At 45.3% G+C, this 144,179-nt stretch overlaps 1 protein-coding gene across 1 annotated transcript; it reads right to left on the bottom strand.

Moving 5' to 3' along the window:
• Positions 1-33,978: 33,978 nt before the first annotated feature.
• Positions 33,979-34,467, bottom strand: LOC123409146 (auxin-responsive protein SAUR32-like). Its single transcript, XM_045102124.1, has one exon. The coding sequence runs from the start codon at positions 34,465-34,467 to the stop codon at positions 33,979-33,981; it is 489 nt and encodes a 162-aa protein (XP_044958059.1).
• Positions 34,468-144,179: the final 109,712 nt, after the last annotated feature.

The following is a 144,179-nucleotide window of genomic DNA, read 5'->3' on the forward strand; positions in this document are numbered from 1 at the left end:
GCCAGATCGGCCACTTCACCAGCGTTCCGTAGCTGCAAACCGCGTTCAAATTGGTGCTGTGCAGCGCCGATTAGGTCGTCTCCGGCGAGCCCTCTGCCGCGGACTTGGTCGCCGGCGACCACCCTCCGGTGGGCGTCGACGTGGCCGACCATTAGGGCATAATTGCCCTCCCCTCAGTCGCTACCAGAGGGCCCCATGCCTGGTCAAACCCCAATTAGGGGCTGGTCAGCGCGGGATTTGTCGCAGAGAGGCTGCCCAGTGGGGCCCCCCTGTCAGGTTTGACCTGAACAGGTCGGCTGACCTGCTGACGTTAGTCTGATGCAATAAATAGAATTTCCAGTATAGATAAAATTCCAGTAAATTGCTAAAACTTGTAAAAATCATAGAAATTAATTTGTAACTCCAATGAAAATAATTTATATATGAAAAAGTATCAGAAAAATTCAAGGATTCTGATTATGCTATTTTCAACCATGTTTGAAAAAGTTACAGACCCCTAAAATGTGGAATAAGGAATAATTCAATTCTTATAATTACTTTTAAATGGAATTTGGAAAAATATTCAAATTTCATTACGAATGCAATGATCACACACTGTCCTAGTTACAAATCAGTACCATAACATGACATCTCATGCAAGCTAACATCAAGTTGATCTGAGCATCAGGTCGAATCAATTAAATCGGTAACCGTGAATACCCCGTTTGAATTGATATTCGAAGGTGATACAAATCAACTCTAAACCTAATACATATTGATTATAATAACTTATCACCTTGCATTCTCATGCCATGCTCATGCATCATTTTGATTGCATATGATTGTTATTGAATGTTGCCATTCATTTCGATAGGCTCCGCACCCCCGGATTCCACCGAATATCCGTCTCACGGATATCGTTCCTCCTCTGAGCAACAAGGCAAGCAACCCTTTTGATCATCCCAATAATTCCCATGTTCTTGCTCCTGCGCTTCAACTGCTTTTGCCACGATAGTTGAACCCACTTCCTTTGCATGACCTAACCTTGTCACAGTAAATAGCCGAACCTTGCAACCTAGCATACCTGGTAGTTGCCTGAGCTATGTTGTGCCTTATCCTGCTATGCATGCTATGCTTAGAGTTGTGTATGGTCTGTCATCTGGGAGATGAACAGAATTGTGAGAATGTGTTCGGTAAGTAAAGGTTGTGTGTTGAACCTGATTTCGTAAAGGTACGGGTGAAAGGCTGTGTAGGAGTACATGGCGGGTTGTTTCATTGGAACCGTCCTTAGGAACTGAGTTCCGTGTATGTAATCCAAGACTAGATACTACCACATGCTGGGCCCTGAAATATGACCCCGCTCGGCCTATTAATCGCGTAGTACTCGGTCCAGGAGTTGCAAGTAGTTTCTGGTGTTTATAGTATTGCTGGAGGCCGTGCATGGTGCTGACCTGAGAGGTGGGCCGTGATGCGGTAGGCAGTGGCACGGTGTACCAAGTGGCACCCGGATGGTGGGCTTGGGAACCCTCCGCACATCGTTTGAGGCCGTGGCGGAAACCTCGGCCGGACTTCCGTACGGGTTACTCTCAGATAGGCGATAAACCTGGACTAGGTACTAGTGTGGTTAACGGTCGTGGCCGAGTCCCTCCCTGGGCTTCCGCTTGAAGGTTGCCGAGGTGCATGACGTGCACATGGCGATAAGTGGCGAGAGCGTGTGTGATGAAGTACACCCCTGCAGGGTTATGATCTATTCGAATAGCCGCGTCCGCAGATATGGACTACTTGGAGACATATGTTGTTCATAGATAACTTCAATGGCTACTCATAAAATTGCCAAGATAAGCATGAGTGTCGTGGACGGCATTTCCGTACGGAGACGGAATGATTCCATGATAGTGTATTGTTGTGGTGTTAGTGGACTCGTGTGCGAGAAATCAAGTTGTCAAAATTATTTAAAAATGCAAGTTGTCTAGCCATGAGTCAAATGCTGGCTTTCCGCATGAAACCCCACAATACCTTTTGATACCTTGCATGAGTAGTTAGTCATCCTAAAGTCTTGCTGAGTACCTTCGTACTCATGTTTTCTTAATAAATGTTGCAGAGGTTGCTAATGACCCTAATGGAGGGTTCTTCGTAGACATCGACGACGACGAGTAGCTGGTGTCCCAGCTACGATCTGGCCCTACGTCAGCTCTGTAGTATAGTCAGGCCATGTGCCTTCTAGTTGCCCTGTCTGTACCCAGACAGTTTATAACTCTTCCGCTGGCTTGTAATTGTATGTCTGCTATTATGGGTCGTGAGACCCTTAATGTGTAATATTATGTGTGTGGCTCTTCCGAGCCTCTTAAATAAAGGTTGTATGTTTATGGTTATGTTGTGCTGCCATCGATGTATCTATACATATCGGTATGCCATGCGTACGTGTGTCATACTTGATATGTATGGGGTTCGATTACTTAGTCGTGAACTTTAGTAGCACTCCTTACAAGGAAATGCCCCTTTGTGATCCAACGCGCCTTGGTAGTTCGCTACTACTCCAGACACAATGGTTGAGCGGCATGTGTCCTTCTTAGCTGTTGTGTCTGTCCCCTTTGGGGAAATGTCACGCGATGTAATGGAGTCCTTGTAGCTTGCTACGACTCGTCTACATTCGCTGATGACCGACACCTGCTTTGTTGGGTCATGTATGCCTGTCCTTGTGCGGTACTGCCACTTTGGTTTATGACTAGACATGTCGTTCCGGGTTCTTTGACATTGGATTGCTAGCGACACCTTCGCATACGTGAGTCAAAAGACGCAAACGGTCCCGGCTAAGGTAAGACTGCAGCCGTGGAGTTAACCGTGCGTGAGACCACAAAGGGATGCGATGTGTTACAGGCTAGATTCCTATGGCTTAGGATCGGGGTCCCGACAGCGTTGGTATCAGAGCCTGACTGACTGTAGGATTACTAAGCCAAACTGGTCGAAGTTGAGTCTAGAATTTCTTTAGTTATATATAAGGGAATTGTTTGTGGAAGGGAACGTAAGACTCTTGTTCTCTTCTCAAGATATTCTATTCTGGTCATCCTCGTCTTTTCTGTGGGAATTAAGGACTAGGTTACTCATCTTCTCCTAGGCTCGTGTTTCTGATCGGTAGATTATAGGACTACGGGTCGAGAGATATTGGGTTTGTTTTATTCCTAGGAAGCAGGAACTAAGTTTGATGATCAGAGAGTTGAACTTGATAGTTGAGTGGTTACGCTATTCCATTTTTGGGTTGTCTCAAAATTTGTTTTTGAGCAATTACAGCCGTTATGCTGCCCAATTTTTCATTCGGAGCTCTAATGCTTTTGCATTACTCTCTAATTACAGATGCCTGGCCGTCCTTCTCATCAGGTGGTACGTCTGACCAGGTGCATTGATGTGCCGGGTCATACGGCCATGCTGGTCAGGGTGATGTCGGTGTGTGGTTACCGCTGGTACCCCGAGTACACAGTGGAGGAACAGTACTGAGACTTCAACCAGAGCCAGTACATCTGCACTATTAGGGTATTTCCAGACTACCCTGGAGCGGAGAAGCCAATCCATTGGTCCTATGGGTTCGGGGTCACTGTTGACATGGCAGTACAGGATGCTGCCTACTCAATGCTGACCATTATGAGAGCGAGACATGCACTGCTGTAGAATTCAGAGTTCTGCTATGTTCCGGCCTCTCAGCCTCGTGAAGAGGGATACCTAAGTGGAGTCTATTTTGATTCTTCTATGGAGGATCCACTACTGCAGTCCACTGTTGAGATGCTAGAGAACAGAGACAGGGATGCTCGTGCTCTCCGCATGGAGCTTTATGCTACCCGTGCCCGTCTGTGGACAACTTTGACGCAGCTGGCACCGGTAGTCCAGACAGGGTATGGAGAGATGGAGATGCTGAACCCTGTTAGGACCCATCTTCCGGCCCACGTTGACTGGCCAGCTATAGGAGGAGTCACACCTCTTCGGGGACCCCTCTTACCACCAGTCAGGGGACCAAGGCCACATCCGTGTCCTTATGGATCCCAGGGATCTCAGGCTAGAGTGTTTCCTGATCCGCAGGTTGAGCTTCCAGGTCATGGAGGTAATCTCTGTGAGATGTTCTACGCGGATGCCTGAGCTGTGAGCGGAAGGATAGCATGGTAGTAGCCGTACGTTTACAGTCCTGCGTGACTTGTGAAGTATGCCTGTAATGTGAAATGAATTCCGGAGGCCTAGATAAATAATGTATAGGAAGCTTGTAAGCCTCTGATGAGTAGTTTCATAATTTCAGTAGTTTGCTCTTCGGTTAAGGTTGTACTGAACTATGTAAGGGTGTGTATGAACCATGGTGTATATATAGCAGTTGCTTGTTACCATGATGTTCGGATATTCATTTCCGCATTCCGTGTGTTCAGTACATTCTTAATCCATAGCTAGTATTGATATGATATTGGTCTAAGCTATGAGTTTGTTTGTTAGGATGGTGTTCACCAGGTTGAACCGTGCCCCTGCTCATGAGCAAGGTGAGGGTAGTCAAGCGTCGCAGGAAGACCTGCCTCACCCACCTTCTCTGGTAGAAGTGATGCTTGAGGAAGAAAGAAATAAAAGGGAGACCAACCGACTGCTAGAGCGTCTTGAGCAGAATACGGCTCGACAGCCTAGGAATGCTGCAGTGTCCCTCAATGACTTTGTGAAGCTGAATCCTCCAAAGTTTCATCATTCCGTCGATCCCCTCGATGCTGATGACTGGCTGTGCAGCATCTCACGCAAGATTCGCTCTGCGAATGTGTGTGAGGCCGACAAGGTGACCTTTGCGGCGTATTTCCTGGAAGGACCCGCCAATCTGTGGTGGCAGAATTTTGAAGCTATGCGTCCCGCTGAACCAGTGGCCACATGGGCAGACTTCAGTGCAGCTTTTCGTCTGCACCATATTCCAGAGGGCCTGATGGACAGAAAGAGAGAGGAGTTCTGTGCCTTCACTCTGGGCAAGTTGTCTGTGGATGCCTATAGCCGCGAGCTCGGTAACCTCGCCCGCTATGCAACAGAGGAGGTGTCTACTGACGCCAATAAGCAAGCAAAGTTTCGTAAGGGTCTGAGCCCTGAGCTCCGTCGTGATTTGCGCCTCCATGAGTGTGCAAGTTTTCAAGCCCTAGTCAACAAAGCGATCAGTGCCGAGACTGGTCATACTGACTTCGAAGCCACAAGGAAGCACTCCTGTGACTTTGGCTCGTCTTCTGGTTCCGCGTTTCCAAAACGCAGGCTGTGGGTTCCAAACAGTTCTCTGCCGCCAAGATACACTCCGAGGCCATCCTACGTGGCGCCTCAGACGAATCAGGCCAACCCTCCAGCAAAAGCTTATGGTGGTTCAGCTAGCAATGCTGCACCACGTGCCAACCAGGTGATATGCTACAAGTGTGGAGAACCAGGGCACTATTCCCGTGAGTGTCCTCAGAATGTGGGTGCCAAGCAACCCGGAAAGTCCGTCGGGCAAGCCAAGTCGGGCAGAGCTTTTTATGTGAAGCCAACTCCTGCACGTGGCCGTGTGAACTATGTGTCAGCAGAAGAAGCTGCAGAGGATCCCGACGTCATGCTGGGTATGCTTCTTGTTAATCATCACCCAGCGTCCGTTCTCTTTGACACTGGGTCTTCTCATTCCTTCATTTCAGAAAGTTATGCACAGTTGCATAACATGTCATTTTGTGATATGCCAATCCCATTGGTTGTCCAAACCCCTGGTAGTAAATGGCAAACCTCTAGGATAACCTATGACAATGAAATTCTAGTAGATAGGCTAGTTTTTCTAGCCTCATTGATAGCCTTGAAATCTTCGGATATTAATATCATCTTGGGCATGGACTGGATGTCAGCTCACTATGCCAAGATTGATACTCATTCTAGAAATGTCCAACTTACCCATCCCTCGGGTGAGATAGTAAATGTCTCTACTCGAGTTGCCAAATGCCAACTCTATTCTCTAAATGCCAACCCTCTTCCGGAACTTCAAGACATTCCGGTAGTCCGTGACTTCCCGGATGTTTTTCCAGAGGAACTGCCACGAATCCCACCTGACAGAGATATAGAGTTTGTAATAGATCTTGTTCCGGGAACTGTCCCAATAGCCAGAAGACCTTATAAGATGGCACCCCTGGAGCTAGCCGAACTTAAGAAGCAATTAGATGAGGCCTTGAACAAGGGTTTCATTCGTCTTAGCTCTTCTCCTTGGGCTTGCCCCGTCCTCTTCGTCAAGAAGAAAGACGGAACGGATCGGATGGTTGTAGATTATCGACCAGTTAATCTGGTCACCATTAAGAACAAGTATCCGCTCCCCAGGATCAACGTCTTCTACGATCAGCTCGCTGGATCCTCAATCTTCACCAAAATGGATTTGAGGTTGGGATACCATCAAATCAAGATCAAGAACGGGAACATTCCAAAAACGGCTTTTGTTACTCGTTATGGCCAATATGAGTACACCGTTATGTCCTTCGGTTTAACCAATGCCCCAGCCACCTTCTCTCGGTTGATGAATTCAATCTTCATGGAGTATTTGGATAAATTCGTCATAGTATACCTCGATGATATTCTCATCTACTCGAAGAATGAACAAGAACATGCCGAGCATCTAAGGCTGGTATTGATGAAACTTCGAGAGCATCGCCTTTATGCCAAATTTTCAAAATGTGAATTCTGGTTACCAGAAGTGACCTATCTAGGCCACGTAATCTCTGGTAAGGGTATTGCTGTCAATCCCGAGAGAGTTCAAGCTGTCCTTGATTGGACTTAACCTGAATCGGTTAAGCAAGTTAGGAGTTTTCTTGGTCTAGCGAGCTATTGTCGCCGCTTCGTCGAGAATTTCTCGAAGGTTGCAAAGCCTCTAACTGAACTCCTCAAGAAAGATAAAAGGTTCGAGTGGACACCACAGTGTGAGCATAGTTTTCAGGAACTGAAAAGACGCGTGACTTCCACACCTGTGTTGCTACCACCAGATTTCTCTAAGGACTTTGTTATCTACTGCGACGCCTCGCGACAAGGATTAGGTTGCATTCTCATGCAAGATCGTCATGTGATTGCATACGCATCTCGACAATTGCGTCCACATGAGGATAATTATCACACACATGACCTTGAGCTTGCAGTTGTGGTCCGTGCACTAAAAACCTGGCGACATTACCTTCTGGGTAATCGTTGCGAAATATTCACTGATCACCAAAGTCTGAAGTATATCTTCACCCAGCCGGATTTGAATCTCAGGCAAAGATGGTGGGTTGAGTTGATCTCGAATTACGACTTAGGGATAACTTACACCCCGGGGAAGGCCAATGTTATGGCCGATGCGCTAAGTCGTAAATCTTATTGTAACAATTTGATGCTACAACAAGGTCAACCACATCTCCATGAGGACTTTCGGAAGTTGAATCTTCATATTGTTTCTCAAGGAGTCCTTTCTACCCTGGTGGCGAAGCCTACTCTTAAGGATCAAATTATAGCTGGCCAAAAGCGTGACAAGGGTATATCACGGATCAAGGAGAATATTTTTAGCGGAAACGCTAAAGAATTTTCCATGAACGATCAAGGTGTCTTGTTCTTCCAGAATCGTTTAGTGGTTCCTAAGAACCCACACCTAAGGCAGTTAATCCTTAAGGAGGCTCATGATTCTCCTCTCACCATTCATCCCGGTAGTACTAAGATGTATCAGGACCTACGCGAGAGGTTCTGGTGGACTAGGATGAAGAGAGAAATTGCTGAGTTCGTTGCTAACTGCGACGTTTGTCGTCGAGTTAAGGCAGAACATCAAAGGCCTGCTGGCACCCTTCAGCCTCTAGCTATTCCTCAATGGAAATGGGATAAAGTTAGCATGGATTTCATTACCGGATTTCCCAAGACCAAGAAAGGGAATAATGCTATCTTTGTGGTCATTGACCGTCTTTCCAAAGTGGCTCATTTTCTTCCCGTTCGTGAGAATATAACAGCTAGCCAGCTAGCAGAATTATATATCTCTCGAATAGTGTCTCTTCATGGTGTTCCTCTGGAGATTAACTCGGACCGTGGGAGTATCTTTACTTCTGGCTTCTGGGAAAGTTTTCAGAATGCCATGGGGACTCACCTATCTTTTAGCACTGCTTTCCATCCCCAGTCAAGTGGTCAAGTAGAAAGAGTGAATCAAATCCTAGAAGATATGCTCCGAGCTTGTGTTATATCGTTCGGTATGAATTGGGAGAAGTGTCTTCCATTCGCCGAATTCGCTTATAACAATAGTTACCAATCAAGTTTGGGCAAAGCCCCTTTTGAAGTTCTCTATGGACGAAGATGTCAAACACCTCTTAATTGGTCAGAAACCGGAGAGAGGAAACTCTTTGGCCCGGATATGATCCAGGATGCAGAAGAGTAGGTTCGCATTATTCGTGAAAAGTTGAAAACAGCCCAGTCTCGTCAAAAGAGCCAATATGATCGTCATCATAAGGCTGTGACCTTTGAAGTTGACGAGAAGGCTTACCTTCAGGTTACACCTTTAAAGGGTACCCATCGTTTCGGTATCAAGGGCAAGTTGGCTCCTCGTTACATTGGTCCTTTTCGCATTCTTGCCAAACGAGGAGAAGTTGCCTACCAGTTGGAACTTCCTCTGCATCTTTCCAAGGTTCATGATGTTTTCCACGTCTCGCAACTCAGGCCTTGCTTTTCGGATCCTATCCGTGAAGTGGACCACGAAATGCTTGATCTCCAAGATAACCTTTCATACCGAGAATACCCCATGCGTATTCTTGATCAAGTTGAGCGTACCACTCGACGTCGAAACCTCAAGTTTCTTAAAGTTCAATGGTCAAATCATTCTGAAAAGGAGGCAACTTGGGAAAGAGAGGATCGTCTCCGACTTGAGTATCATGCGTTGTTCCCGACGACTTCTAAATCTCGGGACGATATTCTTTTGAGTGGGGGTGAGTTGTCACATCCCTGACACTTTAAGCAAGTTAGTCTTGTGCTCATGTCTTCTTTGCATTTGCATCTAAGAATTTTTCAACAAGAACAAGAAAGTGGCAAAGGAAAAACTCAAAACCCTAGCCACTACTTTAAATAAAGAAAATGTCAAACTAGTTGAAATCAATGAACCCAAAATGGCCTCAAGAAATGTTCAAACTTTCTGATAAATCATGAAAGTAAATGAGCATTGGAGAAAACTATTTTCTTGGCACTTTAAGCATTTTCAATTAATGCAAAAAGCCACTGGTTTCAAATTTTACATTTGAAATCAGAAACTATAAATTTTCAAAAATGTTGAAAACTTTGGAAATGGTTGGGAATATTATAACAATATTTCAGGAGGTCTAAAATAGTTTTTACTTTTAGATTTGGAGCTGAAATAAATAGCAGAACAATAGTTAGCAAAAAAGAAAAACAAAAAACAGAAAAAAAATGGGAAACTCTTACGTGTCGCCTAGCCTGGCCCGGCCCATCTCCGTGGCTCGTCCCCTCCCTCGCGCCAGTAGGAGCAGGAGGTGGCCGCCGCCTCCTCCGGCACGGCCACGCACCTGTGCGCCTGCCTGGCCGCCGCCTCGCGCTGGCAAGGCCGGGGATAAGCTCCCCGAGGCCTCCTCTATCCATTCCCAGCGCTAACTCTCTCCCTCCTCTCGGATCTTGCCCTCCTTCCTGCTGCCGCCATTGGAGCCGAGCTCGAGCTCGAGCCGCAGCACCTCTAGCCATGGCAACCCTCCTCCGAGTAGTCTGTTAGCTCCGCCTCGTCGCCCTGGTCATCTCTGCAGAAGCCGAAGCTTCCCCGAGCTCTGCATCGCCCCCAACGCCATCGTCTTCCACCTCCGGCCGCCGGACCTCTCCCGTCGATTCGCTCCCTCCGGCGCATCCCCGAGCCCCTCAACAGCACCATCGGAACCGCCGTGAGCTCGTCGTCGTTTCCCCACTCACCCCACGCTCTCCCGTGCATCGTAGCCTCGTTCCCCACCAAGGCCGAGAGCTTCTTACCGCCGGTCATGTCGTCGTCGTCGCTGTGGTGTCTGATCCACGCGCTCGAGCTAGGATTCGAGCTCCTGGAGCCTCCAGGAGTGCGATGAGCCCTCCAGCTGCCCTCCCCGTGCCCTAGAGCCATCGCTCGTAGAAGGCCGAGCTTCGGCCGCCGCTCCGGCTCGTCGCCGGCGCCTCTCCCGGCGACCATAGCCTCCCATGATGCCCCTGCCAGATCGGCCACTTCACCAGCGTTCCGTAGCTGCAAACCGTGTTCAAATTGGTGTTGTGCAGCGCCGATTAGGTCGTCTCCGGTGAGCCCTCCGCCGCGGACTTGGTCGCCGGCGACCACCCTCCGGTGGGCGTCGACGTGGCCGACCATTAGGGTGTAATTGCCCTCCCCTCAGTCGCTGCCAGAGGGCCCCACGCCTGGTCAAACCCAAATTAGGGGCTGGTCAGCGCGGGATTAGTCCCAGAGAGGCTAACCAGTGGGGCCCCCAGTCAGGTTTGACCTGAACAGGTCGGCTGACCTGCTGACGTCATCCTGACGCAATAAATAGAATTTCCAGTATAGAAATAATTCCAGTAAATTGCTAAAACATGTAAAAATCATAGAAATTAATCTGTAACTCCAATGAAAATAATTTATATATGAAAAAGTATCAGAAAAATTCAAGGATTCGGATTATGCTATTTTCAACCATGTTTCAAAAAGTTACAGAACCCTAAAATGTGGAATAAGGAATAATTCAATTCTTATAATTACTTTTAAATGGAATTTGGAAAAATATTCAAATTTCATTATGAATGCAATGATCACACACTGTCCTAGTTACAAATCAGTACCATAACATGACATCTCATGCAAGCTAACATCAAGTTGATCTGAGCATCAGGTCGAATCAATTAAATCGTTAACCGTGAATACCCCGTTTGAATTGATATTCGAATGTGATTCAAATCAACTCCAAACCTAATACATATTGATTATAATAACTTATCACCTTGCATTCTCATGCCATGCTCATGCATCATTTTGATTGCATATGATTGTTATTGAATGTTGCCATTCATTTCGGTAGGCTCCGCACCCCCGGATTCCACCGAATATCCGTCTGACGGATATCGTTCCTCCTCTGAGCAACAAGGAAAGCAACCCTTTTGATCATCCCGATAATTCCCATGTTCTTGCTCCGGCACTTATTTATTGCATTAGGATCAAATGCTTCAACTGCTTTTGCCACGATAGTTGAACCCACTTCCTTTGCATGACCTAACCTTGTCACAGTAAATAGCCGAACCTTGCAACCTAGCATACCTGGTAGTTGCCTGAGCTATGTTGTGCCTTATCCTGCTATGCATGCTATGCTTAGAGTTGTGTATGGTCTGTCATCTGGGAGATGAACAAAATTGTGAGAATGTGTTCGGTAAGTAAAGGTTGTGTGTTGAACCTGATTTGGTAAAGGTACCGGTGAAAGGTTGTGTAGGAGTACATGGCGGGTTGTTTCATTGGAACCGTCCTTAGGAACTGAGTTCCGTGTATGTAATCCAAGACTAGATACTACCACATGCTGGGCCCTGAAATATGACCCCGCTCGGCCTATTAATCGCATAGTACTCGGTCCAGGAGTTGCAAGTAGTTTCTGGTGTTTATAGTAATGCTGGAGGCCGTGCATGGTGCTGACCTGAGAGGTGGGCCGTGATGCGGTAGGCAGTGGCACGGTGTACCAAGTGGCACCCGGATGGTGGGCTTGGGAACCCTGCGCACATCGTTTGAGGCCGTGGCGGAAACCTCGGCCGGACTTCCGTACGGGTTACTCTCAGATAGGCGATAAACCTGGACTAGGTACTAGTGTGGTTAACGGTCGTGGCCGACTCCCTCGCTGGGCTTCCGCTTGAAGGTTGCCGAGGTGCATGACGTGCACATGGCGATAAGTGGCGAGAGCGTGTGTGACGAAGTACACCCCTGCAGGGTTATGATCTATTCGAATATCCGCGTCCGCGGATATGGACTACTTGGAGACATATGTTGTTCATAGATAACTTCAATGGCTACTCATAAAATTGCCAAGATAAGCGTGAGTGTCGTGGACGGCATTTCCGTACGGAGACGGAATGATTCCACGATATTGTATTGTTGTGGTGTTAGTGGACTCGTGTGCGAGAAATCAAGTTGTCAAAATTATTTAGAAATGCAAGTTGTCTAGCCACGAGTCAAATGTTGGCTTTCCGCATGAAACCCCACAATACCTTTTGATACGTTGCATGAGTAGTTAGTCATCCTAAAGTCTTGCTGAGTACCTTCGTACTCATGTTTGCTTAATAAATGTTGCAGAGGTTGCTAATGACCCTAATGGAGGGTTCTTCGTAGACATCGACGACGACGAGTAGCTGGTGTCCCAGCTACGATCTGGCCCTACGTCGGCTCTGTAGTATAGTCAGGCCATGTGCCTTCTAGTTGCCCTATCTGTACCCAGACAGTTTATAACTCTTCCGCTGGCTTGTAATTGTATGACTGCTATTATGGGTCATGAGACCCTTAATGTGTAATATTATGTGTGTGGCTCTTCCGAGCCTCTTAAATAAAGGTTGTATGTTTATGGTTATGTTGTGATGCCATCGATGTATCTATACATATCGGTATGCCATGCGTACGTGTGTCGTACTTGATACGTATGGGGTTCGATTACTTAGTCGTGAACTTTAGTAGCACTCCTTACAAGGAAATGCCCCTTTGTGATCCAACGAGCCTTGGTAGTTCGCTACTGCTCCAGACACAATGGTTGACCAGCATGTGTCCTTCTTAGCTGCTGTGTCTGTCCCCTTTGGGGAAATGTCACGCGATGTAATGGAGTCCTTGTAGCTTGCTATGACTCGTCTACATTCGCTGATGACCGACACCTCCTTTGTTGGGTCATGTATGCCTGTCCTTGTACGGTACTGCCACTTTGGTTTATGACTAGACATGTCGATCCGGGTTCTTTGACATTGGATTGCTAGCGACACCTTCGCATACGTGAGTCAAAAGACGCAAACGGTCCCGGCTAAGGTAATTCTGCAGCCGTGGAGTTAACCGTGCGTGAGACCACAAAGGGATGCGATGTGTTACAGGCTGGATTCCTATGGCTTAGGATCGGGGTCCCGACACTCTTTTGTGTTCTACTCGAGATATCATCTACGCATGAACCTAGCTAGCTCATGATGCTACTATTGGGGAACGTTGCATGAGAAACAAAAAATTTCCTACACACACGCAATACCTATCCATGGTGATGATCATCTATGAGAGGGGAGAGTGAATATACATACCCTTGTAGATCGCTAAGTGATACGTCTCCAACGTATCTATAATTTTTGATGGTTCCATGTTATTATCTTGTCAAACTTTGGATGTGTTGTATGCCTTTTATATCTTTTTTGGGACTAAATTATTAACTCAGTGACAAGTGCTAGTTCTTGTTTTTTCCGTGTTGTTGACCCTTTTCAGAGGAGAATATTAAACGGAGTCCAAATGGAATAAAACCTCCAAAAAGATTTTTTCCGGAACAGAAGATACGCAGGGAGCTTGAGAACCAAGGCAGAGGGCACCAGGGGAGGCCACAAGCCCCCTACGCATGGCCAGGGGGCCCATGCCTAGCAGGCTTGTGGTCCCCCTGTGGCTCCTCTGCCCTATTTATTCCGCCTATAAATCCCCGAAAAATCCAAAACCACGAGAGAGATCCACGAAAATACTTTTCCGCCGCCGGAAGCTTCTGTCTCCCGAAGATCCCATCTGGGGAAAGTTCTGCTGGCCTGCCGAAGGGGGATTCGGATATGGAGGACTTCTTCATCAAGACCATTCCTCTCCGATGATGTGCGAGTAGTTCACCATAGTCCTTCGGGTCCATAGCTAGTAGCTAGATGGCTTCTTCTCTCTCTTGGATCTTCAATACAAAGTTCTCCATGATCTTCATGGAGATCTATCCGATGTAATCTTCTTTTGCAGTGTGTTTGTCGAGATCTGATGAATTGTGGATTTACGATCAGATTATCTATGAATCTTATTTGAGTTTCTTCTGATCTCTTATATGCATGATTTCATATCCTTGTAATTCTCTTCGAGTTGTGGGATTTGTTTTCCCAACTTGATTTATGGTTCTTGCAATGGGAGAAGTGCTTGGTTTTGGGTTCATACCGTGCGGTGACCTCACCTAGTGACAGAAGGGGTAGCGAGGCACGCATCGTGTTGTTGCCATCAAGGGTAAAAAGATGGGGTTTATATCTATTGCATCAATTTATCCATCTACATCATGTCATATTGCTTAAGGCGTTACTTTGTTTGTCATGAACTCAATACACTAGATGCATGCTGGATAGCGGTCGATGTGTGGAGTAATAGTAGTAGATGCAGAAAGTATCGGTCCACTTGTCTCGGACATGATGCCTATATGTATGATCATTGCCTTAGATATTGTCATGACTTTGCGCAGTTCTATCAATTGCTCGACAGTAATTCGTTCACCCACCGTAATATTTGCTATTTTGAGAGAAGCCTCTAGTGAACACAACGGCCCCCTGGTCTACTTCACATCATATTTTTAGCCCTACTGTCACGCCCAAGATGCGACCCTAACCTGAATTTGGCATGAGGGCCTCGTCAAGGATAGAAGGTCATCTCGTCGTGTGGCAAGAATGGATATCGTTACAAGTACATGTACTGAAAAGAAGAGATATATAAACAGAGTTGGCTTACACTCGCCACAAGATAGATCAGAGTCACAGCATTACAATACATAATCATCATGAAGAAGAGCAGGGTCCCACTACGGACGAAAACAAACGAGAAAAGAAGAACGACGTCAATCCTTGCTATCCCGGGCTACCGGCCTGGAACCCATCCTAGGTCGATGAAGAAGAAGAAGAAGAGGCAACTCCAAATGAACAATCAATGCGCTCGCGTCAAGTAACCTTTACCTGTACCTGCAACTGGTGTTGTAGTAATCTGTGAGCCACACGGGACTCAGCAAACTCATTTCCAAAGGTATCAAGACTAGCAAAGCTTAATTGGTGCGGTAAGGTTAAGTGGTGAGGTTGCAGCAGCGGCTAAGCATATATTTGGTGGCTAAACTTACGAGTGCAGAGGGGGAAGATCTACGCATAGCGGACGTGACTTCTGATGATCAAATGAATGATCCTGAACACCTACCTATATCAGACATAACCCCACCGTGTCCTCGATCGGAGAAGGAACTCACGAAAGAGACATTCACGGTTACGCACATAGTTGGCATATTTTAATTAAGTTAACTTCAAGTAATATAGAACTAGTGTTAAACAAAGTTTCCACGTTGCCACATAACCACGGGCACGGCTTTCTGAAAGATTTAACCCTGCAGGGGTGCTCCGACTAGTCCATCACAAATTACCACAAGCCGCATAGAAATCCTCGATCACGACACTCGCGATCTTGTCGGATTCCTTGGTGGAAAACCTCAACTCTGAGATTACCCAAAGCATCATCGGAATCCCGATGCACAAGATATCTCATCAAAGGTAAAACTAATCTAGCAAGGCCACCCGACTTATCGTCAATCCCGATAGGAGCTGCGTATATCATTCTCACGATACGACGGATGAGCGACGCGTACGGTGGCCTGATAGAAATAAGTCAAGTTGCCCTGGGTTGGCCCCGGACAATGCTCTATTTTGGACCAGCACTATCAGCACTGGTCCTGCCTGTATTATGTATAATTACTCCTCGGGTAGCGCTAACTCCCTATGCATTTCAAATTAACAGAATTATTATGTTGGGAAAATGTAGTACCAATGTTGGGCCTTGACATACCAGCTTTAATCTAAAACGAATTATCAAGGGGGTCCCCATAACAACCCCGGTCATGTTAGGAGCGCTCAAATATGGAACATAACACCGGTAGCCGAAACTAAGGGGGCAAAGGTAGAACAAAACACCAGGCTAGAAAGGCCGAGCCTTCCACCTTTTACCAAGTATATAGGTGCATTGAATTAAATATCATTTAATATGGTGATATAACAAGGAACCCATGTTTTCACATGGAAGCAACTGCACCTGCAACTAGCAACGCTAACACAGGGTTAAGCAAGCAGTAACATAGCCAATCAGTGGTTTGCTTGGTTGAACAGGTTGAAGGTTTCATGGTATTGTTGAGAGGCTGATATTTAACATGTGGTAGGCAACGAGACATAACGATAGAAACGGTAAAACTAGCATGGCAATGATACTAATTGTATCTGGGGAAATGGTCATCTTGCCTGAGATCCCGCTTGGAAGAAGAATGACTCCGCGAAGCAGACGAACCGATGTAGTCGAACGGGTCCTCACAATACGACACGCTTGCAGAACTCTATCGAGACGAAGAAAACCGAAAACAAGAATCAACACACGACATTCACCACACGATGCACAACACATATGATGCATGAGCAGCTGAACACATGCAAGTCACGGCATGTCAATTCACAACACTCAAACACTACATATTAAGTGAAGTTCAATATGCAACGAGTTGCATATTGACGAAACTCCACATACGAGTTATTTAGTTCTATCCCGATTAGGTACTCAGCAATATTAAATGTGATTAAACATGGCAAGAGGTGAAGCGAAATTTAATCTACCTATCTAGGCATTTTAAATAAGGTCGGAAATGACATATAGCATCTCCGAAACGACCTCACATGTTAATTTACAATTCTGTCCAGATCTGAAGTAACACATTTAATTAGTTATTAAACAGAAAAACAAATAGGTTCACCTGATTCTTCGCGTTGTTACAAGAAATTTACACATAGAGATCATCTCCAACGGAGCTACGGTTCAAAAGATACAAACACCGCAAGATATGATGGCATGAAAGTAATATTTGTGCAACAACGGTGAAGAGCACTTCAAAACATGCAACCAGCAAGAGAAAATGAAACTACACAAGATTCTAAGCAAGTTTCATGTAGGACACGATCAAATCGGAGCTACGGTTCAACATCTACGAGCAAAACAAGAAATCACTACCATCTGTCAAAATCAGCCACATAGCATTTACTACACCCCACAACTACGAGCTACTCAACTCCAATATAATCAACCAAGGCATGACACGAAAGAGGACAAGAAGAACTACAACAAACAACTAACAACAACTAGCATGGCAGCAAAGAACACTAGGAAAAGAAGACACAAAATGGCAACTCACACACTATTTCAGACTAACACTTCATGGAAGTGCAGTTTTTGGTCTGAAGGCAAATTGACAGCAGCAAAATCATAATCTACAGGACTCCAAATGGCATGAAAATTCACAGCATGCTAGATAAACACAAGGTCTAAACTAACTCTATTGGACCAACCTCATAAGATCTACAGATCAAAAGATAGAAGCAAAACAAGACAACAACAAAATATAACAGATTTCAGACGTAGAAATATTTCAGCACCTCCAAATTAGCACTATTTCGAGCAACTTGCGAGCAATGAAACCACACCTATACTTGCATTACTATTGCAAACAAGATTACCAGGGGCTAGACTAAACATCAAAGAACAACTCCCTAGTTGACAACTTCGTCAAACAAAGCACGGAATAAATCCTACGAAAAAGACAAGAGGGCAACATCGCAAAATATCGCACGAACTAACTTACTCAAAAGCTAAAACTGAATGCACAGAAAAATCCCTTGGATTTTTCCAAAAACATATAAAACATGTGGTGTTGCAACACAAAAATATTGCCACGCGTAAATGCGAGATAATTACCTATACACGGAAAATAAACTAGCGGCAAATCCCTACACGCAAAAATATTTCAGCACCTCCAGATCAGCACTATTTCTAGGAAGTTGCGAGCAAGCAAACCACACCTAAACATGCATTTCTATTGCAACCAAAATTACTAGGGGCTAGACTAAACATCAAAGAACAATTCCCTAGTTGACAACTCCGTCGAACGAAGCACGGAATAAATCCTACGAAAAAGACAAGAGGGCAACATGGAAAAATATCGCGCGAACTAACTTACTCAAAAGCTAAAATTAAATGCACACAAAAATACCATGGATTTTTCTATCCCGAAAACATATAAAAAATGTGGATTTGCAACAAAAAAATATTGCCACAAGTAAATGCGAGATAATTACCTATACACGGAAAATAAACTAGCGGCAAATCCCTACACGCAAAAATACCAACGTCTACTCTAAAATACATGGCAAGAGGGTTCCTAAAACATGGACATTTCTACTACGGCATTCGAGCAATCCGGTCTTGCGTGAAATATAAATACGAGCGTCTATCCTATTGGAATAGCACGCGTTTCTAGGCATACGGCATGCTAACCGATGTCAAACAAATATGCAAGTTGTAAAATCGGATTCTAAGCGAAATTCTACACCAAAACCATATACAACTTATCGCGATCCGACTTACGGTTATTAAACTACGGTTGATCTAAAATACGTCTATAATCTGGAATATATCATATTCGAAAATCACCTAAATAAGAAATACAACCGGGTCGGAATGGTAATGGGCTGAACAGACAACAACATAAGATATCCATTCAATGCACATGGCAATGAATATGGGCTGCTCACCTTGGCCCTCTTAGGGCGGCCTGGAGAAGGAGACAGGAGATGGGCCTCGGATCGGCTGGTTGTTGGGCCTGGCTGCTGGCGCTGGCCCTACCTGGGCCGAGGCGGGGCGCGCGGGAGGAGGCCCAGCTGGAGCGAGGGGGAGCTAGCCGTCGTGCTCCTCGGGCACGGGCTGCCCGCAGCCATTGAGGCAGCGGCCGGAGGCGAGGGCGGCCGGCCAAGGCGCGAATGGAGTCGGGAGGGGGCGGATCCGGGTGGATCCGGGACCTTCGGTTCCATTCCGTCCGGTGGCAGCACGATCCAGAGGCCGGTGGAAGAGATCGCCGGCGGTTTGACATGGCGGCGGGGAACCTCCGGCTCGAGGCATGACGGGACCCTGGCGGGATCGGCGGCAGCACCCCGACGGAGGAGGCAAGGCGGTGGGTGGCGCTCGGGCAGGAAGGAGGCGGCGTGCGCGGGAGACGGTGGCTGGCTCGGGGGCGCCTCCCCACGAGCTGGCGGCGGCCACGGGCCGGGAGGGCTCGCGATGGGCATGGAGGGCCGCGGCGGCGGGGTTGAGTCCACGGGCCACGTGGCAGGCCCTGGTTGGCTGCGGGCGGCGGTTGCGGTGGCGCTTGGTCGATCTGGAGGCGACAAGTGGCGGCGGGTTGGTGGGAGGAGAGAGAGTGCGGGGGGATTAGGTTAGGCACAGATTTCGAGGTGGAAGAAGAGGGTTGTCTAAAAATGGCATGGGAGGTCCTATTTGTAGGCAAGGGGGGCTAAGTTTAGCGAAATTTCATTCCAGATCCAACCGCGCAGTCGGAATCGGATAATTCCGAATGCGGGAATGGGTGAGTGGCCGTGTAGTGTAGATATCCGGAGACGAGAGGGGAAACGGGCGACGCGGCAACGATTATTGAAACACCGACAAACGTCCGACGGTAGACCGAATACGATGCCGCTACGGTCGACCGTTCGGGTACCAGACGGACTCCGATCGCGACGGAATTCGACAGGCGGCCTAGCTAGAACTAATTTTGACCACATGGCAAGTTTCACCCCGAACAGAGAAAGTTTTCAACACACTTTTAAAACAGGGATTTGACGATGCCGCGGGCGCGTGCGTGTGCGGTCGGGCTCAGAACGGACAACGACGCGAACCGAGAACTAACAACGGATGCAAGTTTTGAAAACTGGCGGCAACGGAGATGCCGATGCAATGCTGATGATGCGCATGATGTGATGATGATGCGACAATAGAAAATAGACACACGACGAAAATGGAATAAAGTGGGAATATTGTGGAAGTCGGTCTCGGGCTGTCACAACTCTCCTACACTACAAGAGGATCTCGCCCCGAGATCCAAGAATGAAAGGGGGAGAGGATGAGAAAGAACAAGAGGTAAAAACTAATCGCTTCTTTGACAAACGAGTGAAACCAACGATCCTTGAAGGTTGCAAAGAGATGAGGAATGATAGGAGAAAGAAGGAAGAATTCACGGAACATTTCGGCAGCACTTCGGTAGGAAAATGGGACAAAAAATTCGATAAGATGGTATAATTAGACAATATTCACAACAAACAATCAAATAGAACAAGGGAACGCCATGATCTTGATAGAACAACATGATAGACCCAAAAGAGCAACATCACAATGCCTCCGGAACAATAGAATAGGAACTAGCTCATACGGAAAAATAGAATGAAGAGAGAATGACAACTACAATCTGAAATGAACTTGGCAAGCATCCTTGCAAGAAGAATTGGACGGAGTTGTTGGAAAATCAACAACGAAAAGAACAAGATAGTAGTGGGCTTATGGAAACCTTTTCAAACTAATGAAGTGACAACCAGCCACTAACAAAAACAAGGATTGATTGGGAGAAACAAGATATGAACAATTTCTTACACCAAGAGGATACGTTGAGAACTTGGATTAATGACAAGCACCATGATAGCAACAATCCATAGGAGGAGCTTTAGGTGAAATCGAAACCAAGATAGCTCAATGAAGAACTCTTGGGTTGAAAATATCTCATGATCATAGAATTGGTTGGTTTAATTATCTCATACTTGAAAGAAAATCTCTTCGAGACTCCTACACTAACAAGAATGCTATAATACCACCTCAAAGGCTAAAGGAAGAACAAATGCACTTTGAAATGCAAGAGAAAGGATACTTGATGTTGTCCAACAAGAATCTTGAAGAACACTTGAGAATGAATTGATATCATGAACCGCTCCGGAAGAAGAATTTAAATCTCTTAGAAGAAGGGAGAACAAGAATAAGAATTATGTTATGCTCATCCTTCATCAAATTAAATTGATGACAAGCAACGGATTTAGCATACAACTTATTATTCTTGAAAGAAACTTGAAGAGAGAGATAGGTCAGCACCACTTGAAGAAAAATTGAAGGAAGCACCGGTAAGAATTGACAACTGAATGGGAACACCAAGAATTAATGGAGATACATGAGAATGAAGAGATCATGATCCACCTAACAGAAAACTTGAACAAGACATCGGAATAAATGAGAGACGAACGAAGAGACAACAATTGAGAAGAATTCAGGATGAAGCTGAAAGCTGAGAACGAAGAATCTTCTAAAATGATGGCCTTCGGAGGAACGAGAAATAAAAACAACTCAGAAATGCATCGGATCGCAATAAAGGGATACTCATGATTGGGAATAATTCAAGACGATGCCAGAAGGATGAAACGATGAATCATGAAGAGAATGGACCAAGATTGAGAAAAACACTCCTTCGGTCTTGAAGCTGAAAATGACGAGGAGAACACCACCAAGAATAACTGAGACACTCCGGAATAAAGAAGAATGCAAGATTGAGCCAAATATGAGAATTAGTTCAAATCGATCTTGAAGAAGGAATATGACTGATGAAATTCATACTTACGTCATAGTTGAAAAGAATTAGAGAGCACCGGAAAAAGAATACAAGTGCCTTATAAGATCCTGGGAAAGAACGTGTGGGTTATGGTCCCACTCAAAGAAATCACCATTGAAAAGATTGCTAGAACAAGAGATATTGCAACGGTATGAAGAGAACTAGATGAGGATAGCATCTCGAAATAAGTAAAAGAATTGAAAACGTGAAACTTCCGAGATATCTTCAACACTCCAGATAGAAAAAAAGAGAGGAATAAATAGCAAGATAGGCTCAAAAGAATTTCCAACACAGGAAAGAATTTAAAGGATGACAAGGATATGATGAACACGGATACTGCATTGAATTCACCGGAAAAGATAACAAGACTGAATAAAGATGAACAAGAAGCTCCTGAGAATCTTCACAATGAAACACCGGATAGGACACGAAAGAAAAGATAGAGGAAGCACAAGAAAGAAAACTCTTGGATAAAAAACTAATTACTTAAGAAAAGGGTGGGAGGGCGGGGTAAAACAAAGAGAATTTGGGACAAATGAGATGAACTCTGGAATAAAATGAGAGAATGGACTTGCAAAATTAGAAAGGATTGCATTCACTTGAGGAGAAGCACACCGGTTGGAAAAGAATCAACAAGACGACTCCGGTTGACAAGAACTGATAAGACAACTGATTGAGCAAAAGAATTAGCATTCACATAAAAACTATGAGAACACCACTTGGAAAGATCTGAAATCACCACTTGACATCGAAGCAACTTGAATTACTATATTCCAACAAAAACAAAAGGTGCGGCTTGCAATTAGCCAGAACAAAGTCATGAGAAAGATTTCGTTCAATATTTTCGTGGACAGGCTCGCACGGGCTCGATCCTTACAGTAGCCATCAAGTGCAAGGCAGTGCACCGACATACGAAGCGTCCCCGAGTCGTAGCAAGCTACAAGGACTCTTTAAGACACAACGAGAACCGATGTAAGTCTACCGTCAACAAACGAATCCACTAGATATCGAACCCCAACCTAACATCATGCATTTGTTGGAAGATTATCCTATAAGTAACTACTTCAATTCCCACCTAAGAATTCCTGAAATCTCTTGTCATGCAATCTGGTACACGGATACAAGGAGTAATATCACACAACTCCTATACTAGCCCGTCACCTGTATCACATCCATCAACACATAACCAGAACCTCGGACTTTCATCTACAACAGACCCTTGTGATCACAACGATACAAAGTATGGCAGTACTCCCGAACAACCTGCACCAGTACTGGGGACATCGGGGTTATCTCGCCACTACTAGTATTGAAGCAATTAGGAACATCCTTCGTTCTGAGATACTAAGAAATTTGAATGATAACGATGTGCTCGAGAATCCCCTGGAGCTCAACTCCCCGGAAGAAATCAAGTCAGACAGGAGGCACCAAGAAAGAACTCTGTCACATCGGTATCATATAGATGCCAAAAATATCCGCATGATCCTAAAAAAATTTGAGTGAGAAGAGGAGTAGAATTAAAATATTACGTCAATATTCCTCACCAGAGCATAGAAGAGGAGAAAAAAGAATCATAATCTCTGCTATATAACTAGACTCAAAGCAGTTTTTCACTAGACTCGACTCGACCATGTTCGATCAATCAAGGGGGATCCTAGGTCAGTACTGCTCTGATACCAACTTGTCACGCCCAAGATGTGACCCTATCCTCAATTTGGCACGAGGGTCTCGTCAGGGATAGAAGCGCATCTCGTCGTGTCGCAAGAATGGATATCGTTACAAGTACATTTACTGAAAATAAGAGATATATAAACAGAGTTGGCTTACACTCGCCACAATCTACATCAGAGTCACAGCAGTACAATACATAATCATCATGAAGAATAGCAGGGTCCGACTACGGACGAAAACAAACGAGAAAAGAAGAACGACGTCCATCCCTGCAATCCCAGGCTGCCGGCCTGGAACCCATCCTAGATCGATGATGAAGAAGAAGAAGAAGCAACTCCAAATGAACAATCAACGTGCTCACGTCAAGTAACCTTTACATGTACCTGCAACTGGTGTTGTAGTAATCTGTGAGCCACAGGGGACTCAGCAAACTCATTTCCAAAGGTATCAAGACTAGCAAACCTTAATGGGTGAGGTAAGGTTAAGTGGTGAGGTTGCAGCAGCGGCTAAGTATATATTTGGTGGCTAAACTTACGAGTACAAGAAATAAGAGGGGGAATATCTACGCATAGCGGACATGACTTCTGATGATCAAATGAATGATCCTGAACACCTACCTACATCAGACATAACCCTACCGTGTCCTCGATCGGAGAAGGAACTCACGAAAGAGACAATCATGGTTACACACACAGTTGGCATATTTTAATTAAGTTAACTTCAAGTAATCTAGAATCAGTGTTAAACAAAGTTTCCACATTGCCACATAACCACGGGCATGACTTTCCGGAAGATAAAACCCTGCAGGGGTGCTCCAACTAGTCCATCACAAATTACCACAAGCCGCATAGAAATCCTCGATCACGACACTCGCGATCTCGTCGGATTCCTTGGTGGAACACCTCAACTCTGAGATTACCCAAAGCATCACCGGAATCCCGATGTACAAGATATCTCGTCAAAGGTAAAACTAATCCAGCAAGGCCACCCGACGTGTCGACCATCCCGATAGAAGCCGTGTATCTCGTTCTCAGGACACGACGGATGAGCGACGCGTACGGTGGCCTGATAGAAATCACCCAAGTTGCCCTGGGTTGGCCCCGGACAGTGCTCTGTTTTGGACCAGCACCATCAACACTGGTCCTCCATGTATTATGTAGAATTACTCTTCGGGTAGCGCTAACTCCCTATGCATTTCAAATTAATAGAATTATTATGTTGGGAAAATGCAGTACCAATGTTGGGCCTTGCCAGACCGACTTTAATATAAAACGAATTATCGAGGGGGTCCCCATAACAACCCCGATCGTGTTAGGAGCGGTCAAATATGGAACATAACACCGGTAGCCGAAACTAAGGGGGCAAAGGTGGAACAAAACACCAGGCTAGAAAGGCCGAGCCTTCTACCTTTTACCAAGTATATAGGTGCATTAAATTAAATATCATTTAATATGGTGATATAACAAGGAACCCATGTTTTCACATGGAAGCAACTGCACCTGCAACTAGCAACAGTATCACAGGGTTAAGCAAGCGGTAACATAGCCAATCAGTGGTTTGCTAGGTTGAACAGGTTGAAGGTTTCATGGCATTGTTGAGAGGCTGATATTTGACATGTGGTAGGCAACGAGACATAACGATAGAAACGGTAAAACTAGCATGGCAATGATAGTAATGGTATCTGGGAAATGGTCATCTTGCCTGAGATCCCGCTTGGAAGAAGAATGACTCCGTGAAGCAGACGAACCGATGTAGTCAAACGGGTCCTCACAATCTGACACGCTTGCGGAACTCTATCAAGACGAAGCAAACCGGAAACAAGAATCCAAACACGACATTCACCACACGATGCACAACACATATGATGCATGAGCAGCTGAACACATGCAAGTCACGGCATGTCAATTCACAACACTCAAACACTACACATTAAGTGAAGTTCAATATGCGACGAGTTGCATATTGACGAAACACCACATACGAGTTATTTAGTTCTATCTCGATTAGGTACTCGTCAATATTAAATGTGATTAAACATGGCAAGAGGTGAAGCGCAATTTAATCTACCTATCTAGGCATTTTAAATGAGGTCAGAAATGACAGATAGCATCTCCGAAACGACCTCACATGTTAATTTACATTTCTGTCCAGATCTGAACTAACACATTTAATTAGTTGTTAAACAGCAAAACAAATAGTTTCACGTGATTCTACGCGTCGTTACAAGCAATTTACACATAGAGATCATCTCCAACGGAGCTACGGTTCAAAAGATACAAACACCGTAAGATATGATGGCATGAAAGCAATATGTGTGCAATGACAGTCACGAGCACTTCAAAACATGCAACCAGCAAGAGAAAATGAAACTACACGAGATTCTAAGAAAGTTTCATGTAGGACACGATCAAATCGGAGCTACGGTTCAACATCTACGAGCGAAACAAGAAATCACTACCATCTGCCAAAATCAGCCACATAGCATTTACTACACCCCACAATTATGAGCTACTCAACTCCAATATAATCACCCAAGGCATGACACGAAAGAGGGCAAGAAGTACTACAACAAACAACTAACAACAACTAGCATGGCAGCAAGGAACACTAGGAAAAGAAGACACAAAATGGCATCTCACGTACTATTTCAGACTTAGTGAAAATTAACACTTCATGGAAGTGCAGTTTTCGGTCTGAAGGCATATTGACAGCAGGAAAATCATAAGCTACAGGACTCCAAATGGCATGAAAATTCACAGCATGCTAGAGAAACACAAGGTCTACAACTAACTCCATTGGACCAACCTCAAAAGAGCTACAGATCAAAAGATAGAAGCAAGACAAGACATCAACAAAATATAACAGATTTCAGACTTAGAAATATTTCAGCACCTCCAGATCAGCACTATTTCTAGGAAGTTGCGAGCAAGCAAACCACACCTAAACATGCATTTCTATTGCAACCAAAATTAGTAGGGGCTAGACTAAACATCAAAGAACAACTCCATAGTTGACAACTCCGTCAAACGAAGCACGGATCAAATCCTACGAAAAAGACAAGAGGGCAACATGGCAAAATATCGCGCGAACTAACTTACTCAAAAGCTAAAATTAAATGCACACAAAAATACCATGGCTTTTTCTATCCCGAAAATATACAAAAAATGTGGGGTTGCAACAAAAAAATATTGCCACAAGTAAATGCGAGATAATTACCTATACACGGAAAATAAACTAGCGGAAAATCCCTACACGCAAAAATACCAACGTCTACTCTAAAATACATGGCAAGAGGGTTCCTAAAACATGGACATTTCTACTACGGCATTCGAGCAATCCGGTCTTGCGCGAAAAATAAATATGGGCGTCTATCCTATTAGAACAGCACGTGTTTCTAGGCATACGACACACTAACCGATGTTAAACAAATATGCAAGTTCTAAAATCAGATTCTACGCGAAATTCTACACCAAAACCATATACAACTTATCGCGATCCGACTAACGGTTATTAAACTACGGGCGATCTAAAATACGTCTATAATCTGGAATATATCTAATTCGAAAATCACCTAAATAAGAAATACTACCGGGCCGGAATGGTAATGGGCTGAACAAACAACAACAAAAGATATCTATTCAACGCATATCGCAATGAATATGGGCAGCTCACCTTGGGCCTGTTGGGGCGGCCTGCAGAAGGAGGCAGGAGCTGGGCCTCGGCTCGGCTGGTTGCTGGGCGTGGCTTCTGGCGCTAGCCCGGCCTGGGCCGAGGCGGGGCACGCGGGAGGAGGCCCAGCTGGGGTGAGGGGGAGCTGGCCGTCGTGCTCCTCGGGCACGGGCTGCCCGCAGCCATGGAGGCGGCGGCCGGAGGCGAGGGCGGCCGGCCAAGGCGCGGATGCAGTCGGGAGGGGGCGGATCCGGGTGGATCCGGGACCTCCGGTTCCATTCCAGCCGATGGCAGCATGATCCATAGGCCGGTGGAAGAGATCGCCGGCGGTTTGACATGGCGACGGGGAACCTCCGGCTCGAGGCACGACGGGACCCTAGCGGGATCGGCGGCAGCACGGCGACGGAGGAGGCAAGGCGGCGGGTGGCGCTCGGGTCGGAAGGAGGCGACGCGCGGGGGAGACGGGGGCTCGCTCGGGGGCGCCTCCCCACGAGCTGGCGGCGGCCGTGGGCCGGGAGGGCTCGCGATGGGCCTGGAGGGCTGCGGCGGCGGGGTGCAGTTCAGGGGCCACGTGGCAGCCCCTGGTTGGCTGCGAGCGGCGGTTGCGGCGGCGCTGGGTCGATCTGGTGGCGACAAGTGGCGGCGGGTTGGTGGGAGGAGAGAGAGTGCGGGGGGATTAGGTTAGGCACAGATTTCGAGGTGGAAGAAGAGGGTTGTCTAGGCATGGGAGGTCCTATTCATAGGCAAGGGGGCCTAGCTTTAGCGAAATTTCGTTCCGGATCCAATCGCGCAGTTGGAATCGGATAATTCTGAATGCGGGAACGGGTGAGTGGCCGTGTAGTGTAGATATCCGGAGACGAGAGTTGAAACGGGCGACGCGGCAATGATTTTTAAAACACCGACAAACGTCCGACGGTAGACCGAATACGATGCCACTACGGTCGACCGTTCGGGTACCAGACGGACTCCGATCGCGACGATATTCAACAGGCGGCCTAGCTAGAACTAATTAAGACCGCATGCCAAGTTTCACCCTAAACAGAGAAAGTTTTCAACACACTTTTAAAACAGGGTTTTGACGATGCCTCGGGCGCGTGCGTGTGCGGTCGGGCTCAGAACGGACAACGGCGCGAACCGGCAACTAACAACGGATGCATGTTTTAAAAAACTGGCGGCAACGGAGATGTTGATGCAATGCTGATGATGCACATGATGCGATGATGATGCGACAAAAGAAAATAGACACACGACGAAAACGGAATAAAGTGGGAATCTTCTGGAATGTCGGTCTCGGGCTGTCACACCTACACTTTTACTTTGTTGTACTTTCCGCCTTTAGATCTCACCTTGCAATCAATCGTGAAGGGATTGACAACCCTTTTGTAGCGTTGGGTGCAAGTTTGCTATTTTTGCGCAGGTACATTGGTGCCTCATCTTGATACACCTACTGGATTGATACCTTGGTTCTCAAACTAAGGGAAATACTTACTGCTACTGTGCTGCATCAACCTTTACTCTTCAAGGGAAAAGACCAACACAAGCTCAAGAGGTAGCACTAAGGAGAAGCATATATAACACGGTTGATGTAGTGGAACATCTTCATGATCCAAATCACAGCCCGTCCCGCGATCCCATCACGATCCATCCCCATCTAGGGCCGAACAAATGGCACCTCCGCAGTCAGCACACGTACAGCCCGATGACGATCACCACCTTCTTGATCCAGCAAGAGGGGCAGAGAGATAGATGATTTCTCCAACTTGGCGGCGTGGTGGTGGTGGTGGTGAATTAATCCAGCAGGGCTTCGCCTAAGCACCGCCGAACTAGACTAGAGGCGAAACAGATCTAGAGGGAGAGAGAGGCAGCCGTGGCTCATTTCTGTGTCTCAAAACCCTCAAAATGTCTACTATATATAGGAGGAGGGGAGAGGAGGCAGCCTTTCCCCCTAATCCAAGGCGAAGGGGTCGGCCGAACCCTACAAGGAAGAGTCCACCTTCCCACAAGGGAGGTGGACTACTTTGGGAGGACTCCTCCTTCCTTTCCTTTTAAAGGACTTCTGCCTTTTATCTCCACTCCTAGCCGCATGGGATTTCGAGAGAGGATTCGTCCAGCCCAACAGGAGCTGGTCCACCTCCTCTCACAGACCATAAGGCTATTGGGTCGTCACACCCCACCCGGTGGTCCCCGGGCACCCTCACGGCACTCCCCGTACACTACCGATGAGCCCGAAACTTTTCTGGTGACGAAAATAGGACTTCCTATATATCAATCTTTACCTCCGGACCATTTTGGAGCTCCTCCTGACGTCCAGAATCTCAGCCGGGATTCTAAACAACCTTTGGTCACCAGCACCTATAACTCAACTATACCAAAACGTCACCGAACCTTAAGTGTGCAGACCCTGTGGGTTCGAGAACTATGCAGACACGACCGGAGACACTCTACAGTCAATAACAAATAGCGGGACCTGGATGCCCATATTGGCTCCTACATATTCTACGAAGATCTCTATCGGTTGAACCTCTATGTCAAGGATTTAGTTAATCCCGTATGTTGTTCCCTTTGTCCTTCGGTATGTTACTTGCCCGAGATTCGATTGTCGGTATCCGCATACCTAGTTCAATCTCGTTTACCGGCAAGTCTCTTTACTCGTTCCGTAATACAAGATCACGTGACTAACTCCTTAGTCACATTGCTTGCAAGGCTTGTTGTGATGTTGTATTACCGAGTGGGCCCCGAGATACCTCTCCATCACATGTAGTGACAAATCCTAGTCTTGATCAATGCCAACACAACAGACACCTTTCGAGATACATGTAGAGCACCTTTATAGTAACCCAGTTATGTTGCGACATTTGATACACATAAGGTATTCCTCCGGTGTCCGGGAGTTGCATGATCTCATGGTCATAGGAATAGATACATTTACATGCAGGAAACAGTAGCAATAAACTAACACGATCATATGCTACGTTCATAGTTTGGGTCTTGTCCATCACATCATTCTCCTAGTGATGTGATGTTGTTATCAAGTGACCACACTTATCTATGGCCAGGAAACCTTGACCATCTTTGATCAACGAGCTAGTCAACTAGAGCCTCATTAGGGACATTGTGTTGTCTATGTATCCACACATGTATTTGACTTTCCAATCAATACAATTCCAACATGGATGGTAATTAATTATCATGAACAAGGAAATATAATAATAACCAATTTATTATTTCCTCTAGGGCATATTTCCAACATTAATGCCATCTGGACTTAAACCAAACCAACAGTTCCTTGGTTCATCTGCAAAGTCCGGCCACTCTCTCTCGATTTTCCTCCACTGCGACCCATTTGCGGGTACTCTCGACTTCCTGTCTTTCTTACGCTCGTCTTTGTGCCATCGCATCAACTTGCCATGCTCTTTATTTTGGAACAAACGTTTCAACCATGGTATTATAGGAGCATACCACATCACCTTGGTAGGAATCCTCTTCCTCGGGCGTTGGACCTCAACATCGTCATCAGGGTCATCGTGGCTGATCTTATAGCGCTCGACACCGCATACCGGGCATGCATTCAAATTCTCGTACTCCTCACCGTGGTACAGGATGTAGTCATTAGGGCATGCATGTATCTTCTGCACCTCTAATCCTAGCGGGCAGATAGTCTTCTTTACTTCGTATGTACTGTTGGGAAATTCGTTGTCCTTTGGAAACATCTTCTTCAACAATTTCAGCAACTTTTCAAATCCCTTGTCAGATACTCCATTCTCTGCCTTCCATTGCAGCAATTCCAATGTGGTACCCAACTTCTTCTTGTCATCTTCGCAATTTGGGTACACCAATTTCTTGTGATCCTCTAACATGCGCTGCAACTTTAGCTTCTCCTTTCCACTTGGGCAGTTTCTCTTTGCATCAGCAATGGCCTGACCAAGATCATCAGCGAGATCATCTGGTGCTTCTACTTCAGTTTCTTCCCCCATTCTAGTACCATCCTATTCAGGGAACGAAGGATAGCCATCATCATCCTCTTCTTCTTCGTTCTCTTCCATTAGAACCCCTCTTTCTCCGTGCTTGGACCAACAGTTATAGGCGGACATGAAACCGGACATAAAAAGGTGGACGTGAATAACTCTTGACTTAGAGTAAGTTTTATCATTCTTACAGACAACACATGGACAACACATAAAACCATCATGCTCGTTTACCTCAGCCGTACGCAGAAAACTCTACAAGCCATTAATGAACTCGGGAGAGCGTCGATCGTCATACATCCATTGTCGATTCATTTTCATTACACAAGACCGAAAAGACCAAATTAATACAAGTTCACACATAATTTTCATACACACTTATTCTCATAAAACAACATAGAAGAGTTTCTAGCTAAATCATTTAAATGCAACAACAAATGCGATCAAGATAGCAACTAAGTTTAACAATTGATCCAACAACTTAGTGATACCAAGCCTCTTTATTAAGGGCATATTTTCTAATCCTTTTAATCTTCAAGTGCATTGCATCCATCTTGATCTTGTGACCATCGACGACATCGGCAACATACAACTCCAATTTCAACTTCTCTCCTTCAATTCTTTTCAATTTTTCTTTCAAATACTCATTTTATTTTTCAACTAAATTCAACTTGTCGACAAGAGGATCGGTTGCAATTTTCGCTTCACACACCTCCTAGATAAAAATATCGATGTCAACTTGATGGGCATAATTGTCATATAAATGGGAAATGCAACAAATAGTTATAAAAGGGAATATACCACATCCCAATCATAAACCGGACGAGGGCCAACGGGGACGGATATCAAGACCATGACACTATGTATAACAAAATCAAACAGGTAAGAAAACTATGTAAATCATACAAAAATCAGATTTTTTTGAATAAAAAGGATAATAGCAAGAGGATCACCAACGTGGTGCCCGCGACGAGATGGTGCGGGCGATCGACGGTGGTTAGGACAGAGAGGAAGGCACTAAGCAAACCATGCCTACACACATGCAAACTAAGAAGTTAATTTGAGCTCAGATTGCATATAAATCAAATAAACTCCCACATAATTACTCCCAAACTAAAACCCACAAATCACTATATATTATGGAGCATTTAGCAATGAGAGATGAAAGGACAAAGTTGCTAACGTTCGTGAACACTTGGATTGGATGGGGTGCCTCAAATCTTGGCAAATATGTGGAAAAATGGAGGATGAACTCGAGCAAGGCAAGAAAACAGAGGAGAGAAAGGGGAAAATAGAGATCTTGAGCTCGGTCTGGACGAAGCAGTATATGTAGGGATACTTATAGTCCCGGTTGTTGATACAAACCAGGACTAAAGACCTATATCTAGTCCTGGTTTGTATTACCAACCGGGACTAATGGCCCTCGCAGGGGCCCGAGCCTGACAAAACCCTGCCACCATCTCTTTAGTCCCGGTTGGTAACACCAACCAAGACTAGAGGTTACTAATAAAATGGGACTAAAAGCATTCCTCACGAACCGGGACTAGTGGTCACATTAGTCCCGGTTCAAGAGCAAACCGGGACTAATAATCCAAACGTAAAGCATGTTTTCTACTAGTGGAAAATAGGTAAACATAAGCTCCATGAGCTCCACTGGTATGAACCTAGCTTGTAAGTGCATCAAGTTCACATCCAGGAGCTCCAACCTTCAGATTTTATTAAAGCGTCTGCAAAATAATCACGAAACAAATTTCATCAGTTATATAAAAAGAATAACAAAGTGAGACAACAATAGAAATGAAATAACATTTATCCCAATGTATATGAACCATGCAGAACAAATCATCAACACCAAAATAACTATGAACTGGACGAAGATTATCAGATTCTTCATGCCACCAAACAAAGTCTGACATACACCCTTTCTTACTCCATCACCGCGCTTCGCGTTGCACCGTAGCTGGAAGCAATGATAATCAAACGAATCGTACATTTCAGAACGACTCGCTTTGAGCAAGAACTGGGAGTGATGATCCTCTGCCTGCTGCCTAGTTGGAAACCCTTTATAGTCGGTATTGTTGTAACCGTTCACATGTTCACGACATTTCACCCACGAATCGTACACTCCAGGAGACCTCCCTCTACACACCGCATACCACCTCATCTACCAATAGAAGAATATGATTTGAACAAGCATAACAGGAGAAGCAAAACATAGCCAACATAAGCATTAATGATTTGTATTCAAGATATACTCCGAGGCTACACATCAACAAGTACATTTACTACACTTCTCCTAAAGTTGGGTGTGGGTAGCATAGATTCATCTAGCATATTCATCTAACATGCATCTAACATTTCATCCAACATGTAGCATTCATAAAATCAAACATATATCTAACATTCATCCAAGCTCACCAAAAAAATTAAGGCGCCCTTCGGAGGGGGTGGGGGTGCCGGCGGGGAGGTGAGGGGGGAGGGGAGGGCGGCGGGTGGGGAGAGGGGAGGGAAGGTCGCCGGTCAGTGGAAAACGGAACCAAAAGTGAGAAAAGCTCGACGGGGAAGGAACTACTCTCGGATAAGGTAAAACCCTAAATCTCGAGTTCAAATTTTCCGAGGGTGCCCTCGGTAAAGATAAAATCCTACATCCACGGTTCACCTTGTTTTGAGTGTTGCTCTCGGTAAAGAGTCAACCCTGGATCACCTTGTGCCGAGTGCACTACCGATCGCAGCTCTCGGTAAAGACATAATCATATTATTCATTTCAAATATTTAGCAAATAATGTAAAACTTTTACTGATAAATGTGATCATTGGGACCACAAGTCATGTAGAAAAATGTTTCTGTGATGTGCTTTTATCGAGCGCGACGTCGCCGCTCCCGGTATAATTAAACCAAGTGACGGCGCCGTCGGTTCCCAACGGCCATGCCACATGGCTTCTCTTTGCCGAGAGTGGCTCTCGACGACGTCTCCGTTTGCCGGTCCGTGTTCACCGTGAGCTAGTGTCGGCAAAGATACTTAGTTGCCGTGAACCCATGTTTGCCCAGGATGGCTCTCGGTATTTATTTGTTTATCGAGAGTCCGTGGTTTGGCTCTCGGCGAAGAGCTGACACCCCGTGTATTCGAAAATTCCAGCAGTGCATCAACAGCTTACACGTAAAGAAAAAGAGGAAGAAAAAGAAGATTACAACACTGGAACGTTGAAGGTTTCTTACCACGGTCGACTTAGACCGTCGTTGGCGAAGAGCAAGCGCGTGCATGGTGATCACCATAGGCCGGCGACGAGGAACGTCCCCGGACTCAACATGTGGTACCCGTGGTACTGTTGATGGTGGTGGTGGCCCCAGCCGGCGAAGCGAGAGCATCTGGGCGACGCGACGCCGCCCGCCTGCTCAATCTCCCACATAACCTCCATGAAATCATCCACGGCGCAGGGCAGCTCGAGCGGGCCGACACAATCGGCGAAACCGTACTCCGTCTCGGCTTCGTCCAGCAGCGCCCGGAATAGGGGGTGGTTTGCGCACCTGGCGCGCACCGCGAACCGCTCCTTCTCTGGCCCCACCATCACGGCGAAGTACCCCGCGGGCACGGCCCACCCCGCCCTGCCATCGGCCGCACGTGGGGACGCCGAGGCACTGGCGCTGCTGCCAGCGCCCCGACTGCCGGAGGCTGCCGGCTGCCTCCGGTGGCCCAACGACCGGCACTTCTGGAGCGTCTTGGCCAGGATGTTCTTCTTCTGACCCCCTTCCTTCATGACTGATCGATGTGGAAAACTATCAACTGACGTCGGGAATAGATCGAAACAGTGTACTACTACGGGTAGTAGCTATGGAGCTAGCCACGGTCGTAGCGACGTAGCCTTGGTGCAGGCGGGACATGTCCTTGGTGGCTTTTGGCGCGAGGAGGGCGAGCGTGCTCCCGGTGTAGTTCATGGTTCTTTGTGGACGGCAAGAGGCGACGAAGGAGGCATCGGCTGAGGCGAGCCAAAGATCCGGGTTAGTTTTTCCCAAGAGTAAACCAAAGTTATGAAAGCGATGAAGAGTATGAGGTGCTGGTTTGGAGAATGGGACGACGGACCTGGGAAGGTCCGAATTTAAAGGAGAAAGGGAGCGCCTCAGCTGCTTTCTCGCGCTGGTAGAAAGAAGAAGAGGTTCAGATTAAGAGCAAGGCGAGGGCTGCTTTGAAGGTTTCTTCTTATTCTTGCCCCCTTAAACGCGGTGACCGATGAGAAGTAGCGAGGCCAAAAATATACTGCCTCCTCTTCAAAATATTTGTCGTGGTTACTAAAATTAACAAGAATTTTGAAACAGCGGAAGCGCTAGCATAGTATTCGCTCCGTTTCTAAATATAAATCTTTTTAAATATTTATTAATACATACTAGTAAGTAGCACATGCTTTGCATGTTTAGAATCAGTCTCATCTCAAATTTAAATTCCCAAACATTAGTGTTGATTATCACAATGTTGCAAAATTATAGAATTATAGAATAAATTCAATAAGTCGGCCATTTACACTGACTTAATTATACAGGTTGTTTGTAGAAGCACCATAAAAGTTGGTTGGTCTAATATCCTTGGCTTACTATGTATGGTGTAAGAAGAATTATTCTCAGACTATAAATATATTTAAAAATATCAAATTTAAACTAAAAAATGATTCATAAATGGGGTTTCATAAACTGAATCTCATCATATCAATTCATAAACGGGTGTACAGAACAATCTAGCTAAGTACTACGTATGTGAATTGGGATAATATAAGAAAATATAGATTACTACCCGAATCGATTTACTGTAAAAAATATCTTGTCATATACAGCTAAAGTTTTTATTTTCTTATTTTGACATATTTACAATATTTTCCTAAAAAAGAGTATGTCTCCGTGTTCCATGGTTGAGATTTGAGACCCCTCGCTTCCATTTATCCATCCAAAGCTCCCTTTAATCACGCAATGAATTTTTCCAACCACCATTGACTATTTCTCACGTCAACCTATGGATCCTTATCTTGCACTACAACTCGCTTCCATTTCTGCATTAAGAACCATCTCAAAACATAACCTTCCCATCAACACATCGCTGGCCCTCACAGACTATGATGCGTATGCCATGAGAGGTAAGGTTGCCCTGACAGCTACACACACAAACATAGTGGGCAACAGCAGTAAGCAGCTAAACTTTTTCTGCATTGGTAAACTGTCGATAGTTCTGGAAGGCACCAGTATTGTTGCTGCTACTGTAGCGGGTACTGTTGATGCGAATCCCAACATTTTCAACCATTGGATGGACTATATCAACGGTTGGGGTTGATTCCTGGTCTTGAAGTTTAAAAGTTTCAAACTAGTACACTATATAGATAGTATAGAAAAAGTAAAATGAATAAATATATATTCTAAAATATGTGTATACATCTATTCTTTTAATGAAACCTTCAAAAATATTTATATTCAGGAACGAATGAAATAGTATCAACTAAAATACATACAAGTTAACTTTATTATCAGTCGACTGACACAAAAGGTTTCAGTCGATTTGTTTTGACACTGCAGGCCTAACCGCTGACGGAGATGAGGAAGACAATGCCCGTGTCAGGAAGCTGGCCCATTCCGGCATGATTCGCCGTGCACACGTATGACGCGCATGCACGTACGCATGACACATTCATGGTCCTCTCCCTGGATCCAAACTTTCATAATATTACTAGTACAAATGTTCACGCATTGCATCGGACCAAGTATTAAATATAACTTGTTTTATTGTCATTATATAAAAAAAATCCATTTTTGCAAACATAAAAAATAAGGTTACACTGAGTATTTTCTTTTTGAATCATGAAATTTGGAAGTGCCCTAACAATGTTTCATGACCTATTTCAGCTCCGCACTTTCATTCCAAACAATGAAAAAGAAGTTGTATATGTAATAATTCGTTTGGGCTAGCCAATCATTGGTGCTATGATAAGATCAATGTTGTACCGCCTTAGGATCACGCAGAAGTTGTTTCAGATTTACAGAACAGACACAATCTAACATATACAAAGGAAAAATATACAAGCTTGAGCATGCAAAAGCAGAGGGGGGGGGGGTAAAATTGCTTCACAACGAGAAATAAAATACTCTATCAATGCCACTATCCCTGGAGCTGGCATAACCTACGCACAACAAATATACTGGACATTTTTTAGGTCACACCTTTTATTAAGGTGGAAGGATATTACAAAAGGAAAGTTCACATCATTTTTTATACAATTATGGTATTTTTCCCACTCCCATTAGAGGCTAGATTATTTATTTTATCACTTCATTGATAATTGCACTTGATATGGTTATGTTTATACTATTTGAAATACAAGTTGGAATCTTTTATCGGGCTTGTCACATTACGTACTGAAGTGGAAAATCAGTTGATTAAAAGATACCAAAGTTTTAACAACTAATTGGTGGGGGAAAGTACACTTCAGGAATATGTCAATTGAACATGAAAATAGCATGAAACTATTCACCATTGTAATAGACGGCACACTCCGCAATTAAATGGAGGAATTGAATACGTTTACTACCATTTGTTTTCTGGAGGAAGCATCACATATATACTGCTGGTTGTCAATATCACATAGTCACTTGGAGGGAATTCTTAATTACTACAAAGCATACACGAGGAATTTTTCATGGTTATTCTAGTTGATCAAAGGGTGTTTTCTTTTTTATCTGGAAAAGTAAAACAGGTGAAAAAGTAGGAACACGATAGTTATTATGATTAAAGGATGGAATTATTGACATGCATTGTATAATATAATATTGACCCCAAGGGAAACTACAAGTGTAATTTCTGACACTAACATGCTTAGGATAAGTGGGAGGAATTAACTTGGAATTTCATCTCTCGATAATTGTTATGTATTTTATTTTTGGGGGAAGTCACTCTAAATTTTAGAGGAATCTGTAAACTCTCTTAAGAAGGTTTTCTCATCAATGAAAATTATGGGCGGAAGAACTGCGGGAAGGAATAAACTCAATGAGGAATTATATAGATTGGGAACTTATTATCACACCAAGAAACCGCAAGCCCATTGATTGTAAGTGGTTTTATTCATTTGTGAGGAAATTTGGCTCATTTGAATATTATAATGTCACTCTTGCTATTCAGTTCTTCACACAAAAGGAATTATACTTTGCGGAAACTCTCACTTCTGGAATTTGGGAAGGAGGAACTAAAGACATGGTTTGCTAATTGGATATATTATAATGTATGGTCTTATGCCAAGCTTCACATCAATGGAATGGAAGGGTCATATAGTTTTCTAAATGAAGAAAGGCAGTCATCTACAAATGTAAGTGTAAAATATTTTGCTTTATTATTGTATACGTTAACATTGTTTTGTTGTTTGCAATGATAAAACCACGTTGATGGAAGTGAAAACTTGGTCATGTTTTAACTTTCATATGAATGGAATGTTTGAAGCTTCCTATGTTTTGGGAGTGGAACTACATAGGGCATCTTTTCTATGGAAAATTGCAAACTTGTTAAAGTATCTGGAACCAAACTCAGTGAGGAATTATGTTTGAACTCGTGAGTAAAAAGGGATAATACATGCTGTTGAAATTTACTATATCTTTGTTATACAATCGTACCTTAGCTTTAGGGATTTATGCTACGTTAAAGTAGTGGAAGGAAGGACAAGAATCTAAGGGAATGTCACACATCATATTAGATTGTGGAAAGTACATCATAACATGTCACTTGTTAAGCACATTGAGGAAGTTATTATTGTCTCTACGAGATAAGAGATAAGTCCAGGATCGCATATTCAATTTTATTTTTTAGTACTAATATAGTGCACGTTCACTCACTAAAGTCGGGAATTTCATTCAAACATGGTTACTTATGGAACTTTATTTACTGATTGGATTTGATATTTATGTGGTTCTGTAAATTTATTCAACATGATTATCATATATTTTGACTCAATGTGGAATTATTCATATTATTGATATATGTGTCTGAAAATAAATGATGCGGAATTTTTACTTGAGGAAAAAAAATACTCAAAGTGCCTCCAAAGGTGGAATTGCACTCGAGGAAGTAATACTCGAGGCGCCGAAGACACCTATGCTGGAATAATTAGGAGAAAACTAAGGTCTCTAGTGATCTCATGGGTCACAACAAGGAAACATATTGAGGGAATATATCACAATATATATTTATGGAGTTTTCAACATAGGGCTAATATGATTGATGGTCCCTTGACGAAACTTCTTAGTAAGGAGGTATTTGGCAAGCATGTTTGGGCTACGGATTTATGAATATTTGATTGATCATTTTGGACAAGTGGGAGATGTTGGAATTATGTGTCATGCAACTATATTCAAATAATAGGAATTACTAATATTTGGAATACCTCTTTATGGAATTATACATGGAATTACTTTACATGATTATCATGGAATGATTACTTGTTGGAATACTTAAGTTATATACTTAAGGAGGCTGGTCCATTATCGGTGGAATACAATATATTTTATATATGGAAAGACTACTCGGATACGCTGATAATTGAAAGAAGCTAGATCATGTAATTAGATTACGACCCTAATGTTGATTTACGTAATTAGAGGAACTTATACTCCGCTATGACGTGTTGCTCACAAGCGCGTGCTTCGGGGACTCGACGAATATTATCCGCTAACAAATAAATTACATTGTGGTTGGTAGTTTGATCTGAACTCTATCCAGAAACTAGTTTAAAGACTAGGAATCTTTTTGATTATGTGGAATAGAAAGCATAAGAAGGAAATAAAAGAATCTACCGATGAATATATGGTAAATAGTTATGAGTTATCATTTGTATAAAAAATTGCAGGCTAATTTACTAGACTTTAATTTTAGATAACATGGGGTGGAAAGGAACCATGCAAGCCAATTTAATGGACTTTTTAGTGTGCTTTAATTGCTTAGTTAAGAAACATATAAGAGGTAATATAATATGCAAGTCACTAAATTTGTAACCTAAATTAACCTGTTTGCTTATTGTGTTTTTCTCCTTGCACACCTCCTTTACATATGGAAGGATGGAGATGAGCTGGTCATTTGAGTAGTGGTGCATGTCGTTTTTGTTTGTTCAGTAGTGTTGTGTGCACTTTGTATTGAATTTTGGCTACATACGCTATTATAATCTTCCATACTGTCCGATTTCGGACTCCGCAAAACCTTAAAGATTCGAACTCAGGGCGTGTACGAAGATCTCTCACGGCCTAACCTTGCCTAGCACGCTACTCGATGGTAACAGCGAAGAACTCACTCGATGGTGAGGGAAACACAGAACACAACAGTTTACCCAGGTTCGGGCCGTTGCGAAGTGTAAAACCCTAGTCCTGCTTTGGTGGAGTGCCTCTCGTGGAGGTTGGTGGATGAACTAGTATAGTGTTCTTCCGCCTCGTGAGGCTAGGTGACCTTAGTGGTGTGAAGGTGGGTGAATGAGAATGAGTCCGTCCCTCTACGAAGTATCCTATCCTCTCTATTTATAGTGGAGGCCCTAGTCCTCTTCCCTTTTCGTTCCGACGGGAAGGGATCCTACAACGGCCGATTTTGAAGGGGAATAGGGGAACATGCTCCCCTGCCCAAAGGTGGTCTTCGCTTGCAAAGTGGCTGCCCGCGATGCACCAGAATGGAAACCTTTAGAAGATACCTTGGGAAACGGCGTTCGTCCTTGCCCCCTTTGCACTAAAGGGGAAACTGCTCCGTCCTGCTGTCTGTTTCCCGCCTGTCCTTCCTTTGTGTCAGCCTTGAGTCCTGAGGTCGGGCCTCGCCTCGGAATGTACGCCGCTCCGGAGGGGTCCTCGGGAGGCCCCCTGCGGGTCTTGACGCAGTTCCTCCTGGTGAGGCTTGGCCCCTGACGAGGGCCTTGCCTTGAGTGATGTCGGGTCCCTCGGTTTGCTCGAAGAAGTGGGCCAGCCTTGGGCCGTAGGCAGGTAGGTCTAGGTACCCCCATTCCCAGAATGCCGACAGCAGCCCCCGGGCCCACGGCGCGCTCGGGTTGCCTTCCGGGCGAAGCCTTGAGGGTGGCCTGAAGCGTCACGGGCCCTATTTGCCTACGGGCTAGTCGGCACACGTGTACAATAGCCATCTGGTGACGCTCTCGCTCCTCGACGCGTCCGGGGTGCGCCAGGCCACAATGGCATGATCTCCAAGAACCGCGTAGTCCATCATTGCTCTCATTGCGTGGCACAGGTGTGGCCTGACCACCGCCAACGGCCCTCACGGACGTGACCGCTCTGTGGACAGGCGAAGCGACGTGGGCGGGTGCGCTCCCGTCGACCCATCTCGTGTCCCTCATGGGTCGCGCGACGCTCGCGCTCCCACGACGGTTGGTGGCCGTGGCTCGCCTATAAATCTGCCTCACCCCTGGCCAGGGGGAGGCACTGCAACCTTGAACTCCCTCTCTGCTTCCTCGGCTTCGTCGCGGAAAAACCACTTCTCCCCTTTGTCCTTTGTCTTCATGGCCTCTCCCGAAGACGATCTTAGTCAGGGGAAGCGCGCGGCAGCCCCTGCGCCTTCGGCCACCCCCGGGGGCAGCAGCGGGGGGCCCTCAGGGTAGCCGCGCATCCACTGCCGATGGGCCCTGGGCGATGAGTAAGTCCCTCGTGTGCATCTTCTTTCCTTGTCGCCTCATATGATGCTTGTCGATTGATATCTCCTTTGCTCGAGGGCACCCTGGGCTAAGAAGCTCAGGCTAGGCGAGCTTCGGGAGGAGGTGGAGGGGCTACTGGCTCAGCTTCCGAGTGCTGAGGCCGTCCTCCAGGCCACCCGCGAGGGCGAAGCGGAGGCCAAGGCCGAGCTGACGTCGCTGCAGGAGCAAGTCCAGGAGGCGACCGACGCTGTCTTGGCAGCCAAGGACGAGTCATTGTTCGCCTGGATAATGGCGTCCCAGCGTGCCAAGCAGTTCGCGGGCATCGTCGATCGGGCAGCTGACGTGATGCGACGATTCGCAGACGGGGCCCCGGCGCTGCCAAACGTGAGGAGCGACGGGAGCTACCTCGCCTTCTTCGAGAAGGTGGTGGAGGCGCTGGAGGCCGGCGTCTCTCGGGTGGAGGAGGAGAACTACGTCCAACGTGCGCGAATTTTTGGACCTCGCCTTGACGCTTGTCTTCTCCAACCTGCCCCGCCTTGTCCCGGAGCTCGATCTCCAGCGCGTCGTCGAGCCGGTGCTCGGTGAGCCCCGGCGCCTTCTCCGGGACGAAGTGCACCCGCACGTGGACGCCCTGGTGGAGCGGTACGTCCAGGCGCCTGTCTCCAGCGAGGAGGAGGCCTCCAGCGTCGAGCCCACGGGCACCAAGGGAGGCGTCGGCGGCCTCTCCCTCTAGGCGTCCCCAAGCTTCCGTTTCCTTCCCCTGTAATGCCGGACCAAGAACTCTGCCCTGTTGGGCATTAAACTTTTGTTCGTTACCTTTGTTTCTCTCCATTTTTACTTTCGCTCATGGGTCAATTGCTTGCTTGCTCGTAGTCGTTGCGGCTAGACTTCCTTGCATAGGGTTCGTCGCTGCCCCAGCCATCACTCGGGGGTAACGACGGCCACGGCCCACAGGAGGTCCCGTCCTCGTGAGGTACCATCTGTGTCGCCGCATGCTTCGTCGATTGCCTCCTTCCTCACCGCAGCTGAATAGGCTATGTATCCCTTCATTATTAGGCATGTTTTTAATTCATTGTTAGTTTTACGTGAAACCAGATGGTCTCGGGCTGGGCCTATGGGGTACTTAGCTCATGGGTTGTGCCGGTCTCTTGTGTATTCCCTCCTGAGTAGCTCATGTTTCGTAGGTGGGACGGGGTGAAGACCCTTTCGGCACTTTATGTCTGCATTTCCCGGTCCCGTACATTTCCCTGCCTCAGTAAGGCGCAACCCATTACCAAGGTTGTTCCTCACGGGCCAAAGCCCCAGCACCCCAGGTGCTGACGTGGTCGACACCTGGGTGGCCGAGTGGCCTTGTGACTAGTAAGGCCCCTGGGGCGTGTTGCTGAGGAGCCCCCCTTGACATTCAAACCGCTCTACGTCGACAGGCCCCGGTCCCGCACATTTCCCCACTGCCATTAGGTTTGCACTTCACAGGGCGGGGCCCCACCACTCCTGATGCCGACCGGAGCTCCGGGACGGCACCAACAGTGGCGAGTGGCATTATGACCAGAAAGGCTCCTGAGGTGGTGCCGAGGAGCCCCCCTTTTGGTGCTCGAGCGATTTCGCAGTCCGTTCCTTTGGTCATCGCCCCAGGGGGCCCTGAGGCCTCTCGAGACTCATTGTGGTGGTATCAAGTTTCGGTCCGGACCCCCGAGCGGGGCTTGACTACTGAAAAAAGTTTACCCCTGGGGCGGCAAGTCCTTGCTTTCATGCTCCTTGACTCCTAAGTGCGGTACAGAGCATTCATCTCCAAGAAATGTCTCCAAAAAGGAGGCTTTAAAGCTGGCGAAACGAGAAAGCGCAAGACAAAGTCCCCCCCCCCTTTTGTTTTTCGAACGTCGGGTACTCGGAATTAAAAACTAACTTTTGAAATCGACGAGTTTAAGCCGAGCAATAGATAGTTCAAGACCCAGGAAGAAGCAAGCAAAATGTCGCGTCCGGCACATAAGCTGGCACAATCATTGATGGACTGAGTTGGTTCCTTTGCGAGCTGGGGGCATAGTCATTGGTGGACTGTATTGGGTGCCCCCATCCCCAGCATTGAGCGTAGTGCTTCCACTAGGCGTGGGGTGGACCCCTTCCGCGTCCTCGGGGGGCCCTGGGCGTATACAACCACGGCTTGTTATTACGTGAGAGTGTCACGGTGGGGGTGTATATGAGAGGTCGCGAGGATGCTTTGGCCTCGCGAGTGTCCCTACCCCCGAGGCATTAGGCGCCTGATTCTGGAAGTCATTGGTGGACTGTGTTGATTATAATCGTGTTCTCCCCAGCGCGGAGCATAAAGCTACCACTAGGCGTGGGGTGGACCTCTTCCGCGTCCTCGAGGGGGGCCCTGGGCGTATACAGCCTCGACTCGTTATTATGTGAGAGTGTCACGGGATGAAGTAGGTTCCGAAAGGATTTAAGGACGATGCAGAGTTGACGTGGGTTGATGTAGGTCCCGCGCGCTCGTTCTCCATAGACCGGTTGAGGGCTTTTCTATTGCTCTCGTCGGCAGGTCCCAGTCCCGCACCTTTCCCTGCCACCGTGAGGCGCCTCACAGGGCAAGGCCCTGGCACCGGAGTGCCAAGTGGCTTTGTGACCGTTAAGGCTCCTGAGGCGCGATGCTCAGGAGCCCCCTTTGACGTTCGAGCGGCTCTGCGTCGCAAAGATCCAGTCCCGCACATTTCTGAACCACTGTTGCGTGTGATCAAATGAACGGATGTTGCTACGGGGTCAAGCCCTGCCACCCCTGATAACGACCGAATGTCCATGGACGATATCAAGGGTGGCAGGTGGCCTTATGATCGGTATGGCCCCTGTGGTGCCATGCCCAGGAACCCCATTTTGACTCTCAAGCGGCCCCCATATTGTTTTGCTGATTGTGGCCCTGGGAAGTCGCGAGGCCTCCCCAGGTTCCGTGACGGTGCCTAGTGCACCGGTCGAAGCCCCGAGCAGGGGGGGGTAGATCGCCCAAAGATGCAACCAGGGCAAGATGTCAGGTCGCCAAATGGATGCTGCAGAACTTATGGAAGTTTGCGCAAATGATATGACGGGCAGAGGCATGCCCCGAATATTCAAAGTTCTTGCGGTCATCAGACGCTTACTAAGGCAGCAAACCCAAAAAATTACGTCGAATAGCTTCTTTGTGCAGCGCCAGTAGCAGCAACAGTAGTAGCTGCAGAGCAAGACAAGTAACAGCAGTAGCACCAGTAGTAGCAGCACCAGCACAGGAAGACAAGTAACAGCAGTAGGACAAACTCGTAGGCAATGGGTCGGTGATTTGTTTGGATGATATTCATCATGCAACAACTATAACACGGAGAGATATGTGGCTAGCTCCCGTTCGTCAATGTGATGTAGGCATGCATTCCGTGTGTCGTCATACCTGCTTAGGGAAAAGAACTTGCATGACATCTATTGTCCATCCCTCGCATGGCAGCGGGGTCCAAAAGGAAACTACGGGATATTAAGGTTCTCCTTTTAATAAAGAACCGGACCAACGCATTAGCACTTGGTGAACACATGAACTCCTCGAACTATGGTCTTCATCGGGAGTTGTTCCAGTTATTGTCACTCCGGGGTTGCCCGATCATAACACATAGTAGGTAACTACGACTTGCAAGATCGGATCTAAAACACACATATATTGGTGACAACATAATAATTTCAGATTTGAAATCATGGCACTCGGGCCATAGTGACAAGCATTAAGCATGGCAAAGTAGTAGCAACATCAATCTCACAACATAGTGGATACTAGGGATCAATCCCCATCAAAACTAACTCGATTACATGATAGATCTCATCCTACTCATCACTGTCGAGCGAGCCTATGAATAGATTACTCATGAACGACGAAGAGCTTCATGGAATTGGAGAGGGAAGAAGGTTGATGATGACGATGGCGATGATTTCCCCTCTCCGAAGCCCAAGACGGACTCCAGATCTGCCCTCCAGATGAAGAACAGGTGGTGGCGGCGCCTCCATATCGTAAACGCGGCGAAAACTTCTCTATTTTTATTTTTTCTGGGACGAAAGGGATCTTATAGACCTGAGATTGGGAGCGGCAGAGCCGTGTGGGCCCCACAAGCCTGCCCATCGCCACCAGGGGGTGGTGGCCGAGCCAGGACTTGTGGCCCACTCGCCCACCCCCTCAGGTGGAACTTGGCACAGATATATTTCTTATTTTCCAAAACTGCTCCCCGTAAATTTCCAGGACGTTTGGAGAACTTTGATTTCTAAACAAAAATAACACCAAGGCAATTCTGCTGAAAATAGCGTCAGTCTCGGTTAGTTCCATTCAAATCATGCAAAATAGAGTCCAAAACAAGGGCAAAAGAGTTTGGAAAAGTAGATACGATGGAGACGTATCAACTCCCCCAAGCTTAAAACCTTGCTTGTCCTCAAGCAACTCAGTTGACAAACTGAGAGAGAAAGAAAAACTTTGACAAACTCTGTTTGATCTTGTTGTTGCAACTATGTCTAACTCATAACCAGAATTTCAGCAAGATCAAAAGTTAACCATATAAGCAAATGACACAAAGGTCTCACGGTAAACTAATATCAATGGCATAATCAGCTAACGAGCAAATAATAATGAGTTTCAAATACCAACACTTCAATCAAAACAAGCATGAAGCAATATGAATAGGTGGTATCTCGCTAGCTCTTTCTGAGACCGCAAAACATAAATGCAGAGCACTTTCAAAGATCAAGGGCTGACTAAACATTGTAATTCATAGAACCGAAGATCCAGTCATAGTCATACTCAATATCAATCAAAAGAAAAGCATAAAAATGACAGAGGTGCTCTCTAATTGGTGCTTATATAAGAGGAGGATGAGTCAACAAGAAAATAAATAGACAGGCCCTTCGCAGAGGGAAGCATTGATTTGCAGAGGTGCCAGAGCTCAAGCTTTGAAAATAGACATAATAATTTTGGGTGGCATGCTTTCATTGTCAACGCAATGACCAAGAGTTCTCAATATCTTCCATGATACTCATGCTATAGGCGGTTCCCAAACAGAAAAGTAAAGTTTTAACTCCCCCACCACCAATCAATCACATTCCACGGCTAGCCGAATCCTCGGGTACCGTCCATACTAACATCAATCCAGGGGGAGTCTTGTTTTACAGTTATGTTTTCCATTTAAGCGTGGAACTGGGCATTCCAATTACCGGCCCCTTTCTCGTGAATGACTGTGAATAAACACATGTCGAGGATAAAACTCCTAGCATGGAAGATACGAATAGCCCTCTGTCACCACATGAACGGTTCGGGCATGCAAAACAGATTATTTCTTGAAGGTTTAGAGAATGGCACATGCAAATTTACATGGAACGGCAGCTAGATACCGCAAATAGGTAGGTATGGTGGACTCTCATGGAAAAACTTTTGGGTAATGGAAGTAGATGCACAAGCAGTATTCCGCTTAGTACAAGTGAAGGCTAGCAAAAGACTGGGAAGCGACCAACTAGAGAGCGACAACAGTCATCAAGATGCAATGAGTTTGACTAACATTAAATGCAAGCATGAACAAGATATAAATCACCATGAACACGAACATCATAGAGGCTATGTTGATTTTGTTTCAACTACATGCATGAACATGCGCCAAGTCAAGCCACTTGAAACATTCAAAGGAGAATACCATCCTATCATACTACATCATAGTCATCTCAAAATCTATGTTGGTATTCAAGACAAACCATTATAAACTCTTAGCTAGTTAAGCATGGCATCAAAAACTATGATCTCTAAGTTGTCATTGCAAACAAGGTTCTCTCACAACAAAGCTAAATCTGTGTCGACTAGCTGGTCATATTTACAAAAACAAAATAGATAGAGTTCATACCAGCTTTTCAGTCTCAGTCACTTCATCATATATCATCATTGTTTCCTTTCATTTGCACGATCGAACGATGAAAACGATAATAAGCGCATTGGACGAAGCTGAATCTGCAGGCAAACACAAAGGAGAAGACAAAATAATATGGCTCTTTGAAAGCTAAACAGGTAAGCATGCAAGAACCAATAAACATTGTAACCAATATCTTCTACCCTGAGACAAAGAAAAAGAAAACTATTTACACGGGAAAGCTCCCAACAAGCAAAAGAAGAACACGAAAACAATCTTTTTGGATTTTCTCAGAAGGACACAAAACAAGAAAACAAGAAAACGAAAATAAACTAGCATGGATAATACAGTGGCAAAGTGTAAACACCGGCTGTCACACCCTGTTTTTCACCACAAGTATTTTATGTTGCAAAAATCAGAGCTTGTTAAAACTTTTTCAAATAATGTTTGCAATGTGAACCCTTGTTTGAGTGTATGCTTGTTTGGTTGATGACTCAAACCTATGAAAACTTATTATTTTGCTCTCTTCAAAAACCCTTTTTCCTTTATATCAAGATCACCTTCATCATGTTGGGATACACTACTAGCTCATGAAGCCAAGTGGCACTTCCAACCAAAGTTGGTGGTCTGATCCAAATATTATTTTCATTAATTAAAAACATTAATTGGTGATTTAAAATATTATTTTCCTATTTTATATCTATGTCTGTTTCTAAGGCCAGTAATGATATTCCCACAAGGAAAATTGCTTTCCTGCCTTAGAAAATTCTGAGTAAATTCATGGAAGCTCAGAAGGACATATATTTTCCAAATATAAGATTTTAAACCCTATTTTATATTAATATTATTTGAGTAAAACCCTGAAAACCATTTCTATCTGTTTTAGCTTTTTGAGATGTTTCCAAAGGAAACTATCTCAGTAAAATCCCATAAAACTACAGGAGCCCTTCCAAGCCATATTAGGTGCTCACCTAAAATCTCACCTTGATCCAAGGTGGGGAAGTGCACCTAATGAGCCCAAAACCCTCTCTGTCTAGAGAAGAGTTGGAACAACTCTACATTGCAAAGTTTCTCCAATGGAGCTGAAACTTTGCAGAAGTGTTTGACACCCCAAATGAGGACTCCACACCAAAGATGGGATTTGTGAGACTCTGTTTGGCCACACTTCCTTTGTAAGGGACAGTACTGGTCATTATGAGACATTTTCAAGTTAACAAAGCCAAACTTGTTCAATGGAGCTCAGATTTGGTGGAACCCTATGTTTTTACCCCAAGACCAAACCTGTTAAGTTTCATTTCCAGTGGTGGAGTGGAAGCACCCCAAGTCACTGTCGAACACCTACTGACAGGAAGGTAAAAACCCTCCTAGCCACTGTTTTACCCAATGTCAAGGCCCCAAACCTGGTGGGTTAGACCACCAGAACACCCTGAGCACCCAGTCAATCAGCCCCTCCCCAACTCCAAGCACAAGTGACAAGAACTCCAATTTAAGCCGCAGGGCAGTACTGGCAACACTACTGTTCCTTGCTCCCTTGACCAGCTCGAGCTCCCACTAAGCCACAATGGCTAGGCACACTCCCAGCAACACTCAGGACATGGAGGACACGTCCCAAGTGCCCCAGAGTGAGCCAGCATGCCGTGGCATGCCAAAACTGTGCTCTAGGCGCGCTGCAGAGAGCCACCAGCAAGGGGACGACGCTCCGGCCGGTCCCAACCTCCCTAGTTATGTCCAAACGCTCCCCCGACAACCATTCAGTGCAAAGCTACCCCAGGGACCCTCTCCCCCTCGAGCAAGAGCTCAGGCGACGCGTGCCCGTGCGTGCCCGACGCGGCCGAGCATGCACGGTCGCTGCGGCTCGACCCCACTCGCTTTCCCTCTGCGGCCGTTGCACCAGGAGATCCTAAACCACGTCCCGAACCCGTGGTTTCGCGGCCAGCACCTCACTGTGCTCGCACGCGCGCCACGGTGAGTCACCGGCGCGCCCGAGTCGGGTCACCGTCGTTGGCCTATAAATAGGTCCCCCTGGCACCCCAGCACCCTCCAAGCAGCTTCAGCACAACCAGTAGACACTCCCTAGCCACCCAATCGAGCTCGCAGAGCCCCGGTGCTCGAGATCGACCGAGGCCCCTGCGCCTCGGAGCTCCGGTCGATCTCCGGCTACACGTCGGCTCCTGCGCTGCCCGACCTCCCGTTACACTCCCCTGGACACCAGGAACATTTCCCCTAACTTCCCCGAGCGAATCCGTGCCCCTATCCCCTAGTTCAACACCAACCCGAAACCCTTCCGCCACGGGCACCTCGTCGCCGGCGACCCAGACCACCTCCGGTGACGTCCCGACCACGAGCAGGTAGGCGGAGGCACGAGGGACCCGTTCCCGTTCCTAGATTGTCCTGAGGACAACGGCAGCCTCGCCGGCGTCCATCTCCACCTCTCTGGCTGGGGGTAGGAGAAGGACCCGACAGGTGGAGCCCACCTATCGGTGTCCTGGGGAAGCCAGCGCGCGCAGCCGCTGACGCTGACCCCAGGGGCCCGCAGGTCAGGTTTGAACCTGGCCCGCACGCCCCTGGTGGCCAGGCCTCCTGTCTGGGCCGGCTGGATCTATTCCCCTGGCCTTTTCCTTTTATTTTAATCCAGTAAATTAAATGATTTTTATAAAAAGATTTAGCCTGTAGAAAAATATAATTCTTCCACCAGTAATTTTCTAAAAATGAGTAGTCTTTGATTCTGGAATAGTTGACATTTATCAAAACCAGAAACTATTTTGATATAATAAAATGATATTAAAAAGCACTTGTTTGCTTCTGTTTGCTTTTAAATAAATATGCTTAGCTAATAAAACTATAGGAAACATTTTCCAAAATAATAAACTAAATTTATTCAAGCCTTGCAACATTTTTAAAAGCACTTTGAGATCTATTTTAGTGAGAGCTAGTATTTATTTATTCCTTTCTCGATGGTAGAGTTACCGAGTGATGGAGGATCCGGAGCGGAAGACCTCGAAGACCCCGGATACCTAGCTGACCAAGGCAAGCAGCCCTTTTGCCATGACTTAAGTATATAAAATGATGCATGCTAGTATAGCAAGTATTTTTCCATTGCATGTGATCACGATGCCGGTTCATCATTGATGGGATGGTACCGAAGGCTTCTTCGAAGCACTTGCATTGATAGTAATGATATTCACATGGCTCCTCGGAGCACAAACATGATGAGCTGACCCTACCATCTACAAGGATCATGCTACTGTCATGTTGACTAGTAAAGTAAGATCATTGCATCGAGCTTGACCCTACCCCGTGAGGGTCATGTTATACCATGTTGACAAGTAATGATAGAGCATATTATCACAAGCATAATGATGAGTTAAATAAAAGAGTTTATGAAAACCCCCTCGGGTGCCACTAATGCCCGAGGGTGATGATGAGTTGGTGATCACTTTTGGTGAAGTGATGCACCGGTGTTTTGGTGTGAGTATGGTTTCGGAAATGGGATTAGATTTATGATGTGTCGACCGTCCCAACCATACCAGTACGACCACGATACCCCTTTATGGGACGGGGCTTTGTTGATTACTCTGGTCGGTACTAGCAAAGAGCCACATTACTAGTGGCGGGAGTGATCGGTGTCACTCTCGTGATGGGGTCGTGCCAGGTAGGACGACTATGCCATTATTATGAGTTCCAGGCACACCGTTGGTCCCTGCATGGTTGATAAGGTCCAGAGTCGGTGCTCGTAAGACGTACAACATGTGGGTTGGGTACCAATCGAGTGGACCTCTTTGTCTAGTATCGTCAGGGGAAAGATGATGATCGGGTACTTACCTCGGGTATATGTTATATACCGCGACTCGTGGATGACACGGAAGTTTCCCGTTTCTCGTGGGTCCAGCGTACTACCTCTGCAAAGTGTAAACTATTCGAATAGCCATGTCAACGGTCAAGGACAGTTGGGTGGTGCTGCTTAAACTACGTCCAGTGTTTCCGCATAAACCAAAAGTGTGTGTGTGTGGTGTTAAAAAGGTGTTGTTATAATGATGATAATCACTATAATATGATCAAGTTCGGTGACTTGACATATAGGGTAAACCCGGATGGTTTAGCCCTCATTAGTACATTGAGATTATGACAAGTCCGATGACTTGGCATATAGGGTGAACCCGGTGTGTTCAACCCTTGTCAGATATGTTGATATCTGTAATCTGTTCTTAAGAGTAACCCTTTAACTTGTTGCATATACCTGATCATGCCACCACATTGCATTCCACTAAAGATACATGTTACTGTTATTCTTTACCATATATATATTCATATCATGGGCTGTTTGCGAGTAGATTCAAAGTACTCATTGGCTTGCCACTGGTTATATTATTGACCAGACATGGAAGGACCGGAGTTTGGCGATGAGTACGCCGTCGGAGACAAACCTGCGATCTAGGACGCTTCCAAGTCAGAATGCCTGTCGGTGTAGGCTTGATGGCATGGGCACCGCTTAGCCCTTACGAGTTTCCGCTACTCGATGTATCCATTTAATTTGGCTTTAGGCCTTGTTCTTGAGCCCGACCTTCTGGTCGTTCGATGTAATAATTTCGGTACTTGGAAGTAAGACTCTATTATTCAGTATCTGTGTTTAGTGAACATTGATCCTTGGGGTCACTGGGCACGGCGAACTCGACTTGCTAGTCGGGGTCCCCACAGAACTGGTATCAGAGCCATCCTGACTATAGGAAGCCTTAGATAGCATGGACGTTAACCGAGAACGTTAGAACGCCAGCCTTGCACAAGACTTTTGCACATACAAATTTCTGACTTCTCTCCTATGCCTTGTAGATGGTTGCCGTACCTGAGACGCTTCTAGAGACCGGCTTTCCACTACTCCTGGTGGATTGTCTCGAGAAGTTCCACGTACTACGCACGCCCATCTTCCTCTACCACAAGCACTGGGTCAACGCCGACACCAAGGAATGTCACGTGGACGTGATAGTGAAGGCTAATGACTCCCCGTCTAGTTGGTTCTTCGAAGGACCACAGATGGGAGAACTGATGTTGGCAGTAGAGGTATCTGCACTAGAGGCGCTCGTGCAACTCCGCAGCATCCTCCCTGAGATGGCTAATGAGCCTGTCACTCGTCACCTACCTTTCATTAAGGAAGGAGTGGATGGGAGTTGGACACTCACCCCAGCCACGGAGGATGGAATGCCATTAAGGTTTCAGACCTACTTCAGTCTCTCGTCGGACACCCTGACACACTTCCTGGTTAAGGAATCAGTCAAGCTTCGCCAAGAGCTGCACCTAGTCAAGGGCCTGCTCCACACTGAGAAGATGCAGAACCGCAAAGTAAGGAAGGCAGGCGCACCTGAAGGGAGGACAACTGTTGCCACTAGGGGTGGTGTGTTACCCATCCAGGCAGTCCCTCTTCGGAGTCGCCGCCTGACAGCGAAAGAGTACACTAAGATCTTCACCGCCTCGCCCAAGAGACGCCGTGTTGTGCGGATTCTTTCTTCCACTCCTATAAAGGAAGAAGATGTTGATGAAGATGAGGATCCTGTTGAGTCCGCCTTTGAGACCGAGCAGTCCGCCGCGTAGGTTTTAGCATAGGCAATTAGGAGTACCCCGAGCATAGGGTATCCGTGTATCCGTTTCTAATTTGCGTATGTATGCTTGATGTAAGTCACCTATTGCCATAGGCAGCCTGTAAGTGACTACATCACCTAGTTGTTATGAATGCAATTTCCAGTTTATCAAAAACTTTGGTTTTGAAAACTTGGCACATGCACGTATTGGACCCCCTCTTACTAGGAACGAATCCTTGTATTCCCGAGCAAGGTGGCATTTTGACCTGTCTGTTTCTATGACAGGATGGTGAACGCAACCCGCAACAGCACCTTCGGCTCCTCAGGGACGCCGCAGGGAACCGAAGGAGAAGCTCACGCTGGAGGTCACCACGAGCAGCCTAGAGACCTTCTGCTACCACCTCCTCCTGAGAACTTGACGATGGCTCAGTTCCTTCAAGCTCTTCGGGAGGAGCGTCAAGCCAGCAATGCCACTATCCAGCAGCTGACTCAAGTCCTGGTGGACAACCCGCCACGGAATGGGAATGGCGGTGGTCACTCTACTCTTTCTGAGTTCATGCGGACTACGCCTCCCATATTCACGGAGTCAACTGAACCCCTGGATGCCGATGACTGGATTCGCACCATTGAAGACATCCTTGCGCTGGTCAAGTGCACCGATGATCATGAGAAGGTCCTTTATGCTTCTCACTGTCTCGGAGGCACCGCCAGGGCATGGTGGGATGGATTCCAAATCATGCGGATAGGGCAAGTCATCACTTGGGAGATGTTCAAGGAAGGATTTCGCGTGGCTCACATTCCACCTAGACTGATGACCATTAAGAAGCGGGAATTCCGAGCCTTGAGGCAGGGCAGTGGAACTGTTAAGGAGTACCTGCAGAAGTTTAACATCTTGTCGAGGTACGCGCCTGAAGATGTTAACACTGAGGCTGCTAAGGTGGAACGCTTCATGGAAGGGTTACAGCAGTCCGTGCAATACCAGCTGGTGGTTTGCGACTGCCAGACTTTCAGCGAGCTGGTTAACAAGGCGCTTATGCTGGAAGACAAGTGTCGTGCGATGGACGACACCCGCAAGCACAAACTGATAGGCAGTGGAGGACCCGGCAATGCAAGACCAAGACAATGGCAGTCAGCACCTGCAAGACCCAACTTTCAGCAGCAGCAGTACAAGTATCCGGTGTTCCGCCAGAATTATCAGCCTCAGCAACAAGCCAAGCCAGTAGTCAACCCGCCGAACAACAGTGGAGTCAAGACCAACCCTCCGGGGCAAGTCACCTGCTTTGGCTGTGGTCAGACTGGGCACTATTGCAGGCAGTGCCCCAACAAGAAGCCCGACGCACCGCGTCCCAATGCACCCAACCCCGGTCAAGGTGCACCAGGAAGGAACCAGGACCGCCGCAACCAACAGTTCAATAGCAGGGGCCGGATCAATCACATCACTGCAGAAGAAGCACAAGAAGACCCGGACTGCATTCTAGGTACGTTCCTCGTCAACTCAACTCCAGCAACAGTGTTGTTTGATTGTGGTGCCTCGCATTCTTTTGTTACTCAAGGGTTTGTGGAAAAGTGCGGTTTAAAACCCACTTTACTCCGTGGGCAGATGGCAATTCAAACCCCGGGAGCAGTATTGAGGACCAACCTAGGGTGTAGAAGGGTCGAGATAGTTATCAATGGGACGAGTTTCTTGGCAACCTCATTGTGCTTAAATCGCAAGGTGTAGAAGTAATCCTTGGCATGGATTGGTTGGCCAAGCACCAGAGTCTTTTGAACTGTGCCAACAGGGCCATTACCATGATAAGAAACCAAGGGGTCAAGGTCAAGTTTGTCTCTGAGCCAGTATCGGCTCACGCACCTCGAGTCCACAGTCTATCCGAGATAGAGCTTGATCAAGTGCCTATAGTCTGTGAATACCCGGACGTCTTTCCTGACGAGCTACCCGGAATGCCTCCTGACCAAGACATCGAGTTCATCATTGAGCTCATGCCCGGATCAAGGCCTATATATGAAAAGCCTTACAGGATGGGTTCCGAAGAGCTGGCAGAGCTGAAGAAACAGCTGGATGAGAAACTGAGGAAAGGGTTCATCCGTCCGAGTGTGTCACCTTGGGGATCACCTGTTCTATTTGTTTCAAAGAAGGATGGTACCATTCGACTCTGCGTCGACTACCGTTCTCTTAATGAAGGCACAATTAAGAACAAGTACCCGCTCCCCAAGATCGAAGACCTGTTTGACCAGTTAAACGGGACCAGGGTATTTTCCAAGATCGATCTTCGATCGGGATACTACCAGTTGAAGATCCGACCCGAAGACATACCCAAGACTGCATTCGTGGCCCGGTACGGTCTATATGAATGCACTGTCATGCCCTTCGGTTTGACTAATGCCCCAGCCTACTTCATGTACCTCATGAACAAGGTCTTCATGGAATATTTGGACAAGTTTGTCGTTGTGTTCATCGATGACATATTAATCTTCTCCAAGTCCGAAGAGGAGCATGAGCAACACCTGAGGCTAGTTCTGGGAAAGCTTCGAGAGCACCAACTTTATGCCAAATTCAGCAAGTGTCAGTTCTGGCTGAACGAAGTTGGATTTCTGGGTCGTACCCTGACGGCACGTGGTTTGGCCGTAGATCAGTCCAAGATTACTACAGTGACCAACTTGGAATCACCAAAGGACGTGAAGGATGTTAGGAGTTTCCTCGGGCTCGCGGGATACTACCGCAAGTTTGTCGAAGGATTTTCCAGCATCGCCCGACCTATGACTCAGCTCTTGAGGAAAGGCCGGAAGTTCGAGTGAACACCGGCGTGTGAAGCAAGCTTCCAGGAGTTGAAGAAGAGGCTAACTACCGCCCCGGTGTTGGCTACCCCAGACATCAACAAGGAATTCGTGATATATTGTGATGCCTCCAGAACCGGGCTCGGTGGAGTCCTGATGCAAGATGGCAGGGTCGTGGCGTACTTGTCACGGCAACTGCGACCGCATGAGCAGAACTATGCCACCCATGATCTCCAGCTAGCAGTTGTAGTGCATGCTCTGAAGACGTGGCGACATTACCTTCTGGGAAAGCGATGTGAGATATATACAGACCACAAAATTCTGAAATATATCTTCACTGAAAGGGAGCTGAATATGAGACAGCGGAGATGGCTTGAGTTAATCAAGGATTACGACCTCAGCATTCAGTACCATCCCGGCAAGGCGAACGTGGTAGCCGATGCCTTGAGCCGGAAGGCAGACTCCTTGAACGTCACGCTCAAGGAAAGGTTACCCGTCTTGTATAAAGATATGGAGGGCTTCGGACTTGAGATAGTCGAACCAGGGTACCTGTCCAACCTCGAAGTCAAGCCTACTCTGGCAGACGACATCAAGGAAGCCCAGAAGGGGCACAAGAGTATCGAAGGCCTCAAGAGGAAGGTGCAAGAAGGCAAAGCCCCAGGATTCTCGATTGATGAGCAGGGAGTAATGTGGTACGGGAAGCGCTTATGCGTACCTAACAAGGCCGAACTTAAGGACTTGATCCTGCAAGAGGCTCATGACACACCGTACTCTATCCATCCAGGTGGTACCAAGATGTACCAAGACATCCGAGAATGATTCTGGTGGCATGGCATGAAGAGGGAAATCGACTCCTATGTCGCTAAATGCGATGTATGTCAGCAAGTCAAGGCTGAACACCAGCGACCTGCTGGATTGTTGCAACCTCTTCAAGTGCCGGAATGGAAGTGGGATAAAGTCGGTATGGACTTCATCACCGGGTTGCCCCGGTCGAATAAGGGCGATAACTCCATTTGGGTCATAGTCGATCATTTGACCAAGGTGGCCCATTTCATCCCCGTCAACACCACCTATGATGGCAGCCAGCTGGCCAGTCTGTACATTCATCGAGTGGTGAGTCTCCATGGAGTTCCCAAAGAGATCGTGTCCGACCGCGACACGCAATTCACCTCAAGATTCTGGAAGAAGTTTCAAGAAGCTCTCGGAACCAAACTCTCCTTCAGTACGGCTTTCCACCCACAAACGGGCGGACAGACCGAGAGGGCAATCCAGATACTTGAGGACATGCTCCGCGCTTGTGTTTTGGCCCATGGTGCCAAGTGGGAAGACTGCCTGCCGTTTGCTGAGTTTTCTTACAACAACAGCTACCAGTCCAGTCTTCAAATGGCCCCATTCGAAGCGTTATATGGGCGGAAGTGCCGCACCCCGCTCAATTGGTCCGAGACCGGTGAAGGACTAGTTTTCAAACCAGAAGCACTGTAGGAAGCAGGGGACAAGGTTCAGCTTGTCCGAGAGAACTTGGAGGCAGCTAAGTCAAGGCAGTAGAGTTACGCAGACCCTCGCCGCAGAAACGTGGAGTTTGTTCCCGGAGACCAGGTGTACTTGCGAGTCACGCCTCTCAAGGGGACCAAGCGTTTCCACGTCAAGGGGAAGCTAGCTCCAAGGTTCGTTGGACCTTTCAAGATCACGGCAAGGCGCGGGGAAGTAGCATATCAGTTGGAGCTACATCCTGAGCTTTCGGGTGTGCACAACGTGTTCCACGTGTCACAGCTCCGGAAGTGTTTGCAAGTGCCGAACCGTTCCGATCTTTACAAGGACATTGATCATCAAGCTATTGACCTTCAACCAGATCTTACCTACCGAACGTTGGATGAAGATATTGGATGAAGCCGAACATTGCACCAGAAGCCGCACCATCAAGTTTTTCAAGGTTCAGTGGAGCAACCACACCGAAGCAGAAGCCACATGGGAACGTGAAGACTTAGCTTAGGAATCTCGGGGACGATATTCTTGTAAGAGGGATAAGTTTGTCACACCCTGTTTTTCACCACAAGTATTTTATGTTGCAAAAATCAGAGCTTGTTAAAACTTTTTCAAATAATGTTGTGAGTGCAATGTGAACCCTTGTTTGAGTGTATGCTTGTTTGTTTGATGACTCAAACCTATGAAAACTTATTATTTTGCTCTCTTCAAAAACCCTTTTTCCTTTATATCAAGATCACCTTCATCATGTTGGGATACACTAATAGCTCATGAAGCCAAGTGGCACTTCCAACCAAAGTTGGTGGTCTGATCCAAATATTATTTTCATTCATTAAAAACATTAATTGGTGATTTAAAATATTATTTTCCTATTTTATATCTATGTCTGTTTCTAAGGCCACTAATGATATTCCCACAAGGAAAATTGCTTTCCTGCCTTAGGAAATTCTGAGTAAATTCATGGAAGCTCAAAAGGACATATATTTTCCATATATAAGATTTTAAACCCTATTTTATATTAATATTATTTGAGTAAAACCCTGAAAACCATTTCTGTCTGTTTTAGCTTTTTGAGATGTTTCTAAAGGAAATTATCTCAGTAAAATCCCATAAAATTACAGGAGCCCTCCCAAGCCATATTAGGTGCTCACCTAAAATCTCACCTTGATCCAAGGTGGGGAAGTGCACCTAATAAGCCCAAAACCCTCTCTGTCCAGAGAAGAGTTGGAACAACTCTACATTGCAAAGTTTCTCCAATGGAGCTGAAACTTTGCAGAAGTGTTCGACACCCCAAATGAGGACTCCACACCAAAGATGGGATTTGTGAGACTCTGTTTGGCCACACTTCCTTTGTAAGGGACAGTTCTGGTCATTTTGAGACATTTTCAAGTTTACAAAGCCAAACTTGTTCAATGGAGCTCAGATTTGGTGGAACCCTATGTTTTTACCCCAAGACCAAACTTGTTAAGTTTCATTTCCAGTGGTGGAGTGGAAGCACCCCAAGTCACTTTCGAACACCTACTGGCAGGAAGGTAAACACCCTCCTAGCCACTATTTTACCCAATGTCAAGGCCCCAAACTTGGTGGGTTAGAGCACCAGAACACCCTGAGCACCCAATCAATCAGCCCCTCCCCAACTCCAAGCACAAGTGACAAGAACTCCAATTTAAGCCGCAGGGCAGTACTGGCAACACTAGTGATCCTTGCTCCCTTGACCAGCTCGAGCTCCCACTAAGCCACAACGGCTAGGCACACTCCCAGCAACACTGAGGACATGGAGGACACGTCCCAAGTGCCCCAGAGCGAGCCAGCATGCCGTGGCATGCCAAAACTGCGCTCTGGGCGCGCTGCAGAGAGCTACCAGCAAGGGGACGACGCTCCGGCCGGTCCCAACGTCCCTAGTTATGTCCAAACGCTCCCTCGACAACCATTCAGTGCAAAGCTACCCCACGGACCCTCTCCCCGTCGCGCAAGAGCTCAGGCGACGCATGCCCATGCGCGCCCGACGTGGCCGAGCATGCACGGTCGCTGCGGCTCGACCCCACTCGCTTTCCCTCTACGGCCGTTGCACTAGGAGGTCCTAAACCACGTCCCGAACCCATCTTTTCGCGGCCAGCGCCTCACCGTGCTCGCACGCACGCCACGGTGAGTCACCGGCGCGCCCGAGTCGGGTCACCGTCGTTGGCCTATAAATAGGTCCCCCGGCACCCCAGCACCCTCCAAGCAGCTTCAGCACAACCAGTAAACAATCCCTAGCCACCCAATCGAGCTCGTAGAGCCCTAGTGCTCAAGATCGACCGAGGCCCCTCCGCCTTGGAGCTCCGGTCGCTCTTCGGCTACACGTCGGCTCCTGCGCTGCCCGACCTCTCATTACACTCCCCTGGACACCAGGAACATTTCCCCTAACTTCCCTGAACGAATCCGTGCCACTAGCCCCTAGTTCAACACCAACCCGAAACCCTTCCGCCACGGGCACCTCGTCGCCGGCGACCCAGACCACCTCCGGTGACGTCCCGACCACGAGCAGGTAGGCGGAGGCACGAGCGACCCGTTCCCGTTCCTAGATTGGCCTGAGGACAACGGCAGCCTTGCCGGCATCCATCTCCACCTCTTTGGCTGGAGGTAGGAGAAGGACCCGACAGGTGGAGCCCACCTGTCGGTGTCCTGGGGCAGCCAGTGCGCGCAGCCGCTGATGCTGACCCCAGGGGCCCGAAGGTCAGGTTTGAACCTGGCCCGCGCGCGTCTGGTTGCCAGGCCTGCTAGCTGGGCCGGCTGGATCTGTTCCCCTGGCCTTTTCCTTTTATTTTAATCCAGTAACTTAAATGATTTTTATAGAAAGATTTAGCCAGTAGAAAAATATAATTCTTCCACCAGTAATTTTCTAAAAATGAGTAGTATTTGATTCTGTAATAGTTGACGTTTATCAAAAACAGAAACTATTTTGATATAATAAAATGATATTAAAAAGCACTTGTTTGCTTCTATTTTCTTTTAAATAAATATGCTTAGCTAATAAAACTATAAGAAAAAATTTCCAAAATAATAAACTGAATTCATTCAAGCCTTGCAACATTTTTAAAAGCACTTTGAGATCTGTTTTAGTGAGAGCTAGTATTTATTTATTCCTTTCTCGACGGTAGAGTTACCGAGTGACGGAGGATCCGGAGCGGAAGACCTCGAAGACCCCGGATACCTAGCTGATCAAGGCAAGCAGCCCTTTTGCCATGACTTAAGTATATAAAATGATGCATGCTAGTATAGCAAGTATTTTTCCGTTGCCTGTGATCACGATGCCGGTTCATCATTGATGTGATGGTACCGAAGGCTTCTTCGAAGCACTTGCGTTGATAGTAATGATATTCACATGGCTCCTCGGAGCACAAACATGATGAGCTGACCCTACCATCTACGAGGATCATGCTACTGTCATGTTGACTAGTAAAGTAAGATCATTGCATCGAGCTTGACCCTACCCCGTGAGGGTCATGTTATACCATGTTGACAAGTACTGATAGAGAATATTATCACAAGCATAATGATGAGTTAAATAAAAGAGCTTATGAAAACCCCCTCGGGTGCCACTAATGCACGAGGGTGATGATGAGTTGGTGATCACTTTTGGTGAAGTGATGCACCGGTGTTTTGGTGTGAGTATGGTTTCGGAAATGGCATTAGATTTATGATGTGTCGACCATCCCAACCTTACCAGTACGACCACGATACCCCTTTATGGGATGGGGCTTTGTTGATTACTCTGGTCGGTACTAGCAAAGAGCCACATTACTAGTGGCGGGAGTGATCGGTGTCACTCTCGTGATGGGGTCGTGCCAGGTAGGACGACTATGCCATTATTATGAGTTCCAGGCACACCGTTGGTCCCTGCATGGTTGATAAGGTCCAGAGTCGGTGCTCGTAAGACGTACAACATGTGGGCTGGGTACCAATCGAGTGGACCTCTTTGTCTAGTATCGTCAGGGAAAAGATGATGATCGGGTACTTACCTCGGGTATATGTTATATACCGCGAGTCGTGGATGACACGGAAATTTCCCGTTTCTCGTGGGTCCAGCGTACTACCTCTGCAGAGTGTAAACTATTCGAATAGCCGTGTCCACGGTCAAGGACAGTTGGGTGGTGCTGCTTAAACTACGTCGAGTGTTTCCGCATAAACCAAAAGTGTGTGTGTGGTGTTAAAAAGGTGTTGTTATAATCATGATAATCACTATAATATGATCAAGTTCGGTGACTTGACATATAGGGTAAACCCGGATGGTTTAGCCCTCATTAGTACATTGAGATTATGACAAGTCCGATGACTTGGCATATAGGGTGAACCCGGTGTGTTCAACCCTTGTCAGATATGTTGATATCTGTAACCTGTTCTTAAGAGTAACCCTTTAACTTGTTGCATATACCTGATCATGCCACCACATTGCATTCCACTAAAGATACATGCTACTGTTATTCTTTACCATATATATATTCATAACATGGGCTGTTTGCGAGTACATTCAAAGTACTCATTGGCTTGCCACTGGTTATATTATTGACCAGACATGGAAGGACCGGGGTTTGGCGATGAGTACGCCGTCAGAGACGAACCTGCGATCTAGGACGCTTCCAAGTCAGAATGGCTGTCGGTGTAGGCTTGATGTCATGGGCTTTGCTTAGCCCTTACGAGTTTCCGCTACTCGATGTATCCGTTTAATTTGGCTTTACGCCTTGCTCTTGAACCCGACCTTCTGGTCGTCCGATGTAATAATTTCGGTACTTGGATGTAAGACTGTATTATTCAGTATCTGTGTTCAGTGAACATTGATCCTTGGGGTCACTAGGCACGGCGAACTCGACTTGCTAGTCGGGGTCCCCACACCGGCTAACAAAGTGAAAGCATAAGCATGAATGTAAAGTCGGTGAGAACACGTACTCCCCCAAGCTTAGGCTTTTGGCCTAGCTTGGTCTACTCCCAAGGTGGGAAATAACCAGCTCCAGGATACTCCGGAGCAGACTGTGGATGCCACTGCTGTGTGAGCTCCTCTGGCTCCCACTGATAAACTGGCGTCTGGTACTCGACTGGCGGCTCGGGCACGGGCGCCTGTGGTTGGGCCAAGCCCCAATATGCGTAGATGTCCGCGGGCATAATAGTGTACCTGCCTGCATGAAGATCAAACAAAGAAGGAGTAGGCAAAATAATAGTCTATCGAGTACCCTGACTAAACACCAGGTTATAAATCATCCGTCTACTAGCATCTCTATCCAGAAAATGATGGCGAACCATGCTGTCGTAATCCAGATATCTCTCAGGGAGAAGCATCTCTCCTTCCTCTCCCAGTCTAAATGGTATCTCAAAGTGTCTGGCAAGACGGGTAGCATAGATACCTCCATAGACAACACCTTTAGAATGGTTCAGGTTCTACCTATGAGCTACTATAGCGCCCAGGCTATAAGTCTTATCGTTATAAAGGCCTTCGCGCAAAACCGCAAGTTCTGGAGAACTAAGTGATCCAGCCTCCCCACGGCCAATCAAACATTTTCCCACAAATAGTGAGAAGTACCGAAGCACAGGAAAATGTATGCTAGCAATTCTAGCGTGAGACACTCCCCTCTCCTCTCCAACAGCAATAGAACCAATGAAATCCTCCAAGTCCCGTGGACGAGGGTCACGGATATCCCCAACATAAGGTAATTTGCATACATTGCAAAAGTCCTGCAGCGTCATGCACTGGGGGACATCGTAAATCATGAACTCAACCATGGGAGGATTCTTCCTCGGATAAAAGTTGAAGCTTTGAACGAAAATATTGGTGAGGAGGAGGTATTGTGGGCACTTATCTTCAACGAACGCAGTAAGACCTGCGTTCTCCACCAAGTAATACAAGTCTTCATAAAGTTCGGCGGCGCGCAAAAATTCATCACTTGGCCACTCGCACGCTCGAACTTCGGTGACTCGAGGGACTACGTACTTGGGGTGATTCTTCTCATCCTCCTTGGGGTTACGGCTTGAAAAGCCTCTCAAGAACCTCCTCATCTTTTGCCTTTTCTAGCTCTGAAAAATTCTGAAATTTTTAGAGACTTCGAAAGAAAAGTGAATAAGGATTAACCCAACTTGTAGAAACTACTCCTACTAGTGCCTAGAGACCGTATCACGCGCTAAAACTACTTGGAACCAGCTAAAATCAACTTTTCAAGCTCAAGAACAGGGTCACCAAGGTAGCAAGAATTCGCGATGGATAAAGCACTAGAGCAAAAACTAATTGGACCAATGGAGGAGTCACTTACCAAGGAGTAATTTCCCCAAATCGGTTCAGAGAATGGTGCTTTGAGCAAGGAGATCGAAAATCACAGCCAAATGAGCAAGAACACGGGTTTGAGCTGTGAAACAATTTTTTCTGGAGGTGGAAGAAGAGGCTGGGAGCTGGAATGAGTGGAGGGGGTGCCTGTGGGCCCAACAAGCTTGCACCCCGCCACCAGGGGGTAGGTGGTGGTGGTAGGGCTTGTGGCCGACTGGTCTGGCCCCCAGGCCAGCTGTCAGGCCCAGAAATTTTCAAAAATTCCAGAAAAGATCATACTAAATTTTCAGGACCATCGGAGAACTTTTATTTTCGAGGTATTTTTCTCCGGGAGCTAAAACAGAAAACAGGAAAAACTAAACTAATTCTATCATTTTTCTTCTATACAAAAGAAAAGGAAAGCTCAAAACAGAGGTATGTGACTCTCTGATTGATCTGTTTCATGGTCATCGAAAGAAATCGGTCAATGGGGTTGATCAAGTCCTCATGACAAAACCTTCTTGAATCTCAAGAGAGAACGGAGAATTTTCTAATAGCCACTAAGTCACCTCAATGGGGATATGTATTTCCCCAACAAGCAAATCATACTTCATCTTGACACGAGAAATAGGGCATTCAAAGATCCCAATGAGAATCGGTGAAGTCTTTTTGATAGCATTGATGCAATGTACTTGATATCGTTTCTTCGGAAAATGCATGGTGCGCTCATTACAGTTGACATGGAAAGTGACATTGCCTTTGTTGCAATCTATAATAGCCCCTGCAGAGTTTAAAAAGGGTCTTCCGAGGATGACAGCCATGGCATCATCCTCAGGAATATCCAAGATAAAAAAGTCTGTTAAGATAGTGGTGTTAGCAACCACAACTGGCACATCCTCGCAAATGCCGATAGGGAAAGCAGTTGATTTGTCGACCATTTGCAAAGAAATTTCAGTGGGTGTCAACTTATCCAACTCAAGTCTACGATAAAGAGAGAGCGGCATAACACTAACACCGGCTCCAAGGTCACATAAGGCAGTTATTATGTAGTTTGCTTTAATGGAGCAAGGTATAGTGGGCACTCCGGGATCACCAAGTTTTTTAGGAGTTCCACCTTTAAAAGTGTAGTTGGCAAGCATGGTGGAGATCTCAAGATCTGGTATCTTCCGTTTATTAGTCACGATATCTTTCATGTACTTGGCATACGGAGACATCTTGAGCATATCAGTTAACCGCATCTGCAGAAAGACGGGTCTTATCATCTAAACGAAGCGCTCAAAATCCTCATCATCCTTTTTCTTGGATGGCTTAGGAGGGAAGGGCATAGGTCTCTGAACCCTTGGCTCTCTTTCTTTACTATGCTTCCTAGCAGTGAAGTCATTCTTGTCGTATCTCTTAGGTTGTGGATTATCAGGATTAACTGTAGGTTCAATCTCCACATCCTCATCGTGGCTAGGTTGAGCATTATTATGAACATCGCTGTCCACATTGTCACCAGGTTCATGTTCATCACCTGATTGTGTTTCTGCATCAGACACAGAAATATCATTAGGTTCTTCAGGTGTGACAGTATTTGGTGAACTGGCGTGCAGGTTTCTATCATCCTTCTTCTTCTCCTTAGGATGACTGGGTGTATCAGCATTGATTCTTTGAGAATCTTGATCAATTCTCTTAGGATGACCTTCAGGATACAAAGGTTCCTGAGTCATTTTGCCTCCTCTAGTAATGACTCTGACAGAGTTGTCATTTAATTCATTGAGCAAGTCATTCTGAGCTTTAAGTACTTGTTCTACCTGAGTAGTAATCATAGAGGCATGTTTACTCAGAAGCTTCAGATCATTGACATTTCTGTCTACACAAGCACTTAAATGGCTAAGCATACGAGTACTTTGTTTGAAATGTTTGCTAACATAATCATTCAAACTCTGTTGTTTGGCAACAAAGTTGTCAAATTCATCAAAGCATAGGCTAGCAGGTTTATCAAAAGGAATATCACTCTCATCAAACCTAGGCAGAGAATTCACTTCCACTACCTGTATCGAGTTATCGAGACCATGGATCTCTTTGATAGGTGGTAGATTTTTGACATCTTCCGATCTAATGCATTTCTCTTGCATAGATTTCTTGGCTTCTTGCATATCTTCGGTACTGAGGAATAGAATACCTATTTTCTTCGTAGTTGGCTTAGGAGGTGGTTCGGGAATAGTCCAAGCATTATCGTTGATCAAGAGGTTGTTCAGTAGGGTCTCATCTTGTTCTATAGTTCGTTCCCTAAAAACACAATCAGCACAACTATCTAGGTGGTCTCTAGAGGCATTGGTAAGTCCGTTATAGAGGATATCAAGTATCTCGTTCTACTTAAGAGGGTGATCAGGCAAAGCATTCTGTAGTTGGACGAGCCTCCCCCAAGCTTGTGGAAGACTCTCTTCTTGGAGTTGAGCAAAGTAGTATATTTCCTACAAGACAGCTTGCTTCTTATGGGCAGGGAAATATTTCTCACAGAATTAATAGACCATCTCCTCGGGACTACGCACACATCCAGGAGCAAGAGAGGTGAACCAGACTTTAGCGTCATCCTTTAGAGAGAAAGGAAACAGCTTAAGGATATAGTAGTGGTGGATCTTCTCCTCATTAGTGAAACGGTTGGCTATTTCGGATAGTTTGGCAAGATGGGCTATGACCGTCTCAGACTCATAACCGTGAAAAGGATCAGATTTGACTAGAGAGATTATCTCAGGGTCGACAGAGAATTCATAATCCTTATCGGTGACAAAGATAGGCAAAGTGGCAAACTTCGGGTCATTTTTCATCCTAGCTTCCCGAGGTTTTTCCTTCCACTTGAGAAGTAATTTCTTAGCGTGATAGGCATCCTTACATGCAAGAAAATCCTCAGCTATCTCTCCCTCCATAACGTAACCCTCAGGTATATAAGGCAATTCATATCTAGGAGAGCTAGATCTAGCAGGAGCAAAAGCAGGTTCTATCTCAATAGTATCAGCAGTTTCAAAAGCATAACGAGCATTGGCAGTAACTCTAGCAATATGAGCATCAAGGAACACTCCTAGTGGAACATCAGGCAAATAAGGAGCATCTCTAGCAGTATCAAGCATAGCATCATCAGGCAAAATAGCATCTCTAGCAGTATCAAGCATAGTATCATCAGGCATTGTATCAAGCATAGTATCATCAGGCATAGTATCAAGCATAGCATCTCTAGCAGTAGCATCGTAAGCATCATCAAGCACAGGCGACATATCAAGATTTCTAGCAGGAGGAACTGTCGCAAACTTACTCATAACTGAAGGTGAATCAAGTGCAGAGCTAGATGCCAATTCCTTACCTCCCCTTGTAGTTGAGGGCAAGACTTTGGTTTTCGGATCCTTCAGATTCTTCATAGTGATCTGCAGATATAAATCCCTAGTGATTCAGAGAATATAGCAATACCACCCCGACAACGGCGCTAGAAAAATGTTGACTGCAATCTCTGGCGATGGCTAGACGAATGCTGATGACAACAAACCCTCCCCTGCAACGGCACCAGAAGAATGCTGCTAGCACTCCCCGGCAACGAAACTAGAAGAATGTTGTTGATGGCCCACCAGCGCATGGGTTCGCAGCAGTTTTCGAGGGTAGAGTATTTGACCCAAATTTGTTGGTAAGCCAGACAGGAGGTGAGAGAATACTCTCGAGTATTAGCAGCTGAATTTGTCAGAATCAACCACACCTGAAAGATTAGTATCTGCAAGCAAAGTAGTAACAGCAAAGAAGCGAGTAACGGTAGTGGCAAGGAACAACAGTAGTGACAATAGTAGCAAGTAGCAACAGTAGCAAGCGACAGTAGTAACAGTAGTAGCAGCAAAGCAAGACAAGTAGCAGCAGCAACAACACTAGTAGCAGGAGAGCAAGACAAGTAACAGCAGTAGGAACAGTAGTAGCAGTAGCAGCAGAGCAAGACAAGTAACAGCAGTAGGACAAACTCGTAGGCAATGGGTCGGTGATTTGTTTGGATGATATTCATCATGCAACAGCTATAACACGGAGAGATATGTGGCTAGCTCCCGTTCGTCAATGTGATGTATGCATGCACTAGGGAAAAGAACTTGCATGACATCTATTGTCCATCCCTCCCGTTGCAGCGGGGTCCAAAAGGAAACTACGGGATATTAAGGTTCTCCTTTTAATAAAGAACCGGACCAACGCATTAGCACTTGGTGTACACATGAACTCCTCAAACTATGGTCATCACCGGGAGTGGTTCCGGTTATTGTCACTCTGGGGTTGCCGGATCATAACACATAGTAGGTAACTACAACTTGCAAGATCGGATCTAAAACACACATATATTGGTGACAACATAATAATTTCAGATCTGAAATCATGGCACTCGGGCCCTAGTGACAAGCATTAAGCATGGCACAGTAGTAGCAACATCAATCTCACAACATAGTGGATACTAGGGATCAATCCCCATCAAAACTAACTCGATTACATGATAGATCTCATCCTACTCATCACTGCCCAACGAGCCTACGAATAGATTACTCACGAACGACGAAGAGCTTCATGGAATTGGAGAGGGAAGAAGGTTGATGATGACGATGGCGATGATTTCCCCTCTCCGGAGCCTAAGACGGACTCCAGATCTTCCCTCCAGATGAAGAACAGGTGGTGGCGGCGCCTCCGTATCGTAAACGCGGCGAAAACTTCACTTTTTATTTTTTTCTGGGACGAAAGGGATCTTATAGACCTGAGATTGGGGGCGGAAGAGCCGTGTGGGCCCCACATGCCTGCCCACCTCCACCAGGGGGGTGGTGGCGGAGCCAGGGCTTGTGTCCCACTGGCCCACCCCCTGAGGTGGAACTTGGCGCAGATATTTTTCTTATTTTCCAAAACTGCTCCCCGTAAATTTTCAGGACATTTGGAGAACTGTGATTTGTGCACAAAAATAACACCAAGGCAATTCTGCTGAAAACATCGTCAGTCCAGGTTAGTTCCATTCAAATCATGCAAAATAGAGTCCGAAACAAGGGCAAAAGAGTTTGGAAAAGTAGATACGATGGAGACGTATCATGTCCTGTCGCTGCATCTGACTCGTCCTCCTCAGGCCTGGCGTTTGGCCCTTCGTAGTTCCTCCACGGGAGTGGCGGCGGGCGCCACGCCTCGCGTCTCGAGGGCGCCTCCCTGCTCGCGCCTCTTAGGCCCGGCTCAAGGAGGGGCCCCAAAGCATTCCTCACTCCTGAGGGAGATAGGTGCCCGGATTGGACGCTTGAGGCTCTTCCTCGTCGAGAGGGTGAGGTGATGCCGCATACTCCAGAACGTATGGCTCCATATAGGCGTTCGATCGTCCTCCGAATCCGTTCAGCAGTGCGACGGTGGCGACCCCTCTCGGCGATGGAGGGGGATCCCCCCGGCCGTGTTGCTCGAAGATCTTCCTGCGATAAGCCTCTGCAATGTCGCTTGTTCCTGTTGTTGTCGTTGGTTGGTCCCGGCACCGCCCGATGCTGACTCCCTCCTTGGTGCCCCGACGCGTCTCCATTGTCGTGGTTCGCCCGCGCCGACGCCACCGCCTTTTGCTGGCTGCATCGGAGGGAGCGCTCATGTCTATCCGCCCCAGACTGTCGGGGTCTGACCTGGTCTTGGAGATGTGCACCGGTGTGTGCATCGATTGTCCCACTGTTCTCTTCGCGCCCCTGGTGGTTGTCAGTGTGCTGCACCTCGGGGCCAGCCATCGGTATCTGGAGGAGGAGGAAGGCAGCATGAGGCACGTCTCTCTCGGCCCCACCCAGCACAAGAGGGGCCCCATGGCTTGCAGGCCCGGGGGCCAGCACAACGCGTGAGCTGATACGACTCCAACGTATCTATAATTTTTTATGGTTTCATGCTATTATCTTGTCAAACTTTGGATGTTTTGTATACCTTTTATATATTTTAGGACTAACTTATTAACTCACTGCCAAGTGCCAGTTCCTATTTTTTCCATGTTTTTGACCCCTTTCTGAGGAGGATTTTGAACGGAGTCCAAACGGAATGAAACTGTCAAACAGATTTTTCCGGAACAGAAAAAGATCGGGAAGCGGGAGAATCAGGGCAGGGGGCCACGAGGGACCCCACAAGCCCTCATGGCGCGGCCAGGGGAGCCCGCGCCCCCCTGGCTTGTGGGCTCCCTGAGGCTCCTTTGCCCTAGGTTTTGCGCCTATATATTCCCTAAAATTCAATAAAAAAATCAGGAGATCATCGAAAGCACTTTTCCGCCACCGCAAGCTTCTGTCTCCGCAAGATCCCATCTGGGGCACGTTCTGGTGCCCTGCCGGAGGGGGGATTCGGATACGGAGGGCTTCTTCATCAACACCATGACCTCTCCGATGATGCGTGAGTAGTTCACCATAGACCTACGGGTCGATAGCTAGTAGCTAGATGGCTTCTTCTCTCTCTTGGATCTTCAATACAAAGTTCTCCATGATCTTCATGGAGATCTATCCGATGTAATCTTCTTTTGCGGTGTGTTTGTCGAGATACGATGAATTGTGGATTTATGATCAGATTATCTATGAATATTATTTGAGTTTCTTCTGATCTCTCTTATGCATGATTTCATATCCTTGTAATTCTCTTCGAGTTGTGGGTTTTGTTTGGCCAACTAGATCTATGATTCTTGCAATGGGAGAAGTGCTTGGTTTTGGGTTCATACCGTGCGGTGACCTCACCCAGTGACAGAAGGGGTAGCGAGGCACGCATCGTGTTGTTGCCATCAAGGGTAAAAAGATGGGGTTTTCATCATTGGTTTGAGATTATCCCTCTACATCATGTCATCTTGCTTAAGGCGTTACTCTGTTCGTCATGAACTCAATACACTAGATGCATGCTAGATAGCGGTCGATGTGTGGAGTAATAGTAGTAGATGTAGAAAGTATCGGTCTACTTGTCTCGGACGTGATGCCTATATGTATGATCATTGCCTTAGATATCGTCATGACTTTCCACGGTTCTATCAATTGCTCGACAGTAATTTGTTCACCCACCGTAATACTTGCTATTTTGAGAGAAGCCTCTAGTGAACACTATGGCCCCCGGGTCTACTCCACACCATATTTTCAGCCTTACTCTTTTACTTCGTTGCACTTTCCGCCTTCAGATCTCACTTTGCAAACAATCTTGAAGGGATTGACAACCCCTTTATATCGTTGGGTGCAAGCTCTTTTGTGTTTGTGCAGGTACTCTAGACTTGACCAGATTCTCCTACTAGATTGATACCTTGGTTCTCAAACTGAGGGAAATACTTATTGCTCCTGTGCTGCATCACCCTTTCCTCTTCAAGGGAAAAACCAACGCAAGCAAGTCTCTGTCAACGTGTCAAATTCTGGCGCTCTTGTTTGAGAAGTAGCACGAGCCCCGGCGCCCGACGCCTGCGGCCTGGAAGAAGAGCCGGGTTGGATGGTCTTCTGGGCGATAGCGATCAGCTTCATGATGTGGTCCGCCCAGGCGTCGAAGCCCCCGTGCGTTGGTCGTTGGCGGAGCATCTCTCTCGCCATCTGCAACGCGTCATGCACGTTGAGGTCTCCCAAGTTGATGTGGCGCGTCGCGGGCGCCGAGGGCGTCGTGCGCCTGGGAGGCGCGGGTGGTTGCGACGGTGGAGACGATGTTGACGATCTGGTACGAGCCGCCTGGTACCACAACGCCGGTATGCGTGCTTTCGGCCACTGTGATGTGGCGGTTGGAGGCCATCTCAACGAGGCTCGAAGAAGCTGGTTAGGCGTCGGCCATCGGAGCAGCGGGCCTAGGGAAGACGAAGCTCGGAGAAGACCTTAACACGCCCCCTACCTGGCGCGCCAAATGTTGGATTTCAGGCTCCACAAAACCCTAAAGATTCGAACTCAGGGGCATGTACCAAGATCTCTTACGGCCTAACCTTGCCTAGCACGCTCCTCGATGGTAACGCCGAAGAACTCACTCGATGGTGAGGGGAACACAGAACACAACCGTTTACCCAGGTTCAAGCCGCTGCGAAGCGTAAAACCCTACTCCTGCTTTGGTGGATTGCCTCTCGTGGAGGTTGGTGGATGAACTAGTACAGTGTTCTTTGGCCTCCTGAGGCTAGGTGAACTTAGTGGTGTGAAGGTGGGTGAATGAGAATGAGTCCGTCGCTCTACGAAGTATCATATCCTCTCTATTTATAGTGGAGGCCCTGGTCCTCTTCCCTTATCGTTTCTGCAGGAAGGGATCCTACAACGGCCGATTTTGTAGGGGAACAGGGGAGCATGCTCCGCTGCCCAAAGGTCGTCTTCGCCTGCAATGTGGCTGCCCACGCTGCAGGGATGAGTACGTGGGTGACGTCCGTCCTGCCGGCGAGCGGCCACGGTCTTGTTGCACTAGAATGGAAACCTTTAGAAGATGCCTTGGGAACCTGCGTTCGTCCTTCCCCCTTTGCACCAAAGGGGAAACTGCTCCGTCCTGCTATCTGCTGCACGTCTATCCTTCCTCTGCGTCATCCTTGACTCTTGATGCCGGGCCTCGCCTCGGAATGTTCGCCGCTCTGGAGGGGTCCTGAGGAGGCCCCCTGTGGGTCTTGATGCCGTTCCTCCTCGTGAAGCTTGGACCCTCACGAGGGCCTTGCCTAGAGTGATGTCGGGTCCCTCGGTTTGCTTGAAGAAGTGGGCGAGCCTTTGGTCGTAGGTAGGAAGGTCTGGGTACCCCCATTCCCAGAACTCCGACACATATGTTAGAATGATTTCTCACTAGCATTTTTATTCGTATTTATTTTTTGTAAATGTTTGTGCACCAAAATGACCACATTTAGTACCTAGATTATGGCTAGTTAAACTAATGTTCATTTTTTTAGTGTCGTTTACAATGATTATAATCTTAGACATTTCATCATTCTCCCTGCATTGTAGTGGGCATGTTCTCCTTCTCCCTTTACATTAGTTAGAAACTGAATATAGGATGAGAAGTGTTTTCTACATAACTATAATATTCTATTTGAGCAGCACAAAAGTTTAATATGGGAAGTTCTTTTCTAGAATTTGCATATTGAATACTGCATACACTTTGCATCAAAATATGAACAATAATATGCTACTGCTAGATTTATTTTCCAGACTTTGCAAACTACATACACTACACTTCAACGTAATTCTCTCCAACAATTCTTCATTTTCTGTATTGAGCTACTTCCATATTCTCCGCAATAACAATTATGTCTACCTTTCTTATTGTTGACATTATTTGTAATTTTTTGGCGAATTTAAGTACACCCTCTATTTCAGTACAATCAATCTATGAGAGATTCCTGGAGCAATTTCATAAGGGTAGAAAGTGAAAATATTTTAATAACGACACTCTAGGTTCCCTCAATGGACAGATATATTAACCAAGGAGTCATGCTAGACAACCTAATAAGCAGGAAACATAGAGAGCTTCAGACAAGCATGACATATCAATGTAAGATTAGTTGCCTTGTTCTGCTGATGTTCCAATAAAAATATTAGAAAGCTTGAATGTAGGCACAACTATACTTTATAGTTTATCCAGATCTTCTGTTTAGATGTGCTAAACTATACGTGACATGTTCCTAATTGGGTTTTGACATCATCAGCTACTATGTTGATTTAGAGCCATCATTTTGTGATTATATAAAGTGATATGCTCATAACTGCATATTTGAAAGATTGTGTTTTGTATCCCTTTGGAAATATTGATTTATAGATGGAGAAGTGTAATCCACCTACATCTCCATTGGGATCAAGGGAGCATTCCCCGTTTCAAGAGCTGACGAACACACCTGTTCATTGGAATGCAAATCCCACGAGTGAAATCTAGAAGAACAAAAAACAAATGTGCTCAAAGTTGGTATGCCTGAATGTCTAATGAGGAAAGAGCGGAATACAAATCAGAAGTGGTGTACCACCCGCGTAGAAAAGAAGGCACTATATAGTATCTATACACAGTAAGCTCCACTGTCGATCTTTACTTTGATGCTCCACTACCTCTTTTATTACCTAATTTTATGGTATGTGTCGTGGGAATGACCCTGACAATAGTACCTAGGGGTACAAACAAAGGGGCGAAGTCTAACTAGGCGCAGCGGATGCACTCGGATGTACGAGTTGAGACCCCACTCAGAAATGGTAACAACCCTACGTCTCGAGCTCTGAGGTTGATGTTTCTTATGGGGGTGCAAAATATTACAATGTGTGGAACCCTTGAGCCGGAGCCCAGGAGTGGCTTATATAGTTGCTGCCACGACCGACCGATCTTCATTACAAGGCAATTAAGGCTAATAAAGAGGGAAGTTACTAGAAATGTCAGCTTTAACCCTCGGCATTACTGGTAATGTGAGTCTTCACACCACTTCATGTGATGAATTAAGTCCTTAGCCATTGCAGCCTCTTCACTGCCTTCATCTTGCTGTGGTACGAGTGCCAGGATGCGTCCAACTGACACAAGGTGGTCCTAGTGACTCCAAGTAGGCCGAGTGAAGGTTGCTGAACCGAGTGAGGTCGAGGTTGCACCGGGGACTTTAAGGACACTGGTGTCCGTAAGGGGTCCTAGGGAGGCAGGTACGTAGGCCTACCCTAATGTAAAACCCTATTAGTAGCCCCTGAATTAGTTGAGGTTTTGCAGACCGAGTGAATGACTTCCTTCGATGTCTCGAGAGATTCTTGGGCTGCAGCTCAGGGTTGTGTCATTCGGACTCTCGGCAAACCTCCACGGATTCAAGAGTGGCGAATTCTGATTGTCCAGTCATACGGTTATGTCCGGAGTCGGCAGTGATGGACTATCTTTCGGGAAGATAGATTCCATGAGTTGGTTGTACGAGAGCTTGATACGTCTCAAACGTATCTACAATTTTTGATGGTTTCATGTTGTTATCTTGTCATCTTTGGATGTTTTATGTACCTTTTATATCTTTTTTGGGACTATTATTAATTCAGTGCCAAGTGTGTGTTCCTGTTTTTTCTGTGTTTTTGGCTCTTTTCAGATCTGATTTTGGAACGGAGTCCAAACGGAATAAAATCCCCGAAATAATTTTTTCCCGAATGGAAGAAGATCAGGGGGCTTGTGGGCCAAGCCAGGAGAGCTACAGGGAGCCCACAAGCCATGTACCCGCCACCAGGGGCGGCGGCCAGCAGGCGTGTGGCCTCCCTGGCGCCCCCCTGACCTAGCAACTTCGCCTATATATTCCCTAAAATACAGAAAAAATCAAGGAATCCACGAAAATACTTTACCGCCGCTGGAAGCTTCCGTTTCCGCGAGATCTCATCTGGAGACCCTTCCCGGTGCCATACCGGAGGGGACTTTGGAGTTGAAGGGCTTTTACATCAACATCATCGCCCCTCCAATGACTCGTGAGTAGTTCACTTCAGACCTACGGGTCCGTAGTTAGTAGCTAGATGGCTTCTTCTCTCTCTTGGATCTTCAATACAAAGTTCTCCATGATCTTCATGGAGATCTATCTGATGTAATCCTCTTTGGCGGTGTGTTTGTCGAGATCCGATGCATTGTGGATTTGTGATCAGATTATCTATGATATATATTTGTGTCTTTGCTGATTTATTATATGCATCATTTGATATCCTTGTAAGTCTCTCCGAGTCTTGAGTTTTGTTTGGCCAACTAGATCTATGATTCTTGCAATGGGAGAAGTGCTTGGTTTTGGGATCTTACCGTGTGGTGACCTTTCCCAGTGATAGTAGGGGCAGCAAGGCACACATTGTGTAGTTGCCATCAAGGGTAACTAGGTGGGCTTTGTCGTAGATATGAGATTATCCATCTACATCATGTCATCTTGCTTAAGGCATTACTCTATTCTTTTGGACTTAATACACTAGATGCATGTTGGATAGCGGTCGACGTGTGGAGTAATAGTAGTAGATGCAGAAAGTATCGGTCTACGTGTTTTGGATGTGATGCCTATAGATATAATCATTGCCATAGATGACCTCACGACTTTGCGCGGTTCTATCAATTGCTCGACAGTAATTTGTTCACCCACTGTCTACTTGCTTTCATTAGAGAAGCCACTAGTAAACACTACGGCCCCCGGGTCTATTCACACCTATCGTTTCCACTTTTGCTTTTACTTTGCTTTGTTACTTTGTTGCTTTCAGTTCTCACTTGGCGAACAATCTATAAGGGATTGACAACCCCTTCATAGCGTTGGGAGCAAGCTTTTTGTGTTTGTGCTGGCACTTGAGATACTCCTTCACTCGATCGATACCTTGGTTCTCAAACTAAGGGAAATACTGACCACCGCTGCGCTTCATCACCCTTTCCACTTCAGGGGAATAGCAACGCAAGGCTCCAAGGTCACGGGGGAAATCCTTTGCATATTTGCCTAGGAAGTCCCTTAAGGCGTAGGCGTAACAGAAGGATTCCTGGTGCCGTTGCTGAGGAGTATCAAGACAAGAACAGTCTCCCGTCAGCACGTTTCTGGCGTCGTTGGAAGGTCTTTTGTTGCAGTAGCAGAAGTATTTCTGGCGCCGTTGCCGGGGAAGGAGAGATCTATCCAAGTAGGTCTCACAAACTCATCTCTTGCATTTACTTTTTTGCCAGTTGCCTCTCGTTTTCCTATCCCCCACTTCACATTTGCCGTTTTCATTTGCCTTTCTCCTTTGCCTTTTTCTTTTGCCTTTTGCCTTTTTGCCGTTTTCCTTCGCCGGTTTTCTTGCTTGCTTGTGTGCTTGTTTGTTTGTTGAAGTAATCATGGCTGAAAACACCAAACTTTGCGACTTCTCGAGTACCAATAATAATGATTTTATTAGTACTCCGATTGCTCCCGCCACTAGTGCGGAATCGTATGAAATCAACGCAGCTTTGCTGAATCTTGTTATGAAAGAGCAATTTTGTGGCCTTCCTAGTGAAGATGCCGCATCCCATCTCAATACCTTCATTGAGCTTTGCGATATGCAAAAGAAAAGAGATGTGGATAATGACGTGATTAAGTTGAAACCTTTTCCTTTCTCATTGCGAGATCACGCAAAAACTTGGTTTTCTTCTTTGCCTAAAAATAGTATCGATTCTTGGGATAAGTGCAAAGATGCTTACATATCCAAGTATTTTCCGCCGACTAAGATCATCTCCTTACATAACGATATCATGAATTTCAAGCAACTTGATCATGAACATGTTGCACAATCTTGGGAGAGGATGAAGCTTATGATTAGAAATCGTCCCGCTCATGGCTTGAGTTTGTGGATGATTATACAAATCTTTTACACTGGTTTGAATTTCGCTTCTCACAATATCTTGGACTCCGCATCAGGTGGAACATTCATGGAAATCACGTTAGGAGACGCTACAAAACTCCTAGAAAATATCATGACCAACTACTCTCAGTGGCACACTGAAAGGTCGCCTGCAAGCAAAAAGGTGCACGCTATAGAAGAAATTAACTCGCTTAGTGCTAAGATGGACGAGTTGATGAATTTGGTTGCTAGTAGAGATGCTCCTTTAGATCCTAATGACATGCCACTATCTTCCTTGATTGAGAGTAGCAACGCTAGTTTGGACGTGAATTTTGTTGGTAGGAACAATTTTGGCAACAACAATGCTTTTAGAGGAAACTATGTTCCTAGGCCTTTTCCTAGTAACTCCTCTAACAATTATGGCAATTCCTACAACAACACTTATGGAAATCACAACAAATTACCCTCTGATTTAGAGAGTAATATCCAAGAGTTCATCAACTCTCAAAAGATTTTCAATGCGTCCATAGAGGAAAAACTACTCAAAATAGACGATTTGGCTAAGAGCGTTGATAGGATGTCTTGTGATATTGATGCTTTGAAAGTTAGATGCGCTCCTCCCAAGGTCAACTTGGATGAAACTTTGGAAGCTATGCGTGTCTCCATGAATGAGAGCAAAGAAAGAACCGCCCAAATTCGCGCTAGGCATGAATGGTTTAAAAGGGTGCGTTCTAGTGATGCAAATCACGAAGATCTTAAAGTGCTTGGTGTGACTCCTCTTGAATCTTTGTTTTCGCGTGTCAAACCTATTGATGAAGGGGCTGGATATGAATCCACTTTGGTTGAAAAAAGCCCCAATGATTCGGAGTCCACCCATCTTGATGATAAAGGTGTGGAAAGTGGAGTAGAAGAAATCAAAATTTTGGGTAGTAATGAAACTCCCACTTTGGATTTGAAGGAATTCAATTGCTCCTTGCTTGAATGCATTCTTTGATGCAATCCATTGCAAACTCTCCACATGCTTATAGCCAAAGCAAAGCCTTTACCGCACATATCGTAGATGCTATGATTAAATCTCTTGAAGAGAAGCTCGAACTAGAAGTCTCTATACCTAGAAAACTTCATGATGAATGGGAACCTACTACCAAAATCAAGATCAAAAACTATGAGTGCAATGCTTTGTGTGATTTGGGTGCTAGTGTTTCCGCGATTCCAAAGTCTTTATGTGATATTCTTGGTTTTCATGAGATTAACGAGTGTTCTCTTAATTTGCATCTTGCGGATTCTACTGTCAAGAAACCCATGGGAAGGATCGATGATGTTCTTATTCTTGCAAATATGAACTATATACCCATGGATTTCATTGTACTTGACATAGATTGCAATCCTTCATGTCCCATTATTCTTGGTAGACCTTTCCTAAGGACTATTGGTGCTATCATTGATATGAAGGAAGGGAATATTAGATTTCAATTTCCTTTAAAGAAGGGCATGGAGCACTTTCCTAGAAAGAAAATAAGACTGCCTTATGAATATATGATGAGGGCCACTTATGGTTTGAGCACCAAAGATGACTATACGTGATTCCATCACCTTTTGCCTAGCTAAGGGCGTTAAACAAAAGCGCTTGTTGGGAGGCAACCAAACGAATCTATCCATTTTGTTTCTTTTTTGTGTTTTCCACACTTTCATACTTCTGTTATGATTGTGTTTTTTGTGTTCCTTTTTGCGTTTGTGCCAAGCAAAACCGTTTTGATTAGTCTTGGGGATGATCGTTTGGTCATGCTGGAAAAGAGAGAAACTTTCTGCTCACGAAACGAATTTTCATTTGTTTTCTGTAAGAGCTTTTGAGTTTATTCTTTTTGATGCTGATTTCTACGCAAATTCTGCAGAATGTCGTAAGTTTTCAGAATTTTTGAAGTACCAGAAGTATACGAAATATACAGATTGCTACAGACAGGTCTGCTGTTAACAGATTTTGTTTTTGTTGTGTTGGTTGCTTATTTTGATGAAACTATGGATAGTATTGGGGGGTATTAGCCATGGAACATTGAAGATATAGTAACCCAACATCAACATAAGTAGAATTTAAGTATGCTACATTACCTAAGTAAGTGGTGGTTTGCTTTCTCATACTAATGTTATCACGAGTTTCTGTTTAAGTTTCGTGTTGTGAAGTTTTCAAGTTTTGGGTGAAGTTCTTATGGACAAAAAGATAAAGAGTGGCAAGAGCTCAAGCTTGGGGATGCCCAAGGCACCCCAAGAGATTCAAGGATGTCGTAAAAGCCTAAGCTTGGGGAAGCCCCGGGAAGGCATCCCCTCTTTCGTCTTCAATCCATCGGTAACGTTACTTGGGGCTATATTTTTATTCACCACATGTTATGTGTTTTGCTTGGAGCGTCTTGTATCATAGGAGTCTTTTATTTTTGTTGTGTCACAATCATCCTTGTTGCACACCAAGAGAGAGAGACATGCACTCACCGTGATTTTGTCGAGCTTCACTTATATCCTTTGGTAGACAATTCAGCTCACATGTGCTTCACTTATATCTTTTGAGCTAGATACTTTTGCTTTATGTGCTTCACTTATATCTTTTAGAGCACAGCGGAGCGTGGCTTGGTAGTTGATCTATGCTTTGAAAGTAGTCTCAAAAGGGGTAGTTATCCAAAGGGATACGGAAACTTCCACCTTCATGTGCATTGAATAGTTAGAGAAGTTTGATTCATCTCAATTAATTTTGAGTTGTGGTTTTGGTAATATTGAAGTTATGCTAGTAAGGTGTTGTGGATCTAGAAATACTTGTGTTGAAGTTAGTGATTCCCGTAGCATGCATGTATGGTGAACCGCTATGTGATGAAGTCTGAGCATGATTAGTCTTTTGATTGTCATCCTTTGTGTGGCGGTCGGGATCGCGCGATGGTTTATACCAACCAACCTTCCCCTAGGAGTATGCGTTGAATGCTTTGTTTCGATTACTAATAAAACTTTCGCAACAAGTATATGAGTTCTTCATGACTAACGTTGAGTACATGGTTTAGATGCACTTTCACCTTCCACCATCACTATCTTCTTAGTGTCGTGCAACTTTCGCCGGTGCACAAAACCCACCATTAGCCTCCCTCAAAACAGCCACCATACCTACCTACTATGGATTTTAGAAAGTCATTCCGAGATATATTGCCATGCAACTACCACCATGACATGTGCCACCACTTCTACATTGCCATTGCATGATCGTAAGATAGCTAGCATGATGTTTCCATTAATGTCAATGCGATGCTAGATCATTGTCACGGTACACTACCGGAGGCATTCCATATAGAGTCATCGTTGCTCTAAGATTTGAGTTGAAAGTGTGATGATCATCATAAAATAGGCCAAAGATGCCCACCAAAAAAATAGGCCAAAGAGCCCACACAAAAAAAATGAGAGAAAAAGAGAGAAGGGACAATGCTACCACCTTTCCACACTTGTGCATATTAAGGACCATGATCTTCAGGACTGAGAGTCTCTCGTTTTGTCACCACCATATAGCTAGTGGGAAATTTTCATTATATAACTTGGCTTGTATATTCCAATGATAGGCTTCCTCAAAATTGCCTTAGGTCTTCGTGAGCAAGCAAGTTGGATGCACACCCACTAGTTTTCTTTAAGAGCTTTCACATAATCTTAGCTCTAGTGCATCATTTGTATGGCAATCCCTACTCATTCACATTGATATCTATTGATGAGCATCTCCACAGCTCATTGATATGCCTAGTTAATGTGATCATCTTCTCCTTATTTTGTCTTGCAACCTCCACCAAGCTCCACACCACTTATAGTGCTAAAACCATGGCTCATGCTCATGTATTGCGTGAGAGTTGAAAAGGTTTGAGAAAGTAAAGGTGTGAAACAATTACTTGGCCAATACCGGGGTTGTGCATGATTTAGATTCGTTCTGCAATAATGATAGAGCATAGCCAGACTATATGCTTTTGTAGGGATAACTTTCTTTTGGCCGTGTTCTTTTGAAAGCTCATAATTACTTTGCTAGTTTGCTTTAATTATTATTGTTTCCACGTCAATAGAAAACTATTGTTTTGAATCTAATGGACCTGACCATTCATGTCACATAACAGGAGTTATAAAGGACATCTATGCTAGGTAGCATGAAAGCATCAAAAATTCATTCTTTATCACTTCCCTACTCGAGAACGAGCAGGAGTTAAGCTTGGGGATGCTTGATACGTCTCAAATGTATCTATAACTTTTGATGGTTTCATGTTGTTATCTTGTCATCTTTGGATGTTTTATGTACCTTTTATATCTTTTTTGGGACTAACTTATTAATTCAGTGCCAAGTGCCAGTTCCTGTTTTTTCTGTGTTTTGGCTCTTTTCAGATCTGATTTTGGAACGGAGTCCAAACGGAATAAAATCCCCGAAAAAAAAATTCTCGAACAGAACGGAGTCCAGCGGGCTTGTGGCCTCCGTGGCGCCCCCTGACCTAGCTCCTTCGCCTATATATTCCCTAAAATACAGAAAAAAAAATCAGGGAATCCACGAAAATACTTTTCCGCCGCCGCAAGCTTCCGTTTCCGCGAGATCTCATGTGGAGACCCTTCCCGGTGCCCTGCCGGAGGGGACTTTGGAGTTGGAGGGCTTCTACATCAACATCATCGCCCCTCCAATGACTCGTGAGTAGTTCACTTCAGACCTACGGGTCCGTAGTTAGTAGCTAGATGGCTTCTTCTCTCTCTTGATTCTTCAATACAAAGTTCTCCATGATCTTCATGGAGATCTATCCGATGTAATCCTCTTTGGCGGTGTGTTTGTCGAGATCCAATGAATTGTGGATTTGTGATCAGATTATCTATGACATATATTTGAGTCTTTGCTGATTTCTTATATGCATGATTTGATATCCTTGTAAGTCTCTCCGGGTCTTGGGTTTTGTTTGGCCAACTAGATCTATGATTCTTGCAATGGGAGAAGTGCTTGGGTTTGGGTTCTTACCGTGTGGTGACCTTTCCCAGTGACAGTAGGGGCAGCAAGGCACACATCGTGTAGTTTCCATCAAGGGTAAAAAGGTGGGCTTTGTCGTAGATATGAGATTGTCCATCTACATCATGTCATCTTGCTTAAGGCGTTACTCTGTTCTTTTGGACTTAATACACTAAATGCATGCTGGATAGCGGTCAACGTGTGGAGTAATAGTAGTAGATGCAGAAAGTATCAGTCTACTTGTTTTGGACGTGATGCCTATAGATATAATCAATGCCATAGATGACGTCACGACTTTGCGCGGTTCTATCAACTGCTCGACAGTAATTTGTTCACCCACCGTCTACTTGCTTTCATGAGATAAGCCACTAGTAAATACTACGGCCCCCGGGTCTATTCACATCTATCATTTCCACTTTTGCTTTTACTTTGCTTTGTTACTTTGTTCCTTTCAGTTCTCACTTGGCGAACAATCTATAAGGAATTGACAACCCCTTCATAGCATTGGGAGCAAGCTTTTTGTGTTTGTGCAGGCACTTGAGATACTCCTTCACTGGATCGCTACCTTGGTTCTCAAACTGAGGGAAATACTTACCACCGCTGCGCTACATCACCCTTTCCTCTTCGAGGGAACACCAACGCAAGGCTCCAAGTCCACGGGGGAAATCCTTTGCATATTTTCCTAGGAAGTCCCTTAAGGCGTAGCCGTAGCAGAAGGATTCCTGGTGTCGTTGCTGAGGAGTATCAAGACAAGAACAGTCTCCCATCAGCATCTTTGTGGCGCCGTTGGAAGGTCTTTTGTTGCAGTAGCAGACCTATCAAATCTTCATGCTTAATCGGCGAGCGGGTACGGATCTCCACTTGCATTGGGGGAAGGACGATCGGGTCGTCTTCATTGATTTTCGGAATGATCGGGGTACGACAGGGGGACGAGCGAAAAGATCTTTCGGCTCACCTCATCACACGTTGCGGATATAGAATCCTTTCAGGATGAGGTGGGATGGATTTTTCGTGATTTTTTGAATCGAGGGAGCATGCGCACGGAGGCGATATCGGCGGAGACGTGGGTAGTGGAAGTAGTTGGGTGATGCCCCAATTTCCGCGCCTCTAATGTCGTTGTCATACTACAATGCCTGTGATCCTCGGGATACTGCAAATCTTCCTCGGGCTGGCGATGTGCTCAATGGGGAATCTTGTCGTTGGATATTTAAGGCTTGGGGCGGAAGAGAGAGAGAGAGGACAATGTCCTAGAACCAGGTTCTTCCCTTCTCCACTTCTGCCACTTGCCACCAAACAAAAGAACCTCCGGTTGTCTCCATCGATCCCCGGTCCCCACCTCTCCATCACCCACCATGGTGAAGGGAGCGACGTCGAAGGCCGAGCGGGCCAAGAAGGGGTCGCGTGGATCCTCCTCGAGCGTCGGAGTGCTCCCGCAAAGATGGATCCACGGCAACAGGATGTCGTCCCATGTCTCGGAGGGGCGGCTCTTCGAGCTGGAGGGCGAAAGCCTGATCTCCCAGGGGAGCTGGCGACTGCCCGTAGACAGAGAGATTGAGACGGTGCCCCAGAACGACCAGCGAGTGCTCTTGGTCACCCACGTCGAGCGAGGTTTTTCTCTGCCTCTGCATCCCTTCTTCTGAGCGTTTCTTGCTCGGGTGTCACCCACATTGGAGCTTCTTCAAGCACTTGTTCACATGTCGAGTGATGACCAGGAAGAAGTCTTCCTCCTCGGGGGGAAAACCAATGTAGTGCAGCTTTGCGGCGGCTTAGACATTCAGCTTAGGGGCAAAAGTAGCTTTCCTCGTATGACTTTCCGAGACTCGACGAAGAACTGGCAGGACTCCTGGTTTTATTGCCGAGACATCCCAGACGGTGAGGGGCGGTCGGGCATCCCTCCCTATGATGTTGATAGGATCCACCCGGCCCCTACCTTGACCTTGTCCACGGAGGAGAAGACCGACGTAGAGATCTTGATGATAGAAGTGGTGTCCTTGATCCGAAAGGGTGTGAACAGGATGGACCTCGTGGAGTTTTTTTTCCAGCATAGGATCCATCCTCTTTAGGCTAGAGCCCACCCGATGTGGCAGTATGAAGGGTCAGATGATCACACTCGAGTCCATCCTCAGGAGCTCAGAGAAGAGGCGATGGAGAATAGCTCAGGTCCATTACTCCAGTGAGAGACAACCCCACAGGCTCCAGGCAGGTAAAACCCTTCGCGACGGACAATAAGCCGAATGAGGTGAGGTATCGAAGACCCGTACCGAGTGAACTTCTTTGTTGTTTGAACTTCCACTTGTGATTTTTCTTCTTTCATTCGGCAAGCTTTCACACGGCTGGTCATCTCCATACCAGCGATTGACCACTCGCCCATTGATGTGGAAAGTGAAACAGAAAACCAGGACGCCGAGCTCCCGAAGGGCTCGAAGGATGACGAGTACGATGAAGGCGACGATGAGGAGACAGAAGAGCGCGAGGAGGAGCATGGAGACGAGGCGGAATCTCCTCCGTCTGAAAAAGTATAGGTCGAGAAATGGGTTGAAACCCGTTCCAAGGCACGCTAGGACCCTGGGGTCCACACAGGCACCCCAAAGACTCCATTGACACTGAAGCCGAGTGTCTTAGCAATGCCGACTCATAGCTCCAAACGGGGTCGAAGTGAGCCTGAAGCATTGCCAGAGCAAGCCGCCAAGTAACCCAAGGTCTCAAGCTCCAAGCCTCGCAAGACTGTCATGTCGCGCATCAAGGACGACGTGTGTGTGGCTTCAGCGTAAGTATCTTTGCCGAGTGAGTTGTCTCAGTTTGAACAATGTCTACCGAGTGATGATCGGGCTTCGTTGTTTCTATTGTAGGTCTGACACTTTGAGTGCTTCACTGGATCACAAGACTACTAACAAAGGTAGAGCTGACGTTGACGTTGCTTCATAAAAAGGTAATCCTTGAGCTTTTCCAGCAACCCAGTCAAAATTCGGGCTTTGGATATTCGAGTGGTATTTGGACTATCTTTTGGGTATATGCAGAGCCGGAGGATGCGATCGATCTTGACGTTGATGTCCCTTCTGCAGCTGGGGATGTGTTGAAGCAGGCTTCGACTCCCAGCTGAGTGAACATCATGGCCAAAACTCGTGTGGTGCAGTAGGTTGCTACGGTGGAGCATCACTCGGACAATATCCGCTGACCACTTCATCGTCTGACCCCAAGGATCGCAGCATCTTCTAGCTCCTTCTTACCCCGGAGGACCAAGAGGAGGTGCGCAAGGAGGCCTTGGCTCAGCTGGACGTGATGGCTAGGCGACTGAAGGAGGCATACGATGCGAGTGAAGCCGTGGCGAAGAATGTTTGGGTAAGTCCTTCACGCATGTATTTTTTGAATTTGGTCCTTGGTAGAAATCCTGAGTGGGCATCCCCAAGGGCACACCCACTCGGTGTTAGTGGGAGCACGTTGGGCGCACCCACTGGGTGTAGTCCTCGAGGCTGCCGTTGACTGTGTTAGTCGGAGGTAGTCATTTTTTCTTTCTTTTGTATGTTCGACACAGTCGAGTAGGGTACGGAGCACTTTCCTTTCTTCCATCTTTCCACTGGGGGCACGCTGAGCGCACCCACTGGGTGTAGTCGCCAAGGCTACTGTCGTCTGAAGTAGTTGGTAGTAGTCTCAGTTTCTTTGTTTTGACTGATAGAGGCTAGTCAGGTACGGATCCCTTATCATGTGTCATTCCAGTGGGGGTGTGCTGAGCGCACTCACTGGGTGTAGTCCCCAAGTCTATCGTCGACTGTGACAGTTGGTGGTAGTCTTAGAGCTACGACATAATGTTATGCCTCTCTAATTTTTGTTGATTGCAGACTAATTGTGGACCTGTGGGCCGTGATGAGCCCATGGAAAAAGGGTTGCAGAAATTCCGACTCAGACTTGAGGCGGAGCAAGCAAAGAGCAAGCGACTAGAGTTGGAAAAGCGAGCAACTGAAGGTATGTCCTTGCCATCCGACTAATACTCCATTAAGTTGTCTTTCCTTATCCGACTCAGGTTGTCTTGTCAAATCGCCTTTCTGAGAGGCTCAAGAGTTCCATTTCTCTAGTGAACATGAAGGAAGCCCTCGAGAAGAGGGATGACGAACTCGCATCCGCTTGGAAGGAGATCAAACAGAAAACCTTGGCAGCTGAAGCGAAACTTAACTCGGTTGGGACTTTGGAGAAGGAGAATCGTCTTTTGAAAGCCGGTGCGGAGAAAAGCACGAAGGAGCTTGCTGAGTTGAAGAATCATTACACCGAGTGGGAAGCCAACCTCGACCAGGCCATTGCCAAGAAAGATGAGCTGGAGGAGTTCGTGGAGGACTTCATCATAGAGCTCAGGGAGAAGCTCAAAGGTATGTTGAGTGTCCGAATACTTTTCCATGATCATTTTGAAATCTCCGACTAACGTTTCTCATCCTCCATTTTCTGTTGAGTGTAGCCTTTGTTGCCGACGTTGAAGAAGAGCAACGCGAATAGAGAAGGAGCTTGACCCCATGAGAGGGCTCCTGAAGGACAGTGATGCCTTGCCTCTCCTCAGGCTGTAGGATCGCATCGATTATGTAGTGGCTTGCTTCAAGCTGCTTCAGTCGGCCGTTGGAGAGATCGACTAGGAGAAGGCACCTGAAGATGCTCCTGTGAAGGATGCTCAAGCCGTTGTGACCCGAGTGAAGGCTATCCCCAGTGAACTTAAGTCGTCGAAGAAGTCATCGGCAAGGGCCGGAGCTGACATTGCCCTCTCGCTCGTCCGCTTCCATTGCAAGGGAGTGGATGAAGAGAATCTGAAGAATCTTCTGGTCGTCAACCGCAAAAGCTTCAAATTTGAAGACTTCATGGAGATGTTCATGACGGCGGCCACACAGATCACAAAGGGGATTGATCTTGACACCTTCATCGAAGCGGTAGATTCTTCGGCCTCCGAGTCATGCTCGGAGGGAAAAAACACTTAAGCTTTAATTTGCCTCGGTATGCCGAGTGATTTTATGTAACCTCAAACTTCGAGTGGGCCATGGGCCCTCTCTTTTGTGTACCATCAGCTGAAGTCGATCCCTATTATCCGCAGTTAATTTTGGATCTTTGAAAGTGCGTTATATCGACTAGAGGGGGGTGAATAGGAGATTTTTAGAATTTCATCACTGAGGAAATTCCTTTTGAGGAAATTCCTCACTGATGACTAACTTACAGCGGAAACAGTAAAGGATCAGACGTGCAAACGTTCACACCAACAGTATTTCAGAGTGAAGAATGTGAAAACAGATTGCACAACAAGCAGGCACGCAGAATACAGATGATGATTAACTATTGTGAAGAATTTGGGGTTGAGGAAATTCAGAGAAAGTCTTTAGCAAATTCTTCAAACAGTCACAGTGAAAGTCATCAACACATAATACAAAGAAAGTAAAGAGTTGAGAAATTAGAACCCGATTCTCAGAGAAGACAATCGTTGATGACCCAGTTCCAACTGTTGTGACAGTTGTACATCTGGTTTGGAGCAGCTTGGTATTGAAACCAAAAGACACCCAGTCCCGGGACACACAGTCCCTACCGTATTCTCCTTGAGCTAAGGACACACAGTCCTCGCCCAACACTCGTGGTAAGTCTTCAGGGCAGACTTCCAAACCCTCACAAACTCGGTCACCCGGCGATCCACAATTGACTGCTGGATTGCTCTAGACCATGACGCCTAACCGTCTGGAGGATGCACAGTCCTCAAAGGTAAAAGGCTTCAGTCCCACACACGAACAACTTCTTCAGTGATGCTCAATCACTAGGTTTGGTTTGTGGTTTCGGTGGGTGGTGTATTTCCTCACTGATGAATTACTCTCGAAGGCTCTGAGGAATTGGGTTGCTCTTGTGACAAGTGTCAGTTTCTAACGGAGCAGCCAACCAGCTAGTGGTTGTGGGGGGTGGCTATTTATAGCCTGGGAGCATCCCGACATGATTTGACACTAATGCCCTTAAATAATATGACCGTTGGAGTGGATAAGACCAGTGACTTGGCGTGGTTATCGAAACGGTCGGGACCGTCATCTGTGAGAGTCCTCATGTCACTCATATTCCTCACTTGAGGCTTTTGGTAGGATTAGACTTGGGTTGAGCATCATGAGGAAATCCATTCCATAGTGTTACTTTGACCCCCTTTAACAGTATGGTGTTCCTATTCATCAAATGCGAAGAAAGTAAAACAGAAAACGTAAATCGTCACGCTTCAATTTCATGAGAATGATTTTCTTCAGGAACCACCGGTCTTCTCAATATCAGTATCTTCATGAGGAATATCAATTTCATCGCAGATTCCTCGCGATTCATTTCTTCAGCTTCAGACCAATTTCTTCAACTGAAGATACACATTTTTAGGGGTCGATATTCTTCAAATATCTCAAACTCCTCAATGACTTATAGATCTTGTGTACACTAATAAACACATTAGATACTTAACCTATAAGTCTTCAAACCACCAAAATCACTAAGGGGCACTAGATGCACTTACAATCTCCCCCTTTTTGGTGGTTGATGACAATTAGGTTAAGTCTTCAACAGGGATTAAAAATATGAAGTGTAAATACTCATTTGAGGAATTTGAAAACAAGATTCAGAGAGACTCCCCCTGAAGATGTGCATACCTTGAGGATTTTGCTTTTATAGCAGATGCACATTGATGATTTATATCATGGAGATCTCCCCCTGAGTCTTGTAAATCATGCATACATATAACATATCATGTGAAGAAAATGAATATGCATGATGGCAAATGGTATCTGACGAATTCCAGCATGCGTGCATTAAAACTTGAGGAATAAGCATGCGAAGAAATACGTTCAAAAGCGTCAGAGTACCATCGGGCTTAAGTTACAACTCATTACATAAAAACTTCAGAAGAACCAAGAGTCTGTAACTTAAATATAGTTCATAAGCCCCAAAAATATCCCGCTTGAAGACTAACTCTTGAGTTTCTCCCCCTTTGTCATCAAGTGACAAAAAGGGACAAACTGAGGACTAACGCCCGTGAAGTCTTCATTTCTTGGCGGTTGATGAAGAGCCGTGACGCTTCTTGGGGGTAGTCTTCTTCCTTGGGCCGGTTGAAGTGTCGAGTTGTTCCTCATCAGATTCAGCAGTGCGAAATGAAGAAAAGGAGCTGTCTTCAAGGTCTGGCACTGGAATGGGCCTGAACTTCCTCTTGGGAGGCCACGACCCGTCAAAAGTCCTGCTCAAAGTTCATTTCTTCAAGCTCAGTCTGAGTCTTCAGATGTGCAAGTGTAGCCCAGGTGCGATCGAAAACCTCATGCAGATAGTGATGATTAAGCTTCATAGAGTTCTGAGTCTCGGTGAGGGTTTTCACAATGGCACCAAACTGGCGTTTGACCCATTTGTGGTTGCGATCCACCTTCTGGTGAAGACTGAGGAGGAGCTCTCTGGTATTCAGCATGCGAGGAGGAATTGGGCTTGTTGGACGAGTCTCAGTATCGTCCCATGAGGAATAAGCTTCTAGTTCTTTAAACTGGCCATCAAGGGGCCTGCTGCCTTCTTCAATCACAGATTTTCCTTTTCCCTCAATGGGCTCGAAAGTCTTCTTGTTGACCCGGATAGGAGGCATATAACCAACATGGTTTTGGAAATCAGCGTGGAAGTTGATGCCTGTCCTTGTCCTGATGAATCTCATGATCCACGGGGCATAAATCTTGTGATCATATGGGCACATTGCATTGTCAGCCAAAGTCCTCAAGAAGAAATCATGGATATTTATAGGAATACCGTGAATGATGTTGAAGAGGATATTCTTCATGAGGCCTACAACATCTTCTTCATCGTCATGGCCTTTGATTGGCGTGAGCAAACTGCAGAGAATTCTGTAGACAGAACGGGGGGTGTACTTGACCTCATGGACGAGGAATGTGGTTGTTGAGGGTTTTCCTACAGCCAAAGGCTTCATGAGGACTTCCATCATTCCATTTGGCAGCTCACGCTCACCATAAAGCTTCACTGCCCCGTCTGAGGGAATTGGTACGGGCAGTTCTCTGAGGAGTTCAGAAGCAGGAGCCTTGTAGTGAGTGTTTTGGGTCATCCAATCAAACACCCAAGTGTTGATGTCTTCAGGGTTGCCAGATATATCAAGAGTGGCATAGAACTGAAGAATAAGCTCACTGTTCCAGTCTGATATGTCGGAGCACATGGGAAGCAAACCTGCATCGTGGAGTACACTGAGGACTGGTTCCATGCAAGGTATTGCTTCAAGCTCAACATGAGGAATGTGCCTGTGGTGGAATATCTTGTTGCGTCCACAAAGCACAGAGGCATAGTAGTTCATCTAAGTCCTTGTCCAAAACTTCAGATGCCTCATTTGAGGCTTGTCATAAGGGTTCTCTCCGATGAAATACATGCATTCCTCAAAGAAATTTTCTTTCTGAAACTTTGGACGCTTGGAGAATGGTTGGCGCTGAACTGGCTTAAGATTCTGCTGAGGAATGGGAGGGGAGACAACCATGGCAGTCTCTGGGTTGAGTACAATGAAGTCATTGTCTTGGGCAGGTACATTTTCTTCAGCTTTTTCCTCAAGTTGAGGAATTTCATCAGCTGGTACTTCTTGCTGGGGAGATGATGCTTGTTCTGGCTGAGCTTCAGGCAGAGGAATTTCTGCTTCTTTCTCAGCTTGAGGAGTTGGGTCAGCCTGCTCCTCATCTTGAGGAGTCTGCTCAGAATGTACATTTCCCTCAGCTTGTTTTTCTTCAGCTGGCTTTGTGGCAGAAGGAGTCTCATCAGCTGCTGCAGCTGATGCTTGAGTGGTCTCTGTCTGAGGAATGAGGGGTTGAGGACTGCCATCAATCTGGATTTCCTCATCAGTATGTTCCTCAGAGGCGACATCCTTCATTTCCTCATCAGCCCTTGTAGCTGGGTCATCAATGACGACCATCTCATATGAGGGGGCGACATTTAGTGATACTGGATCCAGAGGAGCAGTTTCTTCAGTTTCTTTGAGGCGCTTTGCCTCTGTCATTTCTACTGCTGAGGAGGCTTTTCTCTTCTTTGCTTCCTTCGCAGCAGCTCTTGTCTTCTTCGCGTCTGATGCAGACGGGATTATCTTCTTCACTTTGAAGCTTTTGGTGAAGGTGTTCTTTCTGCAGATTCTTCAGCTGGTAGTGAGGAACCAGCTGGAACAGAGTCATCAGCCTGCTTTGATGAAGCAGCTGGATCAGGAGCAGTCTCATCAGTGGTTGCAATTTCATCAGTTGTAGTCTCGGTGATGATTTCTTCAATGGCCGGTTCATCAGCACGGCGCTCCTGGTGTTCTTCCTCAGCTTGAGGAGTTTCCTCCTCATCAGGAGATGCATCTGCTGGCTGTTCAACCAGGGGCTGAGGAGTTGGTGCTGGTGGTGCTTTTCTCTTGTTGTAGTCATCAACAACACTAGTGGCTAGCTTGATGAAATTGCGCTTGATGCTTTTGCAATCTGACAGCTTGTCATACTTATCTGTCAGTACTTGCAGCTCTGCCTGAGTGGACACCAGTGCATCAGGAGTCAGCTTGAGGAGATTCTGCCTGAGGAATTTCTCCTTTTTGGCCTTTGCAACCTTTGCCTGCATGGCCTTCTGTTCCTTCCACTTGGCTTCATTTATGAAGGTGGCCACCATGTGGCTGATGCCAGGAGGAAGTTTCAAATCATCAATGGGTGTGTTTGGGTCCTCATACCATATATTGATGTAGTCGAGGAGGACCTTGGGGTCCATGGCCAGAGGAATAGCACTGCCTGATGCTTGTGCTACCCTTTCTTGCTTGTTTCTCATGATGGCTTGCAGGGTTTCATCATCATAGTCATCACTTCCCTCTGATGCATACGGGACTGCGATGATTTTGCTGGGGCTGGGCAGAGGTGCACGTTCAGTAGTTGCCAAAGTCTTCACAAGTGGTGTTGAAGACTTTGTCTCCGAGCTAGTTGCAGCTGGGAATGAGGAGCTGGAGCTGGCGGTCGTAGGCTTCACGACATGCTTTTGTACAAGCTTTGGAGGTCGAGCTCAGGCTTTTGGTGCAGAGGAGATTGGTGCTGAGGGTTTTGGCGCTGATGGTTTTGGTGTTGAAGGTTTTGGAACTGAGGGTTTTGGAGCTGGGGGTTTTGGAGCTGAGGGTTTTGTGACAGAAGCCTCACCAGACTTCTCTTGAGGCTTTGAAGCCCTTTGCTTTGTTGGCACAGACTGCGTGTGAGGAATTTCTGAGCCTGAGGTTTCTGCCACTGAGGAATTAGCAGCACCGGAGGCAGTAGCTGAGGATTCATTAAATTTCCTCACTGCAGCTTCTGCTTGCTTCTTGAGCTTGGCCAGATGCTTTTCTTTCTCATCTGGGTAGTCATCAATTGTCATAAGACTTGAGGGATGTGCTACTTGATGATCCTCAAGTGGGGCCCTTCTGCCAGGAGGCTTCAAAGCGAATTTCTTCGCATATTTTGGAGTCACAAACATGTACTCCTTCCATTCCTTCGCCCATCTGCGTTCAATCTTCTGCAGCCTTATCTTTCTCTTGGCCATTGTCTCATGTTCTTCATTAGGTGTACAATAGTCCAAGTATATGTCCTCAGGGATATCAACAGTTGTGTTCTGCTCCAGTTTCTTTCCTCCCTTCTGTTTTCTCTCTTCCTCCATTTTCTTCAGTTCAGGACTTTGCTGATGATTCTTAACTCTTGAGGATTCTGATAAGCCTTGAAGAGTTTCTTCCAGAAACGCAGCAAATGAGTTAATGTGATGAGAACCGAGAGATTCATCAGCTGACATGTGTGTACCTGTGAACAGAGTATAGTTGCGATGAATTTGGAGAGGTCATATGCGTTCTCAGATTTAAAGAAAATGAAAATGTTTGACAGTTTGAGGAATATAACCAGTGGTTGAGGAATTTGCCTAAGCATACTGTTCTTGGGTTCCAGAGTTGTACAGATCCGAAAATTCGCACAATTGAGGAATCTCGTGAAAATCTTAGATGCTTAGCTAGTTCATCAATGATTGCGGTGATAGGTATTGTTTGAGGAATCATGTGCGCATCGTATCTTGAGGAAAAAACAGATTTCACATAGAAGAGGCAAAATTTCAGATCTAATCTGCTGTAAAAATGGGAAATATTTACCCTGGAAGGTGCGAACGAAGAACAAAGAAGGTAGTATTGGAGAGGCTCTTCGGTCGAGTGTCCAATGCACCCTAACTTGGCGGCAGAGGACGTCTACGGCGGCGGCGGACGTAGATGGTCTGACTCCGGCGTGATCCTGGCGATGAAAAGGTCGAGGCAGTGAAGCTCTTCCTTACCGGCGACAAGACTACCAGCGGTGGCGCTAGGGGTCGGTGGAGTGTGCTATGGCAGGAGAGCGATGAGGCGAAGAAGAGGATACCGAGGGGGATAAGGACATATTTATAGCCCGAAAGTTACTGTTTGGCGCGAAAGTTTCGGACCAAATAGCCCCTGCCTCTACGTCTCTGCAGGACACGTGTAGCTCCCGTACGATGCGGTGGAGATAGTGGAGATCGTGGTTATCCGATTGTGGCAAGTGGGGGTTCAGTTATTGTTCCTTTAAAGAAAACATTTTTTGAAGATTTGAGGATTTTCGTTACAAAATCATCAGCTGACAAGGATGCAGTGAGGATTTTGAACAAAGTTTCAAGTAGAACGCATATGAAGAATCGAATAGACTGGATAAGTATAGCATAGAGGGAAAGTAGGGTACGATCACATTCACTTAGCAGAAATATCGACTTGAAGAAATAGCAATAAGTGAATGTTGTTGAGGACTAAAAATCACAGTCTACCTAGGCAAATGAAAGTCATCAAGTGTTTTTGAAGATTTTGTAATAGATCATCACAATGAAGAGGAGCTGTTTTGAAGAAAAATGCATTGTGAGGAAATTGATCATTTGAAGAAAATCAACTTGAGGAATTTCACATTGGGCGGTGGCGTTACCCACCATATAAGAATGTTGATTACAGACGCCGCGTACAATTGTCGTAGGGCCCTGAGAATCAATTTCTTTGTTAATTTCTTCACATTCAGAGTGACTCTCTTCATCAGTTGAAGAAAATCATTTCATCATGTGTTGCACATCTAAGTCATCAACTTTGCATAAGTGTTAGGATGTCTGCATGTTTTTACAAAACATTTGAAGACTCTAAGATATTTAGCTCACACCGCAACTTGCAAAACCTTTTCTCATCCAAGGGCTTAGTGAAGATATCTGCCAGTTGATCATCAGTCTTCACATGGTCGATGAGGATATTGCCCTTGAGGACATGGTCCCGAAGAAAATGATGACAAATCTGGATGTGCTTGGTCTTCGAGTGTTGTACTGGGTTGTATGCAATCTTGATAGCACTCTCATTGTCACAGTAGAGAGGCACATTCTTCATGTTGATGTCGTAGTCCTTGAGGGTTTGCTTCATCCATAGCAATTGAGCACAGCAAGAACCAACAGCAATGTACTCAGCTTCGGCAGTGGAGAGTGATACGCAGTTTTTCTTCTTTGCGGACCAGCAAACTAGTGATCTTCCGAGGAAATGGCATGTGCCAGAAGTTGACTTGCGATCCAAACGGTCACCAGCATAGTCTGAATCAGAATACCCTACCAGATGAAGATTGGAGCCCTTGGGATACCATAATCCTAGTGTTGGTGTGTGAGCTAAGTATCGAAGAATATGTTTCACAGCCTTATGGTGTGATACCTTCGGTTTTGCTTGAAAACGTGCACACATGCAAACACTAAGCATTATATCTGGCCTAGATGCACATAGATACAATAAGGAGCCAATCATGCAACGGTATACCTGCTGATCGAAATCTTTACCATTTTCATCAGTGCCGAGGTGGCCGTTGGTAGGCATTGGGGTCTTGGCACCTTTGCATTCGTGCATGTCGAATTTCCTCAGAACATCCTTGAGGTATTTCTCCTGTGATATGAAGATTCCATTGCTTTGTTGACGAATTTGAAGACCTAAGAAGAATTTCAGCTCCCCCATCATGGACATCTGATATTCTTCACTCATCATGTAGGCAAATTCATCACTCTATCTTTTGTCAGTACAGCCAAATATGATATCATCAACATATATTTGACATACAAACACCTCATTATCATAGGATTTTGTGAAAAGAGTTGGATCGAGTGAACCAGGTTTGAAGCCTTTCTTCATGAGGAATTCCTTCAATGTATCATACCATGCCGAGGGGCTTGCTTGAGGCCATACAGAGCCTTTTTGAGTCTGAAGACTTTGTCTGGATTCTTTGGATCCTCAAAACCTGGGGGCTGAGCAACATATACTTCTTCCTCAAGCTTACCATTGAGGAATGCACTTTTCACATCCATTTGATATAAGGTGATGTTATGATGATTAGCATAAGCAAGTAGTATTCGAATAGCTTCAAGTCTAGCAACATGTGCAAAAGTTTTATCAAAATCTATTCCTTCAACCTGGGTGTAGCCTTGGGCTACAAGTCGTGCCTTGTTCCTCACCACTTGACCGTCCCCATCTTGCTTGTTTCGGAAAATCCACTTGGTGCCGATGATGTTGTGCTTGTGAGGATCTGATCGTTTGACGAGCTCCCATACGTCATTCAGCTTGAATTGAAGAAGTTCGTCTTGCATGGCTTGGATCCACTTCGGTTCTAGAAAAGCCTCAGCTACTTTTGAGGGTTCTGTGATGGATACAAAGGAAAAATGCCCACAAAAGTTAACTAAGTGTGAAGCTTTTGAGCGAGTGAGAGGACCTGGCGCGTTGATGTCGTTGAGGATTTTGTCAAGTTCTACTTCGTTTGCAATCCTCGGATGTGCTAGTTGAGGATTTTGTCTGGGCTGAGGAGGTGGTGTTGTTGCAATTTCCTCAGGAGCATCTTCTTGGTTTTTATCAGCGATCGGGATCGTTTCTTCACCAATTTCCTCAGTGGGGACAATGTCTTCAGTAGGCTTAAGCTTTATCGCTTCCTCAGGAGACAGCTTATCTGGATCAGAAGGCAATTGCTCTCTTTGCGAGCCATTAGTTTCATCGAACCGCACATCTACAGTCTCAACAACTTTGTTGTGATAGTTGTTGAAGACTCTGTAGGTGTGTGAGTCCTTTCCATAACCGAGCATAAAACCTTCATGTGCCTTAGGTGCAAATTTTGAGCTATGGTGAGGATCTCTAATCCAGCATTTTGCACCGAAGACTTTGAAATAACTTACATTGGGTTTCTTGTCAGTGAGGAGTTCATATGAAGTTTTCTTGAGGAATTTGTGAAGATATACCATGTTGATGATATGGCATCCAGTGTTGATTGCTTCAGGCCAGAAGCGACGAGGAGTCTGATATTCTTCAAGCATAGTTCTTGCCATTTCAACCAGAGTCCTGTTCTTCCTTTCGACGACACCATTCTGCTGAGGAGTATAAGGAGCAGACAATTCGTGAGTAATACCAAGTTCATCAAGATAATCATCAAGACCAGTGTTTTTGAACTCGGTTCCATTATCACTCCTGATGTGTTTGATCTTGATGCCAAAGTTCGTCGAGGCCCTTGAAGAAAATCGTTTGAAGATTTCCTGCAATTCAGTTTTATACACTATGATATGCACCGAAGTATATCTGGAATAATCATCAACTATGATGAAGCCATATAAAGATGTTGCATTGGTTAGTGTGGCATAGTGAGTAGGTCCAAATAAATCCATATGAAGCAATTCGAATGGACGTGTAGTAGTCATGATGGTTTTAAAGGGATGCTTGGATCTGGTCATTTTCCCAGATTCACAAGCACTGCGGAGATGGTCCTTGAGGAATTTGACTGATTCGATGCCGATGACATGCTTCTTCTTTGCAAGCGTGTGCAGATTCCTCATGCCTGCATGACGTAGTCTTCGGTGCCACAGCCATCCTTCTGAGGTTTTTGCTAGTAAGCAAGTGGCTGGTTGAGGACCTATAGAGAAATCAACAATGTACAAATCCCCGCTTCTTACACCTTCGAAGACTTTGGATCTGTCAGATTCAATGATGACTACACATCTATATCTACCAAAGATAACAATCATATCAAGATCACAAAGCATCGAGACTGACATGAGGTTAAAACCAAGGGATTCAACAAGCATCACTTTGTCCATATGCCTATCCTTGGAAATAGCTACTTTGCCAAGTCCCAATACCTTGCTTTTACCTTTGTCAGCATATGTGATTTGCTTCAGAGGTGATGGAGTTACTGGCATATTCATCAGTAGGCTTTTATCACCAGTCATGTGATGTGTGCAGCCACTATCGAGAACCCACTCAGTATTTTTGGGTTTGTCATCCTGCAGATGAATTAGTACAGCTTACCATCTCATATGCTTCAGATTTGAAGAATATGATACTAATTTCATCAGTTCAGTAATTTCATCATAACAGAAATGTAAGGACGTGTGAAATATTTCTATTTCATCAATCATTAGCTTGCGTCCTATCAAGCATTTCCTCAGGTCTCCGGCAAGTTCTTCAGATGATGATTTTCATCTGGAGACCTGACCTGCAGAAGTGATTAGTTTGATTTCTTCACCACCCACATCTGAAGGGGTGGCAAAGCGTTCATCATCCTGCGAGCACCATATGAGAAAGGTGGCATTGAAGCTAATGCACTTCTCTTAACAGTAGGGGGTTAAAGTACTCATATGAATATGCAGAGAACTGGTTTGAGGATTTATGAACATAATGATTTGAGGAGTAACGCTCATATTCATATTCCTTGTAGTTTCCCTGCATGTTAGACGCATAAGCACGGGTATGAGCATAGTTTAGACCAGTTGAGGATTTTGATCCTCTTGAAGACTTTGGTCCTCCTGACGAATTTGATCTGGCGTCCAGATTCTTCAGAGGTGGTGTCATGAGGACATTCACCTGAAGATTTTCAAGACAACTTTTGGGAACCCAGATTTTCCTCAGAGGAGGGCCATTCCTGCAGTTAGTTCCAACATATCGAGCAAATACTTCACCAGATTGATTTCTGAACAGTTTATAGTTGGAATCAAATGACTCATCCAAGGAATAGGATAATTCACATGAGAAGCCAGTTAGATTAGATGGATCAAAAGGAGGCCAATAGCAGCAACCCATGAGGTTTTGGGATACTGCTCAGGTTTCCAATAAGATCCATCAGCATTTAATTTCCTCTCAAAGGCAACTCCTTCTTTCCTCGGGTTCCTGTTCAAGATCTGCTTTTTGAGCACATCACAAAGGGTTTGGTGTCCTTTGAGGCTTTTGTACATGCCTGTCACGTACAATTCCTTCAACCCTGCATTTTCATCTGTAACATTTGTGTTTTCCTCAAGTGAGGAAATAGACACAACAGGTGCAGTTGAAGAATTTGTAGCATTTGATGATTCTGGTGAGGAATTCGCAGTTTCACATTCAATGCATTTAAGACATGGAGGAATAAATTCAACTTGACTAGCGCTGATCTGTTGAGCTAGTAATGAATCATTTTCCATGCGAAGATCATCATGAGACATCCTCAGCTTCTCAAGATCAAGCTTCCTTTGAAGAAATTCGTAGGAAAGCTTCTCATGATCAGTGAGGAGTGTATCATAATGATCCTGAAGACTATCAAATCTAGACTGAAGATTTTTCATGTCATGAGCGAGGATTTGATTAAGATTCATTTCATCATTCAACAGATCATCACTTTTGTCTAGCAGTTTTTGAAGCTTTTCCAGAGCAATTTGTTGTTTAGTGGCAATGATAGCAAGTTTACTGTAACTGGGTTTCTTATAATCATTATGTTCACAGTCACTTGAATCAGAGGAGGAGGCATTATTTGATACCTTTGAACCTTTTGCCATGAAGCAATAGGTTAGAGTGATGTCATTAGCATAGTCATCAGTATGGATGGTGCAATTATTTTCTTCAAGATTGAAGATTGACTTGCTGACGAAAGTGGTTGCTAGTGCAAGACTACCCTGACCGGATTCTGAGTCTTCTCCAGAGCCTTCTTCTTCATCACATTCCTTTGATTCTGCCTCGGAGTCCATTTCCTTGCCAATAAGTGCCCGAGCCTTTCTGAAGCTAGTCTTCTTATGTGAAGAGGACTTTGAAGATGAGGATTTTGAAGATTTCTTCTTCTTATTCGAGTCATCAGAACTGTCATCCTTGTATTTTTTTCTTCTTTGATTCCTTTCCCGAGCGGGGACAATCAGCAATGTAATGACCTGATTTCTTGCACTTGTGACAGGTCCGTTTCTTGTAGTCCTCAGATGCAGATTCTGATTTCCTCATGTCTCTTCTTGATGATTTACCGAATTGGCCTCGGCGTGTAAATCTCTGGAATTTCCTCACAAGCATTGCAAGCTCCTGTCCAAATTCTTCGGGGTCACAACTGCTGTCATCTGTGTCTTCTTCTTCAGATGAGGAAATTGCTCTAGCCTTTAGTGCACGTGGTTTGGAATAGCTTTGTCCATATAGATCTCTCTTTTCTTCTAGCTGGAATTCATGAGTATTTAGCCTTTCAAGGATATTAGCTGGATCTAGCATCTTGTAGTCTGGTCTTTCTTGAATCATCAGAAATAGAGTGTCAAATGAAGAATCCAAGGATCTCAGCAGTTTCTTCACAACTTCGTGATCAGTGATGTCTCGAGCTCCCAGTGCTTGCAGTTCATTTGATATGTCAGTGAGGCGATCAAAGGTGTCTTGGCAACATTCATTGCCATGTCTCTTGAAGCGATTGAAGAGATTGCGAAGAATATCAAAACGAGAGTCACGCTGGGTTGATACTCCTTCATTTACCTTGCACAGTCTCTCCCAGATTAGTGTTGCAGAGCCCAAAGTACTTACTCTTCCAAACTGGCCAGGGCTCAGATGGCAACAGATGATGTTCTTCGCTTGAGAATCAAGTTGCTTGGATTTCTTCACATCAGGTGGAGTGACACTGGCGTAAATGATGGGGACGCCCTTTCCCACAATATACCAGAGATCATTGTCAATAGCTTGTAGATGCATTTGCATTTTGTTCTTCCACAAGGGAAAGTTCTTCCTTCGTAGGTAGGACATGCTGCAGTCACCTTGAACATGCCTGCAGTCGACATAACTAAAACTCCAGGTGGTTAAACCAAAATCACACAGAACAAGGGAGTACCTTGCTCTGATACCAATTGAAAGTGCGTTATGTCGACTAGAGGGGGTGAATAGGAGATTTTTAGAATTTCATCACTGAGGAAATTCCTTTTGAGGAAATTCCTCACTGATGACTAACTTACAGCGGAAACAGTAAAGGATCAGACGTGCAAACGTTCACACCAGCAGTATTTGAGAGTGAAGAATGTGAAAACAGATTGCACAGCAAGCAGGCACGCAGAATACAGATGATGATTAACTATTGTGAAGAATTTGTGGTTGAGGAAATTCAGAGAAAGTCTTCAACAAATTCTTCAAACAGTCACAGTGAAAGTCATCAACACATAATACAGAGAAAGTAAAGAGTTGAGGAATTAGAACCCGATTCTGAGAGAAGACAGTCGTTGATGACCCAGTTCCAACTGCTGTGACAGTTGTACATCTGGTTTGGAGCGGCTTGGTATTGAAACCAAAAGACACCCAGTCCCGGGACACACAGTCCCTACCGTATTCTCCTTGAGCTAAGGACACACAGTCCTCGCCCAACACTCGTGGTAAGTCTTCAAGGCAGACTTCCAAACCCTCACAAACTCGGTCACCCGGTGATCCACAATTGACTGCTGGATTGCTCTAGACCATGACGCCTAACCGTCTGGAGGATGCACAGTCCTCAAAGGTAAAAGGCTTCAGTCCGACACAGGAACAACTTCTTCAGTGATGCTCAATCACCAGGTTTGGTTTGTGGTTTCGGTGGGTGGTGTATTTCCTCACTGATGAATTACTCTCGAAGGCTCTGAGGAATTGGGTTGCTCTTGTGACAAGTGTCAGTTTCTAACGGAGAAGCCAACCAGCTAGTGGTTGTGGGGGTGGCTATTTATAGCCTGGGAGCATCCCGACATGATTTGACACTAATGCCCTTAAATAATATGACCGTTGGAGTGGATAAGACCAGTGACTTGGCGTGGTTATGGAAACGGTCGGGACCCTCAACTGTGAGAGTCCTCATGTCACTCATATTCCTCACTTGAGGCTTTTGGTAGGATTAGGCTTGGGTTGAGCATCATGAGGAAATCCATTCCATAGTGTTACTTTGACCCCCTTTAACAGTACGGTGTTCCTAATCATCAAATGCGAAGAAAGTAAAACAGAAAACGTAAATCTTCACGCTTCAATTTCTTCAGAATGATTTTCTTCAGGAACCACCGGTCTTCTCAATATCAGTATCTTCATGAGGAATATCAATTTCATCGCAGATTCCTTGCGATTCATTTCTTCAGCTTCAGACCAATTTCTTCAACTGAAGATACACATTTTTAGGGGTCGATATTCTTCAAATATATCAAACTCCTCAATGACTTATAGATCATGTGTACACTTATAAACACATTAGATACGTAACCTATAAGTCTTCAAACCACAAAAATCACTAAGGGGCACTAGATGCACTTACAATCTTATTTGCTTGGTCGTCTTTATTTGGGGTGGTTTATACTTGGACGAAAGCTTATTCGCGTCTGAGTGGCCGAATGTGGAAGTTTTCCTCACTCAAGATTGTTTGTGACTTAGGCGAAATCCGGTTCGCGGCTAAGCCCCCGAGTGTGGAGGACGTTGATACATCCCAAACGTATCTATAATTTTTGTTTGTTCCATGATCTTTTGGGTGACATTGTTATATGTTTTGCTACACTTTTATACCTTTTTACACATATTTCGACTAACCTACTGACTCGGTGCACCCAGTGCTAGTTTTTGTGTGTTGATGTCTTTTTTGCAAAGACTTTTACCCCAATTTACAAAGTCCCAAAAATCCCGAGAAAAATATATAAAAAACAGCGTGACGGAACCTTCGAGAGGCATCAAGGTGGGCCAGAGGGGAGCCAGGGCTCACCTAGGCGGCCTCCCTGCATGGGCTACCCCCTGGCCGCGCCACCAGGCCGCCTGGATGGGGCCCACACCCTCTGATGCCCTCCTTCATCCTATATTTACCTCTCCGATAGGAAACCCTCGAAGAGGATCCAAAATCGAGAATTTCTCCATCGTTCCGCCGCCGCAACGCTTCCGAGATCGGGATCGTCAGAAGACCTCTTCTCGGCACCCTGCCGGGGGGATAATTGACCTCCAGGAGCTTCTCCACCACCATGGACTCTCCCCAGACGTGTCGTAAGTAGTCCTCCTTCGACTATGAGTCCATGACCAGTAGCTATGTGATGTCTTGTCTCCAATCTTGTGCTTCAATGATTAGCCCTTGTGAGTTGCCCTACATGATCAAGGCATCTATGTAATTTTCCCGGTATACCTATGCTTGGTTTGCTGGGATCTGATGGATTATGAGATTATGTTCAGATTGTGATGAATTATATATTTGGTTCTCCTTTTATATTATGTTCTTAGGTAATTCATGCATGTTCTCCGTTGCTTTTTATTGCTTTGGCCGAGTAGTAGATTGTAACTCCAAGAGTAAGCGTCATGGATGATTGTGGGTTCATGCCCCCTGATGTCTAGCTTGAGTGACAGAAACATGAGACTAGGGGATGTGTTGTTGCCACCAAGGAAAAAATAACGGTGCTTGCGACCACGGTTGCAAGGATTGTTTACCTTACGCAAAGTTCGTTAATGCAGTTGTCCGTTGCTTTGAGTTTACACTTTGGGTGGGGCCACAACTTAATACCAGCGAGATGTTCTAGATAGATATATCAAGGTGGATAATTAGTAAGTAGATGTTGATGGATAAACGGTCTACTTGTCTTGGCGTACTACCCATTACTTTTGAGCCTCTAACTTTCTAGTAGCATGATTAGCATTGCGGTGCGTTTATAATTCTGTTAATTTCCTAGTTGTAATTTGTTTACCCAACATAGTTGTTTATCGTCTTTTGGGAGATAAACATCACTAGTGAACATCATGTGACTCCGGTCCATATTTCCACCATTGCTTACACCTCCATCATTTACTGCTTTTATTTACTTTTCCGTTGCAATCACTATCACTATTCCCGCTTGTGTTTTGATCCTTTGTAAACTACAAGGCCGGACAGATTGACAACCTCTCTGAACTCGTTGGGAGCAAAGTTATTTGTTGTGTGTGCAGGTCCACGTCTTCTGCTAGCGCTAGAGCAGCGGACACCTACTTGTTGATCCTCGGAGTCCTCCTGGTTTGATAAACCTTACAGTCCCCGTGTACGAGAAACTTACTGCTGACTACATCTCCATCGTCCACTTGGGGTAACCAACGAGGGGCGAGAAGTATATCCATCAACTCGTCATCAGTCGTCCTCACTCGGGATCGTTTCCCCCTAGGCAAAAGTGGAATCGCGGTTTGGGATGATTGTCCTATTCATCTTGACGTCCGAATGAAAGTCTTCCTTCATTCGGGACCACGTTAATTTAGGCGAAAGTTGGTTCACAGCTAAGCTCCCAAGTGTGGAGGTTTCCATGATCACTCGGGGTAGGGTCTACCTTAGACGCAATAGGTTCTCTATCGATATGATAGTCCTTGTGGACTCGTTGATGGTCCAGTCCATGAAGGTATTCAAATGACATGTCCTCATTCGGAACCGTTTTGACTTAGACAAAAACTGGTCCGCAGCTAAGCCCCCGAGCATGGACGTTGTCCCTACTCAGGTCAGAGTTTACCCTAGGAAAGAACGGATTCGCTGCTAAGGAATGATTGTCTTGTTCATCTTGTCGTCTGAATGAAATTATTGCCATCATTTGGAAACACTTTAACTTAGGCGAAAGCTAGTTCGCAACTAAGCCCTGAATGTGGAGGTTTCCATGATCACTCGGAGAAGGGTCTACCTTAGGTGAAATGGAGGTCTTGGCACACAAATGGAGGTATTTCCTTCATTCAGAACCACTTTAACTTAGGTGAAAGCTGGTTCACAGCTAAGCCCTCGAGTGTGCAGGTTTCCACGATCGCTTTGGGAAGGGTCTGCCTTAGGCGAAATGGGTTCGCTACCAAGAAATGTCCGTTTTGTTCCTCTTGGCGCCCAAATGGAGGTCTTGCCTTCATTCGGAACCACTTTAACTTAGGCGAAAGCTGGTTTGCAGCTAAGCCCCTGAGTGTGGAGGTTTCCACGATCACTCGGGGAAGGGTCTACCTTAGGCGAAACGGGTTCGCTACCGAGATGATAGTACTTGCGAACTCGTCGATGGTCATGTCCATCAAGGCATCGGAATGACAATTGTGTCCTCATTCGGAACTGTTTTGACTTAGGCAAAAACTGGTCCGTAGCTAAGCCCTCAAGGGAGGAGGTTTTCCGCACTCGAGGCAGGTTTTACCTTAAGCGAAGAAAGATTCGCAGTGAAGGATTTTCCACCCACTAGGGTGTGTTTCACCGAAGTGAAGTGCTTGAAGATAGTAAGCACTTTATTCTTCTATTCATTCGGATCCATTACACGAATGAAAAACGGAAAGTTCTATGTGTAGAACTTGCGGAGCAGGTCCGCGTTCCAAGTTCTGGGTTCCTCTGTGCCCCTATCGATGTTGTACAGTCGATAAGATCCATTGTGCAGGACTTTGGAGATGGTGAATGGCCCTTTCCACGGGGGTGCCAGCTTGTGGGGTTTGCGTTGGTCCAGTCGGAGGACTAGATCCCCCTTTTGAAACGCTCGGCCCCTGACTTGTCTGTCATGGTAGCGTCGAAGGTCTTGCTAGTACGCCGTGGATCGAATGAGGGCTAGTTCCCTCTCTTCCTCCAGAAGATCCAACTTGTCTTTGCATGCTGATTCATCTTTGGCTTCGTTGTACTGCTCCACTCGAGGGGAGCTACGACGTAAGTCACTCGGCAGGATGGCTTCCATGCCATATACCATGAAGAATGGAGTACGCCCGGTTGAACGATCCGGAGTCGTTCGCATACCCCACAAGACGGATGGTAATTCCTCGACCCTAGCGCCAGCGGCATATTTGAGGTCTCTCATCAGCCGGGGCTTGAGTCCTTGAAGTATCATGCCATTCGCCCATTCCGCCTATCCATTCGACCACGGGTGCGCCACAGAGGCATAGTTAACCTGAGTGCCCTGTGAGTGGCAGAACTGGCGGAACTCGTCAGAGTCGAAGTTGGTTCCGGTATCGGTGATGATATCGTGGGAACTCCGAATCTGATGATCTGCTCAATGAAGCTCACGGCAGTCGCCACTTCCAAGCTTTTGATGGGTTTGGCTTCAACCCACTTGGTGAACTTATCCACCACGACTAGCAGATGGGTGAATCCGCTCGACCCGGTGCACAAAGTGCTGACCATGTCGAGGCCCCATAGGACCAATGGCCAAGTGAGAGGGGTCGTCTTCAGCGCAGACGCAGGCTTGTGCGATTCATTCTTGTAGAACTAGCATCCGACACACAGGTCCACCAAGTCCCTTATTGCCTCATTTGCTCGGGGCCAATAAAAACCTACTCGGAAGGCCTTTTCCACCAAGGTCTGAGAGGATGCATGGTTTTCATAGGTTCTCGAGTGGATCTCGTGCAGGATTTGTAGTCCTTCCTATGGAGAGATGCACTTCTGGCTGACTCATGTAACGCCCTTCTTGTACATTTTGTCTCCGAGTACTTCGAAAGCTTTAGACTGCCGAACGATCTAGCGGGCTTCCTCTTCGTCCTCGGGAAGCTCTTGCCGGAGCAAGTAAGCTAGATAAGGTTGTGTCTATTCGGGAGTGATGACCAGCATCTCATGGACGAGGTCGACCACGGTTGGGACGTCGATCTCTGTCGGATCAGACGGACTGACTGCTTGCGGGGGCTCCTCGGTGAAAGGATCCTCCTTGAACAAGGGGGCGCGTAGGTGCTCGAGGAACACGCCCTTTGGAAGAATCTTCCTAGTGGACCCGATCTTAGCCAAGTCGTCGGCCACTTGGTTTTTGGCTCGAGGCACACAACTTCCTGACCGCGTTGTAGTAGACTGTCATTGCTAGGCTTCGAATGTCCCATTCCTTCATGACCTGGTTGACAACGAGATCCGAGTCTCCATAAACGATCAATCGGCGGATGCCGAGTGAGATGACCATGCGGAGCCCATACAGGTGGTCCTCGTACTCGGCCTCATAGTTGGACGAATCAAAGTGGATTTGGAGCACGTAGCTCAAGTGATCTCCCCTAGGGGAAATGAGAAACACCACAGCCCCCGAGCCATGGAGCATCTTGGATCCATCCAATAAAATGGTCCAATGCTCGGGGATGACTAGAGCAGGCTGCTCTTGCTCTACCCATTCGGCAAGAAAATCTGCCACGGCATGAGACTTGATTGCTTTCTTGGCTTCAAACTTCATCTCCAGTGGTAGGAGCTCAATCTCCCATTTGGCCACTCGGCCGGTTGCGTCCCGATTGTGCAGAATTTCCACTAGGGGAGCGTCATTGATGAGAGTGACCGAGTGATCTTGGAAATAGTGGACCACCGTATTCACGGTTAGGTAGATCCCATAGACCAGCTTCTGATAGTGTGGATACCTCTGTTTTGAAGGGGTCAGCACTTCGGAAATGTAGTAGATTGGCGTTTGTACCTTGTATGTTTTGCCTGTTTCTTCCCGCTCCACCGTGAGTATGGTGCTAACCACTTGTCTAGGCAACGATGTATAGGAGCAAGGGTTCCTGACTGCTCAGAGCAGCCAACACCGGTTGGGTGGAAAGTAGAGCTTTGATTTGGTTGAATGTGACCTGCGCTTCATCATTACACTCAAATTTGTCGGATTTCTTCATCAATCGGTAGAGGCAGGGACCTCTCACCGAGTCTCGAGATGTATCGACTGAGCGCTACAATGCAGCCCGTAAACCTCTACACATCGTGGATGCGCTCCGGCCATCTCATCTGGACGATGGCTCCGATCTTTTCGGGATTGGCATCAATACCTCGTTTGGAAACAAGGAAACCAAGTAGCTTACCAGCCGGTACACCGAAGGTGTATTTGGCTGGGTTGAGCTTAATACCGAAGCATCGAAGGTTCGTGAAGGTTTCGGCGAGGTCAGCGAGGAGGTCGGAATCTTTCCTGGATTTGACCATGATGTCATCCATGTACGCTCGACATTCCGTCTGATCTTTTCCTGCAGACATTTTTGAATCATACGCTGGAATGTAGCTCCAGCGTTTTTGAGACCGAATGGCATCATGATGTAACAAAAACACCCGAATGGGGTGATGAAGGCTTTCTTTATTTCATCGGGTCCATACATTCGGATCTGGTGGTACCCGGAGTACGCATCCAAGAATGACAGGCGTTCACATCCAATAGTGGAATCTACGATTTGATCTATCTGAGGCCGAGGGAAGTGGTCCTTCAGGCAGGCCGGACTAAGGTGCGTGAAGTCAATACACATTCGGAGTAAATTGTTCTTCTTTGGCACCAGGACCACGTTCGCCAACCACACGGAGTGGTAGACCTCGCGGATGAACTCGACAACTAGGAGCCGAGCGATCTCCTCGCCGATTGCCCTATGCTTCTCCACGGAGGAGCGGCGCATGTGTTCCTTGATGGGCTTGATCTTCGGATCCACTCGGAGGTGATGCTCAGCCAGCTCCCTCGGAACCCCCGGCATGTCACACGGCTTCCATGCGAAGATATCCCAGTTCTCACGGCGGAACTAGATGAGCCTGGCTTCCTATTTCTCTCCGAGTGAGGTGGAAATGTTGGTCGTAGCAGCACTCGAATTGGTAGGGTGGACGTGAACCTGCTTCCTCTCGCCGGCCGACTGAAAGGAGTATTCAGTAGTTGGCTGCTTTGACTTGAGCAGATCTATGGCATCCAACGGCTTCTTGTACCCATAAAGCTCGGCTGCGAGGACCTGCTCGTTGGCGATCCTAGTGGCTTGCTGAAAGCACTCGCCAGCAACCTTCCGATTGCCAGTCACCATGATCACGCCTTTCAGCCCTGGCATCTTAAGTTTAATATACATGTAACATGGGCATGCCATGAAACGTGCATAGGCGGGCCTACCCAAGATGGTGTGATAGGTGCTGCAAAAATCGACCACTTTGAAGGTCAACCTCTCTTGCAAAAAAAAATCTCGCTGCCGAATACGACGCTTAAATTGATTTGGCCGAATGACTCGGCTTTCTTCCCGGGGATGACCCCGTGGAACTGCACATTGCACTTGCTCAGCTGGGACAACGGGATGTCCATGGCCTTGAGAGTGTCCATGTAGATGATGTTGAGGTTGCTGCCTCCGTCCATGAGGACTTTCGGTAGTCGAAACCCGTTGACTGCGGGATGGACCAGCAGCGCCTGCCTCTAGGGGTGGCTATGTTGGCGAGGCGGTCCAACTGGTCGAAGGTGACGGGCGTCTTAGCCCTGTCGAGGTACTTTGTGACAGCCGGGGCTCCCATGTTCACCTCCCGATTGATAAATTCAATCGTCTCTTGCTCTCGACGTCCGTGAAGATCATGAGGGTTGTCTGAATTTGGGATACCCGGAGGCATCCACAGGGTCGTCCTCATCCTCCTTGTCTCGGGAGGGCTCTCCGCCCATCTCTGTCCATAGCAGACGGCAGTCACGAGCTGTGTGCTTATCCAATAGGCTGCTCTTTGACTCGGCTTTCTTTTTGCCAGCCCAGTCCTTCTTCTTTTGGATTTCTTTTGGCCCTGTCCTGGGAGAGCAGCTACTTCGGCTTTACCTGGTGGGTCACCTTTTTTGCTTTTGCTTCTTCCCAGCATTGCCCGACTGAGAGGTTTCGCTAGCTCCGCATTTGCCGCTGCGGAGGCGGTCTTCTTCTTTGCCATTCTCATACCGATTGGTGATGTCCATGGCCGTACCGAGGGACAGGTCCCCTGATCGGCCAAACTTGAGGGTGAGCTCTCGATACCGAGTGCCCGCTTGGAAAGCGCACACGGCCTGGTGCTCGGTGACGTTCTCAACACTCTTGTGGAGCATGATCCACCGCTGGATGTACTCCCTGAGATTCTCGTTGCTCTTTTGGACACAATGTTGCAGCTCCGTCAGGCCGCCTCGACACTTGTATGTTCCCTCGAAGGTCTTGACAAACACTCGAACGAGATCGCCCCAGTTGTGGATGCTGCTAGAGGGAAGTTGGTTGAGCCACGCCCTCGTAGACCCCTCCAACATGAGGGGCAGATGTTTCATAGCGACGTAGTCGTCGCCGCCAATGATCTGGACAGCCACTCAGTAGTCTTCCAGCCAGGTCTCTGGCTTCGACTCACCGTTGAATTTACCGATCCACGTGGCCAACCGGTATTTGGAGGGGATTTCGGCCTCTTGGATGTGTCGGCTGAAGCACTCGAGGCCGGACACTCGCCGACCAGCTCGCGGTCGATCAATCACGTGTTTCGTTATAATAGACCAAGCGTTGAACTCGGGGGCCTGATAGTTGCCGCCCTCATTACCTCAACACCGACTGGGGCTTGGCCTGTGGTCGTGAGGACAACGACCGAGTGAGCCACTCCCCTGAGGGGGTGACCTGCTTCGGTCCCGATGACCCTGCCTCCAGTCACCCTGCGGGCCTCTCGGAGGAGGAGGAGACCTTTGGCGTCGCATGTGCATGTGGGGGCTATGAGATAACTGCATGGAGTCCGCCTCGACGGACTTGCTGTGAAAGCGGTCCTGCGATTGCGACACTGCGGAATGTCGAATGTCTTCCGCGGCTGGGCTCTCAGTCGGCTGAATGGAATCAGTGATCCGAGTGGAAGCGGCCAGGTTCAGCACGGGAGTTCGCATCACGTTGATGTGCCGCGGGCGGTCATTCGGAAACAACTGCATGCAATTGCGACTCGAGCTCGGCTGGTCCCTCGCAGCCCGAGCGTCGAGAGAACGCTGGAGTCGCTTGAGGCGCTCACGCTTGGCCAGATTGGCAAATCGTGCGTTCTCCAGCGTGATATTCTCCGTGGTGTTCCCGGTGATGGGGATGTGAAGGACTTGATCGCTCATGTGCTGAAGTTCCTCCCGTTGCTGCTTAGTGACCGGCTACGGAATGTGGTGGGTGCCGTCACCGTGGCGATGCTCTCCGCCGTCATGCTCGGGAGAATTCTCTGGGGCATAACCTGTGTTGCCTCCCCTGTTGGTGTTGTCCATCATGATCTCGGTTGCACCCCTGCTGCTATCGCAGTCGGAGTCACCGACTGTCTCCTCGCTCGATGCAAGGAAGAGGCTGACAGTTGGCTCATCGGAGCTGAGTATGGCCACCTGTCCGAAAATGGCCTGGTTGGCCATGGCGTGCTTGATCCACCGCTGCATCCGCGAGCGCTCAGAGCGCTTGCGGCGAACAACAGTGGGATGTGGGGGTGCCGAGTGATACGACACCGATGGCTGCCGGATCAGGACACCGTGCGCGAATGCACTAGAATGCGACATACCTCGTGCGGGGAGGGTGTCGGTGTCTAGTGGCGCATCATGCAGCCACGCCGAGTCGTCGATGATGAAGCTGAGGCAACCGAAGAGGATCTCTCCGCCGAGTGTCATAATGTTGACGAAAATGCGATAAATCTCCAACTGTGCTGGATTTGCTAGACGCGTAGCCCCATGGTGGGCGTCAACTATCGTGGGAATGACCCTGACCATAGTACCTAGGGGTAGAATGAAGGGGCGAAGTCTAACTAGGCGCAGCGGATGCACTCAGATGTACGAGTTCAGACCCCTCTCGGAAGTGGTAATAGCCCTACATCTCGAGCCCTCAGGCTGATGTTTTCTTATGGGGGCGCAAAAGATTACAAAGTCTTGAACCCTTTAGCCGGAGCCCGGGAGTGGCTTATATAGTTGCTGCCAAGACCGACCGAGCTTCATTACAAGGCAAGTAAGGCTAATAAAGAGGGAAGTCACCAGAAACGGCACCTTTAACCCTTGGCCTTACTCGTAACGTGAGTCTTCACTGCACTTCATGTGATGGATTAAGTCCTTAGTCGTTGCAGCCTCTTCGGTGCCTTCACCTTGCTATGGTCCGAGTGTCAGGATGCGTCCGACTAACACAAGGTGGTCTGAGTGACTCCAGGCTGGCCGAGTGACAGTTGCTGAACCGAGTGAGGTCGAGGCTGCACCGATGACTTTAAAGATACTAGTGTCCGTAAGGGGTCCTAGGTAGGCCTAAGGAGGCAGGTCCGTAGGCCTACCCCTAATGTACAACCCCATCAGTATGCAATCAGTTTGAAAAATTGTGTCTTACATTATGTACCTTTTTATGTATTTGCATAGTTTTTTCTTATTGTGGATCCAAATTGCACAGGTAATCCTTGTGACACTGGATTTATTGAAGTGGTGTAGAATGCGACATTATTGCTCGGCATGGTTGACAATTACTTATATGTGGAAAATGGATCAGGTGTTTTATCACGTGTGAGTTGAGTTCTAATTTAACTTCGTACCCTTCTATGCTTAATAGTCTATTCTAAATCCAATAAGATTCTTATCTGGCATCTATATGTATGTAATATATTTGATTACAATGGGCCGAGAGTTTGATTAATATCTAGAATGATCAAACTACATGTTCATGTTTGATCTATGCTCAAAAGTGCCTAATGAATTTATTACATCTAACTACAATAAATTTATACACCAGGGTATGTTCCAATGGCTACTTTTGGTCATAGGAAACTAAACAAGGCAGAAGGATCGTGCTATACTCTGTGGCATCAAAGTAAAAGCTAAGTGTCTCGAGGTTACTCTCACTGGATATTCCGTTAACTGCAAACTTTATTCAACAAAATTATTGTTTGACAAAGAAAAGGTCATTTACAATTTATGCTGACATATGTTCTACATTTTATTTTATTTTGAAGTTGGTAATGCTAACTACAAGAAGCATGTGGTCAGTAGGGAGGATATTTTCATATGAAAAAAGCGTATGGGACAAAAAATCCAAAACCCTTATCCAATCTTCCTGTTGATGTTTGCTTGGTTAGCTCCTAGACATCTCGAACAAGTCCATCTCAAGCTCATATTAGACGGAGCCCTCAATTGAAAGAGATGTGTGCTATATAAAATGATAATGGTGCCAACGTTCGAGACAAATTTGATAGTATGTCGGGAAATGAGAAAATTTAACAACTTGGCTTCACCGTAAGTCCTTAACCTACTTTATCTATACAACTCCAAGAATTCCAAAATTTGCTTGCATTCGTGTGTGTAGCCAAGAATAGAACATTTCTCTGATTGGCCATTACTCATTAGTCTTCTGTTTTGTCGAAACCTTGCAATGTTGCCTTAGTCACGAGAGAACTGCTATGTTTAATTAATCACATGTCAGATTTTTACCTTATTGCAACAACTGATGAGAATTTGTGCATAGCCTACCCTAGCATTTTCAAGGTACTCATGCTATCTTTCATATTTCACTAGAATATTCACTTGGGATATTTATCTAACCTTGGAAGTTTTTATCGCCATCTGTTGAAAATATATATGTGGAAGTATTACGTAGATGGGTCTATCTACTAACTTCTAATGACATTTTCATATTGCAAAGAATCATTCAAAAGTGTTCATATGTATACAGAAGTACATTATAAGTTGTAGTAAATTCTTTCTTGGCCTCTTTTACTGATCTTTTGCAGGAGCTTGTAATAATAGCTTTCCTTCTCCGCTGATCTCAAAGGACTCACCACAGCTACCGAGGGTCTGTGTCTCACCCATGGTGCATCACTTGCAGGATTGACCGACTTTCTCCCATCATTTCCTCTCGCAAGTGGATTGCATAGGCATCGAGCGGCGAGACATAAACGTGAACATGTTATATGATGATTCGGTTTAGTGGTGGATGTGTAGCTAAAACTTGTGGTCATTGCTCCATTGAAATTATAACGAACTCCTAATTTTGATGCATAAATTTGCATTTGTTCACACATAATCGGTGCACTGGTTTAGCTCAATGATCATCATGCTAGATGTGTCTTTATGTGGTGATCTGAGCTGGTCTGTCATTATATATATGACACAAAATTTAATAAGGTGTGGTTTATCTTTATATGATGGCAACAAAGATTCACAAGAAAGCAATGAGCATGAAGCTATGTGTGAAATTACACTCATTTGAACCAACTAAATTTAACCGGTCATGAACATGTTTTCTTTATTTGTTATATTTTCTTCGTACGATCACAACAAAGATTCGCAAGAAAGCAGTGAGCATTATGCTGTGTGTGAAGTTATACTAATTTGAACCAACTAAAATGAACTTGTAATAAACATGTTTTCTTCATTTGTAATATTTTTAGTGAAATCAAATTATGTTTATGTATATGTTAATTCTCATGTATGTTTTTGATATTAGGGAGACGTGCATTTGCACGTGCACAAGTTCTTCGATCACATAGAGTAGGTTACCAATGTGAGCAACTCATATTGTGGGTCTTGATATGTCCATTTTGCATCATGTTTTTCTACTGTTATTTATAATGTTTTCTTTCAATATAACACTTTGTGGGGTAATTCTAATTTCTTTTATCTCACAATATGCAAGGTTTACACCAAGAGGGAGATTACTGGCAGCTCGATTTCTGGACCTGAAAAAGCTATGTCACGGATACCTATTCTGCACATCTCGAAATAAGCTAAAATTTCGTGGAGATTTATTTTGGAATATATAAAATTACTGGAGAAAAGAAATACGAGAGGGGGCCACCTAGGTGCCCACTACGCACGAGGGTGCGCCTACCCCCCTAGCTCGCCCTGGTGGGTAGTAGGGGCCCTGGCTAGCCTCCGGTGCCCATCTTCTGGTACATAAGTCCGTTTGCCCTAGAAAAAATCAAGAGAGGTCTCTTAGGACGGAGCGCCACCGTTTTGATACGGAACTTGGGCAAGAGCACTTTTTCTCTCTAATGGAGCGATTCGGTGAGGGATACTTCCCTCCTGGAGGGGGAAATCAAAGCCATCGTCATCACCAACAACCCTCTCACCGTGGGAGGATAAATCTTCATCAAAAGCTTCACCAACACTTGTTTTACTAGTAGTGTTGATTAAATTTTACAGTTGATACTAGTTGGTTTATTTGGTGGAAGATTGAATGTTCAAATCCATTATGCCATTTATTATCCCTCTGATCTCGAGCATGAATACGATTATTGACTAGTTGCTTTTATTCTTGAGGACATGTGAGAAGTCTTGTCATAATTAATCATGTGAATTTGGTATTCATTCGATATTTTGATGATGTGTATGTCGTGATTCCCTTAGTGGTGTTATGTGAACATCGACTACATGTAACTTCACCATCTCTGGGCCTAAGGGAATGCATTGTGGAGTAGTTATTAGATGATGGGTTGCTAGAGTATGAGAAGCTTATGTTGGAAATACGCCCTAGAGGCAATAACAAACTGCTTATTATTATATTTCCTAATTCATGGTAATTGTCTATTATTCATGCTATAATTTTATTAACCGAAAACCGTAATACATGTGTGAATATATAGATCACAATGTGTCCCTAGTGAGCCTCTAATTGGCTAGCTCGTTGATCAATTGATGATCATGGTTTCCTGATCATGGACATTGGATGTCATTGAAAATGGGATCACATCATTGGGGAATGATGTGATGGACAAGACCTAATCCTAAGCATAGCACAGATCGTGATGTTCGTCTGCTAAAGCTTTTCTAATGTCAAGTATCGTTTCCTTAGACCATGAGATTGTGCAACTCCCGGATACTATAGGAGTGCTTTGGGTGTATCAAACGTCACAACGTAACTGGGTGATTATAAAGGGAATTGCATACGGGATTGATCGAATCCCCGATATCGTGGTTCATCCGATGAGATCATCATGGAACATGTGGGAACCAACATGGATATCCAGACTCCGCTGTTGGTTATTGACCAGAGAGGTGTCTCGGTCATGTCTGCATGCTTCCCGAACCCGTAGGGTCTACATACTTAAGGTTCGATGATGCTAGGGTTATATGGGAATAGTGTACGTGATTACCGAAGATTATTCGGAGTCCCGGACGTCACGAGGAGTTCCGAAATGGTCCGGAGGTAAATATTCATATATAGTAAGTGAGGAATTGGTCACAGGAAGTGTTTCGGGCGACACCGGTGATGTACTCGGACCACGGGAAGGGTTCCGGGGCCCACCGGGAAGGGCCGCCAGCCCTGAACTGCTACATGGGCCTAAAGGTGGATGGGAACCAGCAAATATGTGGGCTGGTGGGCTGGTGCGCCACCACAAGCAGCCCAAGGCGCAGCAAGGGTTGGAGGGGCAAAACCCTAGGCGTGGGGAGGCCACCTGGGGCCTCCAGGCCCACCCTAGGGATCCTCCACCTTGGCCGCCGCCCCAAGGGCATCTTGGGCTGCCGCACCCTTGAGGTTGGAATCCCTAAGGTTGGGCACCCTCCTACATCTCCTCCTATATATAGTGAGGGTTTTGGGGCTGATTTGAGACAACAATTCTCTCTCTCTCGGTGCAGCCCTACTCCTCCTCCTCCTCGTCCTCCATAGTGCTTGGCGAAGCCTTGTCGGAGTGCCACATAGCTCCACTGTCACCATGCCGTCGTGCTGTCGGAGCTCTCCCTCAACCTATCCTCCATCCTTGCTGGATCAAGGCATTGGAGACGTCACCGGGTTGCACGTGTGTTGAACATGGAGGCACCGTCGTTCGGTGCATAGATCAGAATCCACTACGATCTGAATCGCTGCGAGTACGACTCCATCAACCACGTTATAGCAATGCTTACGATTAGCGATCTTGTAAGGTATGAATATGCTCTACTCCTTTGCTCATTGTTGGTTTCTCCATAGATATATCCTTGTGGCGCGTAAGATTTTTTTTGAAATTACTACATTCCCCAACAGTGCCATCCGAGCCAAGGTTCTATGCGTAGATTCTATGCATGAGTAGAACACAAAAGTTGTGGGCGCTGATTTTGTCAATTGCTTGCCGTTACTAGTCTTATCTTGATTCGGCGACATCGTGGGATGAAGCAGCCCGGACCGACTTTACACGTACTCTTACGTGAGACTAGTTCCACTGACTGACGTGCACTTGTTGCATAAGGTGGCTAACGAGTGTCTGTCTCTCCCACTTTAGTCGGGTCAGATTCGCTGAAAAGGGTCCTTATGAAGGGTGAATAGCATTGGCATATCAACATTGTGGCTGTCACATAGGTAGGAAGCGTTCTTGCTAGAAACCCAAATCAGGCACGTAAAACTTGCAACAACAATTAGAGGACGTCTAACTTGTTTTTGCAGGGTATGCTATGTGATGTGATATGGACAAAAGGATGTGATGTTACATATGTGATGTATTAGAATGATCATGTTCTTGTAATAGGATTCACAACTTGCATGTCGATGAGTATGACAACCGGCACGAGCCATAGGAGTTGTCTTAATTTATTGTATGAGATGCAATGCCATGTGATTACTTTACTTTATTGCTAAACGTTAGTTATAGTAGTAGAAGTAATAGTGGGTGTGACGACTTCATGGAGTCACAGTTATGGAGATCATGGTGTCATTCCGGTGACAATGATGATCATGCGATGCCCCGAAGATGGAGATCAAAGGAGCAAAGATGATAATGGCCATATCATGTCACTATATAATTGCATGTGATGTTTATCATGTTTTTCATCTTATTGCTTAGAACGACGGTACCAAAGATAAGATGATCCCTCATTAAAATTTCAAGATATGTATTCCCCTAAGTGTGCACTGTTGCGAAGGATCGTTATCTCGAAGCACCACGTGATGATCGGGTGTGATAGATTCTAACATTCGCATACAACGGGTGTAAGCCAGATTTGCACACGCAAAACACTTAGGTTGACTCAATGAGCCTAGCATGTACGTACATGGCCTCAGAATACGGGAGACCGAAAGGTCGAACATGAGTCGTATGGGTGATACAATCAGCATGGAGATGCTCACCATCGATGACTAGTCCGTCTCACGTGATGATCGGACATGGGCTAGTCGATGTGGATCATGTAGCACTTGGATGACTAGAGGGATGTCGATTTAAGTCGGAGTTCATTATATAATTTGATTAGATAAACTTAGTCTAAAATTGTCTTTACAAATATTGTAGATCCAATGGCCAACACAAATGTCAACCTCAATTTCAAGGCGTTCCTAAAGAAAACCAAGATGAAAGATGATGGAAGCAACTATGCGGACTCGGTCTGTAACTTAAAGCTCATCCTCATCGCATCCAAGAAGGCATATGTCCTTGATGTGCCGCTAGGTGACCCTCCCATTCCTGCGGCAGCCTAGGACATTCTGAACGCCTCGTATTTGCGCGGTGATGACTACTCCCTGGTTCAGTGCGGCATGCTTTACAGTTTGGAACCGGGGCTTCAAAGGCGTTTTGAGTTACACAGAGCATATGAGATGTTCTAGGAGCTCAAACTAGTTTTTCAAGCTCATGCCTGGGTTGAGATATCTGAAGTCTTCGACAAGTTCTTTAGCTGTAAGATGGAGGAGAATAGTTCTGTCAGTGAACACATACTCAGAATGTCTGGGCTGCACGGCCGTCTAACTCAGCTGGGAGTTGAACTTCCGGATGACGCGGTCATTGACAGAATCCTCCAGTCGCTTCCACCTAGCTATAAGAGCTTTGTGATGAACTACAACATGCAAGGGATGGAGAAGACCATTCCCGAGTTGGACTCGATGCTGAAATCAACGGAGGTAGAAATCAAGAAAGAACATCAAGTGTTGATGGTGAATAAGACCACTAGTTTCAAGAAAGGCAAGGGTAAGAAGAACTTCAAGAAGGGCGACAAAATAGTTGCCGCGCCCGGCAAACTAGTTGTCGGGAAGGAGAAGAAAATGGACCCAAGCTTGAGACTGAGTGCTATTATTGCAAGGGAACCGGTCACTGGAAGCGGAATTGCCCTAAGTATTTAGCGGATAAGAAGGCCGGCAACGTCAAAGGTATATATGATATACATGTTATTGATGTGTAACTTACTAGCGCTCGTAGTAGCTCCTGAGTATTTGATACCGGTGATGTTGCTCACATTTGCAACTCAAAGCAGGAACTGTGGAATAAGCGAAGGCTGGCTAAGGATGAGGTGACGATGCGCGTCGGGAATGGTTCCAAGGTTGATGTGATCGCCGTCGGCACGCTACCTCTACATCTACCTTCGGGATTAGTTTTAAACCTTAATAATTGTTATTTAGTACCAGCTCTGAGCATGAACATTGTATCGGGATCTTGCTTGATGCGAGATGGCTACTCATTTAAATCTGAGAATAAAGGTTGTTCCATTTATATGAGTGATATGTTTTATGGTAATGCCCCGCTGGTCAATTGTTTATTCTTAATGAATCTCGAATGTGATGTTACACATATTCATAGTGTGAGTACCAAAAGATGTAAGGTTGATAATGATAGTCCCAAATACGTGTGGCACTGCCGCCTTTGTCATATCGGTGTCAAGCGCATGAAGAAACTCCATACAGATGGACTTTTGGAGTCTCTTGATTTTGAATCATTTGACACATGCGAACCGTGCCTCATGGGCAAGATGACCAAGACTCCGTTCTTCGGAACAATGGAACGAGCAACCAACTTATTTGAGATAATACATACTGATGTATGCGGTCCAATGAGCGTAGAATCTCGCGGTCCACATGTCCCTCACTGATGATTTAAGCAGATATGGGTATGTCTATTTAATAAAACACAAGTCTGAAACCTTTGAAAAGTTCAAGGAATTTCAGAGTGAGGTTGAGAATCATAGTGACTAGAAAATAAAGTTTCTACGATCTGATGGTGGAGGAGAATATTTGAGTCACGAGTTTGGCACACACCTAAGGAAATGTAGAATTGTTTCACAACTCATGCTGCCTAGCACACCACATCGTAACGGTGTGTCTGAACGTCGTAATCGCACTCTATTAGATATGGTGCGATCTATGATGTCTCTTACCGATTTACCGCTATCATTTTGGGGCTATGCATTGGAAATCGTTGCATTCACATTAAATAGGGCACCGTCTGAATCTGTGGAGACTACACCGTATGAATTATAGTTTGGCAAGAAACCTAAGCTGTCGTTTGTGAAAGTTTGGGCCTGCGATGCTTATGTGAAGAAACTTCAACCAGAGAAGCTCGAACCCAAAGCGGAAAAATGCATCTTCATAGGATACCCTAAGGAAACTATTGGGTACACCTTCTATCTTAGATCCGAGGGCAGAATCTTTGTTGCTAAGAACGGATCCTTTCTAGAGAAAGAGTTTCTCTTGAAAGAAGTAAGTGGGAGGAAAATAGAACTTGATGAGGTAATTATACCTTCTCTCGAACCGGAGAGTAGCGCGACACGAGAAAATGTTTCCGAGGTGCCTGTACCGACTGGAGAAGAAGTTAATGATCATGATCATGAAACTTCAGATCAAGTTGTTATTGAACCTCGAAGGTCCACAAGGACATGTTCGCACCAGAGTGGTACGGTAACCCTGTCATGGAAATTATGTTGTTGGACAACAGTGAACCTTCGAACTATGAAGAAGCAATGGCAGGCCCGGATTCCAACAAATGGCTTGACGCCATGAAATCCAAGATAGGATCCATGTATGAGAACAAAGTATGGATTTTGGTGGACTCCCCGATGATCGGCCAGCCATAGAGAATAAATGGATATTTAAGAAGAAGACTGACGCGGATGGTAATGTGACCATCTATAAGGCTCGACTTGTGGCTAAGGGTTACCGAAAAGTTCAAGGGATTGACTAGATGAGACCTTCTCACCCGTAGCGATGCTAAAGTTGGTCCGAATCATGTTAATAATTGCTGCATTTTATAATTAGATATGAGATTCCTGAACGGCTTTCTTAAGGAATAATTGTATATGATACAGCCGAAAGGTTTTGTCGATCCTAGCAATAGTAACAAGGTATGCAAGCTCCAACGCTCCATCTATGGGTTGGTTCAAGCATCTCGGAGTTGGAACATTCGCTTTGATGAGGTGATCAAAGCGTTTGGGTTTGTACAGACTTATGGAGAAGCCTGTATTTACAAGAAATTAAGTGGGAGCTGTGTAGCATTTCTCATATTATATGTGGATGACATATTGTTGATGGGAAATGATATAGAACTATTGGAAAGCATAAAGGCCTATTTGAATAGAAGTTTTTCAATGAAGGACCTTGGAGAAGCTGCTTACATATTAGGCATCAGGATCTATAGAGATAGATCGAGACGCCTCATAGGTCTTTCACAAAGCACATACCTTGACAAGATATTGAAGAAGTTCAATATGGATAAGGCTAAGAAGGGGTTCTTGCATGTATTACAAGGTGTGAGGTTGAGTACGACTCAACGCCCGACCACGTCAAAAGATAGAGAAAAGATGAGTACCGTCCCATATGCTTCAGCCATAGGCTCTATTATGTATGCCATGCAGTGTACCAAAACTGATGTGGACCTTGCCATAAGTTTGGTAGGGAGGTACCAGACTGATCCAGGAGTGGATCACTGGATAGCGATCAAGAATATCCTAAAGTACCTGAAAAGGACTAAAGATATGTTTCTTGTTTATGGAGGTGCCGAAGAGCACGTCGTAAAGGGTTACATTGATGCTAGCTTCGACACGGATCCAGATGACTCCAAGTCACAAACCGGATACGTGTATATTTTGAATAATGGGGTAGTTAGCTGGTGCGGTTGCAAACAAAGCGTCGTGGCGGCATCTACATGTGAAGTGGAGTACATAGCTCCTTCGGAAGCAGAACGGGAAGGAGTCTAGATGAAGGAGTTCATCACCGACCTAGGAGTAATTCCAAGTGCGTCGGGCCCGATGACTCTATTCTGTGACAACACTGGAACTATTGTCATTGCAAAGGAGCCCATGTTTCACAAGAAGACCAAGCACATCAATCGCCGCTTCAACTCCATACGTGGATGCATCCAGGATGGAGATATAGATATTTGTAAAGTACATATGGATCAGAATGTCACAGATCCGTTGACTAAACCTCTTCCACGAGCGAAACATGATCATTACCAGAACTCTATGGGTGTTCGATTCATCACAATGTAACAAGATTATTGACTCTACTACAAGTGGGAGACTGTTGGAAATATGCCCTAGAGGCAATAATAAAGTGGTTATTATTATATTTCCTAATTCATGATAATGTTGGGGAACGTTGCATGGGAAAGAAAAATTTTACTACGCACACGAAGACCTATCATGGTGATGATCATCTACGAGAGGGAGATCGGATCCACATACCCTTGTAGATCGCTAAGCGGAAACGTTAATAAACGCGGTTGATGTAGTGGTACATCTTCACGATCCGTCCCACGAACCGTCCCACGATCCTTCCCACGAACCATCTCACGATCCGTCCCGATCAAGTGCCGAACGGACGACACCTCCGCGTTCCGCACACGTATAGCTCGATGACGATCTCCGCCTTCTTGATCCAGCAAGAGAGACGGGGATGTCAATGATTTCTCCGGTAGCGTGACGACGCTCCGGTGGTGGTTGTGATCTGTTCCTGTAGGGCTTCGCCTAAGCACCGCAGAAATCCGATCTAGAGGAAGAACTACGAAGTAGAGGTTTAGGGTTGCACGTGGCAAAGTTGTGTCTCAAAAAGCCCTAAACCTCTAGTATATATAGGAGGAGGAGAGGAGAGATGCTTGGCCTCCAAGGGAAGCCTCTAGGGCTCGGCCGAACTAAGGAGGAGGAATCCACCTCCCACAAGGGAGGTGGAATCCTATTAGGACATTTTCCTAATTGGAAACTCTTTCCACCTTTTGATCTTTTTGCCCTGTTTCTTTATTCCAGCCGCATGGGCCTTTAGGGGAGCCTTTGTCCAGCCAACCAAGGGCTGGTCAACCTCCTCTCACAGCCCATGAACCCTTTTGGATTGTCACACCCCTCCCGGTGGTCTCTCGGTAACAAGATTGAACAAGGTATAGGGATACCGACGATCGAATCTCGGGCAAGTATCATATCGGTAGACAAAGGGAATTGCATACGGGATTGATCGAATCCCCGACATCGTGGTTCATCCGAAGAGATCATCGTGGAAGATCTGGGAACCAAAATGGATATCCATACCCCCGATGTTGGTTATTGACCAGAGAGGTGTCTCGGTCATGTATGCATGCTTCCCGAACCCATGGGGTCTACACACTTAAGGTTCGATGATGCTAGGGTTATATGAGAATAGTGTACATGGTTACCAAAGGTTATTCGGAGTCCCGGATGAGATCCCGAACATCAAGAGGAGTTTTGGAATGATCCAGAGGTAAAGATTCATATATAGGAAGTGAGGAATTGGTCACCAAAAATGTTTCGGGCGACAACGGTAATGTACCAGGACCACCGGAAGGGTTCCGGGGTCCACCGGGAAGGGCCACGAGCCCCAAACTGTTGCATGAGTCTAAAGGTGGATGGGAACCAGCCCATATGTGGGCTTGTGTTCCACCACAAGTAGCCCAAGGCGCAGCAAGGGTTGGAGGGGCAAAATCCTAGGCGTGGCGAGGCCACCTTGGGCCTCCAGGCCCACCCTAGGGCGCCTCCACCTTGGCCGCCACCCCAAGGGCCATCTAGGGTTTCCGCACCCTTAGGGTGGGAAACCCAAAGGGTGGGCACCCTCCTCCCTCTCCTCCTATATATTGTGAGGGTTTTGGGGCTGATTTGAGACAACAATTTTATCTCTCTCGACGCAGCCCTACTCCTCCTCCTCCTCCTCCTCCGTAGTGTTTGGCGAAGCCCTGTCAGAGTGCCATGCAGCTCCACCGTCACCACGTCATCGTGCTGCCAGAGCTCTCCCTCAACCTCTCCTCCCTCCTTGCTGGATCAAGGCGTTGGAGACGTCACCGGCTGCACGTGTGTTGAACGCGGAGGCACCGTCGTTCGATGCATAGATCGGAATCCACTACGATCTGAATCGCTGCGAGTACGACTCCATCAACCGTTTTCTAGCAACACTTCCTCTTAGCGATCTACAAAGGTATGAAGATGCTCTACTCCTTTGCTCGTTGCTGGTTTCTCAATAGATAGATCCTTGTGTCGCATAGGAAATTTTTTGAAATTACTACATTCCCCAACATCTTAAACCCTAACTAGTGCAGAAAAGCCAAGCTATGGCATGGCAAAAATGGCCTTGCTCGTGTGGAACCCCGATGCCACCAATATGGCGCCATAGTATTCAAACAGTGGTGGCGTTGGATTTTACACCAGCAGTATGTGACACGTTGTTGGTGTCCACCTTTGTCAAACGCTAGCTATTTGTTTTATTAATAATAAAAAAATACTACTTCAGAAACTAAGAGCTTAAACTTCACAAAAGGTACTAATCAACCAAAAATACTTATAAACTTGAGATTTTAAAACTAAGTACTGATCACCTAAACATACTCATAATTAAACTTCGGAGTTTAAAACAATTCTTCATCAAGGATTATCCTTAGCTAGCGAAGCTTCTTCCGATTGCTTTCTCCTTTTTGGGACCGAGCAACGTGTGCCTTTAGGTTAGCGTTCTTTATCATGAGTTCTTTTTTCTGCTGCTAGAGGATGTCCCTCCCATCCGTCAACTTGATCCCTCATCTCCCTCGGTTTCTTTGACTTAGTGAGGGCATTAGAACCATCTGTGAGCATACTATCCCTTTCATTCTTCACCTCGACATTGTCTTCTTTGAGTTTTTTGATAAACCACTCTAACCCCTCTAAACTTCACTCGTTCCACTTCTCCGCGTCGCCCGTCGATTCATTGCTTGGTGAATTGTCCATATGTTTGTTTCAAATTAAAACTTGTAAAGAAAGCTACAAAAGAAATATAACATAGCTAAGCACAATAGAATTGTTAGCAAGGACTAAGTTTCTACAAAATAGAACTAAGTTTCTACAAAAAAGAACGAATTTAATACCACCAAAAAGAACTAAGTTTGTACAACAAAAAAGAACTAAGTTTATACAAAAAAAAAAGAACTAACCCATTTGGTAACAAAGTATTTTCTAAGTATTCTCAGAATACTACAGTTTTTTATAATAATATAGTTTTTTTCCAAAGGGTTGTTTGGCTGCCTCTGAAAATCTGAAAAGTGTGATTTTGATATTATAGTTTTTGACAAACCGCACTACTTTATCTCCATATAAAAAGAAACTCATACCACTTTTTTAAAAACTGAGCTCGCTGAAAAAAAGAGTCCCTCGCTCATAGCTTGTCCACACTCTTCATGTCCATGACCATTTTATTAGAATCTTTTGGTTGGTTATTTAGTTAGCCCACTTTTGCTTATTGCTTCAAATTACACCCAACCACAAAAAATTTGAAGAAGTTGTTGTCGTTCAGATAGGCAGCTACGAAATGTGTCTTGTACTCTGTGTGCATGCATGGCTGTTCTTGGTGCATGGCCGAATAGTTGCATAAAATGGCTAGCTAACTAGGATAACATGTGTACTTGGAGTTGCTAATGGTTTTAGCCAGCTAATTTTGAGTCATTGAAAACGTCATAGTCAAACAGGTTGTCTGTATTATTAATACTAAAAAAAAATTGTTATGTCAAAATTGTGGTATTTCGTACCTGCAGGTTGATTTAGTGTAGTTTTCTGATACTTAAGTTTTGGGGATACTTTGCTATCAAATATAGCTAAGTATTTCAAAGGTATTCTAAGAATACTACATTTTTTTATATTACTGTAATTTTATTTACAAAGCATTGTTTGGTTGCGCCTAAAAACTGTTATTTTGATACTAGAGTATTTGCCAAACCACAATATTTTCTCTACATAATAAAAAGAACCTCGGACCTAAGTTTGATACTAGAGTATTTACCAAACCATGCACAGTACTTTTGGGTTCTTCAATACTTTCCCAAGTTTAATGTTGGCAAACTTATTCAGCTTGCTGAAATTATGCGGATGATTTTTCACAGACTGACAGGTTGTTGCTTAGAATTGACCTTCCAAGATTCCTTAGAAATATAAAGAGAAGTGAGGAATTTGATGGATGCTAAGATGTTTCCACCCTTGTTTTGTTGATGGTTCAATCAACAATTTAATGGAGGGGTCGTCGGACTTACCGTGGAGGTGCTAAAAGGCGTCGGGCGGAGGCGGCGGCGACGTGTGGCGGAGGTGGTGGTGACATCGGGTGGAAGCGTCTGCGACGTATCGCGGGGCGGCAGAGACAGTAGGCGGCACGGCGGCGGGGATCAAAAGTAGGACAAGGTGGATATGAGATCGAAAAGAGGAGGAAAAGACGATAAGTTTTTTTACTGCATCGGTCGAGAGCCTGATGCTGGCGTGGGACTAATGGGCCTAACGTGCCACGTCGGGCTTAATTTGACAACGCCGGCACTAAGCAAATAGCTATGGCGTGCGAATTTGGACGTCATAGGCACTATTTAAAAATATTAGTGATGTCGTTGGTGAGAAATAGCACACCACAAACAAGATTTGTGGCTAGCCATTTCTCCACACGTCTAGTTTATGCACTATACCGTAAGGGGCTGATTTGGATCCATATTTTTAATGCTATGGTTAGATATTATCTTAATTATTCTTTTGGAGTTGTGGATGCTTGCGAGGTGGGGTAATCATAAATGGGAGGCTTGTTCAAGTAAGAATAACACCCAAGCACCGATCCACTCACATATCAAATTATCAAAGTAGCGAACACGAATCAAACAAACATGATGGAAGTGACTAGATGAAATTCCCATGTGTCCTCGAGAACGTTTTACTTATTATCACAGACTATTCTGACCTATCCTTTTCTACAAATAGGATTGTGCTACCTTGCTGCACTTTTGTTACCATTATTATTACTTTCTCATTACAAATTATCTTACTATCAAACAATCTGTTATTGCTAAATTTCAGTGCTTGCAGAAAATACATTGGTGAAAACCGATTGTCATTTCGTTCTGCTCCTTGTTGGGTTCGACACTTTTACTTACCGAAAGGACTATGATTGATACCCTATACTTGTGGGTCATCAAGACTCTTTTCTGGTGCCGTTACTGGGGAGTGAAGCGCTTTTAGTGAGTGGAAATTGGTAAGGAAAAATTTATATTACGTGCTGAAATTTACCCTTACTTGCTACTATGGAAAACAATCCTTTGTGGGGTTTGTTCGGGGTATCTTCACCTTGATCGGAAGCACAACGATTTTCTCTTCAACCTACTACACCTGATGAAAATATTGGGAACTTGACAAAGGTAATGAGTCACGTATAACACTTAAGTTCCATTGTGTTAAATCTTTTATGGATAGCGGTCCTTTTTTACAAGTTTAGCAATAAATATGGACTTGACTCTGAGATGGTAGCCTCTTTTTGCTAATCATTTGCTACTCATGTTGATCTCGCTAAGGAGAAATGGTTTAAATTCATCCACATGTTAAAGAAAAGATTTAGGAGCCAGTTATAATTAAAGATGAAACTATCATTTATAATGTTAATCCATTTGTGCTTGTTGCTTATATTGAAAAACCACCTTTCCCTGTTAAGATAAAGGAACATGCTAAGGTTTCAACCGTTGTTAACAAAAGGAATATTATAGCACCTAGGCTATCTGAACAAATTAAGGTAGAACCTAGTATTGCTATAGTAAAGGATCTCGATCTTGGATGGTAATATCGATGGGCATGTTATTTATTTCTATGATGAAGCTCCTCAAATTGCCAAACCGGATACTAAAGATAAGAATAAACATGTTGTTGGCATGCCCGTTGTCTCGGTTAAAATAGGAGATCATTATTATCATGGATTATGGGATTTGTGTGCTCGTGTTAGTGCTATCCCTTTTACTTTATATCAAGAAATTATGAATGATATTACACATGCTGAAATAGAAGATATTGATGTCACTATTAAACTTGCAAACCAAGATACTATTGATACGTCTCCAACGTATCTATAATTTTTGATTTTTGCATGCATGCTATTATATTATCATCCTAGGATACTTTTTGGGTCATAATTCCCAAATTTATATTATTTTTGACCACTAACCTATTAACCCAATGCCAAGTGTGAATTGTTATTTTATGCATGTTTTTTTGTTTCTCGGGTTTTAAGTACCAAACGAAGTACAATTGCCACAAAACTTTTTTATGATTTTTTCTGGACCAAAAGAAGAGCTCGAAGCTTTGGGAGGAGAGTTGAAGCCACACAAGGGAGGCACAAGCCAACAGGGTGCGGCCAGGGGGGTGGTCGCGCCCTGACGGCTTGTCCCTCCCTGGTGGCCCCTCTTGCTCCGTTCTCTAGCCTATAAATTCACATATTTCCAAAAACCCTCAATATGATTGCCAAACACTTTTCCGCCCTCGAAAGTCTCTAATCCATGGTGATCCTATCTTGAGCTCCGTTCCGGCACCCTGTCGGAGGGGGGATTAATCAAGGAGGGGCTCTTCATCAACCTTGCTGCCCTCGTGATGATGTGTGAGTAGTTCATCACAGACCTACGAGTCCATAGTTAGTATCTAGATGGCAATCTCTCTCTCTTGATCTTCAATACAAGGATCATCGCATCTTTGCTTTGATCTATCTGATGTAATTCTTTTATATGGTGTGTTTGTTGAGATCTCATACGTCCATTTTGTATCATGTTTTATTACTGTTATTTATAGTGTTTTTATGCATCATTCCACATTATGGAGTAATTCTAATACCTTTTCTCTCATAATTTGTAAGGTTTACATCAAAAGCGAGAATGTTGACAAATGGAATTCTCGGCTTGCTACATCAAATATGTCTATTCTGCACGTCTCTAAATGGAATTAAACTTTACGGCGACTTATTTTGGAATAAACGAAAAATACTAGAGCAAAGAAGTACAAGAGGGGGCTACTAGCACTAGTAGAAAACAGGGCTACCATTCGGCCCTGGCCAGCCCATTAGTCCTGGTTCTTCAAGAACCAGGACCAATGGGCGGTATAAGACCCGGTTCATGAGCCCACGGGGTCGGCCGGGGCCTTGTGGGCATTGGTCCCGGTTCGTGTGGAACCATTTGTCCCGGTTCGAGCCACGAACCGGGCCCAATGGTCCTCGCTGCTGGCCCACAACCTTTAGTCCCGGTTCATGCCACAAATCGGGACAAATAACTTGCCAACATATATACCCACCGCCGCGGTAGATCACTCCACAGTGCTCTGTTTTTGTCGAGCTGGCGAGGGGAGGGCATTTGGGTGCTCTAGTTCACCTCCTATGCACATGAGGTGTTCGATGAAATACCCGAGCCACACTAGTTAAGCTTTCTCCTCTCGAAACTCGACCTCCGAGCTTCATTTTCAACGAGACTTGTCTAGATTTAGCGGTCCGTCACGCCCCGTCCCCACCCCGTCTTCACCGCCATCATTCGCCCGCGCCGATCTCGTCGTCGGCACCACCGTGGTGAGCCTATTGTTCTTATCTTCTTTCTAAAAGAAAAAAATTCTGACTTCAGATAGATACTTGTCTAATTTTCTTACTTTTATTATTCCTTGTTATTATATAGTGCGATGGTTTTGGTATCCGCCCCAGTCGGCCCTCGTCCTGTTTATGATTCAGATGTGGTATATATTATCTTTTCATGACTATTTGGTTCATTTATTGTTTATGACAATTATGATGACCAACATGACATATATTTTTAATCTAGGAGGTATGTGAACCGGAAATTCCAACCCACCTAGAAATGCTTCTCGAGAAGTTAACTTTGGTTCAAAAAGAAAAAAAATACTTGAAGGAAAAATTGAAAATAATTGAGGATAAGAATATGGAAATGGAGTTGCATGTTGCCGAGGTCATTGACGATCGCAAGATGAAGAACGATGCGATGCGGTTGAAGATGGATGCAATGCGCTTGAAGATGGATGAAATGCGCTTGAAGATTAGGAATATCAGAAAATATGCCATTGATAAAGAGGCTTGGTATCATTATACTGTTGAGTCAACTGTTACCTTACTTGCGATTTTGATCGCGTTTGTTGTTGCATTTAAATGTTTTACATAGTTGTATGTTGTTTTTTGAGAGAACTTTATGTATTTATTTTTCAATAATAACATTTGATCACTATTGTGCTTCGGTTTTAATATGATGATGAACTTGTATTAATTTGGTCATTTCTCTATTCATTTTGTTCTGCAATGGTTTTTTGATATATACTTAATTTCATAATAGAGATGAACCGACAATGGATGTACGGTGACCGACGCACTTTGGAGTACATTACGAATCGGGACTAATGCCTAAGTCGAAAAGGGTTGTAAATTAATGATGTGTCTTTGAATGGTGCATTTTGAACACAGAAAAACTATGGAGTTCAAATAAGTTCAAAAAAATGAAATCCCTGTGTAACAAACGAGTTTCCGTATGAAACCCTGATACTTCGAAAGAGATTGTCCGTTTTGTACACGAAGTGCACCCAGTATTTGCCGTAACCCTCTCAACTTTCTCGCACATGCTATGTGGGTGAAATGATGATATCATGCCAACTTGGAACCTTTTCAGAGTTCATTTCAAATGCTTTTCAATTTCATGGTCTTATAGCTCATAATAATGAGTAAATGCATGAAAAACAACAAATGAAGTCAGAAAGGGTTGTAAATTGATGATGTGGCTTTGAATGGTGCATTTTGAACACATAAAAACTATGGAGTTCAAATAAGTTCAAAAAAATGAAATCCCTTTGTAATAGACGAGTTTCCGTATGAAACCCTCATACTTCGAAAGAGATTGTCCGCTTTGTACACGAAGTGCATCCAGTTTTTGCCGTAACCCTCTCAACTTTCTCGCACATGCTATGTGGGTGAAATGATGATACCATGCCAACTTGGAACCTTTTCAGAGTTCATTTCAAATGCTTTTCAATTTCATGGTCTTATAGCTCATAATAATGAGTAAATGCATGAAAAATAACAAATGAAGTCAAAAAGGGTTGTAAATTGATGATGTGTCTTTGAATGGTGCATTTTGAACACAGAAAAACTATGGAGTTCAAATAACTTCAAAAAAATGAAATCCCTTTGTAACACACGAGCTTCCGTATGAAACCCTCATACTTCGAAAGAGATTGTCCATTTTGTACACGAAGTGCATCCAGTTTTTTCCGTAACCCTCTCAACTTTCTCGCACATGCTATGTGGGTGAAATGATGATACCATGCCAACTTGGAACCTTTTCAGAGTTCATTTCAAATGCTTTTCAATTTCATGGTCTTATAGCTCAAAATAATTAGTAAATGCATGAAAAATAACAAATGAAGTCGGAAAGGGTTGTAAATTGATGATGTGGCTTTGAATGGTGCATTTTGAACACAGAAAAACTATGGAGTTCAAATAAGTTCAAAAAATGAAATCCCTTTGTAACAGACGAGTTTCCGTATGAAACCGTGATACTTCGAAAGAGATTGTCCATTTTGTACACGAAGTGCATCCAGTTTTTGCCGTAACCCTCTCAACTTTCTCGCACATGCTCTATGGGTGAAATGAAGATACCATGCCAACTTGGAACCTTTTCAGAGTTCATTTCAAATTCTTTTCAATTTCATGGTCTTATAGCTCAAAATAATCAGTAAATGCATGAAAAATAACAAATGAAGTTAGAAAGGATTGTAAATTGATGATGTGGCTTTAAATGGTGCATTTTGAACACAGAAAGATTATGGAGATCAAATAAGCTCACAAAAATGAAATCCCTTTGTAACAGACGAGTTTCCGTATGAAATCCTGATACTTCAAAAGAGATTGTCCGTTTTGTACACGAAGTGCATCCAGTTTTTGTCGTAACCCTCTCAACTTTCTCGCACATGCTATGTGGGTGAAATGATGATACCATGCCAACTTGGAACCTTTTCAGAGTTCATTTGAAATGCTTTTCAATTTCATGGTCTTATAGCTCAAAATAAACAGTAAATGCATGAAAAATAACAAATGAAGTCTGAAAGGGTTGTAAATTGTTGATGTGGCTTTGAATGGTGCATTTTGAAAACAGAAAAACTATAGAGTTCAAATAAGTTCAAAAAATGAAATCCCTTTGTAACAGACGAGTTTCCGTATGAAACCCTGATACTTCGAAAGAGATTGTCCGTTTTGTACACGAAGTGCATCCAGTTTTTGCCGTAACCCTCTCAACTTTCTCGCACATGCTATGTGGGTGAAATGATGATACCATGCCAACTTGGAACCTTTTCAGAGTTCATTTGAAATGTTTTTCAATTTCATGGTATTATAGCTCAAAATAATCAGTAAATGCATGAAAAATAACAAATGAAGTCAGAAAGGGTTGTAAATTGATGATGTGGCTTTGAATGGTGCATTTTCAACATAGAAAAACTATGGAGTTAAAATAAGTTCAAAAAAATGAAATCCCGTTGTAATAGACGAGTTTCCGTATGAAACCCTGATACTTCGAAAGAGATTTTCCGTTTTGTACACGAAGTGCATCCAGTTTTTGTCGTAACCCTCTCAACTTTCTCGCACATGCTATGTGGGTGAAATGATGATACCATGCCAACTTGGAACCTTTTCAGTGTTCATTTCAAATGTTTTTCAATTTCATGGTTTTATAGCTCAAAATAACCATTGAATGCATGAAAAATAACTAATGAAGTCAGAAAGGGTTGTAAATTGATGATGTGGCTTTGAATTGTGCATTTTGAACACATAAAAACTATGGAGTTCAAATAAGTTAAAAAAAAGGAAATCCCTTTATAACAGACGAGTTTCCGGGACTAAAGATCCAGCGAAACCACGTGGCGTGACGCACAAACACGTGGCGTGCCGCATATGTTATTAGTCCCGGTTCAGGACAAAAACCGGGACCAAAGATCCAGCGAAACCACGTGGCGTGCCACGCAAACACGTGGCATGCCGCATATGTTATTAGTCCCGGTTTTAGATACCAACCGGGACTAAAGGATTGCCTATATAAACCCTCCCCCCTCCCACCCCTCTCGTGTGTTTTTGGGCATTGAGGTGTGAGCATGCATGCCATGCTCTTGCCACTCTAGCTCATGCATATGAGAGAAGAAGAATGTCGGCTGTTGTTATGGGGGTCGCTCTTCCTTCTTCTCCTTGTGCTAGATATTTGTTATGCGTTAGGGGAAGGAATAGCGGCCATCATTGACGGTCGAAAAATCAGGTTAGGGAGTGTCCACCATATATGAGAGAAACTTTAATAGCAAAAAGAATTATCATAAAATAAAATAAATAAGTAATTATAAACAAAATAAATAAATAAAATAAGTATTTTGTTGTAAGTAGAAACAAAACAAAATAAGCTAACTAGCACTTTGAATTTAAGTAGAAACAAAACAAAATAAACAAAAGAAAAAATAAAAAGAAAAAATAATCAGTAAATGCAACTAAAATTGTTAAAGTATTTTCTGTTAAAATCATTAAAAGCAAAAAGAATTTTCATAAAGAACTTTCTTTGTTACAAACTTTAATGGCAAAAAGAATTATCATAAAATAAAATAAATAAGTAACTAGAAACAAAAAAATAAAAATAAAAAATATTTTGTTGTAAGGAGAAACAAAACAAAATAAGCTAACTAAAAAATAAACAAAACAAAAATAATGGAAAAAATTAAAAAATAGATGTTCCTCTCCACGTTGTAGCCGCGGCGGAGTTTATAAACAGGCTCGGAAACCCTTCGCTTGGCGAGGTGGAACTAAACATTCAACCGCACCACGGTTGTGACAGGCAACCGGTACCAATGCAAAAATAAATAAAATAAATAAAGCAAAAAATAAAAAAAACTGGGAAAAAATAAAAAAAATTGCCACCAACTGGGCCACCACGGCCTGAATATGACTAGAAACTCATCCATGGGCCAGGATTCAGGCCCGTAGTAGGCCCAGAAGGCCCATCAGGCAAAGCATTAGCAAGTAGGTCCATAAGCCTGCAGTGGAGAGGAGCTCGAGAGGGGTGCGGGAGTGTGGCTTATAAACCACTGCGCGCCCCTCTTAACTAGCGAGGTGGGACTAAACTTTGGCCGCGACGCGGCAGCACACGGGCCTTTGGTACCGGTTCGTGGCACCAACAGGTACCAATGCCCACCCTTTAGTCCAAAGGTCACTTTTCAGCAGCCCAAAGGGCGGGAAGCGGCGGCCTTTGGTCCCGGTTGGTGGCACCAACCGGGACTAAAGGGGGCATTGGTACCGGTTGGTGCCACGAACCGGTACCAATGGCATTGCTATATAAGCCAGCAGTTGTGAAAATTTCGTCAGTTTCTTCAATTCCTCCGACGACGACGCCAGGCTGCCCGAGCTCGCCGTCGTCGCCCATGCCCCCGACCACGCCGCCGTTGCCCGGCCCAACCACGCCGTCGTCGCCCCTGCCCCCGACCACGCCGCGCGCCCTCGTCGGGCCTCTACCGCGCCCCTACCCGCCCCGTTGACGTCGTCGCCGCTCTTTGCCCCGTCGATTGCCATCGCTCCTGCCCCGACCACGCCGCCGTCGCCCCTGCCCCGACCACGCCGCCATCGCCGCCCTCTACATCGACGCCGACGCCGTGCCTCTCCTTGGTCAGGCCGGCGCCGCCCACCCTGTCCTCTCCTTTGTTCATATAAATGATGATTTGTTTTTTGCATTTTTATAAAAATGTATATATGTATGTATGTTCTCTATGCATATAAAAGTTAGATTTTTAGTACATTTGGGTACATATTAGGTTAGTTTTATCTATATATGTTCTCTGATTTAGTACATTTTAGGTTAGTTTCATTTTTAGAAAAGTTTTATATATTTAGAAAAAGAAGGAAGAGAAGGAAGAAGGAAGAAGGAAAAAGAAGAAAAAGTTCTATATATGCAAAAGTTACATTTTTAGAAAAGTATTATATATAGCTAGGAAGATAGCGAAGAAGAAGAAAAAGAATGAGAGGAGAAAAAGGAAAATAAGAAGAGGAAGAAAGGAGAAGAAGAGGAGAAATAAATAAGAAGAGGAAAAAGGAAGAAAAAGAAGAGGAGAAGAAGAAAGGAATAGAGGAGAAAGAAGAAAGAAAAATAGACTATTTTTCTTTCTTCTTTCTCCTCTATTCCTTTCTTCTTCTCCTTTTTTTCTTCTTTTTTCTTCGATTGCTTCTCTTCTATTCCTTTCTTCTTCTCCTCTTTTTATTTCTTCTTTTGTCTTCTTATTTTTTTATCGGGTATGTCGTTGTCGATATACCCCCTCCCGATCGAACTTCAACACGAGGGGGGGTACCGATATACCCCCTCCCCGATAACATTATTTTCCCATGTATATGTATGTCGCGTCGTTGTCGACATAACCCCCTCCCGGATAACTTCGACATGAGGGGCGGTCGATATATATACCCACTCTCGACCGTGATAACTTATACCACGGGAGCACCCCCCTCAGCCCTCTCGCTCGACCAAAACTCTCGAGGACACCCAAACCCTAGAGAAAAAAACGATGTTGGTCTCCTACCCCCTCCCACCGCGCCCCTACCCGACAAACTCTCTCGAGGCCACCCAAATTTACCAAGTTAAAAGAGCGTTGTCGTCGAGGCCACCCCAAACCCTTGAAGTGTTGTGTCGAGGCCACCCCAAACCCTTGAAGCATTGTCTAGGCCACCCCAAACCCTAGAGAAGCAGTGTCAAGGCCACTAACATGATTCCTTATTGTGATTAGCTAGCTAGTTCTACGTTTGCCACTAATATATATCCATCTGTACCATGTTTGAATAATAATTGACATGTTGTAAATATTTGCAGAAACTATGGATCACTACCGAGACGAAGAGGAAGAAGCGATGTTGGGGGAGATAATCGCACAAGGAAGTGATGTCATTGTGTTGTTTCTCAAAGACACCGATGGTCTGGAAGGACTAGGTGAAGAAGAGGGCTATGTTCATGATGATCTGGAAGGACCGGGTGAAGAAGAGGGCGTTCATGATGATCTGGAAGGACCGGGTGAAGAAGAGGGCGTTCATGACGGCTCCGTTGATCGAACCGAGTCCGGCCAGGTATATATATATTAGTTAAGCCCGTGCTGACTAGTTAATTGATGCATTCATTGTTTTCATATGTACACATATTAATTAACTCTCGTCTTTCTTCTTTTTTCTCTAGCCCTCCGGATCGACCTCAACTTCAGTAAAGGAACGAGGCCCGAAGAAAAAGTTGCGCTCGGATGAAAGGTTTGAGATCACAGCAATCGCGCGCGATGGCAAGCCGATTGAACCCATCCGGATAAGGGATGCATTTCGTGCTCAGTGCAGGGTTCTTGTTAGGGACAAGATCCCGATCAGTATCCATCAATGGTTAAAGCCAAAGAAGGAAGACCCTGAGGTGCCGACGTCTTATGTCTCCGATAAACAGAAAGAAGATCTTTGGACAACGCTTAAGGAAAATTTCACCCTACCGCCAGAGGAGGATCTAGAGAAGCCAGTTAAAGAGGAATTGATCAAGTCTCATGCTCTTAAGAAGATGGCAAAACTATTCAGGAGGTGGAAGAATGAGCTGAAAACGTTTGTCGACAAAGAAGAGACACCAGAATTTACCGGCCGGTTTGAGAAGATCAGAGATCAATGGACCGCATTTGTGGCCCACAAGACATCGGAAAAGAGTAAGAAGATGTCAGCGACAAACAAGAAAAATGTTGCGAAGAAGAAGCGTCACCATCGCACGGGGTCAGGTGGTTACCTCAAAGCCCGACCTTTGTGGGACAAGGCTGAGAATGACCTGATTGCTAAAGGGGTCGAACCAGAGACATTGAGATGGCCAGACCGTTGCCGGACTTGATTCTTCGGGGTTGGCGGAACCTTGGACCCTGTATCACGGGAGTGCGTTTGGACGGAAGAGCAACTGCGAATACCCGTCAGGAAGCTTCAGCACTATATCGCCGCAGCAGAGGAAGGGACGTTCATTCCAGACAGAGAGAATGACGAGCTCACAATGGCCCTCGGGAATCCTGAACACCCTGGACGGACACGAGGCACGCTAGGCGCCCTTCCGTGGAAGGCTGGGTTTCCGGACGCAGGGGGTTACAAAACCCAGGAGAGGAGGAAGAAAGCAGAGCATAGCCAACTGCAGGTGCTGCACGAAAGGGTACAAGGGCTAGAGGAACGAGAAGCAAATCACAGCAAACGACGTGCCGAAGCTTCCCCTGAAGCTACTCCGCCATCTTAGTGGAGAAGCAACGTGGCTTCCACCGAGCATACTCAGCAGCTGGAGCGTGTCTTCACGTGCTACCCGTGGATGCTATCACAGAGTCTCAACATTGCCACCTTATGACGCAGTGGATGACATTCAAAGTCAAGGCAGTTGTTGGCTCTGTTATACCTAATGAACCTGGCTCAACCTACCACGGCCAGCCGATTCCAGAAGGATATGCTAGGGTGATGGTGGATCAAATAACGGAAGGATTTGATGACCTTGAGCTTGACCACCCTACGGGTGAAGGGGAGATTCGGCTGGGTTCTTCTCTGAAGACTCCATGCCTATGGCGGAAGGAGCTCATCCACCTTCCAAACTGGACGCCTCCGCCTCCTCCTCCTCCTCCTCCGCCTCCTCCGGCGAGTGATCAGGGCACTCAGCCTCCTTCTCCGACGCATGACGGCACTCCGCCTCCTTCTCCGCCTGCGCCGGCGCGCCCGAGCAGCCAGTTGCCTCCTCCTTCTCCACCTTGTCAACAGGGGCTGAAGAGACCCGCCGCCGCTCCGGCTCCTCCGGCGCGTAGTCCTTCTCCTCCGCCTGGTAAGAAAGGAAAGACAGTCGCAGCCGCTCCGTCTGCTCCGACGTGTAGCAGTACAGCCAGAGGCAGGCAATACAAATACGGTCCTTCTCTGAAGCCTCTAGAGAAGTTACCATACGAGAGGAGCCCGGAGGAAAACGAGAAGATCGTGGAAGCCGAAGTGAAGAACTTCTTTGAAGGGGTGAAAGCAAAAAAACATCCACCTCCGGAGGAGAAGATAGATCTGGTAAAGGCAAAGCATACTCTGGCTGCCTTGAAGAAACCACCAAAGTCTCCGATGAAAGGCAAATATGGGCGCATTATTACAAAGTCATTTATCGAAGCGCAGCGGTCGGGAAGTACTGTCAGTGATCAAAGGTTAGCAGAATGACGAGGTGGGAAAAAAGTTGCCCAGCTCGGCGAACATGCGAACCAATCGTTCCCCCCGCTCAAGGTGTCTAGCGATATCGTCGCTAATCATCCGGGGGTCTTGTTGCCCAGTACCAATCCTGCAGATTACCTGCCCGATGATGCACATTTTGATTTATTGGAGGTGGACGAACACAAATACGTGTATGGGAAGCCTCTCGTCAAAGATGAAAGATCTCTAACAATGATGATGCGAAGATTCCATGATTGGTACATGAAAACTTGCAAAGAGTCTCGGGGGAGTAATATTTTGACGCTGGGAGTTAGAAAGGAGCATGACCTCGTTGGACTTGAACTGTTGATGGTTCCATTTGAGGAGTTCTTCCCGTTTTTCAATCTAAAGGCCCTCGATAAATTAATGATCACTTGCTACTGCCTGTAAGTAGTACTACTTCTGTCATTAAGTCTCTATATATAGGTCAGCTCTTTCATTGCATGTATTTTTAATTATCCTCACTATATTATATGCAGATTGAAGATCGTCGAACTGAAGAAAAGACAAATTGGTGATATTGGGTTCATTAACACAAATCTCGTAGATGCATTTATGATTAAATCTCAGGCCAAAGATACCGAGGCCAACCTGCTACAATCGTTTGTATTGAATCAAAACAAAGCTATAATACTCTTCCCTTATGAATTCGAGTGAGTGTTAATGTCTTGTGCATATTCGGTTTCCCTTATTAGTCAAGGTTACAGTAATGTAATTGATGAGTTATGCATGCGTGCGTAGCTTCCACTATATTCTCCTAGAGATTAAGCTTGAGCAGGGACTAGTAACCGTCTTAGACTCGAGACGAAAAGATCCCAACGAGTATGCGGACATGACTGAAATTCTAGAGAAGTAAGTTAAATCGATCGTTATCGCACCATATCGGCAACTTTGTTCATTTCCTGATATCAAGTAATTGTTTTCTTTGTCTGACAGGGTTTGGAAAAAATTCACTGCAAAAACTCCGGGACTGGCGAAGAAGCTGCAATTTAGACACCCGAAAGTAAGTACTATAGTAGCATGTTCCACGCATGTCCTAGTGATTCGAGCGCTAGTTTCATCAATACCATTTAGCATGCTTGCTAACTATCAGTTTGATTGACCTCTATTTCTTGTAAAGTGGTTGTGGCACGAACCAGGGAATGATTACTGTGGATACTACATTTGCGAGTCCATCCGCCACGTGACCTGTGAGCGGGGCTACTCTGATAAACAATATGACGTGCGTAAATAATAATATTCACAATTTTATTTTATTACCATCATTTGTGTTCAGTTTCATTTATTCATATATATGTATTGACCCCCTTCTTCAAATTAGATATATCGGATGCGGAATGAACTCCTACCAGCAGATCGTATGCGAGGAATTCAAGAGGAATTGGCGGCATTCTTTCTTGACCACGTGATCGCTAAAGGCGGAGAATACCATGTGAACCCTAATGAGTTGAATTTTAATTAGGAGATTATATTATAAGAGATAATTATATTGTATATATGTAGCCAGTAGCGTCGGATAGATATACGAGAACTTGTTGTTCGACCAATCTCTCACAGAAGGAGAGGTGGTCGATATCACTTCCTTTGTATGCATATGTTCATGACGATCTTCTGTTTCCTTCATTTGCTTACTAGCTAGCGTGTCTAGTCCTCTCTATACGTATAGTGTGCAGCGTCGACCAAGCACGGAGATAAGAGAGGATACTTCTCTCTATTCATTAGCTAGCTAACACAATATATGAAACACCTAAATTAACCCCCCAAAACCCTCAACCCCCCCCCCCTTCAAAAAAAACCCCATCACCTGAAATGCTGACGCGTGGATGCCTTTTGGTCCCGGTTGGTGTCACCAACCGGGACTAAAGGCCCCCCTGCCCGGACTCGCCGCATCGGCCACGTGGAGGCATCTGTCTCTGTTCGTGTGAGAACCGGGACTAAAGGCCAAGGGCATTAGTAACGACCTTTTAGTCCCGGTTCCGAAACCGGGACAAAAGGCCCTTACGAACCGGGACAAAAAGCCCTTTTTTTACTAGTGTAGGGAGAGCTCCTATGCAGCGCTACAAGCATCCGTTAACGATCTGGCGCGTGCACCGCTGCTAGCATGAGCCGGCCCACTTTTTTATTTTTATTTTGTTATGAAAATAAAATAAAATAAAGTTTGAAGAAAAAAAGCTCATCCATTTAAAAAAAGCATATATTTAATAAAAGGTTCATCAATTTTGAAAAAAGTTCATCAATTTGAAAAAAGTTCGTTGAAAATGAAAAAAGTTCATCCAATTTAAGAAATGTTCATTAATTTTAGAAAACAATCAATATATCTAAAATTAATTCATAAAAAATAAAAAAAAAGTTCTTGTATTTTTTAAAAACAGTTGATTGAACTGAAAAAAAGTTCATAAATTTAAAAAAAGTTCATCCATTATCAAAAGGATGTTCATCAAATTTCAGAAAAGTTCATGAATATTCCAAAAAGTTCATAAATATTTAAAAGTTATTTGTAGAAATTTAGAAAAAGTAGATCGATATTCAAATAAGTTTATAGAATTATCAAAAAAAATAACGTCACGAGCGCCTAGATGGGCCTGCCCAGTTTGAACGCCAAAGGAGTTGCTTAATAAAAGGGCACATTAACTAGCGCATGTCTTCCCTCAAAAAAAGAAAAAAAATAACTTGCGCCTGTCATGCCAAATAGGAAACGCACAGTCCGGTCGCCCCACTGGGCCGGCGCTGTTATTTTTTCCTGTTTCTTTTTTCCTTTTCTGCTTATTTCCTTTCGTTTTTTCCTTTCAGTTTATTTTTCCTTATTTTTTGTTTTTTCGTTCTTTAGGAAAACGAACAAATTTTGCATTTCCCATCATTTTGTGAAAACATGAACATTTTTTAAACGAGAAATAAATTTGAAAGCACGAACAAATTTATAAGCACAAACATATTTTGAAATGTTAAGAACAAATTTTAAAACCAAGAACAATTTTGAGAAATTGTGAACATATTCGGAAGTGCGAACAATTTTTAAAGCACGAATATTTTTTGAATCTTGAGAACAGAAATTTGAAATGGAGAATTTTTTTTTTAATCTTGAGAAAAAATATTAAACTGAGAACATTTTGGAAAAATCCTGAACAAGTTTGAAAGTGCAAATAATTTATTAAAACATGAACATTTCTAAAATCTTGAGAACAAAATTTTGAAAGGGAGAACAATTTTGAAAAACTCCTAACAAATTTGGAAGCACCAACAATTTTTTAAAGCACAAACATTTTTTTGAATCTGGAGAATTAAATTTTGAAACAGAGAAAAAAAATTAAAAACCCCGAACAAATTTTTAAGGCATGAAACGTTTTTTGAACATTTAAAGCAAATTTTGAAATGGAGAACAATTTTAAAAAACCCCGAGGAAATTTGGAACCGCGGACAATTTTTTAAAGCACGAATATTTTTTGAATATTGACAACAAAATTTTGAAATGGAGAACAATTTTGAAAAAGCCCGAGCAAATTTGGAAACGTGGAAAAAAAATTAAAGCACGAACATTTTTTGAATCTTAAGAACAAATTTTCTAACCGAGAACAAATTTGATACTTAAGAACAAAATTTGAAACCAAGAATATATTTTTTTAAACTATAGAACATTTTCTTAAAAATCAAGAAAAAATTTAAAAATACCAAACATTTTTTAAAATTTCAAAAATAATTTTTTGAAAATACAAACATTTTTTGAAACAAAAACCGAAAAAAAGAAAAAAAGAAAAAGAAAAATCATTTCCGTAAACCTTTAATAAGTTTCTCAAAACCGAATAACCCGGCTGAAACCTTTAAAAGGTTTCCAAAACCGAGACATTGCAACCCGTTAAATGGACCAGTTCATTTAAAATCTCTCTCCTCCCCATTATGTGCGAAGCCTGATACCGTTTCGCACAGAGCCGCGAATAGGTATTCCATCCTCCAGATGAAAGTTCACTAAATATCGACGTCCAAAAACATTTCTCCACCTTCATTTGTCTTGGTCAGTTGGCTCTCTGGGTCTTCTTTTGTCATTTGATGAGTTGGCTTGAGTTGTCAGTCTGAGTTACAAGACACTTTCCTTTTTCTTTTTGCGCAGCGACTTGTAAGTTGTAATGATCTGCAAAAGGCGATATGCAATTTGGCTTCTCGTTTTGCATTTTTACGTGAGAAGACGAGTACGCAATGAAGTAGTTCACGCAACATACATACAAACGAAACGATCTCTACCTAAGCACTGGCAACCACCAACAACAATCCAGATATATTAGCATTCTTCATATATGACTCGATCGTTCCCCCTGACTGACTTCGGAGTTCAGGGTTCACACCAAATCTGGTACAGGGGTGACGGTCAACCCGCCGGCCCGTCTCGCCGCGGCCGGCGGCCGTCGCCGTCGATTATAAATTAACCGTGCGTCGTCATTGACGTGCGTCGAGCAGTTAACCAGAGCGTGCAGACCAACGACGCTGCAACTGCAGCTAGCCCTTTGCCCTTAATGCAGGGCGGGCCGTCGTTGCCGCCACGCGCGGCACGGCCGATCAGTCTAGTTGGAAGGTTGGGAGGTTGGTTGGTTGGTAACCGTGGCTGTCTCCACTTGTTCGGAGTCGCTGTAGCCCGGTCTCCGGGGTACGGATGCAGCTGCGTGATGTCCACGAGCCACCCTCGAAGCAAAGACGTACTACGTGCCTCCGGGCTCCGCGCTGCTTCCCGCGCCTACGTACGCGCCTACGTGGATGAACGACGCTCCAACTTCAGTCAATCAGGCGATCGAATGGTCCGTCGGCAGATTGAGTGCCACCAGTCGTGGGTGAGGTGATCGAATGGTCCATGCATGCATTGCATCGGGTCAATCGGGGCGTGCTAACTCGTTGTGCTTCTGCACTTAAGCTTCCCTCGGTATCTAACGTAACACCTGCGGCAACACCAAGCATCAGACTACTGATATTTGCATCCTATCAGACTAGTCATAGACCGTTGGATTGGACATATGATGTACGTTTAATCTGCTGGTTTAGGCCCATGCAAAACTACCTATCCCTGCTTCATGGGATTGCTTCCGTAAATCATGTGTACCTAGTTTCCTGATTTCATGTGGGAGCTTCCCTGATTATACGTCGTGTTAACTGCTGATATACACGACCCCTTCATTTTAGGAAACAACTTACAGATTTGTTTAGGCAACTTGATTTCTCATGAAACAAAATTTTAACCGAACGTTATCAAAATTTGCATCCAATGCAAATAATACGTGAATCATCCTTACTTGTAATGTTGTATACCAGGTCATAACTCTAATATAAATAAATTATGTTTCCGTTCAGTGAAGAATTTACTTTTATGGCGGATGAAAATTTGCTTCGATTTATTTGACATTTTATGTACTATGTAACACAATATTTTGTTTCAGAAGCATCATCTCGTCTTGCTTCCATCAACTAGAAAATTGCTTCGGTTTATTTGATATTTTATGTCCTATATAACACAATATTTTGTTTCAGAAGCATCATCGTCTTGCTCCCACCAACTAGAAAATTGATTTTAACCTGCTTCGTCGTGAAAAAGGAATTTATTTAACATGTTTGAGAAGCATCACGACCTTGTTTCAATCAACTCGAGAATTTCTTCCAACCAAATATTCTCATGCTTCCGTCCAATACGAAATTATCTCTAGTGGTAATTACATATGGTTCTAATTCGCATTAGGGAATTGATTGCAAGAAAATAAAGAGCTACTGTCAAACAGAGAGTATGCTTCAATAGAGAAGTCGCATTGCTTCCACGCGTCAATTTTTGCTAATTCAAAATTGACCCAGCCATCATGTAATAGAAGGCGTGATCCGCGGTGTCGATGGTAGAAGCTGAGGTGTCCTTACCCAAGCATTTCGATCTTCTTCGACATGAAGTCATATAGGTTGTATACCTCGAATGCATGAGCCATGCTGATCGATGCGTGAACTTGACCGTCTTTGAAATTGCTGCATCTGGCTTTGATCTCCGAGCGTCCCCCTCATCACCATAAAAATATATTTGAGAAATAAAGAAGTAGGAAGCATGGCTAACACAGAACAAAATGATGCTATCATGCACTAGAAGCACACAAAAATTTGATTTGAAAAATCTACATGCTTGACAAGCAAAATTTGGATGCATAAATCTAATGTTCGCGAAACCTTGTTGTGATGGGGCACTATATGTCTACAATAGAAGCATAGTAAAAAATCAAGGAAGCATGGTTAACAAGAAGCATAGTTGAAGCAAACACTTTTAGATGGAAACATAGAAATTTGTGTATAGAAAACAATGATATCTCAACAAGAATCATCTCAATCGGAAGCATACAAAAAATATGATAATTCAGTGACTTTGTATATGCCAAATTGAGATGAAATAATGAGTCAGCTAGCGGACAAGAGACTAGGTGAAGACCGATTTCGTACAGATTGGCAATGGTCGTCGTCGTTCGGAAGAAGGGACATTAGTGGCAGCCACCAACAAACATCAAGCCGCGGTTGGTGTGTGGCTTTTGTGTGTCTGAGTAGACACAAATAGGTCGATGACTATGCTGCAGGGAAATGGGAAGTAGGAGCAGAATCAAACCCAGATCAAATGTAACGCAAACCCAAACAATTTGATTAAAAATGGACCGAGGATGAGATGAGTCAAGCCCTTATTCGGGTATGTGTGCATACCGGGGTCGATGCCTCGGAATCGTGGGAAGTTTCTTTGCGTCCGTGGGAGTTACACGGTCGGCGGGGAGATCAGGGAACGATGGAGCAGACGGGCGAACGACGCTGCACCATCGTCGTGGATGAACTGTAGACGTCGCAGTCTTTTTTTCAGCAACGATGATGGCGGAGGTAGCCATCACGGCAAGCTCGGGGATGAGTTTGTTGGGACGGGGCTGGCGGGGCGAGATTTACTCGCCCTGGCCACGGTGAGTTAGATGGGACGGGGATGGATGCGAGATTAACTCGGGATGAATAAAATTGTGTGGTTAATTGATCCTTTAATTGATGGATTGAAGATTTGCTTCTAAGTATGAACCGTTGGATTAGGAAAGAATCAACGCCGTAGGACTAGTGTGAAGAAAGCTTTCTATCAGACTACATATAAAAAGGGTTTCCCCAAACTAAAAGCTTCATGCATGTGTGAACGAATCTGTAATTGATGTGCGAATCAACCTATGATTGGATGGTTACAAAGACAATGATATTTTCAGCCATTAAGATTCAAGACCTGACGCTTTCTTATTTCTGGATTTATTTCAGTATTTCTGACGGTGCATATTCAGTGTAAGGATATGTTTCGGTCGACGACGAGGCATCTACGAGGACTTTGTTCTTAAGATCATATGCTGGTTCAATCTGTCGAAGATGCTCATAGAGATAGGGTATGCGTTAATGCATTCATAATGGTGAGTGTATGTGCATTTGTATGAGTGCCCACGTCTGTATTGTGTTAAAGAAAGCTCCATGCATGTAATACGGTAGACTATAAATTTGGATTTTTTTTTAAAAGAACAATATATCGATTTCAACCACGTATGCTTGACACTCATGATGCAGTACATGTTGAAACACGTTTTATTTTCGACACGGCTTTGAACAAGATTTCGAGCACATAGTTTACGCTTGAACCTATGGCGAATTAGGAATAAAATGGAGGATGTGCACATTTTAAAAACAAATCCACCTAATCCAAGTGCCAT

Source organism: Hordeum vulgare, chromosome 7H (genome assembly GCF_904849725.1).
Source record: "Hordeum vulgare subsp. vulgare chromosome 7H, MorexV3_pseudomolecules_assembly, whole genome shotgun sequence".
NCBI classification, from domain to species: domain Eukaryota; kingdom Viridiplantae; phylum Streptophyta; class Magnoliopsida; order Poales; family Poaceae; genus Hordeum; species Hordeum vulgare.

Bases quoted from the DNA above. Each gene is read 5' to 3' on its own strand.
- LOC123409146 (XM_045102124.1), bottom strand. From the start codon at position 34,467: ATGAAGGAAGGGGGTCAGAAGAAGAACATCCTGGCCAAGACGCTCCAG.